Raw genomic sequence first — 144,179 nt, 5'->3', positions numbered from 1 at the left:
TTAGCAGCTGTATACTATACTGCATCATACACTGTATTGGGTTTGGATCAAGCATATTGCTTCATGCTACAAAACAGAAACTCCTTTGACTCTGTAAATAATGTTCACAAACAATACTATTCAAACTGTAAGTGAGAAGTTAGACAAATAAAACGCCAGGGTATATGTGTAATATGCAAAATTATAAAGTAGTAAACTCCTAACTGTGAATGGTCCAATAAGAAAGGAAAACAAAGAAACCAACCAAAAAATACAGTCAATAATGAAAAGGCCTCATTGAGGAGAGAAGTCAAAGAAGAATAAAAAGACAAGCTAACAGATGAGTCACTAGTATGCAAGTGACAACACTGTATAACAGCTTGTCGAACTTTAAGTGCGTTGAGCTACAGCTTCACAGCCCCATGCTGAATTTCACTTATGTCAGCTACGAACAAGATGATGAAGCTACAGTCGGCACATTATTAGCAAAACTGGACAACATAGTCTGACAAGTTGCAACTTGCTGTAACATACTGATGTTGATGTACAGGGTGTTTGTGTGAACAATATAAATATATCCATCAAGGAACATGACAGTGCTAATCAATACGTTTATTATTAGCGTGGACCAGGGTTTTTGGGGAATGCGCTTAGTGCTGTGTTTTAATCCATATATCAAAGACTTCAGACAATTACTGATCCCAGACAGTCCTATTAAAGAACTTGCCTAACGTCCCTAATCAATAAAGACAGGATTCATGTAAGTAGACTAATTAGGCAGTCTTATTACTACTTTTTCTAAAGGAGACAGTATAAGAGAGAGAGAGAGAGAGAGAGAGATGGGACACAGGGAGGAACAAATAGCAGAGGGCTGACCTGCTCAGCAGCATGTCATGGGATCTTTTCACACCAATACATCTCCCTAATGCAGGCAATTTCCTGCAGCTTTTCACCCTAAGAGGGGATTTGACCTCTGTGGGCAACACTTAAAGCGAATTCTAATGTTGGCCAATAAGGAGGGATTAAGTCAGCCAGAAACTAGGAGAGAATGTGAATGTGCTCTTTTGGTAATTAACAATAAATATTTGCATATAATAATGTATGGGAATATGTGTTTGTTATGTAGAAGTGCAATATTTATATAAACAAATATTTTTTGATAAATACGTGCACATAAAAGCATGCATGTGTAGTAGGTCTTCACTGTTGACATAATTGTTCTTAGCAGGGGGAGATGGGGGATCGGGGCAGCTAACACCAAATGGGGCATGTACTAAATGCAAATAAAATGACGATACAGTCTGTCAGGTTAGAAGCTGCTTTATGGAAGCGTGGAGGAGCTTGGATGAATATATATCTGCCAAAGTGGTTGACAAGGCATCTGGAGTAAACACAGACATGTCAAAATCTGTGCATTGATGTTTTTGGGAAAGCCTTTTTTGTTTTGATATTTGTGTGCAATATTCTGGAGGAAAACTTTAACCACTTGAAAACCTTCCAAATCATAGCTGGCATGTTGAGGATAATCTTTTCAATTACCTGTGTCTCTGTTTTTGAGTGTGATAGGCTCTTAGCCCTCTGATTCCCCTGCACCCAATAACTGTACGGCGTTGTTGACAATGAGAGGTAAACAAGAAGGGGGAGAGAACTCACCAAATCCTCCAGAGGCCTAGAGGGGAAGCCACACAGCCCAAACTCCTTTCACTCCTCAGCTGTGAAACAGCAGCTGCCTTTAAGGCTGTGCTCAGGAGAGACTGACAGCAATTACAGCTTTCTCTTTCTCTCTCTCTCTCTCTCTCTCTCTCTCTCTCTCTCTCTCTCTCTCTCTCTCTCTCTCTCTCTCAGCTAGGAGAGAGCCACTCGATGGGAAACCACGAAAAAGGAACGAAAACCTCCCCTCCTCCTCCATCTTACTTTCTCAGAAAGAGACATTTACCTCCAGCTCTTGGTGAGGCGATGATTGTTTACTCTGAGTGATGTGCTATTATGACAGTTCAACAAATCAATGTTACACAGGTTTGTGGCAAATGGTGGAATTTCAGAGTAATCCCATGTAAATTATTAATCCTTTCAGGGGGAAGCTGCAACAGAGAGGCATGCAGCACATCTCTTACACACTCCAACCTGACAGTTGTACTGCTGTGCCAAAACGTTTGACAGCCTGCTCTACTTTAGATTTGTCAAGAAGACATTGGGGCTGAGTATGAATCAGATTCAAAAGCTGATCTAAGATCATTACAACGTCTTTGGCACATTAACTCTAACGGTTGCTTGGCTGGACTGCATAGCAATAAAACACAGCAAAGCTATTTTACCCATTGAATGTTTAATTTACACACTGTGCACCATGGTGTGCTTAGTGAGTCTCATACACACTACACCAGATCATTTCCTTTTGGATCATATATTATGCACATTTGTATTCTCAAATATGATTCCTTTGGCACTTTTATTGGTCTGAGAACATTGCGAGTCCATGAAAGCTGATATGAGAAACATGGTAACTGGAAAATATAAGAATGACTCACTGACAGCTCATAACCATTTTAAAACTAGAAATAGGTCCACAGTAACTGCTGAGGTGAATTTGCCTCCATTTTCCTCTACTTTCCCTCTTCCTCCCCACCCCAGCCTACCCCCCACTCCTTGGTGGTCAGTGCAAGGATCACGAGGTGAAGCAGAATCAGAGTGGTACACATATTACTCTCTGTCTCCCCCCATTCTCTTCTCCCAGTGGTTGACAGGGCCTGTCTGGCCTAACCTGGGTGGAAAGTGACTCTAATTGTCATCTCCACAGACAAGGTTGTGCAGCCATCCTGGAGGCACAGGCAAAATATACTTAGCTACTTTATCATATAGACAGAAACCCAACTACCAAGGCACCTTATTGACAAAGACTTTTATGCAAAGATAGACTTTTGGAATTGGCAGGTCACGTCACCCACTGCTTAGCATGCATACATAATAAGAATAAAGCTTTTTGGGCCCTGGCTGAGAGGCAAGCATCTGACAGGTAGGGTTTGGGAGTTCAAGGAAATGTATATATTCCCTGCCTTATCTCCTGGACCTGGGCTGGTTATAGATGATTGTGTTAGCTAGGAGTAGAGCATTTTACCAAATGTTCAGTGCTCGATGGCATTAGTTTGAGGCCGATGCTGTGTCATTTCAACTGTAGCGTACACAGTCCTCTCCTAATGGAAGCTATCAGAGCTGAATGTTTGTTTTATGACAGAAAGACAGTATAGCATGCCAACATATCCAGAACATGAATCAAACCCTTATTTTTTACAATAACAAGAATATGAACTATGCTAGCAGCTCTGTGAAGATGTAATTTTGCAGAGCGTTTCTTTGAGCTAAATGCCAATGTCCACTAGCCTGACAAGCCAGACCCATATAAAGATGTAGGGTCTGGGAACTCACCATTGGCAGGGCTCAATCCGAGGGGCGGGATAAACGGTTGTCTTTCAAATTCCCTCTGCACGCAATAGGATAGCGCTACAACCAGGAAGAGCAACGAAGAAGGTAGCGAAGCTAGTTGATAGATTAAACTTTAAACTTTTGCCATATCCGGTCGGCAAAACTCCGAACACATCTTCCTTTTTTAAGAATGATTTCAGTGCCGTTCTTTGTTCTTTTCTCAAAGAAAGGCTTAACACCAAATCTTCCAGAAGACCGCTGTTCCCAGCAGCAGCAGCCATAAGCCCGCCCACCGACTCTATACTCAATGTGATTGGGCTGACCAGATTTAGTTTTTTCCAGCTCGCAAGTCAACGGAGACTGCCTAGTGCAAATTAAATTTGCTGCCGCTAGGGTAAATGTCCACCACCCTGAGCTACAGAATCCCATCATCTCCAACACTCCTTGGTGACATCTCCGAAATCCACATCCCGCAAAAATTCAGGAATCCGTTGCTCATTTCTCTAGCTGTCGCTAAGAAAGTAGTCCTCCAAAACTGGAAATCAAAGAAATCTTGCCACATCAATCACTGGACAAATTTAATCTCAGAATACACTTCAATGGAAAAACACAAGGCACACAGAAGGAAGCAAATGTCAGCCGTTGAAGACACCTGGTCCCCATTTCTAATGTTTCTAAATCCAACAAAAACATAACTACAAGCAGTGTACATTACCATACATATACCTCCCTCCTCCATTATGTAATACCCCGCCCTCCCTATTTCTTTTACATTATTTATATTACCGTATTTATTTATTTTCTTTATTCCCTTTATTTTTTATTTTTTTTATTTTTTTGCCCTTGCAGTTACCACTTCACTCATACACACAGGCACACACTATCCACACTCATGCATAACATGTTTTTCCAACTCCTTTCAACACCCTAATCGTGACCACCCGATGTGAATCACAGATCATTCTACCCCATCACTAATAATACATCCTTGAATTTGTCAACTGTCCAGTCCCGTCTTGTCAGTTCTGTTATCGTCCCGTCTCACTTCCCTCTGTTGTCTGTCCGTCACCTTGTCGCGTTTTATGTGTTATGTGTTACACTCCGTGGTGCTTTAATCCCCCGCCCTTATATGGATCTAGGGTCTCACTAAAACAGGGTGAATGGTTACAATAAATGTACTGAATTTAATTCTAAATCTGAATGTTACATTCTGTGTATATAAAAAATATTGCTTTATTAAAAATAAAGTTGTCCTCCGAAGAGGTGGTAGGAAAAAAAAAACAAAATGCTAATGTCAGGAAACTAACAGGCTCAAAATAACAATGTTAACATGCTGATGTTGCAGGTAGTGTTACCATCTTAGGCTACAGCCACACTACTACGTTTTCATTTTAAACCAGTGTTTTTAAAAGAAAACGATCTCCGTCCTCACCAACGTATTAGCACCATTTCAGAACTAATCTCTGTCCATAATAATGTAATGGAACATTTTATAATTATGAATTATGCTTATTTGAAACAAGAACACAAGAAAACTGTTGTATTGGAAAAAGGTTACTAAGAGCAAACAGAAACTATTTTTGTTACATTTAATTGCATCAGCATCTGCATAACAGACAGCTTGTTCTGTGGTTAAACCTAAGGTCATGAAGACGGCATGTTCAGGCTGTAAGATTAGGATGGCTGCGAGACATTATCACACCCAGACACAAGCGTGCTTAGACGGTTCCTGTTTTTAAAGTTTCAACTTATTAGGGACCATTTTTGGTGTTCCTCTTTCTGTTTATAAAGGATGCTGACATTCTGCATGCACTTTGAGAGCTCTTTCTCTGCACTCTGCAGCAGTGCGGTGAAACCAGCTGTCCACTCTCGAGCAATAATACTTATGACTCTTCCACATTGCACTCGGATGTTTTGTGAAAGTTGTGTTTCTGCTTGAAAGTAATAAAACAAACAAAGACAGTTTGATTTTCCTCATCTTTGTTATTGAAGACATCTTTACTCACTCTGCTGCATGAAACTTCCACCACACTAACACTCCTAAAAATGTATATATACCTCTTGCACATTTAGGTAGTAGTAGCATTATACAATGCTACTACTAATATAACTGCAAACAGCTAGCATTGACAACTAGATCAGAAATGGCTGAAATTAATAATCCACGTTGAATTGACCACCAGTAGTCAAGGCTGATATTGTTTTCTTCCGGAAAAAGTCACGTGATAGGGGCGTGATGAAAAACCAGTAATGTCCACCTCATGGTGGCACTAAAGGAAAAATCAAGGGATGACCAAAGTCAGTTGGCTTCATCCTCTGGGGACTATGAATGTGTATACAAAATTGTAGTGGACAGACTAATATTGACATCCCTAGAGCCACGCTGCTAAAACCTTTTTGTCATGTAGCACACCCAACATCTCATTTGTTTTAGCACCAGAAACACCTTTTGATCAGCTTGTTTCCTTTCTTTTTTTTTCTTTTACTACAGATTTGAGCTGTTGCCCCCCAAAGGTGAAATTACCCTGCTTTTGTATGAGGCACAGTCAGCCTTTGAATGCAGCCTGTGAATGCCTGTGGGCCTATATATGTGCTCTGAGAGGGAAAGAGAAAGTTAAGCTGTCCTATTGAATTGATTGCGCATTCATGAAACTAAAGTGTGCCCTCCCTCCTCCTCCTCGCATGTGGAAATGTCTTCCAGACATCTCAAACGTCCCGTATGGAACACAGCCGTGAGGATCCCTACCTTACAGTCAGGTGCTGAGCTGTTGCCCTGCAGGCACAATTCATTTGTTACATCTCTTATGAGTAGAGGAGGAGGGTTCATTTTACCACTTATAGCCTTACACATGCATGCTTCTGACTTTATTGAAATAATTGCACAATTATTTTACATGGTATCTTATTTTGTAATCATGCTCTGCTGAGCTGCTCATAGTTGCATGAATAGGGTCTAAAAGAGCAAAAGTACTTTATAGTAAGGAGCAAAAAGGTTATTATTCACCCAAGAAAAGAGAACATATAACACACCATTTTAAATTCTTTGTTTCTCTACATCAATTCCTCATTATTTTGGTAATCATTTAGTAATGTTACAGGCATACACTATATTGACTTATTCTACTTTTATGTGGCTTTCTCCATTGCACTTTAGTGTATCTAATCAAAATGCGTCATTACTTTTGCCTGACAATACACTTAAACAGAATGAATTCCAAGGGGATCTCATTTTATCTCAATGTCTGTGTATTGTCAGCCTTTATGGGTGGCAATATTGAAAGCAATTTTCTATGTATTTAGGGGACAGTCAAACAATTTCTGGAAGAAGAACTAATCAAAATGTATGAAGTATAATCAATAAAAGTGAGAGAAGTTACGTGATTCGGCTGCAATGATGAATTATGCCAATTCTTCTTTCTCCCATTGTGTGGATACATGAATGTGTATGTGTTTTCTACATTCCAGCATGTGCATGTGTGTTTTTAAATAAGTGCATGCAGTCTGTGTCATCATGGCACATTATATCACCACAGAGCCATGTGTGCGGCATGCAGTCCACCAACAGACTACAACATGTCCCTCCATTAAACCATGCGACATGTTCCACCCAAGGTTACAGTCACAACCACAAAACAACAACAGCTCAGACAGCCGTGAGACCTAATCATTATTTGGCAGTAGTAGCGAAGCCATGTCAGGGTGAAGCCCCGACATCCTGCTTCCTAGTCACATTTTAATCATCTGCAATTAGTTTTGTTTTAATAACACTCACAATTAAAGGTCCTCCTGTTTTCATAATTCATGACACAGCAGCGCTGATGTCAGAAATCAAATGCAACAAATTAGAAATAACAAGTTTGAGACAGTGTGATTCAATTAAGATCCGGAGAAACATTGGGCCATGCATAATTGAGGGGCCGGCAAGGCAAGACTCATGTCAGGCCTGTCAGCCCTGCTGCAGCTATTGGATTTTGCCTGTCACACACACTCAAATCAGCCCTGTAAAAATTACAGGTTACATTGATTTCTTGTTTTTATTTGTGAGTGCTTGTGAGTGTGTATGCGTGTGCTAATGTGGGGGTGTGTGTATGTGCCTTCTTGACACAGTTACATGTGTGCATATGTGTTTGTTTCTGTACTGTATAGTGTGCGATCGTGTGCAGTACTGTAAGAGCAGGATATAAATCAGGTGTGGGAGACTGTGAGAGCTGCAGCCACATCTGGAGCTCCAACTTCGAAGGTCGGGTCCCTCAGATGTTGAGTGGAGCTGAGGCGAGCTTTGGGCGAACACAGAAGGCTAGCAAACCACATGATCATTCCCAATTATTACTGATATAGTTTTAGTAAAATCATCAGCTCTAGCACTTATTAGGCGGAGTTATTAAACTCCGCCTGCGTTTTACACCAACTTACAAACTGCCTTCTTGTAGACTCATTTGTGCGTACATCTGAGTGTATCTATGTAATCCCTGGATACAGCATGGTTGAGGCTTTGAAGGTACCTTGCACAGTGTGCCAAGTTGCAGATGTTGTGTTCGTCCACCATGTTACACATCAGCTGCAATAACAAACAAATACGCAGTGGCTCACTGAAGGGCTGACAAAGGCCAGCAAAGAGTAGATGTAGATTTATATTAAAAGTACTACTCTGTATTTTGTGTTTGTCATGGTGTCATAAAGAAATTAATAATAGTATCATTATGTGGGTGCATTTCTGCTTATGTGTCTTCCCTCCTATGCCTTTGTATTTTAGTGTATTTCAGTTCTACTTGCAGTTTAAAAAATAATTAACTTTGGCTTTTTAATTTCATTAAAATGACTTCTAACCTACAAATATATTTATTGTGGCCAGCTTGTATTCTCCATAAACTGTATGTGTTTGTGCGAAATGAGTGTCAGGCGCTAAATATGCTCTCTGTTATGAAACACTTACATGGGTTTTAATTATCAAACAATTTTCATGGATTGTTGAAAGCAGAGGAAATGGAATAACTTCTTTATGAGTTTGAAAATTACCCCTAATGCTTATTTAATTAAACAATTGTAACCACATCTTATAAAGTGTTCAGACTTAATAAGATTTCCTAAGCAAACGCACATTAACATCTGCATTCTTAAAATGGTGTTTGGCAAACTAAAGAAAGAACTGGGGCAAATTATGCTACAGAGTTCAATTTTATGTACTGTGTACTTGGAAATTTAAAAAGTGTCATTGATGCCACACTTGATAAATTGAGGAAATGAAAACCACATAAACATGATAATCAAAACACTTCCTGCATGAAGTTTTTTTTTTTATTTGAAGCTTGCGTAATGGCTGCAAGTGTAAGGAAGGAAGGAAACATGTGTTAGTAAACTACCACACGCAGCCACACTTTGCCTTCAGAATCAGTAATTTCTGACTGAATAATCACTAATGACTGAGGACCAATAGTTCCCCGAAGCATCATCCCAATCTCTCCTGTGACTGGCTAATTGTAGCCAGATATACTAACCTCCCTGTGGCCTGTGTCCTGGCTGTAACCCTGGCACTTCTCTTTTTGGAATTCAGCCTCTCACTCTTCTTTTCTCTTGCTGTTTTATCAAACAGCCTCTTGTAAATTAGCCCACTCACATTCTCTCCCTCTCTTTCTCCCCAACCCCAACCCCCTCCCCTCCCCCATCTCAGCTCAGTTACGACAACATATGGGAAACTTTTTCAGGCTGATTACTCCAATCAAAGGGAAGTTATGTAGCTCCCATTTATCGCTGCTGTTGTGAACCGACAAGCAGCTGTGACGTTGAGGCCCTCAGTTGAGCACTCTTTTCTCTTGCTGCCTGTTCTCAGTCCAAACTTATCCATTAGATCCTGTTCAGAGTCCTCCGATTGTTCTAACTGCCAAGGCTGCACCATGAATCGAAACCTCTGGCAGACAGACAGATCTCTCCATAATTGCAAGGTTCAAAACAATGCCATGCCCACTTAAAGCGAAAGTGGTTTGTGCTCAGTTAATTTAGAGTCTAACAGAAACAAGAGGGTTGGAGATGGGGGAAAAAGTGCTAGAAAAAAAGAAGGAAAAAAAAACACGTTCCTGCGAGAGGCAATTTCACATTACATTAATGCAGTTGGTTTGGGTTCAACAAAAGGGGGACTTGGCCTGAGGAGCTTAGCGGAGAGGGGAATTAGAGCATTTAGCCATCTCCAGACACAGGAGAGAAATGAGCCTTGTGGCCTTTGTGTTATCTAATCTCGTTTGCATTTCCTTTCAGCATCATGAAAGAGAAATGTAATAGGGGCCTGATTGTGTTTGTTTGGTGAAATTCTCATTTAGGGCTGCTGTGGCTATGTGCCTCCACAAATAATTCTCTCCTGGCGTGTTTTTGTGTGTGTACTATTTGCATGGTTATGTGTATAGTTTTTGGAGTGCTTTTAGATGATGAAACACAAACTACATGCAAGCCAAAAAATGAGGGTGAACACCACTTCTTTCTCTGACGTGTGAACAGCTCGGTTCATAGCTCAGAGTGATTGACTAGCGGAAGGAAAGCGCAGGTCTGATGACAAAAGAGACGGGAAATGGACAAGGAGTGGATTTGACATGATGAGTGCCAATGCCCCCATTGATCAATAGCATTGGCATCCCTCCCAGAACCCTGGAAGGTGGGGTTGGAGTAGGCAGGCAGCTGAAGGTCACAGCTCCCTGTCACAGCACCGTCCAATCACATTACACATCATGCCGTCTGAGAAGCTGCTCGCCTTCCTCACATGATGGACAGATGACAATCATCCCCTCTCTATTGTTTCACTCGGTCTCCTCATCTCTGGGATGCATGTGTTTCTGCGATTTTGTTCCCATTTATATCTTAAAAAGTGTCAAACTATATTGTTGGTAAAAGTGACAAGCTATAATAGTTTCAGGATCACAACTTTCACAAACCTAATGGTGATTAATGATTGAATTTTGTTTTCCACCATCGCCAATTTTCACTTTTTGGCCCTGCAATTGCACAGAGCTGCTGATTTATAGCTACGGGTCAGTCAGAGAAGGTGTTTGTGCTGGTAGCCAATGGGCTCTTTGTGTTTATGAGGGGAGAGGATGGAAAGGTGATTTAGGTAGACAGCAGGTCTGCTTCTTCTCAGTGCAAACCTCCAGTAGACAGGCCATTAACAGAGGTGACAGGGAAAAGCAGTGGCAATCGCTTTGATTCTGATTTACACCCATGCTGAAAAACCCAAACAAATTAGAGGAACAAAATAATACACAGCAAGAAATAAATCACATTAATGATTAGTCTTTGAACGACAGTCAGACATGAAAGTGAGTGGTGGCGGGGGCATCCGGAGGAGAGGATGGCAGATTATGAGATGATATTAGGAGCCGTCTTCAGAGAAAAACTGAGAACAATCAGGCACCAGCAGTAACGAGGAGAAGGTCTTTGTTCTTCTCTACACTCAGTAACTAACATGTTGTTATTCAAGTCAACAGCCACTAGAACCTCGTTAGTGGGCCAAGCAGCTTACAAAAGGATACAATTCATTGAAAAGATATGCAGTAAATGTAGCTCATGGAGCTTTCTTTTCCACACAGAATACGGAATACAGAATGAAATGTTGGAATTCATAAACAACATGTATGAAGTGACATATAACATAACATACAGTAGATTCATGCCATCAGCAGTGCTTTTGTTAAGAGATACAGTACAATTTTAGATGTCATCTAGAGAAATTTGGCCTTTTCTTGGTGAATAAATGAAAATATAAAAACTATAGTTATAATTACACAGTAAAGCTGGAAAAATACAGTTGTAGTATGCAATAAATTAATATTTGTTGTTAATGTTACAATGTACTTAATATACTTTTATGTTACAGCTCCTTAAATTAATATTTTTCCATGTCTGTTTTAAAAACACAAATAATACGGGCACACTTGGATGCAACGTACCATTTATTGATTGTCACACTCCAATTGTTCCCTGTGCATGCTAACATTCACTAATTAGCACCAAGCACAAAGTGCAGCTGAGGCTGATGGGAATGTCAGGAATTTGGTCATAAATCAAATGTTTTGGACAAATGTAGCTGATAATGACGCTAGATAAAAAGTTAAGGGATCACCTATGTCAGTAGACTTCTTCCTCTGGGGACCATGAATGTCTCTAAATGTAAATTCAATGGCAATCTATTCTAAAGTTTTTTAAATATTTCAGTCTGGGCCAAAGTTATGCTGTCCTTTGAGCCATGTCACTAGCTTGGCTAAAAAGTGCACTTTAGTATAAGATTGGTACTCTGCAGCACTTCAGGTATCACAATCAGTATCGAGGAGGAAAAAGAGGACCAGTGCTTCTCTAATCATAATGTAACCGATGCTTCAATCAAAATGTGACGGCTGTGCTGTGCAGAGAGGACTGCCAACCTCCTGCACATCTGACCTGCTGATAGACTGTTACTGCTGTAATCGCTGTGCGCTGCTAAATGAACTGGTCCAAGGCAGGCGGCTGACTGCACTGTGGTCCCACAGTGAATTCCAGATGACAGCACTAATGGATGATCCTGTGATGCAATCATCTCTATCCCTGCTGCCTTGTTCAGCAGAAGGGCTGCATTTCCCATTTAGACCTCTGAGACTGAGAGCTCCTTAATACAGACATGCAAAAGTCATTACACTTCTTACATATATTCCTGCTGGATATCCACAATAATTACATAATTCTGTTTAATTTTAGGAAAATAGGCCCCAAATACTTTCCTACAATCACATTTGACAGAAGGTGAAGCCTAAGATTATGTTTGTCTCCATCTTTGGAGCTACAGTATGTACATGTCGACTTACAGCCTTCTGAAAGAGACATCAACGTCCTTTATCAATCTGCACTCTAACAACTGTGTAAACAGAATTAACCACAACATCACAGAATGACCCTGTTACACAAACCACTAATGAGGTCCTGACATGCCATATAATTCATTATTGCTTATGACTACGATCTCCCAGCTTGTCTTACATGACATTTCAAAAGCACACTTAGTGGCTGGCTGAATGTAAGGTCTACTCACTCAAAATATCTCTAAATTGGCGCAATACATCAATCCTTTAAGGTGAGTTGATTATTTGACAATCTTGAACGTCTATCCACACAGGGAAACAGTTTTTCAAATACACAAGATATTGGCAGAGAAAACCAATTTCTCTGCTTTCTGTCAATTTGCTTTTGTTTCCAACTCTGTTCTGTCCATTCAGTCAACACCTTTTCTCCAGTGTCTCTTCAAATATAGGTATGTGTTACCACAGTGAACAAAATCTTAAAAGCTTAAACCAGGCCAGCGACGTCACTAGCTGACAGTTTTCGTAGTCTCCTTAGTACCCATTCAGTGTTTCACAGGGACACAGGAGACCGCATTATAGGGCTGCAACTTTTTGTTTCAGAATCAATTAAAAAAATGGTCTGCTGCTCAGCTGATGTACTGAAACATTTGTCACATGTTCCACTGGCAGACACCACTTTTCATTAGCAGGCACTGATTAAAAGAAATGGTCTGAAACTGGCAGATACCAAGGTAGGCAGCTGTCATTTAGACAAATACCGTTGTGGTAGTTAGGCTAGCAAGGCTATATACACTTAGTCACCAATTTATTAGGTACACATAGCTAAAACTACTGCAGTCTAATACAACAGTCCAGCAATAAATCCCACTTTCATGAAGTTTATAATGTTCAGTTTTTGTTATATTGACATGTGCATCTATTATTTTGTCCACATCATTTGTATCAATGGGGGTAGCAGTAACAGACACCTCCCTTAAGAAAAATTAAAAAAAATTAATTCTGTTCACACCCAACAGCAACTTATTGCATTAGTCATAGCCAGAGCATCAAACCAGCTGTTTGATGCTAAGCAAAACAAGCTGTCACTTATCTTTTGTAGAAAAAAAACAGTGTTGAAATATTACACAAGCCAGTAAAGTAGTGGATGACTGTAGGATGTAGACAGAAAATACCAGTACCATGTTTTCACTTTTCAGAATAAACATCTGAACAAGCTTTTTGATATGAAATTACATTAAGAAACAAAAGCCAGTGGAACAGAAGCTAACCTGGAAGTGTTGAGGGACTTAACACTGCTGTCTATCTGCACAGATAATAAGTAATACACTTCTTCCTGTCACTGACTAGCCTGTATTTCATCCTGTTCAAGTATCCAGTGTATCAGTAGCTTGGCTGCCTACAGCAGTGTCTGCCCTCCCTGGGGAGCAGGGTAACAGAATCCCAGGCTTATACAGACATCCACACAAAGGACAGGCCTGCACTGGCAGGTGGCCCCGGCATAGATAAGTGTGTTTTCTGTTTTGGTGGGGGAAGAGACGGGGGTGTGAATGAAGCAAAGACTGCTCACTTACAGCGCCTGTTCCTCTTTGGGGGGATGCTGCCTCCTGTGGTCGTGACACCCAAGGAGGTGGGACTCAAAGAGAGGCACTAAGATGATCTGTTTATGTCTGTGGTAATTTAAAAGCAACCCCCTCCAAATCCCAGCCCTCTGGACACACATCTTAAAGTCAGGGGCCAATCTGTCCTCTCTTATTCTTGTCTTTTTGAGGAGGTCCAAGTTACAAACAAAGCTTAGTAAACACTCATCATAGCAAAATAATATTTGACCCTTTGCTAAGCTCTGTTACTGTTGCTAGACCTGTCACATTTTTCAATCTACATGTAGCACTTGCACTTTGCAAGGTTAAAAGCAAAAATGATGGTGATTTTTTAAACAATGGGTCATTAAATCAAACAGCTAACCATCGATTTTACAGGCTGAAATGGTAAATGTTAGCAGCTGTAGCTATAATTTATCAATGTTAATCCTGGGGTTGTCATTACCTCTGGAACTGGGTATCTAAGGTTCGGGAGCGAGGCCATGTCTCAACCACACCTCTAATCACCTGTCAACCCTACGTATACCTGTTCTACTCCGCCTGCCACGATTGCTCGACCCTCCCTCACTTTCCCTTCCCTTCATCCATTCACTGTCACCCCTTATCCCTCCCTCCATTCATACCTACACTGATCCACTCATCATCTCCTCCCTCATCCCTTCATCCCCTCATCCCTCCTACCCTCATCCCTTCCTATTCAAACCGGTGCACACTTGAGGGGGGGTGGGTCCGTAATATGCTCGGGTGAAAACTCTTCCAAGACGGAACCCCCACACTGAGTCTCCTCCACCCAGTCTTCTGTTCATCCTCCCAGACCAGCCTATCAGACGACATATCCTTCTTCCATCATCCCCCTTCCCGTCTTCATCCATTCATTAATCTTCTAACGTCTAAACATCATTTCATGAAACCTTTAAACGACATGTCGTTGTGGCGTGGTCCTTGCTAGTGAAACTCCAGTTGGCGTTTGAATGTCTCCGAGCTGACTCCTAAAAACAGACGACCCTCCAAATTCTAGATAAAGGCTAGCGTCTCTTACGCTCCATGCTAACTGCTTCGGAATGCAAAAAGCTGGACAACTGTATGTTGTAACTGTATGATAAGATAAGCAACTTCTGAAATGTCTGGTTCTTTAACAAAAAGTCTAAGGTAAAGACTGTATGGATAAAAACGTAAGGTGAGAAATTAACTACGACTCCCAGAGCTTAAAAGTCTAAATTCAATCACTTTGGGATTCTGGGTCAACGTTGGAAGAATAATCAGCTATGGTGCTGTTTCGTACCCCCATCAATCCATTTTCCAATCCTTCCTCTAGACTCACTATTTAAACATACTTGTCTCTCACTCCAGCAGGCCCTGACAGCTGAATTTGCTTTTTTGCTCAGAGGTGAGTTGCAAGATACACAAATAACACAGAGGTGCATTTATAGTATTTGTATAATCCATGAAGTGAAAATTACGAGCTATTTAGATGAAAGGCAATTAGACAATTACAGCTAATGAGGCCAATCCTTTTCTTTCACCCCAAAGAGTCCACAGACTAATCATCAAATTAAGAATGCGTCTTTTCTCCCTCTGACCCCACGCTGTCGTAAAGGGAGGGCGCTTTGGGAAAGGCAAACATTGGTCTACTCTGTGGAGGCTGATGCTGGAGAACAGGCAGGCAGCATTTAGAAAGTGATGGGTGTATTAATCACTGCTTAAGTTAAGACAGCTTTATGGTCTACATGGCAGGCACACACACACATAGGAGCCTATACAGACACTCTGCTGCTCGGTCCGTTATACATCATATAGGACTGTACCAAGAGGGAAACCAGCCAAACAGGAAACGTGGTTGTGCCCACAGGAAGTGGACATGCTCGGACAACTTGCAGACCCTGCTGGTGAAACTTCCTACTCTGGGGGGGGGGGGTTAAAGGTCTCAAAGAAATTCACCTGACACAGGTCAGGTGAATTATATAGGTGAGTTAGATAATGCTCAGCCCTCACGTCAGATACAGTAGCCATGACAAACAACACAATGTGTTAAGAGCTAACTGTGTCAGAGTCCTTGACTCAGGATTCCTCTGCTCTCCTATTCAAAAAAACTCACTAATGCTCACTCTGGATAATCAAACAACAGCGTCTGTTTTCTCTCTTAGTACTTGGAAAGCTGATCAGGCTCAATGGGAGCGCAGGGAAAATGTTTCCCAGTGTCCCCCTTAACATGTCTGTTGCCAAGTGGTCCAGCTCCTTATGGTACAGAAGGTTTAGCTCCAAAACAGCTCTCCAAAATTGTTCATGGTCTGTTAATATCATCCCTCAATTAACTCTAACTTAACCCCCCACACACACACACACACACACACACACACACACACACACACACACACACACACACACACACACACACACACACACACACACACACTCCCCTCCATCTGGTTGCTGGCTTGAACTACAGCTGCACCTACTGGCAACAGAGAGGCACATTTAGTGCAGCTCCATATATCTGCTATTCACCTACTGTATGATATTCAACCCAAGATGACTATGCAACAAAGCCGCGAGTGTTAAAGCCATACAGTGCTATGGAAAGCATGTCTACCGTTTGAATTTGAAAGTAACTCTCCCTTGTGTATATTAACCATTAACCAACAGCCATTAAACTCCAAATAAAATCGCACCTTTTGACACGGAAAGCTGGAAGTGTCACACAGCTATCATGTTTCTTCCAGCGCAGCTAACAGGCGTCAACTTAACTGCTGCTTTTCCTTCATTTCCCCACTGTGCTTTCTTCATCAAACATAAAGCCATGTCTTCCTCTGCCACCCATTTTACACGTTGAAACAGTGTGAAGGTCAGGGTTCAAAGGTTAAAGAGAAGTTCTTTTCACACTCCCACGCCTGCCCTCGCTTCACAGAGCAGCACTACAGGTGCAAGGTGTCTCTGAAACAACTTAACGGCCTTCTGCCTCCAAGGAAAGACCTTTGCGAGGAAAAAAATACACCCGTAATTGTTCCCTGCTTTGTGCCAATGACCGGCCAAAACACTCCTTGTTATTTCATCTTTGCACCGTATTTTTTCAGTCATAACGGCTGACAGAGGGGTTGGTGGGAGTTGACAGTAACTCCTCCTGTCACCTGCTTTCATATGGTAGGGGTGTTGGTGTATGGTGAGAGACTCCAGCTGACACCCCTGACATGGCTGGACTTAATGAGGACTGATGGGAGCCTGTCAGTGGGGTGACACATTAAGCAGCTTTGTCATAGATCAGCCGTCGAGTTTTATGCAAAACCAGGCCTTGCGTTTACTCAGAGACGACCTTCCAAAGTTCACAAGAAGTCCTGCAGATTCGGAGCTAGGTCGAGTTAAATTCATCAACTTTCAGATGCAGAGATTGTTGAGTTGTACACACACAGGCATACATGTATGCATGCAAAGTTACAAACACACTGTGCCGCCCCCCCCATCTCTCTCTCTCTCTCTCTCTCTCTCTCTCTCTCTCTCTCTCTCTCTCTCTCTCTCACACACACACACACACACACACACACACACACACACACACACACACACACACACACACACACACACACACAAACTTCCTCTAAATTTCACCCAAGAAAGTTCAACTACAGGGTAAAACATATGATTTTAAAGTACTGAGTAGTCATTACAGTTTGAACTCAGAAAGCCAGCACTGCTTTACATATCTCTCTTGTGAATACAAATACATAAAAACACCGAATGCAAAGTGAGTTTGTTAAGGTAAACAGAAAAGCGATTTGGTTTGCATGAGTAAAAGCTTTGAGTAAAAGCTCTGTGGCCTTGCTAAGGCTGTGGGAGTTGGGATGATGAAAAATCCTTCTCTGGCATAATAAAAACAGAAAGAGGATGGATAAGGATGACTTTTGTCTCTGTGGATTTTATATATATATTTACTTTCAAAAAATAAACAAAACTAAAGTATTACACATTCAGCTACTGTCTCTGTCAAGGTAACATAACAAATACAATGTGTCTCATAAATATAATGATTTGACACAGCAACTTAAATCTTAGATTTCACTGAAATATGTGTATATTTCAGTGGCAATATATGCAGGGACTACATCAAATACATCTACAAACAAATTTGGAATTCAAATGTTGATTTGTCAAATACTAAAGTAACTATTTACTTGACATATTTAGAGCATATTTGTAGCTCCTCATCAAATGCAGATGTTAACTTTTTAAGCACAGGCCTTCTCAGTTTCATGGTATTCCCTTAACGTCATAATTCTTAAGAATCACTCCATTTAAACTGGAAATGCAGGGGCTCCATGTTGGAACTCTCCAAAATAGTCATATATCCCCGTCAAGACTAACATGAAGTTATTTGCTCATTTGTCTGACTTGTTAGAATAATTTGTGTGAATGTGCTTTTATACCTCCCCAGTGGTCCATAAATTACAAACAGCTCTTTGTGGCCCACCAACATACTTTGTTTCCTTTTGTTTATCCCATTTTAGTCACTCAAATCTTGATTCATAGTTAGACAAATCCTGCTTGCAGAATTTGTCATGTAGTCAGTTTGAATATATTTTGTGCAGTACATTTCCTTTGAAACTGATTAGTCAAAGCTACCACCAGTCAGATTTGAAATTTGATGACTTTGGTGGTGACTTGAGTCCAACAATAGTATTTCCCATCAGCTGTCCCACAGACGGGTCTAACCCTCTTCAACTCATGCAGACTGCAAAGACAAAACAAATCAACTATGCAAAGGAAACATCTACCCTATATTATTATATTTATATATTATATATTCATATATGTATTTATGGTATATATTTATTATATTATTATATCATCTGCCTACTGTGCCCTACAGCAATATTTATTAAAAAAAATTAATTAAACTCAGCACCCGATTAGTGTGAATGGCTTCTGCTGGGTGAGCAAGAAATAATTTACAGTATGACCATGTTAGGTACATGCTCACTAACCCAACCCAGAGGATTTGTTTGCCTAAATAAAACCAAGAACTGTGTCACATAGGTGCACTTTTAAACATGAATTCACGAAAAACATTGATCTATTGAAATATTTATGACAATGATATACCTCACTTTTTTTCAGGACTAGAGAATTGACTTACAGCCAAAATCAGCAGTTTTCACTAATTAAGCAATTATAATCATATTGTTTTCTTGTAACTTCTTGTCAATATTTAACAAGCTGAATACATTCATTAAGCATTTTTGCTAACAGGCTTACACTGAAAGACAGCTAACCAGCAATGCAGAAGAATGAGAAGTTCTTCTGGAGAAAATGTTTTTCAGTTCTTTCATGGAGATTATTGTAGAATTATAGAAGCTTCAACTACAATTTACTCGCCTGGCTTTTACACTGCACAGCACTTGCAGATGTGTGCTTGAATTGATTTTTCATCTAAGGTAGTTAGTCAGTCCTCTTCTTGGTTTGGTTCAAGCTCCTTCCTTGTGCCATAAATCCGTCTGCACAGTTTGCAGGAAATGAAATTGGTGACATTTTTGTGCAGCTGTCATAGTCTAATGCAATAAATATGTATTTGCGTATTAGGCCTAAGAATGCCACACATGGGTGCTTAAATCATACATCTGGTAATGAGGACGAACTAAAAATGTGTTCACTTACTTATAATTTAAATGGTATAGGATTATTAAAGTATACAACAATACATTACATTGTAAAACTGTAATGCTTCATATAATACAATAAAGGATTTTGCTGCGGATAAAAGTGCAACATCAGCTGTAGATGTTTAAATGCTAAAACTTTACAGAATTAAATTTACAGATCTAGCATGACGTCTAACATTTAAGAAGAATTATTTGGCAACATATTCTGCTTTACTTCACTTGCACTTTGCAATCTGGCAAAGATAATAATACTTTGTCCTCACTAATGCCACGATGATTCAAGCCTGTGTTTGGTATTCAGACAAGAGACAGACAGGACTTTTTTCGTCTCCCAAGCAGACAAATTTAAATTTATCATCTTTCTGAGCCCATGCATTTATGTGTGTGTGTGTGTGAGATACAAAGAGAGAGAGCTATTTCACTAGCAGCATGAGTGGGAAAACAATTGTTCCTGACTGATTTTCCCCTAACCCCATAATGAAGCCCATGTGTATGACTGGCCTTTCAACAAGCTGCAAATCTGTGCCCAGCCCACTCTCCACTTGATTAAAGCAACAGCCACTCACCTGCTCCTCATTAGCCTGGACCAAGAACAGACCCAGCCAAATAAGTTAGCACCTGTATGTTCCAATTCCGCATGCCTTCTACATGTATGTAATATTTGTGTGCATTAAGCTGACAGCCTTATAAATGATGGGATGGATTTAGTCGTGGTGATGCTGCCGCTGTGTCGTGAGAGAGATCAAGGGAGATGGATGTGTGGAAGCAAAAGGGCCATGGGTGGAGAAATAGCAGGGACATTTTCTGTGTTTTGGGTCTGTGGAGATAGATGAGGTACTGGGCTTGGAAACACTCATTAGCCATAATCAGGGTCCCTAAAGGAGAGCAGATGGTGGCAAGGAGGACAGAAAGTAAGAATTGCTTCACTGTAGATATAAATGCACATGCATGAATGAAAAAACACACAAAATGACCCAAAGATAAAGAATTTAGTCTTAACAATAGTAGTGTCTGTGTGTGTGTGTGTGTGTGTGTGTGTGTGTGTGTGTGTGTGTGTGTGTGTGTGTGTGTGTGTGTGTGTGTGTGTGTGTGTGTGTGTAAACAAAACGCAGTTCTTATCCAAGGTGGATATATGAAGTGCTAAATGTGCTCAGACATGCTGGTCATTACAGAACAACCCTAAAGGGCATTGTGTGGGATGGGATCATCAGAGCGCTGTTGTTTCTGTCTGGTTCCTGCTAACCAGTGACTCCTCTGACCTCTGCCTGCTCTGAATGGAAGCATATTAACACTCCAGGCTCTCGGCAACATTTAACCAATTTGGTAAATTATCTGTGAGGCCACTTTTATAGGGCTTTCTTATTATTCAGAAGGAGGGGGAGTGAAGAGAGAGAGAGAGAGAGACTTGATGAAGGGATATGGGCATGAAGAGCCTGCTCCCATTTACATACATTACATTACCAGAGCTTTGCCTTTCCCAGAGTCCCAGAGAGGAAGCACCTGTTAGCCTCTCACAATCGTCCCCCTCTACCCCTCTCTTGCTGTTCTTTCATCCCTCCATCACTGTAGTATCTCAGCTTCGACCCCCTAGAATCACCCCACAAGCAGGTGTTCTCAGTCAAACAGCCGATTCCCCTCACAGCCAGCAGAGAGGGAGAAACCCAAAGAGAGGGAACTGACCAGGGGGCCAAACTGGGCCCATGCATAGGACAGGGAAGGACTTAAAGCCCCTCCAGCGGGGTAACGCTGAGCCCTGCCTGGTCCAGGTGTTTGATACTTTCACTTCTTATTTACCACGTGTGGACATACAGTTGTTCCTCGGGCCTTGACTCAAAACAAATTGCTGGAGCGGAGGGTTTGTAAAAGAGATGTCTGTTCTGTCGGCGGAGGGGTTAAAGTTAATTTGATCGGGCATGTGTACTCTGGGCGAGGAGCAGAGAACATCTGCATTCAGTGGCATGGCCCCATTTGTTGCAATTTTGGGTCTCATTTCCATTTGCAAGAGAGATAACTGCTCGCATATGGAAGCAATAGATAGAAGAGGTCAATGCAATTTCTTTGACTGGGGGGACAAGGCAGGGGGGAAAAAAACCTTATGCAGTAATCTCAGTTGGCAGAGGAAGAAACAAAAATCTGGGTTTTGGGTTTAGGAATTCCTTTCAGTGCAGTGATTCCTTGATTCCTTTACCAGCCAATAACAATCCCACACCCCTTCCAAACCCACTCCAATCACTCCTATTATCGCTGATTAGATCTGGTGACGTGTTCAAGCTCTCCCTGGGAGTAGCTTTTACGAATGGCATACTCATAATAAATTTGAAAATGATACAGTAGTCATCATGTTAGACCAAAACAGTGTGGTTTATTGTTTTCATCATTTAGAGATAGGAGGAGTCTGTGTCATTTACAATTATTAAAATGTGTTGGTGTAGATTTTTTAGAACATTACTTCACATATTTTAAGATTACGCAAGAATTTAAAATGAAGAACTCCTCTCTCTACCTCCAATAAACAACAAAATATGTTGTTTGGCAATGCCCTCTTGTCTGCGCTCTCCAAAACCGTTATATATTACTTCTGAAAAATGAATCAGTTTTATACAGCGCTATAGTGAAGGTTTGGTTAGGTTTAGGCACAAAAAAACCGACTTGGTTAATCTTTAGAGAAAGATTATGGTTTGGGTTAAACAAGTAGTTTGCTGAGGTAAGGGAAACATTGTGGTTTGGGTATAACTTTTTTAGTTGACCTTGGTTATCATGGTTACAATAATAAACACATGGTTATGGAACAATTAGGGTCATTCTTTTAAAAGAATGACTTTGACTGTCCTTTGGAAACAGGAAACGAACAGTGGCTACAGAGTTTAACTTCACCCCGTTCCTCTTTTGCTCCCGTCATAATTCCTGTGGCTGCTGGGGGTCTTTGTCTCTTGAACATAAACACATGTTGTTTAGGGACACCTGCTGAAACAATTGATGCTGCCGTTCTTCCTCTAAGGACAGTCTCTCACTGACTTATGATATGGCACTTACAATAAACAAAGTCTAATATCAAGCAACAAAAATGTTATTTGTGATAGATGTTATGAGTTTGTTCTATAGGTGTTGAATTGAAGCATGGGAGTAGGAGTAAGGGGTCTTGGTATGTTGGCATGCAGCGATGGAGCTGGTGGGGGAAACTGGGCTAGTCTTCTAATATCATGCTAAGAAGTGCCGTGCTGGTCAGTTACTGTATATGGATTAAACATGCAAGTTGAATAACATATCAAATGCAGCTACAGCATGATAAAATCTCTTAGTAGGCATCTGAAGACTTGCTGTTATTCACCAGAGCCGCCCTGAAAACCTGACTAACTAATGGAAAACTCCGGGCACAAACTCCAGACATCATTATGTTGCAGACGATAACTTCACAACATGACGCACACTAATCAAAACAAGGGACAATCTAATTTCCATATGCTGTCTATGGATGATACCAATCTTCTCTTTAATACTAGTCAGTCTAAACTCAATACACTCAATCCACGCCGCTCTGAAAATCCCCTAATAAGGCAAGTTAAACCCCGAGCTTGCAACTGGTATGAAGCCACCAGAGAGCAATTACACTTTTGCTTGATAGTTAGCAAAGGACCAGAGGAATGTCTTTTTTTCCCTATAATGCCAGGACTTTGGAGACTAATCTAATTGAGTGTCTTTTTTGTGTGTGATTATTTATGATTAGAAAGTGTTAGTGGAAAATCTGGAGGAGATATCTGGAAATAGGAAGTGTTTGATGCAGATCAGTGTCGCACTGCTCTCCCCTATTAATTATGTCCGGAACGTCTAATGGCTGCCTCTGCTTGGGAGGGATTGCCTCTCACAAAGACAAAAGCCCCCGAACTTTATAAGCGTTCTTTGAACTGAAATGTTTTTTTGGAGAACTGAGTAATTCCTGGGTGTAAATTCTGAGCTGCATGTTGGGTTCAGACAAACTGATTTATGTCAAAGAATGAAAGAAATTGTAAGAAAGACAAAGAAAATGCGTTTCTTGGCAACTGCCTTGTTTTCCATCAGTGATCCATTAAATATTATCGTTGGATTCTTTCTTTCAACATCTGCTCTGGGTGTGCAGTGCGTCTGTGCCCCTCCAAGTGACTCAGCCTCCCGTCTCCTTACCGGTGCCCCTTGAAGCCCTCATTTCCTGTTAGGAGTCTGCGGAATTGGATGAAGGACACGGCTAGGGGCCTTTTGGGGCCCGGATTAGGGCCTGCTAGAGCACAGAGAGCCAGTCTGGACACTTCTCCATCCATCAAAAATCAAACTGACTCAAGGACCCATTCAATCCCAACTGCAGAGAGGAATAATGTCCCTGCAGCCAAAGCAGGTGCTTTTTATTTTTCTTCCAGAAACATGGGCGCTGAAGTTAAGACAAGGGCATAGTTATGGTAATGGTTTCAGCTGTAAGAACATTTTCACCACAAACAGTGGAACAATGGCACTCCTCCACCGTGTTCTGGGAGTGTGGGTTAGTTTGAACCTCGGGGCAGGACTGTGCCCAAGAGCTGACAGAGAGACGACTGTGTGTGTTGAGAGCGAGCTCATTAAGAGGACCCATGTGTGTTTAACAGATACCAAGGGCTCTCTTTCTTCCAATAACAACTCATTAATGAAGGTTTGTGTGTGTAAGGGAATTAGAGCGGCTGTAGTCATGAATCATGAGACACATCAGTCTTGTGTTATTGATCAGATCCCAAACACCAGACTGACAGAGATAAACACAGCAGCAATGTGAGAAGCAGGAAGAACAACAGCTGTTTATATATGTCCATTTATCCAGATTCTTTCATGAATGACTATTGAATGGCTATCATGCTTGACATTCTCCCCAGTAACCAGATTATCCTGAGTAGCTATATAATGCAATTAGTAATACCTTTTGAATTAGCTTATTAATACTCATGTGATGGTGTCACTTTACATGTTTTAAGCCATTTACGTCAAAAAGCATACATTACATTACTGCCAAGCCACTATTTGTCAAAACATACCATGAGTGTTTAAAAGAGTAAGGCTGGCGATATTCTATTGTTTTATGGTTAACAAATTCCACGAAAAGACGAAAACTAACAATGTGTAAGTCCGATTTCCAAAACTTTCCAACTGCACAAGTCCATTTGTTACTGAAGACGTATATCTTTAAAAATGGATCACATATATATATGTATATATGTATATATACATATATATATACTGTATATATAAAACATTTTTTTAAACTTAACATTTTCTGAAATCAGTAGTGCACTACACACATTTGCGAAAACACATTCTTGCCAATGGTTTCACACTATTCCAATAATCCACAGGTGGTGGTAATGCGCCGAGAAATACAGCAATGTGCCAAAAAAAGCAGGGAAGAAGAAGACAAAGCTAGTAAACGTGAATGTGGATGTAACCAAGGCTGATTAAAAGATACTTTAAACAATTGGCTTTGTAAATGGTTTTTATAAGGAAGGAGCTGCATTCAACACATTTGTTAGACCTCAAGGATGCATACAATGCGTTTGGTCTGTAACACTGCATGTAAACATAACTTCAATTTGTTTAGATCAAAACTCCACATGGCACCTTTAAATGTGTATGTGTTCAGATTTAATTTTCTCAAAAAGGCTGATTTTAGTACATAATTGAACATAATTAAAATGACAGCAGTAATGTTAAGTATAAAAAAAGTTATTGGAATTATTATACAAGGAAAAATCTATCCTAATAGAGCACTGGCTGTCCTGAGCGCCATCCATGGAATTAAAGTGCTCTTTATGCTTTTTGGCTTTTTGGCTTTTTCCCTTTCCTTTATTGTGTTATATATCCTTTTTGTGCACGTTATAGGTTTACAAAGTGAAAAAGACCAAAGTCCACCGCAAAGGGATTTACAACAGAAAACACTGTTCAAAAACTGCTCCAAACAGCTCTATTGTAGTCCAGCCTTTACTTCTGTGACGAACGTGCATCACTTTGTAATACGCTATAATGCTTGCCTAGCTGCTAGCGTGGCACGCCCTCATACTCTGCTTCTGACTGGGTAGTAGTCCTTACCTAGCTACAGCGCATGCCCGGCGCGATGGTGTTTTAAGCCCCCAACGTCTCCTCCCAGGCAGCGCTGCGACCGTTGACTTCAAGGCACCTAACCCTAACCCTAACCATTGCCTAATCCTAGTTCCAGGCAGCGCTGCCTGGAAGGAGACTTGGGGGCTTAAAACACAGATAAACACATGTGCGACTCTCAACAAAGATGGAATAGAATTGTGATGCCTCACTCTGTAGCTAAAACAGAGTGCTCAACACACAGGATGAAAAGAGGAGCTGCAGCAATGTGCAGTACAATAAAAAGTATAGTGTTTTTTGAAAATTAAACCATGTAAACATATTCTGATACAACCTCTAAATACAATTATGAACCTGAAAATGAGCATAATAGGAGTACTTTAACATTGACCTAAAGTGTATTCGTATAAGATAAATCTGCACACATCTAACTGCCTCATCCCATGTTATACTTTCAGTTGGCACAAACACATGCATGCACTGCCACAACAACAAAGTATACCGATTCAGAATTTGTGGATGGGGGGTAGAGGGTATCAGATGGATAAACTGGAGCGCAAACATATTAATGGGGAGGAAGAGAGAGAAAGAGAAGGAGTTGAGAGTAATCAGTTATCACTGCTGTGATTTATGTTTTTCACGTTAAACATGTTATGTGTAAAAAGACAACACCCCAGCTTATTGAAAAATACCTGCTTGCTTAAAAAAAAAGAAGTTTTCCATCTTTCCCTCTTGAAAGATTCTTGTCTGCTGTAGGGAAGGAAACGCAATTATAGAACAATAATAACATCTAAATGTAAAAAAAAAAAAAGAGGAGAAATGTGTGTTGCTGTGTGGGGGAGGGGGTGGTTAATGCGCACTCAGCTTGGTTTTCCCGACTGTGAGATTTACATTTGGTGCCCAGTCGATTCCAGAGTTGTCCAACTCATCTTGGCCCGTGCAGCTTCCTGTGTGTTATTACTGATCAAAAAGGTTCATAGTTTTTTATGAGGTTCTTTACAGAACCTTGGACAAAGGGAAAAACTAGTTTAACGGCTCGCTAAGTCAAGGCACGGCACCCCACAAGATTCCACTGCTTCTCTGAGAATGTCTGGAAATGGGAAACACATGTGCTTTGATGGCATTGATTCTTTTTATTATTAGTTTGTTTTGAATTAGGCTTGTGATTGCAGGATCCTGGGAGGCTTTCACTATCCATTAAATGTTCACAGAATACACCACATTTTGGATAGGTGCCTTTGCACACCTTAAAAGGCTAGCTGTTAATATTAATTATCATACTGAAGTAATGTGATACTATATTGATCCTTGGTGGGAAATTCTCCTTTTCCCCAGACATTTTACAGGGAGGTCAGGGGTCTCCAGCAGTGTGATCAGACTCAGTATGATAAACAGAAACTGAAATAATCTGGCAAGAACTGAATTGTAGTACCACCTAAAGCTGTCCTGGACTGCACATATATATATATATATATATATATATATATACACTACTGGTCAAAAGTTTTAGGACACCCCAATTTTTCCAGGTTTTTATTGAAATTCATGCAGTTCAATTTCTTATTGTACTCTGAAATGAAAGAATAGAATAAATGAACAATTTAAGTTAAAATATAAATCATGGAATCAATTATAAACCAAAATGCATTCTAAATTTTTGACTCATCAAAGTAGCGCCCTTTGGCAGATATAACAGCTGAACACACTCATTCTTTCTACAATGGAAATCAAATATTCTTCAGAAAGTTCTTCCCAACTCTGTTGCAGAAGTTCCCATAAATGTGTGGCACTTGTAGGTTGCTTTGCTTTCACTTTTCTGTCCAGTTCATCCCAAACCAGCTCAATGGGGTTTAAGTCTGGTGACTGTGCTGGCCACTCCATGTTTTTAAGCTTACCATCTTGTTCTTTTTTCCTAAGGTAGTTCTGGCATAGCTTGGACTTATGTTTTGGGTCATTATCTTGCTGTAGGATGAACCCCTGACCAACTAGGCGCATACCAGAGGGTACTGCATGGTGCTGCAAAATGCTGTGGTAGCCATTTTGGTTCAGGGTGCCTTTCACTCTGTACAAATCACAGACCCTGGATCCAGCAAAACAGCCCCAGACCATCACGCATCCTCCTCCATGTTTGACAGTTGATGTCACACACTGAGGAACCATCCTTTCGCCTACTCGACGGCGTACAAAAATCCTGTGTAATGAACCGAAGATTTCAAATTTTGATTCATCAGTCCATAGCACCTTCTTCCAGTCTTCAGTAGTCCATTGACGATGTTTCTTGGCCCAGGCAAGCCTCTTTTTCTTATTCTGACGTCTTAGCAATGGCTTTCTTGCTGCAACTCGACCTATCAAACCTGCAGCTCGAAGTCTTCTCTTTACAGTTGAAACTGAGACTTGCTTATTACGACCACTATTAAGCTGTGCTTGAAGCTGTCGTCCTGTGAGCCGCCTATCACGCAAACTGTTGACTCTCAGAAACTTGTCTTCTGATTCTGTCGTGGCTTTGGGTCTGCCAGACCTCTTCCTGTCAGACTTTCCCCCAATTTCTAAGTGCCTTTTGATGGTGAAGAATACTGTACCCACTGACACCTTGACTTTCTTCACAATTTCTCTGTAGGAAAGACCAACATTCTTAAGTGTTATGATGGTCTGTCTCTCTTCCTTTGTTAATTGCCTTTTTCCCGCCATTTTTATAGCAACACACTACTTTCTGCAGTACAATACTGTTCAAATAATGCTCACGAGGGTATGGTACCACAGTGTGTTCCAACAATACTTTTATACAAACAGAGGGGGTTGTAAGTAATCCAGACAAGTTGGAACACCTGTGGGAATTGGTAGCACCAACTTTCAAAGCTTGATCAACCTCCATTGCTGCAGAACAGCTTTACGTTGTTAACCCATTTCTTGTTCCCTGAAAAAGGCCTTTTTGTAAAATACTGAAATGTACATTATTTGGGTTACCTTACTTTTTTTTTTTAACCTCAGGCACTTCACCACTTACCTTTGTACCATTTCAAGCTATTCATTGAACTGCTAAAATTTCAATAAAAAACAAAAATACTTGGGGTGTTCTAAAACTATATATATATATATATATATATATATATATATATATATATAGTTTTATATATATATACATATATATATAAACTGTATCATATATTTATATATTTTACCTAACCACAGCCACTGTCTCATTAAGTGTCTCACGGAAATACTAACTTGTGACTGGCTGTGTGGTGTGATGCATTCAGTGATAAGGATGGGTCATAAAAATAAGAGCAACTTTTGTTTTAAGTGCCTTAGTAATCTTTTAAAGACTCTTAATAAGAGATTACTATTATGTGATTTTAGTGTACTTAGATACAAGTTAAGTGCCCATTTCTGGTGTAGATATATGCTAAAGATGAACGGGAACACAGGCGATTTCTTTTAAGACCCCTTGCCACCTAAAACTGGCCTACTACATAAGCCAACAATACCATCTATCCATTCATTTTTTGCACCATTGATTCTGCTCAGGGTCTTAAGGCAAAACTCAGGTAAGTCCTGTAATTTATTAAAATTGACACAAATCATGACTAAGATGGTGAGAGCTCCTTCAGCTGGATTTTATGAAAACAAAGCCTCCTGGCAAATTGCGGTAAAGTTGCATCTCATATGCCAGTCCCTGCACAATAGCAGGTAGCCATTTAAAGTGACAGCATGGTCACAACCAATAAGCCAATGGTGATTGGGCCTCTTCGGCTTGGATTTATTTTAATTCACTAATCCTGTAATGGTGGAGCCATGGCCGTGGGGCTCCTAACTAAAGGATTGACAGCGCCGAGCCATGGCTAGCCTGTCTCATTGCTTCAACAGAAAACTTGCAGAGCCACTAAGCGGTATTTGACTCCTTAAGCTCCTAGAGGACTAAGGTTAGGGGCTGAGGGGGTGCAGGGATAGAGAAAGGATGCAGGGCTGGTGCTTGGTGTGCTGTTGGTAGTGGTGGTGTTGAGGTCAGGAGGAGGGAGGAGTGGTGTGCTAGGGACCTAACAGACGAAACATTCACCCAAAAACTGCATCGCCTGGACTAATGGGGAAATTATTTATGAACTATTTGCAGTGCACCTGAAAATACCTCCACTGAAATTATGTTTGGCAACCTGAACTGCTTTGAAGTCAATGGAGTGGCAATAAAAATTAGGCCTTCATTAGAGAGCCGGGCCTTTCAAACTGAATTGGCCTAGTCTCGGCGGGTCAGGGGCATTTAGGCAGCGATCCGCTTCCTTTAGCTCTGGCAGCCACAGACACATGGAAGCAATTTGCCTGATTCTCTGCTGTTTTTATGATTTTCCTCTTTAATTTTTTTCTCTCACCACACGGCGCTCCTTTTATGTTGCATTTAGGAAATTAACACTAACCGACAAATTACTTAGTAAATAAAAAGGGTAGAGCTTTAGAATGTTGAAACCAGGAGTAGCCCAAGGGCCAGTGTTCTCCCAGCAACAAAGAAATCCTTGATAACTGTTTAGATATGTCATCCCACAGTCTAGCTTTATTTTATCAAGTGTATATAATTTTTCAATTGAAATAAATGTGAGGCATTCATCTCCCTTGTGTGCAGTACTTGTGCTGCATGTCCACTCAGAAAATGGTGCACTTAAGTAAGAAAAAAATCACTTGATTGATTTGGGGGTCATTTGCAAACTGCTTTACGCTTTGGTCAAGCACAAACCTCATTCACAAAAAAATTGTGGCAGCCAACTAAAGTGAAACTGTGTAATCTTCAGATAACCAGATGCACCAAAGTCCAGGGGATTGTAATCTTCAGAGATGTAAGCTAATTACTTAATCACTTGCATTCGTAAATCTTATTATTGTAAAAGAAATTGCTGTAGTGATTAAATTACTGATATTTATCTCCTAATAGCGCTGATTAGGAGGTGATGCTATCTGTCATTCTGAAAGGCTGATATTAACGGCATCAATCTAAGAAAACAATAAACACTTAATGTGAAAGAGATGTTTTGTGCACTTGGGGACCAGATGGCCTGCTTTAGTCTGGAATGTGCAATATTCTGGCCTGCTTGGCTACACCTAATGATGGGAACCACAAACTGTTGACTTATTTAATTGAGTTGTTTTGCCCCATTAACCTGTTGTCGGACACAGTGGACACGCGAGGTGGGAACGAGAATGTTTTTACTTTATACCAAAATGGAAATAGTCTTCTCCTCTGTGCAGTTGTTTGATTGTTATGCTGTACTTGTAATTCAGTCAAAGATCTAGTTAGTTATGTCATATTAAAAATATCTTACAAAAAGAAAACTTTGTGGTTTACCATCACCTTTTCTACTGTATGTGCAGTAAATACACTTACACCTTAAATAGTGTTGCGGTGACCTCAGTTGAACAGTATTAACACTTTTCTAAAACACACTAGATTTTTATCCTCGCCCTGATTTTGGTATATTTTGTGCACCTTTTCTAAACGCTTTGAAAAATCCCAAACTGTGGTAGTGTGTGAAGCTATACTCCAGTGCTTGCTCTAATGCTACAGAAGTAGCCATAAATTATGCATCAGGAATATGTATATGTATTGACTTTAATAAGAGCTATTTCCTACATACCAGCTTTTGTACCCGCTGAAGAATCACTGGGGTGCTTCCTACCACTAGACACACATGCTTGTTCTCTCACTCACACGCTCCTCTACTGAATTTCAGCTGGGGGAAATGAAACAAAAAAGAGCATAATTAAAATAATAATAGAGTCTTCTCTTGTTTGGGAGTTCGGATATTTTTTCACAGTTGCATTTGGCAATGTTGGAGGAATTTGCAGGAACTGTCGAGGAGTGTTTGTGTAAATAAGTAAACTCTGCTTTGTTAGATTGTGATACCTAATCAAGTCAGCACTGACAGGAGTTCTCTCGCTCCACCTTTCACTCTTTTTTTCTTCTTTTTCTCTTACCTGTATCTCTGACGTGACACTCCGTCGAGTGTTAGTGCTGAATACTTGATGACAAAGATAAACAACAATGCCACTCATTTTAAACAGTGAAACAACAAGCTCGGGGCCCGCAATGCACACCGCAACGTATTCACAATCAAATGTTACCTTGCTTTACTCATCCACATTCCCCTGTCTTCCACCTCCTTGTCCCCCTGCCCTGACCCCGAATGAGGTTTACTGTGCTGTGCATGTCATTTGTCCACTTCTCCTTCCTGTTTTCTGCTAGTTGGCCTCTAGTGTTTTGTGTCTATGAATGCTAACATATCTTACCTTGCCCTGGGCGAGAAAGAAAGAGAGTATACCTGGTATTTGGCCATTCTGCTCCGGTACTCTCTCTGGAAACCTCAGACAATAACATTCATTGACTCTCATAAACACATACACGCTTACACGCACACGCGCACACACACACACACACACACACACACACACACACACACACACACACACACACACACACACACACACACACACACACACACACACATACACACACACACACACACACACATACACACACACACACTGACAGTCAGGCTGAGGTCTCACTGGCACTGGTTGTCAAAACCAAATAACTGCTTGTCCTTTCCATGTGTGCGCTGGCCATGTGGTGCCCTTCTTGGTGAGAAGGAGTCTAAAATGGCTGTTGACACAAGAAGACAGCACACTCACTGCTCTGACTCGGACTCCCAGTCCCTCATGCCATTATAACACAATACACTGCACAATCAACATTCCACATAGTAGCGGCAGTAAAAAAAGAAGGGGGTCAATCAACGGCCTGAACTGTGAAAACCACAAAGAAGATGTCATCAAACAAAAATCCTTAGGTACACATGCTGAAAGATGGATGCTAAACAGAGGGGGCAGGGCACTATTAAGATGACATCAGGGACAACCTCTCAACAGCTGCATGGGAGTGCCGTCTGTTACAGAGGACAGAAAATGGAGGGCAATACAAGGGAACACTGATAGACTAACAGCAACAAGGGGAGGGGAGTCATCACCAGTCTAAGCATGTGCTGATTGAGCCTGGCTCTTTTTAACCAGCAGGCCTTTGGAGACCTGGTAGTTGGCAGCGGGGTCACAAGAGTACCAGCAGAGACACAGAGCTTCAAAAAGCTCTCTGTGCTTTATCGAGCAACTGCGTGTTACGTGGAATGCGTCGCACTGAGACTCACTTAGTCGTGGTGGGACCTGTTCTGATTGAGGTAACAGCTGGGATATGACATCAGCCAGAGTGTTGGCCATGTTTTCACTCACTGGAGCAATTCGGCTCTAAAAGGTTCCATCAGTACCACTCCGGCGAGTTGCAGAGAGTTGCTTTTCATCTCTTTGGCTGTGCAATCCGCCAGCTGGTCAGAGTGCCCCTTGGTAAGAAGGACAGAGACGCCAGAGTGCTGTACTCATAAGTGTCTCATTGTCTTTAGACACTCAGAAATGCACAAGTGAGATGTGAGCACTTGCGTACATTAAGCAGTACACGCACACAAACACACACACACACACACACACACACACACACACACACACACACACACACACACACACACACACACACACACACACACACACACACACACACACACACACACACACACACACACACACACAGATATTAATGTAAGGCAAATTTAACCAGGAGATACATTTTTCCATGTATGTCTACTCTTAAGAACAAATGGCACCTATCTCTCTCGCCTATGACAGAAATGGGTTTCATGTGTGGGAGATGTTTTGCCAACATTTCGCAAACTTTGGTTTGACCTCTGCACAGGTACTTGTGAATGAATTTTCATGAGTGGTGCTGAGCTGTGCTGCGCTTTGGATTCAGCCTCCAGTCACAGTTTCCAACAGGGGCCTCTTAAAAATACTAAACTCAGCCTCCTCAGAGTACACACTGTGATTTAGCACTTGAATATTTCTAACATAAAAATCCCTTCTGTCTTCTGTCCAAGTATCTTTCCACTGTGACACCGAGGGACCAATTGAGACAGAAATCTATTTGCACTGCTCTGTTGTGTGTATAAGTCTATGTTGAACAGAAAGCGCACATCGCCTGAAGTGAGTAAATCACCAGGGTGGAAGAAAAGAATGGTGGAAAAAAAAATAACAGGCAAAATGCAGCTACAAAGCAGCTTATCACATTTAGCTATGTGCTTATTAGGCCTCGTGCCTCTGCGCCAGCTGCTGAGCGATTCGAGTTGAGCTATTTGAACTGGTTCAGACTGATGGTGAGTCGGGGGTATTCTGATGAAATGCAGTGACATAGTCACACTCACAGGGAGGCCTGCTATTTGGGCTACTCTCTGAGCAAATGGGGGAAAACTAAACACCCTTAGGAAGATGCACATTTTGATACATATTTGTGTAGAAACACTGTGAGTGAGTGATTTGTCTGAAAACTTACAGGAGCGGTTAACAGACTAGTTTAATACTAGATTGACTATTTTCACATCAATTTGGCTATTAATGACTTGCAAGGCTAGTGTTAGAAAAACATTAGAAAAGCATTTTACTGTTCTTTCTCATCTGGATAATCAGACTGAATCGCCATTTTGTTTCACTTCATTCACTCAGCATGACATCATGTTGCTAGGAGCACTTAACATAACATTTTTCACATTCATCAAAGAATCATATTGATTTAAGAGTCCATATATCTTTAGGTTGACTTTGAACAACTTTTTAGCCTTTTTCATGTTGCTTTTTATGTACTATAAAATGTACTTTTTAATGTAGGCTACTGTAAGAAGATAGCTAGCTATGTGCAAAGTAGACATTTTCTTAATACCGTCTACTAAGCACTGAGTTCTTAACCGGGGGAAACAGCGATCACTGAGCACAAAACCAGACCAACTCAAATCGCTGAACCAATCGAGATGTGGCTGGGGATTTAAGCGTCTGGAACCAGGCTTTCTCCATTCTAGCATTTTCAAAACATGACTGATATTGGCCTAAGCGTGTTCTACAATGTTTTAAACATGGCAGAAGAAAACATTTGTTTCTGACTGACTGGCAGATGTCTGATAAGGTACAGTAGTAAACTGGACACTGTACTGGTCAACAGTTAAACCACTGTTCTGAATACTCACACGGTTACCGCTAGATGTCACTAAATCCTACACACTGCTCCTTTAAATTATACCTTGTTAACACTATTTAACAGCATTTTGATCAACTGTCAGTTATATATAGGTATATATATATATATATATATATATATTTTTTTTTTCTTTTCACTCTTCAGTCTAAATTGGTCATATATTAGTAATCATTAGTCAGTTCAGTAGCCTACTCAACAGTTAGCCTACACCTGGCAGTTACTGGCTGGACAAATATAGAGCAACAACTAAACTCTATGTAAGCACTAATTAATTTAGTGCAAATCTGTAATTAGTTAACACTTATGTGATATCTAGGCTAGGTTTAAAACTACACACAACTGGTGCAATCAACTCCAGGGACCCAACACAGAGAAGGCTCTTAATAAGCCTGGAATTAAAAGTTTGTTTTTATGTCCAATTTTAAAATTTTATTTAGTTATTTTTAAATGCTTGAGAATGGACGTATTAAAGGGGAGGTCGGTCTGGATATGTACATTGCAACACTTTTCATCATGTACAATGTGTCTTGGACATCACTGATCACGCCAATTGACGCAAAACACAAGTTAATGATGTGTGTTTTCATCCCACTCTCGATCTTTTAAAATAGGCAAAGATTGACCCCAAAACATTAGTAAGGGTAAGGGTGGCTGTCATCTTGTTCCCTAAATCAATTCACACAGTCATTAGTTTAAATTAAAAAAAAAATTACATTCTCTCTTTGACTTCCCAAAGAGTGAGTTGAAGCTGTGGGTACTGTACAGTTCTGCCCCATCAGCTTTAAATAGCAATGGCAGGTTCTCACAACATGCTACCCGTCCTCTGAAGGCTAAAGGGAATCAACAGCATTGTGACTGTCTCGGCTAACCTAAGCTTTACTTTGTTTCCTTGCCAAAATAGGGCTCAAAGAGTAGTCGCATGTTACTCCGGTCCATTCTCACGTCATTGCCCTGTCATACAGAATAAAGTGCTTCGGTCAGAGCTGCAGTGTTGTAGAAAGGTATGAGAGAGAGAGAGAGAGAGAGAGAGAATGACAGAGAGAGAGAGAGAGGGAGAGAGAGAAAGAGAGAGAGAGAGACAGAGAGAGAGAGAGAGAGAGAGAGAGAGAGAGAGAATGACAGAGAGAGAGCTCACCTGCATGGAGTACTTTAAGTCATACAGTAATTTACCCAGGAAGAAAAAAGGGAAATAATTACTGTTTTGTCTTTGGTCTTTAATAAAGGTTGCTGTTAACCCTCCAAACATAAACCATTCAGTCTATCTTAGCTGGAGGTCAGACATCAGTGGTTTCTCCTTAGTTAAGAGAAAGAAATTCTCAAACTCATACCCGTACCCACATACACACGTTTACACACACTTTCACACATATTTTCCCTCAGTTTCCCGTCTTTTTAAAATCTCGAAGTTACATCTCAGACAGACCTAATCTGGAGCTGAAAAATTCCTAAAATGCCCTGCTTCTTCCCCCCTTTGATCTGAGGAAAGTTTTGCAAATTCTGTGTGTTGAGAGAAGCCCTCAGCCTGCCTGCCACCCTCGCACCAACAGCCTCCGTCAGCCCCCTGCTTCATTAGCCGACTTTTAGCCACCGAACAACAAATAGGCCTGTCGTTTGCTTGCTGGCTTGACTCTGCCGGGCCGACTGTGCAGCGAGAAATAGTCCCTTACTAATGATTGGCTAAAGAGACCTGACAGCATGTTACAGCCACAGCTGTAATTGAATACAAGCTCTAACAAGCCTTTGAACAGGAGGAAGAAATATTTCATAAGCTTGATGCAATTTGGTGGGTATGTGTAATGAGAATAATGAATGTGATTTCCTCACATTTTTAACTTATAATTGATGGTGTTTTTTTGTTATTCTTTTGGAAATAATAAAACCGATTGAGGGAGTGAATAATTTGAAGATTTTGATCCCTCTTCTCTTTCGATGCGGCAAAATGATTTCCTTAGCATTTTGTAGCTGTTTTCAGCGTTTATAACAAGACTGATGTTTTGCTCTTCGAAATAGCCGCTGATTCGTTAAACATGGGGTGCTTGACACGCAGCTTATTATTTCATGGACACATCCCAGGCTCAATCCTCCGGATGACATTAATTGTTGGGATACATGTCCATCGGGCTTTGCTGTCCTTTCTGATGCCACTGGGAGCCTGGACTGCAGCTTGCCCTGTATAGCCAAGCTTGCATTGCTCATGTGCTTTTCAAGAATACATTCCAAGAATTCCAGCTGTTTCTAAAACATGCACTAATCAAAACACGCTAAAAACAAATATTTAGATTAGCTAGCTATGCCCTTATCATAATTGTGTGGATAAATTGTGAGTAATTTAGCTATGCCATTTGCAGGGCACAGCAAATACGCTTTGCAAAAGTTGGAATGAAGTGAGGGGGAAAGTTTTCTGCACTCGCTGTGGTCAAAAATGGGACAAGAAGAAATTGGATATCAAAGGCTAACACAATATTAGAGTCCAGTAATCAGGACATCCACATTAGACAAATGTCACAGAGCAAGCAAATGAAAGGCTCAAATGATGAATTGGACCAAATTACACAGAAAAAACAATCAAATATTAAAAGAGGGCACACCACTTTTCCCCTCTGACATCAAGGGTACACAAAAAGTAATCACACGAGTGAAATGTTCATCATTGCCTCCATTTAGTGTAAGAGTAATAAAAGACATGTCAGAGCTGGGAGAAGAATCCCAGCCTGGTCCCTCATTACCCACGGGGGACAGAGAGACTTTGGGGCCTAATAAGGACAAGATTTAGGCAAATTAGGGTGTTATGATAATAGGGCTGCTGATAATAAGGCGCTTTTGCTCTTGTTTGTTTTCTTATTTTGTGGCATATTTACCCTACATCGCCACTGAGAAAAAAGGGTGCATCTGATTGGTTCTTTTCTTTGATTTTAATTCTCTGAGCAGAGCACCCTTGATGTGTGCTTTGAATTCACCAGGGATGAATCAAGATGGGGTCTGAATTTTTAAACAAGGTCCTCCTTGCAGCTTATTTTATAGGATTATCAGTGTCTTTGTGTAGGGGTTGTCTGTGGAAGTAATTACCTGTGAGAACTTAAGTTTTCTAAAGTAGGTTAATGCCAGAAAGTTGAAGTCACTAACTGAAAGTGCAATTGGTTTGACACAGCAGGTGATGCATTTGGTGTGTGTGTGTGTGTGTTTAATCTATGAAGGGCTTCATAAACAAAGAATACTGTTCTGCAGTGCTGGTACTACACAAACTATCAACTACAAATCCCTCTTTGGATCTTTTTGTCCAGTTTAAAATGCTTGGTAATGGAATTAGATTGGATACATTTAAACATAAGTTAAGTCAGTCGACTCATGTGGAATGGATTTATTATGTGAGTCAAAAGTATGCAGTTCATTTTTGCCATCTAGGCTCTTACCTCGCCAATCCTTGCAAGCATAAACCAAGCGCAGCAAAGCAGACTCTGGAGAGCCTACAGGTAGATGCAAGAGTAGAGTTGGGGCTTATTAAATGCTATTATGACCAACAGCACCTGCAGAACCATAGGTTTGCATAAAGTGTTTCCAAATGAGTAGTACGGTAGCAGTACAGCACAGTAAAACAGTGGGAAAAATATTGACAGTAAATTGACCACCAAACAGTGTGTTGGATACATTTTGCAGGCAGTAGAAAAGAAAATTGGGCGATTCAGCAAACAGTACTACGAGTTTTCAATGCCAATGTTTTTAAATGTTTCACTTCCTACATTATCTGCTCTGAGACATGCTCACCCCACTTTTGCCACATTTTAAGCATAAGTGTGTGCCGGTGTCAGTCTCTGCAGAGACCCAGCCCTCTGCCTGTATTTTCTTATTTTGCCGTTTTCGGGATGTTTTTGGGCGTCGACCTGTATAAAAACGTAACGATCAGGTGCCAGATCATAAGCACAAATCCAAGAGGAAGCAACAAAAATGGCGGACACAGTGCCAAAAAAACAGACAAACAGATAAAGCTTGTTCCAAAATGAGGGTGAATGTAGGGTTGGCTTTTACTGCTGGCCAGCACTGTACTGCTGGCTAGCACTGTAACCCATGTTGGGGAGAAGGGGACAACTTTGAATGTTGTGTTTACAACCATAACAACAAATCCAACTCATTCAACTTAATCAACTAAAAGACATAATTAATCATGGTTATGGTTAATAAAAAGGCAAATTAATTGCAGGTATGTGACTGAATGCAAACTACAGTTGCCTACATCAGATTTAGACGTGCTACAAACCCATCCACCATCCTGACCTCCATTCCCTTACTTTCCAGCTTGATAAGTGAAGGGCACTCTAAATTGTGAGGTGCGTAATTGTCAAATTTGGACGTAATTCCTCTTAAGCCTAACGTAAGCCCTCTTGTGGCCATAGCAATTATAACTGTTCTTTGTCAGGAGCAAAGGAGGAAGCAATGTGACAATGTTTAAAGCTAAAAAGTTGGACTTTGACATGGGAGACAACTTTTTGCTTTGTGTTTCCTACCAAGAGTCAATGTTGGTTTATTGTAACCACGATCATGCCCCTTAACCGTGTTATTATAGTAACTATGACAACGAAGGTAAAAGTAGTTATTCTAACCTAAACCATGATCTTTCCCTAAACCTTACCAAGTCGCTTTTGGCCTAAACCAAGCCTTAACCATAGCTGTGTAAAATCAGAAAACATTTGGAAGACTACTGATAGCTCACAAGCTTGACTCCATTTGAAATTTGCTAAGCGTATACATTTTCCTAAGGGTATACATAATTTGTATTTGATTGTAATGGCTAAATGTTTTTTACTCTTGCACAAACCTCAGGACAAAAAATATTTTTTTGCTCTAATATTTGTTAGACCCTAAAAATAGCAATATTGTCACTTTTTTGTTCTTTCCATCCAATAGGCCCATTTCTGAATTGAGGATTGCAATGAACATGGTAGCTTTTATGGGGCGCTAGTGGAGCTTTTGCACTGCATTTCCTCAGACATGGAGTGAGACAGAGAGGGAGACACTGCAACCACTTTGCCACAGACAAAGGCACAAGGGAGAGAAGACAGAATTAATTTGACAGTGAATAAGTGACAGCCGTTCCCGTCCTTTAGTGTTGCGCTTTCTTCTCCTCTCTTAACCCATCCCAAGTCACTATTCTCTCTAATTGCACGGTGGACATCTCTGAGCACGTTGGGGAATTTCACCCACGATCTGGCACAGATTAACAGTCCCACTATGCTTTGTTGCTGCTTTATTTGCATGATAATTAGTTGGTGGCAGTGTGTATTCTAATTAATTTATTATTTCACAAATATAGGTACACAGGGAGAGGGAAAGAGTGAGCTAGAGCAGTAGGGGGAGAGGAAAATAGAACAATGTGCATTAATTAAAGTGATTAAAGCATTGACTGAACTTTGCCTTGATGTGTTTATTCAATTAATAAGCAAAGTGGCAGATGACTGTTTGACTTTTATAACGATTAATTGTACCGTTTTCGTTAATTTAGGCTCATTCATCTTACACTCATCCTCTTAAGCCATCACATCAATCTCTACTCGTTTCCCAGAGAATTCCCCATCTTCGATGCTAAAACAAACTCTGAATAAAAATCTACTTATGAATTAAGAGTTAACTCGCTTACTATTCTTAATTAATTGGTGTTTGTGATCATGCTGAGTTCAGAGTTTTATATAGCAGAGAGATTTTTACAGGTTGACTCTAATAACTCCTTTTGTACTCTTTAAAAACTTTTTTAAATTCAGTATTTGCATTTTTATGTCTTGATAATCAACTGGAAATGACACATGTCAAATTATTAAAATAAAAAAATATATTGACAAAATAAATGCATCCATATTTCAGAGTAGGTGGGAGCCTGTATACACAGTACATGACTATGCACATCAGTATGATGGGCACTCATTAAACTCTGTCTATATCTCACTTGTCCTCTCCTTTCTTTTCTTGCTTCTTAAGTCTGGGACACAGGGCAGTGCTACATCCCCCTTAACACCTCCACACCACCCTTGCAAAGGCCTGTCTGAAGATTGGACACCAGGGAGATGGAGCAGTTTGAGATGAGTGCTTGCAAAATCAAAACACCTCTTTATTATCCGCCGCTGTATATGCCTTATTCCCATTGCATTGTCCAGGGGAACAAAGGGAACCATCTATTTCTCTGATAGAAGCCAATGGTTGGTAAGAGGTTTGATTTGAGTGTTGAGGATGCTATTTGCCTAGAGAAAGCCTGAGGATGAGGGCTGATCGCACTGGCAATAAAATTGGGCTGTCAGCTGGCATCTAGCGATAATTGCTTCCCATGGCAGGACCCCGTCGGCCGGGAGAAGAGCAGCACAGTGTGGAGAGTCAACGCGGGAATCCATTTTCACCGCAGCCCAGTCATAATTGTTTCCTGAGCACAAGGATACTTGTTGCCAATCTGCGTGAGGGCCAAGCTCTGATTGACACCCATTGACCAGAGAGACCAGGGGATGCAGGGAGAGAGGGAGAGGGGTTTGAAGGCCTTGAGTATCACCCTGATTGTCACTCAAAGATAAGAAGAGCAGAGAATGGGTGATGGGAAAGTGAGGGGGAAAAGCAGAGGAGAGAGGGAGAAGAGGAAAAAAGTACCATGATAATCAGGATTCCAATGTGTTTGTTTAATTATCCTGTTTCCTATCTGATTGTTTCCTCTTTCATTATTTATCCTTTCAAAATCTAACCTCCCTGGTGAATGATCATTCACACAAGTCGATAAAGCAGTAACCCTGAAAACAAGCAGCATGGCCAGACCTAATGATTTTCACAGCAGTATACTCTGCAGGGGAAAATGTATATTTTATTCACTTTAAGCTGCAGGAGAACTATTGATTAGTAATTGATAAGATCATCTCTTTGAATAGACACATGCACAGATGTCTTGCTTTATCAAAGAGATCTTTAACACTGATTGTGATATATGCTCTATAGCTCAATTTGCTGTTGTAAAAACAACTTACTATCTGAAATCTGTGTCTCCACTGCTCTGTAAGGTGGCTTAGATCTATATGGCGAAAGCACCCAGGGAACTTATCACTCACCTGTCCAAAGCTAATTCTGCCTGGTGTCAAGCATGGAATTGGATTTAAGGACAGATAAGTTGTGCAGGTCCGTCTGCTGTCAGCAGGTCCCAGTGCCCCTCTCGCATGTCACTTCAGCGCTGGGTGAACATGCTAAATTCCTATGGGGTAAAGCGCCATCACAGGCTATCTGAGGCTCTGGGCAAATCTCTGATGACATTCTCTATTCCCCATATACTTTGGACCAGGATTCCACAGCATCTTCAAGCAGAAGCAGCACATTGTAAAGGGAATAGGAAGTCATTGGAGATCCTGCCCCTGTAACAGTAATGTCTGATCTAGATAGATAGATAGATACTTTATTGATCCCCAAGGGGAAATTCAAGACATGCCGACACACAAGAAAGGTGCACCTGGCTAGGGTTCAACAAGGACAGATACACCCTCACTGATACACCTGAAGAGAAATTACTAGCTGAAATTAAGTGATTGTTGATTGGAGAAACAAACTGGTCATACTTAAATCGTGACACGAGTTTGGTGTGTTTTACCATTCAGAAAGCATTAGTTACATACATACGAGAGAGCAATTGCTGTGGTAACAGTGTTGTTTAGAGACAGGTCAGGGTCAAGGGTGAGAGATTACCCTGAAATATTTTTCTTGAGAAGAAATGGCTGCCTCATTCGTCAGCCACGGCCTGCTTACTGCTTCGCCTTGAGGCATTCAAATTGACAGGTCTCATTATGTGTGAACTCCCAATATTCCCTTTTGCGTTCCATGGCCTGTCAGTCTCCACCTGCCTGTCCATCTTGCCACGGCATAGCCTCGGCACCCACTTGCTGACAACCACCATCTCCTCACCAGCTTTTAGGCTGGGAACGAGCAGGAGTGTGTGTGTGTTTCTGTATATGAGGGAGGGGTGTGTGGGTGTAGTGGGAGGTTTATAGAAAGGTCCCAGCTATCTGCTGACAATCTGACATGGGTCCTCTTGTAAACAAACTGCAACAACCAGTGTGACTTAACCTATAGTATTGTGCTGCAAATTAGAAGGGGACTCACACTTCACGTGCATACACAGCAGGCAGCTACATATAAATATACGCAGGTGCATACACATATGAGCACACATACACACAAGCATGATGATGCCTTAGCAGAATCTTAACTACCTTATGCAAACTGTATGTTTGTTGGAGGCACAGGCAGAGCACTGATGAGTGGCTCATTATGGCAACACCAGCACTACACACTGGGTATCGCATAATCAAAGCCTGGGGGTACGTATTAATTATCCTTTTGAATAGTGATGAAATTTTAAAAAGCTTCTCCTTAAGGCTCACATCACGGATAGATGAAACAAAGCGCAGCACAGCTTGCGCGCCCAGGCTCACATGTGTTTTTACATCTGTTCAGGATATTTCAATTTGATGCTCAACAAGCTGAGACCGAGATTAAAGGATAATAATGTGTCATCCTCCACACAAGCATCTCTTCCAGAGCAAGTAAAAGCATATCAGCAGGCAGGCAGGGAAGCAGGGAGGCAGGGAGGCAGGCAGGCAGGCGGCTTCTGGAGGAAAGCTAGCTAACAGCCATCACAGGCGAAGTCGATCCAGTCACGCATGTGTCTCCTGCTTGTCTCCAGTCAATGTTGCTGAGACACTGCCTCTCTCTTTCCCCTCACACGTACCAGTTGACTGGGAAAAGAGAATATTCAGGTAGAGCAAAAAGGGGAGGGGGGGCGGAGTTGTATTGAGATTTGCTTGAAATAAATACTTATGAGCTGATTTATTTTATTTTTTTAAAGAAAGCGTTGTCTTTAATAAACATGTTTAAAGATTGTTTAACCATCTATAATTGATATGGTAGGGCTTCGTCGGGGGGAAAATGGGCTAACTTCAGTTTGCACGTGGATCCTTGATCAGGACGGTAAAGAGCATCCTGAACATCTGCTTTGCTGAAGAGGTGCGACTGCTTGACACTGCTGTGGCATACAGATGGACACATGGGATATAGAGGCATGAAGTGAGCATGAAGATATTTGTTGCTAAATTGTGTGAGGAGCTGATGATTGACACTCACTGACCAGAGATACGGGGTGATGGATGGAGAGATGTTTGGAAGGCCTTGAATATCAGCATGACTGTCACTCAGAAAAGAATGGCAGTGATGGAAAGAAGAGAAAAAAGAGCGGATATGTTGTCTTTGTAGAAAGATTGTGATTCTGTGTAAGGCATAACTATTTTACTGCTCTCCATTCTCAGTCTTAATAGAATGGATCCTTACAATATCCCACTTTCTCTTATGGTATATAATCCCATCAATAAAGGACTAACCCTAACAAGAGACAGCACAGGAAAGCCAAGTCATTTTTCTTTTTGCTTGTTTTTATCAGGTAAATGTATTTTGTATCTACTTTAAACTGCAGACCCTGCTATTGATAGTAATTATTGATATCTATTTGAAAGATCCCTGTCTGCTCTAGAGGGGAGAGATTTCTAACATTGATTGTTAATTTCCCACCGTCCATATCATGAAAAAGAGTATTATAGTGAACGTTTTCTTTTCATAAGTGTCTTTAAAGGGATTCTCCAGCAATTCACAACTGCACTTCCATAATATTAAGGGACTCACAAGAGACAGATTAAAGAGTCTTACATTTCCCATAATGCAACCAATAGCATAATTTAGTTTGAACCTCCCTGGCTAAAAATATACACATGTTGTAACACAGGCTATCTGTTATAAATTTGTCTCCAAGCCCAAGCTGAGTTAACCCTGATGACATCATAAGGGTTGTTTCCAGGCTTAAAAAGGAATGCAAACCTTATTAGGGACAACTGTACAGTCTTATTCAGTTTCCAACCAGGAATACTTGTACCACATGGGGTAGTTCTGCAGAACCAGGGGGTACATGTGACGATTGTGGAGAAGCTTTATTGATTTGGAAAACAAGAAATAACAATTTAATTAAAAACAAATTCCATATTGAGTTAGCTGTAACACCTGAACAACACAGTTGCAAAGGAGAATGGGTGAAGACTAACGTTAGTATTAGTTAGCCAGCGCTATGTAAAAGTAGGCTATAACGAACAAACTAATTAATGAATAAATTAATGAATACATGATTAGCTAAATGTAACAGAAAAACAGTTGAAGCGTTTAACTAAAAGTAATTGATAAATGGCTGAAATGGCTGTATTTAGTACAAGTAATAGATAACGGTTAAAATAGTTAGGTGAAAGTAATGGATAAACATTTGAAATTGTTAATCTTAAAGAGCTAAAAGTAATGAATACACTGTTCATACTAAAACATCTTCTGCCACTTCAAGTGCTAGTATGACTGTACGTGCAAAAAGGCTGGTTGTGAACTTTTGAGATCCAGAGTTTTTTCGAAATCGGGAAATATGAAACCATTTTTGCAGTCGAACAATATCAAAAGTCAAGGAGCCAATCTTTATGACAACATGCATCAGACCTCTTTTGGTTCAGCAGAGCATAATTTTTCTGGATGTCTCCTTCTATGACCAGAGTGGATGATCTAATCACCTGCTACTGCTGCTGTAGATACACCCTCAGTGATGACAGCATGGGTGAGCAGGTGAGGTCACAGCCAATTGTCACTAATAGGAGCGAGATCAGTCGCAGCACTAGCAACTATGTAGAAACTCTAACCTTATTATTTACAAAGGTGCGCCTCGAACCTTATCAGTCTCAAACGGAGGTTTGCCTTCAGTGCACACGGCTGAGCGGAGATTATCACAGTGAAAAAAAAAAGAAGAGAGGGGAAAACAAGCTATACTGTAGCTGTCAAAATTTCATCCTGGCTGACTTTCTCCTTTACAAGTGCCTCACTATATGTAAACACACCCACACAAAAGACACACGCAAATACACAGCCACTAAAAAGTACACGCCTATGCACACACACTGCAATTTTTTTTCTCCAGTGAAGGATGTTGAAAAACCTGTCAGACTTTCACAAAGAAAAGCACATTTATTTATTTATTTATTTGAGTTCAGAGTAATTACAGGCATTACCGTAGTGCTTGGCTGTGACATCTCTTTATAAAATCAGGTTCAGAGTGCGCCAAGTAGAGACGTGCCAGGGAGGAAATGTGACTCTTTTCCTCTTCTAATCTCTAATCAAATTAAATAGGTGAGCACTTTTTCCTGCTCTTGCTCTCCCCCTCCCCCCACCCCCCCAATCACATGAGACGATAGAGAGGATAAGCTTTGCCTGAAACTGCCAAGTGTACTAGATCTAGATACCATAAAAAAATTCAGCTTGTCAGCACTTCCATAATTTTTGGTCCTGAGGAATTTTTCAATATGACTGCATGAGTACACATAGCAGCAGCTCAAGGAAAACACCAGAGCCAAGAATTCAATTGAAGGTATTTGTTTCCATTTCCGGCTATTTGGCAAAGATGAGACTAGATAAATATGTTATTCATTCCTGCTGAACACAGTAGCTTCTGTGGAAATATGTTACTCTTGCCTCTTTTCTTTGACTCTAAATAATTGAACAGAGAGAGAAAGGAAGGCCTCTGCAGGGTTCATATTGAGTTTTACTGACTTTCCCCACATCTGTTCCTACTGGCTGTCTTCCTTTACTTGTTCGCACACACGCACATGCACGCGCACACACACAAAGATTCCCACAGATCACATGACAACACGGCTGTCTGAAATGTATGGCTTTGAGCTTTTGACAAAATAAGCGAGATGAAGACGAGCGCAGGTACAATATGGTCAGACTCCGTTGGGTTTGCAGATGCTTACACTCCTCCTCTAACATGTGCACCACCAAGCGCCCCAGGGCCCTGACAGAAAAGATATGACATATTTTAAAAAATAAAAAAATAAAGGGGAGGAATGAAAACAACTTCCCCCCCATGAAAAAAAAAAAAGCCTGTGTTTTACATCTCTCTCACAACGACAGCTTCAGGGACAGTTTATGTGCGAGAGACAAAGATACTTTGACACTGCCAGCTTCTGTCACTGAAGCTACCAATGGTTGCTAGCGACGAGTCGCTACAGCAAAGCGGCCTGCTCATCTTGTGCATGTGTTGATCTGTGTGTGTGAGAGACTGTGAGGTGGCTGGGTCTTTTGTGTGTGACTTGATGTCTAGAGGCCTTTATGATAATGAATGCTAGGTCTTCCCCCACTAAACCATATCAATAAATTAAACATAGGAACTCCTCCATTGTGGTTGATTCACACACGGTACAGGCACAGGCCCCTTTTAGCTCACTGCCACTTTAAGGGAGCGTAGCTTAGCTGTGATACAAATACACCATCATAAACACTTAAGATGAACAATCCACCTGAGACCGAGAAAGCAGCCCTTTTATCCACGGTGAAGTAAAACTATACATAATTAACAGAGGAAAGTGTAAAGATATAATTGGTACGCTGTTGATAATCTTGATTGCCATTATAAAGTAGTTTTTAAAGATACATGACTCTGAGCCATATTTAGAGGGCCTAACTTATTAATCAGGCAGCTGTTTGCTGTAGCTCTTCAGAGAAATGCAGAAGAGGTACAGTAATAACTCAGTGGGAGTGGGAGCGTGTGTATGGGGTGAAAATATATTGTCATTTTATGCTGAATAAATAATTTTGTAACAAAATGAAGAAATTAGTTGGAGCTGAAAAAGTGATACGCAAAGTGAAATGGCGCTGACAACAAGATTTAACACAATCAAAACCCATTATGAATCAGTGACTACATGAAACAAAATTTTTAAAAATTACCACAGCACAATGGTGCACACAGATGGCCCTACAAGTTCCCCTTTGTGTTGCAGTAATTTTGGCAAAAGTCTTTGTTTCTTTGTGTTTTTGCTCTGACTGCAGAGGCCATGTTGTGGGTCTTACCCCCAGGTTTGAGGTTGGCTCTCAGGTGCTGTCTGCCGCCCAGCCTTAGCTCACCCCCAACCATCCCCAGGCTCCACCGCTGCTCTTCAAACACTGCTTGAAAAAAATAAAAGTGTCTGAATGAAAAACAAAAGATTAAACATGGATTAGTAAGAAAACATTGGTAGATGTTTATTTCCAGAGGCCGAATATTTTTAGAAGGTAAGAAGAATTTAGCAAACAGGAGAAAAATATCTAATTAAGCCACACTAAAACAAACAACAATTTAGTAGACAAATTACCATGTGATTCAATCTGTAAAATTCTCCTCTTGAACCTTATTGATCCATCAACATTATAAACAGAACATTGTCTTGGTATCAGTGAAAATATTTACCAGATCAGAGAATGATGCTGTGTGAAGAGGAACAACTTCTGAGCTTATGGATTTAAGTTAAGTACCAGAAGTATGTGTACAAAAAGGCATGCTTTTTACAAAACCTGACTGCAACACACTATGATGATAAATCACAAAATGTTTTCACCCTTTTTTGACTCAACAATCTCACATTTTCCCTGCTATAATCACAGGGATCTAAACTTGTTAGAGTATCACATCTGAATGGCAGAAGACACATAAATCACCATGTCATTTATATATCATGCACTATATACCCAAACACCAGCATTTCAGGGTGTTGAGCAGAGCTTATTTGGGCTTTATTTAGCTTTAGTGATTATGCTTGTCATCATAGTCATACTGCCCTCCATTGGTTAAAACTCATATTACAACAACTGTGCTGAGGGTAGAGTCAGTATAGACATTCCAATTTGACTAATAGCAGTTCAGGGTTGTTAGAGTCAGGTGTGATAAAAATTATTGACGACCGTAAAAGACTTCATCGTAATGACGCACAGCATTTTCTTATAACCTACCAATCATTACAAGGTCCAACTTCCGACACCTTGTTCCCCACAACACGTAAAGTATATAACTGAGTTACTGTGGCAGGTCTGTATCAGTTAAAGTTTCTGTCCAAGGTTTTCTGCTCTCTTTATCATCTATAATGTTTTACTTTCCTTTTTCATACAATCTCACAGTCTAAAGTAATAACAACTCCACTGTAAATAAGTCAACTTTAGATTTGGATCATCATATCCAAACTCGGTTTCATTCTGTTTGCCAACATTAAATCCCAGTTCAGCATTGCTGTGGTTTTGTGTAACCCATTAGGCAATATTACACACTACACATAGCTGAATGTAGTCATCACTGAAACATCAGTTTCAATTAATTCAAGCACTGTTCGCCCTTCTCTTCTATCTCATAACGTGGAAAAGCAATGATGGCATTCCTGCTGTAACTTGTTGCATTACACACATGGTTGTCATTGAGGGGTAAGGAGTTTTAATAAGCGATATATTCCAGGTCATACTCTTAACTGCTTAAGTGCTTTGTGGTTTGTCAGATAGTAGTTCATGATGGAAGGAAAAATTGATACACCTATAACAATTTTGAGAGTTTTAAGGTGCATTTATGAAAATATTTGCATCAAAGCTGATTTAAAACATTGTATCTTTGCTGAATCATCCAATCATGTATTATGTTAAATTAATTAAACATACATTAGCTGGTGAAATTTGTACCAATTAGTCAGTCAATTAGATTTATACATTCATGTCAAAAATGTAACATGCCATTACCTTTTTTTGTTAGTCCCCATCATCTTCATTATGAATAGTTAGGGGAAAAGATGAGAAGTGGTTGCTTTCTTATCTTATCTATTTGATCTTATTTAACCAGCCTTAAAATACTGCACTATGAGCACTTACTAAAGAAAATACTTAAATATATTGTATGGCCCTTAAGGGTATTAAGAAGGCAATATTTTGCCAATAGCTCCCCATCAGTGTCAGAAATGCTCCTTAGACTTATGTTGCACTCATGGCAGAAGAACCGCTGCACTGTGTCAGCTTCCCATAACCCTGTGCACAGCAAGATCCCTGCATTCATAAAGTGATTCAGTGATTCTGTTGCATTGCTTTAAAGAGCACATCTATGACATGACTGAGCTGTTTTGCAGACTAGAAATAAAACTCTTACTATCGTAAAGGCTCTATACACCTCTTCTCTTGACTGTCTGAGGATGCACTGTGCTCCTATTAGCTTTGATGCACCTGTCTGGGCGGCACAACTTCCACCTTTATCATTCTGATTGCTACATGTGATTTTACATTATTTCCAGCACAGCTCCTCCCAACTGCAACCTGGGCGGGTCTAATTAGCAAGCATAAGTGAAAACACCTGCGCAGATGTGCAGGGCCTTTCATAAACTATGTATTAAATTCTTCTGAAGAAAACATGTATGCACAGCCTCCCATACTCATACAAACGCACATGTGAAACCAGAGAGCCACAGCAAAGCAAATAAGTGAAGGGCTGAAACTGTGTGTGTGCCAAATTTGCTTTAAAAAGCTGAGAGAAAGCCTGCCATCCCATCTCTACTGTAACACATGCATTTATGATATTTGAAAGTGTGAAATGTGAAATATGAGTGAGAGTTTTTCATTGATTATCACTGGGCCTAAACGTGTGAGTTTATGAAAGGATGTGTTTTAATAGCTTTAACTAGAGCTATATAGTATAGTAAAGCTATATGAAAGGCCAGGTTCAAATTGTTGAATTATCCCTTAGGGCTTCTATCAAATGGCAACGCCCTCTTTGCAGCAGTTAGTAGTGACGTTTATGGGAAATGTGGCGCTGATTTGTGCTGATTTAATAGTGCATATGGCTTGAGACAGAGGCAGGGAGTCATATAGACCATACAGTAGTTTAATCTGTTAACAGTTATGCCAAAAAAATAATATTAAAATAATATATTGATGTATAAAAATCTTTTAAACAGGATGAAGCCTGGAGTTCATGTTACATGTTGCTTTACCTGATATGTCTATCAAAAATACAAAGATGCACAATTACACAAATTAGCTCAACCCTCAAATGCATTACTTGAAAAATACAGCAAATACAAATAGATGCTCAATATTCTTATACTCTGGCACATTTATCGGTCTCTGCATCCTGTTCCGTACCTCTTCTGGCAACTCAATACAGACACAAAAATAATAGAGTCCTGCTTTTGTTACAATACCCAATGACAGCTTACATTTCCTTTTGAATTACAAGTCTTGAGTTTATAAAACATAAACAGTAAGTTGGGGAGTAATCTTGCTATTGGTTGCAACAACAAAAGAAAGATGGGGTATATTAAAAGACAGATCACCCCTTTCACAGACTCAACTATAGTATGCTGGTCATTATGAAGTTGTGTTAAGTGCACAAAGGTTAAATTATGTCCAGTTGTTTGTGTGATGACTTTTCAAATAGTAAGATTGTAGATGTGCATGAATCAAGGTGAGCAGCAAAAACTGTAAAACTGTAAAAACTGTAATAAAATATTTCCCTGACAGTGTTGGTCAACACCTAAAACAGACTTTCCTTGGAGTATTATTAGTGACTAGGTTAAAGCATGTGACCTATGATAGAAATTGGACCATTATGAACCCATTTAAACAGTGAAAACAGCTATTGTAAAGTGATTATGAAGTGAATGAGTGAATAGTTGACTTCTATTTGGGCTTTACTGGTGAAAAAGGTGGATTTTGTGTAGCTGTCGGAGAGGCCTGACTGGAATAATGAGTGCCTAACATCTGGGAGGCAAGAAACTGGTCATGTTTAGGATATTGCAATGATTGAAACCAGATGGTACTGAGAAAACACACACTTTTCATTTTTCATTACGTTCTCATTTGTTGAAAGTCCTTTAGATATAATGTCCCACTCTTTTGAAGACAAGTCTCAAAACCATTTTAAAGTGCCTGCAATACATTTCTCAATGGGATCTATAAGAATACACTTAGTTTGTAAGAAACCTGGCAACTTATCTACAGCTCTGTCAACAAACTTGATAAAAAAAAATGCTTAGTGAATCAGACCAAAGTTCTTGTCCTCATTCACTGAACCAAAGACCTGGACATGCAGAGGAACCTACCATTGGAACTTGAATAAAAGCTTGAAATCCTCCATGCACCTATGTAATGTGTATGCTTGTGCACATACAGCCAGTGCCCCAGGGCCAGGATGATGGTTTGGCAGGGGATCACGAGGAACAGGTCAACATGAGGAGCAGGGGAGGGGAGGCAATGCAGGCGGAAGAGTCAAAAGAAACCCGGAGAAGTCTTTGAATCCAGTGGAATTCCTCTCCTCCTCCGCGGCTCCTCTGGGAGGCGTCAGGAGCCTGTGGAGAGAGCGAGGTAAGACGGGGACTGTCAGGAACAAAGCTTCAAATTCACATGATATGTTTCGCTAAAAGGGTGAGAGAGAAATGAATCAAAGCTTGGCGGGATCAAAGAAACGCAACAATAAAGTCGAGGCAGTTGCCATGGGACCAGCAGGAGATGCATATCATTTGTAAGTTGTTCTTTGGCTCTGTCAGATGTGGAGGGAATTGATTGTTATTGTTTGGAGGATGAACTGCTGCTGGAGGGGGTTAAGAGCAAGGGTCATCATTGCACAGTGAGAGGAATATATCTCCTCACTTGTTTTAAACAGCAGCCGCCTGTGATCTGTGTCAGAGGCCACCGCGGAAGCACCTTCAACTTGTGATAACAGACAACAAGACAGACGCAAAGACAACTTTGCCAACCCCATAAATATCTTATCGGCACAAACCGTTGATAGGCTAAACATCTCATCTTACACTGTCAGAGGTTATGATCATTGTTACTCTTTGAATGTGAAATCAAATAGACTTAAGCTGGTAACTGGAGACTTTCATTTCCAATCAATGCAGTGTAATTTTCAAACCAACAAACCAACAATAAAAAGAAATAGGCTGTTTTTTTTCAGTTTTTAATTCTTTAAAGGGAATGTTTACCTAAAAGTAAAAAGCATAATATCTTACTCAGCCCTAGTGGTAACTAGCTGTGCAGATTATTTTGGTTTTATGTGCCAAAGTTTTGAATTATCCACCTTTTAAAACTTCTGCCACCACCCCAAAACAATGGAAGTGAATTCAATTTAGTTTTTTATGCTCAAAGTATGAAAAACTTACAATGAGACATAGCTAACCCTAACTCCCAAGCTATGTAGCGACCCGTGCCTTAGGGGTTGAGAATGTCACTATAAACAGCAACGTCATCAGTTCAAGTCTGGCCAGGGACTCTGGGAACATGATTATCAAGATCTCTCTAAACCTTGGCAGATAAAATGAAAACAATAAAAGTGGATACCACTAAGACCAGGCTAACTGAGCTAATGACTGAGTCACACTGGTGCTACAGAAGGAGTTTAACTTACCTAAAATAAAATAACGCACATCTAAGCAACAAAAGAACAAGTCTTACTTAAGTCTTTAAATCGTACATTTATACTGAGACAGAAAAGAAGAAAAAAAATCAAAAGGTAGACAGGAGAAAAATAAAAATGCTCATAAATCAAAATTATCAGAATATCAAATTTTTACTCACTTATTCTTATTAAATCCAAATTATGAAATTTTTGACAATGTTTTTTATTTTGACTAACTTTTTATCTATTTTTTTCTTTTCATGGCAGAAATGGGCTTTCGTACATATACATATATTTCAGCACGTAGAACAAATAATTCTTCGGTTATAAAATATTCTAATTATGTCTTCATTACTAAGGATTAATGGATTTTCCATGTGCATACACATACCTCCAGAAAAGCAGCCAATTGATTGACATGACAGTTACCATGTCATTAAATTCTTTTGAATATGCAGGTGCCTGTTAGTGCGTGCATGTGCATTTCTGCCTAATATGTATGTGTGTGTGTGTGTGTGTGTGTGAGCTCATACAGAGATGAGACCCGTCTGTCTGCTGCTCTCTCAGATTGCACCCATGAGAGCTCTCAAAATAACAACAAACAGTCCTCAGTGGGTCGGATGAAAGCCCTGTCACCAACCATTTCAGCACAGAGTCTCCTCCCCTACTGTATCTCTGAGTGACACCTCACACATCACATGGAGACAGGAAGGGGAGACAGTCTCTCGTATTTGACCGCAACAAATATTTCCATATGTTAATGAGATTGCTGTTGGCTTTTAGCGGGGGCCAAATGGGTTCTGATTGTGGGCTGACTGGTGGTGTATTCACTATTACACTATTATGACTGATGACATATTCCTGAGTAAAAGTTGGGGAGTTATGAGCAATCAGATAGATAACGTATGGTACCAATATGTTTTGTTTCGTCCTTTCTTTAAAGGAATAGTTCAAGATTTTTGGGAAATACACTTATTAGATTTCTTGCAAGAAGATTGATACCGCTCATTTACAACTAAGGCCATGAGGCCGCTAGCTTAGCTTAGCGTAAAGACTGGAAACAGGGGGGAAGCAGTTACCCTGGCAAACCTACACCTACCAACACCTCCAAAGCTAATTAACTAGCATGTTGTCTTGTTTGTTAAATCCGTACACAAATGACAAGTTGTGGTTTCTACGGAGAACAACCTGCTGTTACTCTTGTCGTCACCATGAAGTTGCCAGGCAACCAGCGGAGACTCCAGGAAGTCATTGCTCTCTGCTATTAATCCATGGATGTATTAATCACCATGAAATAGTTCCAACACTTACAACTTGTTTTCATATTTCTGTTTGTGTTACAGGTTAAACAAACAAATACATTAGTGAGCTTTAGAGGTTTTGGTAGACATATTTTTGCCCATTGGACAGAGTGCCACTCTATCTGTTTCCAGGCTTTATGCTAATCTAAGCTAATCAACACTACTCCTGCTTTGCACTATTTCCCCAAAAGAGAAACTATTACTTTAAATCATCTAAAGTCAAACAAATCAAGAAATGTTCAAATGATATATGATGAATCATATGAGGAACCACAAAGAAAATAAGATAGACATACAGCAATTTAAAATCTCTGCTGAATTACTGCAATAGCCAATTAGTGTACAATAACTATAATTAACTCATCTGATTCACCAACATTTCCATTAAAAAGGACTACTCTTTCACACAGTCCCAACCAGCAGTTAAAAATCCTTCCATGTTCCACTACTGATGCAAGGCCAAAAAAAACTACAAACAGAAGAGAAGGACTCCATTGTTATTTCTAACTGGTAGACACCCTGAGGTTATTTTTCCTCTGCCTTGAAACAAATCAATGAAGCACAACTCACTTTGAACAATTGTACATTTGCTGAAATCAGATGTGGGTTGAGGAGCCAGCCATCATCGCGCTTATTCTGTTTGTTGACAGAGGAGGACTTTGATAAACAAGCCTGTTCTTTGAAACAGGTGCCCAAGCATGAGCTCAGTTTGAGAGGCGATTCAGAAAACTGACTGATTAGAGAGTGTTTGTTATTCTGCATTCAACCATTTGGATTCTGTGTATACTTCTCAAAGTCACAGGGATGCTTCCGGTATAAACAATGAAACTGTTTATTTTTTCAACTAAGATAACACAAAGGTCTGACATGGATATTTGCAAAATTTCAAATATCTCAGCAGTGAAATTGTCTGTCTTTTCCTGTCACTTTGATAAGAGTGTCAACAAACAATATAACTTGATAAAATCAGCCTCTGGTGGTTATTTTTTTTAGCCAATGTTGCCCCCAAGTGGTTACACTAGAAGTTGCATGAAACTTCAATAAGTACAAGTTTGCATCACAAAGCAGTAAACATGCTAAATCTCATGAAACGTTGCACTCATTACTATCTAACAGGCTTTGATTGCATCATTCTTGTTTAATGTATAGTCTGCTTTCTCGACTGAAACAGTGAAGTCATGACCTAGCCATGATGTGTTTTCACTGGCTGTTCTACAACAGTAAACACAACACGCAGTCTACCCGGTTCACAAACCCAGCTTATCCTCACTATTAACATGTGGAAGTGTTTTCAAGTCGCTATCTACCAGCAGCGAATGGTCTTAAATCAGTCATTTTAATATCAAAGCACTTAACACTAGAATGATGATTACTTGCAGGTGGATATCCATGCTGCTTGTCAAGACTACATTTGAAGAAAATGACTGAGCTCTTATCCGACACGTACAGTACAGCCAGTGTTCAATAGGCAAGATCACATTACAGAAGATTACTTTGGAGTTTCAGCAATTTTCCCAAATTACACTGGCCTTTGGTCTCTGGTAAACTTGATTGACTTGAATGGTTTTCATTAGAAAAGCCTTGCAAAGGCTTTGCTGTTGATGCTCGTACACAAAAGTCGAGGCATTTGAGGGTGAGCGGGTGCAGCTGGGACATTGGAAGTGAATGGATATGCAGATCCTTTCGTGGAAATGCTTCATCATGTTTTAAGGGAACGCCGACTCGGCTGTTTGATTTGTGAGCCTCATCTGGGTTATGTGAGCCTGACATTCTCCTGCTACAATTTAGTGTATTTAAAAAGAACTGATCAGTAATGATCAGCAATGTGTATGAAGTACTACATTTATTGAATCAATAGAATTTCACAATCACTGTGGCAGGAGAGTATTGCTATTGCAATATATGGTGTATTGATGTGTTCAGTGTGTGCTAACAATAAAACAAACCTTATGTGATTTACATTGTCATGTTTGAACTTCAGTCCACCCTCCCCCTGTCTTTCCTCATCGAAAGAACAAAATCTGAGCAATGGAAATCAGTTAGATGTCACAAAGAGTCTGAGCCCAGACTGACAAGAAAATAGCTATGAAAAACATGACCACCCTTATTACCCATCTAGGAAAATACTTAGAGAGGGATCCAAAATGAAGAGCAGTCCGGATAAACTTTCAGTGTCATAAAGAATAAGAGCTATTTATCCTGGCAAGAGATATTCCCACATTCCCATCAGCTGGTTGGCTGCTTTATCCGCTGCCTCAAAACTGAAATCTGTAAGGAATTAAGGGGCAGTGTCATATGCTTCTATGCATTAAGTGACTATCCTACCCAACCATATGTATAAAGTGCAAATTAATTCCCAAACATGGCAACATAAACCTTAATTCTGAGGGCTTGCTGTCACTTAAAGTGCAAACGATCTCTATAGCACACATCCACTGGAAAGAATTACACAGTTTAACAAAACAGGGAACTCCGTGTGTCTCCAAGTTTTCAGGAGAGATCTGCAGGTTTGTGGTGCCATCTTGAGGAGATTTACTGACATAGCAAGGAACTAAGGCACTGCAATTCTTTCAACTGCAAAATAAATATTTGGCTTACATTTCCAGGGTATCAAATATCACTTAGCTGCATCTACTGTAAGTATAACAGTGACAAGCAAAGTATTATTTTTCTGCAGCTCTAATTTGAGATAGATTAACGTCAGGGGATAAGCAGTCGGAGTTTGATCATTTTTTGCAAAAAAAAAAGAAAAAAAAAGAGAGCAATTATGGTCAAATAGACCAAATGTGGCAATAATGTATGCTTTGTTTAAATAGTGCATACAAGACCGACACATGCTTCACCCATGCCTCAGAGTATGTCTGACAGGGCTTAGCCTCTCTCATCACTGGCAGCTTTCCTCCAGCCTCCTATAAAGTTGAAATAAACATGAAGTCATGTCGCTGGGGAGACACAGAATCTCAATGTACAAAAATGACATATTTAAGCGGCAACGCTGCTTCAATTTAGTTCTTTCTTCGTTAATCATTTTCCTTCAATTGCATCCAGATTGCATCGTCATAACATGACACAGAGTGTTTAAGAGGCAGGATGAACTCTCCAGCCACAGCTGTCCTCCAGCTGACCAGTGTGAGCGTTATAGGAATGAGGAAGCTACACATCAATCGCAGAAAGAGTTTTTACTTTTTTATCCTTTATTTATTCAAGGAAGTTATACTTAAAGGTGCCCTACCACACGTATTTCATTACTTTGTGGTAATGCCAGAAGTTCTACCATGGACTCTGTAACATTTTTTGTGAAAAAAAAATGCCTTGGTTACCTTGTTTCAAGCGTGTTATAGAAAAACTACAGAAGACTCAGATGATTTCTGCCAGTTCTCATTAATATTCAACAAGCTAAGCTGTTTGAATCTGATTGGCTAACAGCTAGCCACTGAGAGCCTGGCTGTCAGAATCCTTTACCCAGCCCAACTGGGCGAGGTAATGAATAGTAATGAGCTCAGGCAATATGATGTCAGACTGACCAGCTTTTGTGATTGGTCTAATTTCTCTGCTTATTTCTTTTCAGTAGCTAGAGCTGACAGAGGAGGTAGCAGTTCATTTTCACATTCACCACATAACACAAATACACCTGTGTGGCAGGGCACTATGGAGGAAATATTTATTCATAATTCAAATTGAAAGTCCAAAGAGAAATTGAAAGTCCAAAGAGAAAACAAAGCGAGATCAAATTAAAAATATTATTTTTTTAAATTTTCCATTTGGCTTTGGCATTTAATATTTGGCTTTTGAATTTCAATTTAACATTGGCTTTTCATTTTCATTTAATATTTGGCTTTTGAATTTCAATTTAACATTGGCTTTTCATTTTCATTTAATATTTGGCTTTTGAATTTCCATTTAACATTGCCTTTTCGTTTGGACTTGACACATGTCAACGTGTATCTAGCTCTGGGGAGTTTACTCCCCGGAGTCCTTATGTTTCTTCTTCGCAGAGCTATGCTCTGCGATTCTCTGCAATTCCCGGCCGCATCCTGCTGCGTCCTGCTGCATCCGCCGCATCCACCCATGCTCTGCAGCGCCACGCTACATCCCGCAACGCCCTGCTGTGATGTTCCTATGCACAGAGTAGTCTGGATCCGGTATAGGGGACTGCACTACTCAGTATGACACGATGTGCCCTGCTATGACATGAACTTCCACGATAACCTTCGAAGTCACTGTGACCTTTAATGTGACTATTATCGCCACTGTTCATCACACCCCCAACCGGCCCGTCAGACACCGCCTACCAAGAGTCTGGGTCTGCCGAGGTTTCTTCCCTAAAAGGGAGTTTTTCCTTGCCACTGTCGCGATAGCCACTGCTAATGCTTGCTCTTGATGGAATTACTGTAATTGTTGGGGTTTTGGAAATTATAGAGTGTGGTCTAGACCTACTCTATCTGTAAAGTGTCTCGAGATAACTTTTGTTATGATTTGATACTATAAATAAAATTGAATTGAATTGAACGTAAATGAGGAGGCGTGGCCCAAAGGCTGGTGGGAGGGTCTGAAACGAAAGGGTTGCAGAGGCACCTTATGAACAGCAGGGGGAGCAGACTGCCGAGGAAAACACTGCTGAGCGTCTGAAAAAGTAGCCTACACAGGCTGTACAAAAGGCCGTCAATCAGGAGTGATTATTGTGAGTAGGCTACATGTTGGAGAATAGAGCGGACACGCACCTCACACCGCGCGCACCACCCGGAGAAAGAAGTGAGAGAAAGAAAAAGGAGAGGTCGCAGTTCGGACGATGACTGACTACCCGGTTGAGATTGTGTGTGTGTGTGCATCCTCGAGATCTGACCACACACAAACACACGTAAGCAGAGCTACCCACACCAATGTTTCTACTGTTGCTTAATTAAATATAACATCAAAAGAGAGAAGTTGTCTGAGTCGTGTTTTAAACAGACACACCTGGGGTGAAGTTGGGAACCAGAATCAGCTTTAAATACAGTGTTTCCTCTATGTTGATTTGACCGTGGCGGCCCCCCACGGCAACAGCCACCGGAGAAAAAAGTGAGAGAAAAGAAAAAGAGACTAGCTGTCCGAAGGATAATCAGTTGAGATTGTGTGTGTGCGTCCTTGCGAACTGTAAGTTGTATAACTTATGTTGTCAGTTAAAGTGATGGTTCGGAGTAATTTCACCCTAGGGTCCTTTGCACCATGACCTCGAGCCAAACACCCCCCCAGAAGCTTTTTTCACCTCGGTAAGCATGGACGTGGGTGTAACATTGGGGGTTAGCGTAGAGTAGCGTTAGTCGCTGATAGCATGCTAGGTTGGATCCGGGTGTCTCTTAACATTACCCACTTAAAAGCGATAATGATACCAAAGGTCTACACTAGTCAGTATAGTAGTTATGCACTCATAAAACAATGGATTGTAAAGTTTGTAGTACACCAGAAGGTTATAGTAAATAACAGTTGCCTGCTGGCTTCTGCTCTCTGCTGTTGTTGTTGCTGCTGTAAGACGAGTGCTTAGGAACATCTACAAATTACAAATAACCAAGAGATGCAACAAAAATATTTTTTAATTTAACTTATTTTTTAAAGTAAGTGCTGTAGTATTAACAAGCAGTAGACAGGATAATTGAGGTAAGTTTGGAGACATTACCTTATTTAATCATTAAATTAATAAAAATTTTGTTGCATCTCTTTTCGGTGTTGTAATTTGTAGATGTCCCTAAGCACTCTTATTGCCCGGTAGTAACAGCAGCAGCAGCGCAGCAGAGAGCAGAAGCCAGCAGGCAAGTGTTATTTACATAAACTTCTGGTGTACTTACAAATTTTACAATCCATCGTTTTATGAGTGCATAACCTATTTGTACTACTGTAGACGTTTGGTATCATTTCGGGCATTATTAGTGGGGTAATGTTAAGAGACACTTCGGATCCATTAGCCTCTGCGCTAAGCTATTCAGCTGATAACGCTACGCTACGCTACGCTAACGCTCCCAATGTTCGACCCAGGTGAAAAAAGCTTCTGGGGGGGTGTTTGGCTCGAGATCATGGTGCAAAGGACCCTAGGGTGAAATTACTCCGAACCATCACTTTAATGTAAGCCTGTTGTTGTATTGGTCTATAGTTCTTGCAAATTTAAAATAAGATTTTGTTGTTTGTGTTCACCTGTTAGCTAGGTTGCACGTTGCTTGATCTTAATAAAGCATCAAAAGAGAGAAGTTGTCTCCGTCCTTGTTTTAACAGACACCTAGGGCGAAGTTGGAAACCAGAATCATCTTTAATACAGTCCTAATCTAGTCCTCATTAACAAGTTTCAAATAATTTCACTGGAGTTACTGTCATTATTTTTCGCGTCATCAATACCGAAAATACCGAGATGTTTAGGCATCAAGAATGACTCCTGTTGAATGTGCTGCGTAACTCTTAAAGTATGGGGAACTTCTTAATTAATGTCTCAGTGTTTCCTCTAGGATCTTTTTTAGCAGTGGGGGCAGATCTGTCAGAACTCCCCCAGTCCCGCCACCAAATGTTTTATGTATTAAAGGTCCCATGGCATGAAAATTTCACTTTATGAGGTTTTTTAACATTAATATGAGTTCCCCCAGCCTGCCTATGGTCCCCCAGTGGCTAGAAATGGTGATAGGTGTAAACCGAGCCCTGGGTATCCTGCTCTGCCTTTGAGAAAATGAAAGCTCAGATGGGCCGATCTGGAATCTTCTCCTTATGAGGTCATAAGGAACAAGGTTACCTCCCCTTTCTCTGCTTTGCCCACCCATGAGAGAAAAAAAAAGAAAGGGGGGCAAACAAACAAAAAAGTGGCAGTTGGTCAAGGCCCCCACCCCCACCCTCCAGCTTGCCCCCTCTCTCCTCCTCAATAGCTACAGATGCAGAAATGGCACATCCTAAGGAAAGCTCATTGTGGGACTGGCTCTAGTGGCTGTAATTCTGTACCAAGGCTGAATTTCGGGAAAGAGACTTCAGATACAGTATTAGGGGACCACTAAGGCCTATATAAAAGAGACTTCAGATACAGTATTAGGGGACCACTAAGGTCTATATAAAAGAGACTTCAGATACAGTTTTAGGGGACCACTAAGGTCTATATAAAAGAGACTTCAGATACAGTATTAGGGGACCACTAAGGCCTATATAGGTCTATATAAAAGCATCCAAAGAGCACCATGTCATGGGACCTTTAAACGGAGCTGACACTTCGCTGCAACACAAACAAAATTATTTATTCACCTCTATTCACACACATTGAGGCATATTTTGATTTCGTTTTGATTGAACTGTATTTTTGAGGAACTGTAGGTCTACAAAATTAATTTTACAAGAAATTCTTCATAGGGAAACCAAAACCCAAAAGTAGCCTATAGTATGAAACCATTCATAATGAAACTAATTGCATATTTGCCTCAGTGGCAAAGTTGGCAGCCTTGCTGTGTGCATTTGAATGTTCTTGGCTTTTGGAAAAATAACTCCAAGGCTCGGTTATAGGGGAATTCAGAAAGAGGTGGCCCATTAATGCTGAGTAGCATACATGCTGCTAGATGGTACCCCTGTGGCCTGGACGGTCATTTTGAAATTTATATGTGTAATAACTTTGCTAAATAAAAAAAATACAATCCTGCTGGTACCTGACTTTTCCTAAAATAGTCTGTATTGTCATTTAAAATTGTTTTTAGGCTATATACATTACACAAAAGGCAAAGAAAATACAATAACTTTTACCTATTTTGGCCATTTTCGCGGTTTTGTTTTTAATCTTTTGCGTGGTTGAAGATGCATCTTGGTTGCTTAGTAATAATCATAGTCTCTGTCAGAGAAACGTAACTAGCAGTCTCGAGTAACAAGTGTGGGCATTAAGGTGGTAGCCTAAGTGGGCAGAAGAGAGATAGAGAAAGAGGAAGCAGACGTGTTGTAGATGCAACCGGAGCAGGGTTGGTGGTTATTTAGTGTTTCCTCTATGTTGATTGGCAAGTGGCGGTCCGCCAAGGTTAGATTTCTCGTGCCACGGTATCAGATATATATATATACAAAAAGCCGTCTATCAGCAGTGATTGTAAAGAGCACGTCGACGGAGAATAGCCCAGACATGCGCTTCACAACGCGAGTGGGCACGCGTGCCACTCGGAGAAAAGGGAGAAAGTTCAAAGAGACAGGCTGTCCGGAGGACCCGGTTGAGATAACATGTGTGCATTCTTGACAACTGTAAGTCGTATAGCCTAACTTATATTGTCAGTTCATTTAAGCCTGTATTAGTCTATAGTTCTTGCACATTTTTAGTTTCACCTTCACCTGCTAGATAAATTGCACGTGGCTGTTGATTCAATACAACGCCCTTGATGTCATATCATGGCATAGTAGACTAAACCGTGATTATTTCATACTGTAGCGACCGTCTGCCAATCACCTACGTATGACCCCCTGCAAGCTGAGGTTGGCAGCCTGGTGAGAGGGGGGCGGTTCCCGTGGGGGTATATAGCCAACGGGTAGAGGAAGTTCGGCCTCTTTGGAGTTCCGGCCAAGTCTCGGCCCTCTCTATGTGTTCGAATGCCTGTAGCTGCTGTTGGTAGCTAATAAACGAGTTAACTAGACTCTGACCCGTGTAAGAATCATTACATTGGTGTCAGAAGTAAAGCAACGGAAAGGTTAGGGACGCCTGAGGGTGCGCCGTGCACTGTTAGCTAGCTAGCGACCAGTTTTGTTAGCTTAGGTTAGTGTTAGCTGGACCGCGCAGCCACAAGCGTGGGGAGAAATGTTCTCATCTGTTAAGACAGCGGGGGAGACGAGCGACGGGGACGTAGCCACCGGATGGACATTTGGTGGCCTGAGTGAGGAGCTACGTCGGCTGGAGGACAGCAGAGCCCACCTTCTGGGACTGTGGGAGCGATGGCTTCCGAGGCTGGCTTCGGGGGACAAGGACACGCGCGCTTTGCTGCTTGCAAGCTAAAGTCGGAGGGGGACGCGTAAGCCTACGTCACCCCCGGCGCGGGAAGCTCGGATGTAAACAAAGATGGCGGCGCCCGTCCCAGGATAACAGCGGTGACAGCTAGCTCCGTGAAAACCCCAAAGTACGACGGGAAGGTGAGCTGGGAAGCTTTTCACGCACAATTCGAACTGCTTGCTAAGTCACAGAACTGGTCACAAGAGACTAAAGCGCTGCAATTGGCTATGTGCCTCACTGACGAGGCTTTAGCATGCTTGCTGCTGTTGGATACAGAGGACAGACAGAGCTATGTTGCACTGGTGGGTGCGCTCCAGCGAGGTTTGGGAACTTTACAGAGGCAGAGCTCCTCCGCAATGAACTGAATAACAGATACAGAAGACATGGGGAACCGCTACGGCAATTAGCCAATGACATTGACAGCCTGACCCGCAGAGCATACAGCAGCATGCCCCCGGCGGTGCAAAGCGAGTTAGGCCGCGACCGATTCATGCAAGCCCTCTCACCACCCGAACTACGTGTGGAGGTACAGCTGACACATCCACGGTCCCTGCATGAGGCGTTGGAGAGGGCATCAGAGAGGGAGACAGCACGCGCCTACGTCATAATGCCCACACCGGAACACAACAGCCCTCATGTCAGGGCAGCAGCTGAGGTCCCACAAACATCAGCATGGGCAGCGGAGCTGACAGAGCCAGACTGTGCTGGGGCTGCGGGAAACCTGGACACCTGGTACGCTCACCAACCCCTCCCTCCCGTTCATCTTAGACTGTGATGCGAGTGGCCAGGGAGTGGGCGGGGTACTGGCACAGCTAAGCCCGGAAGGGGAGAGAGTGGTGGCCTATTACAGCAGAGCTTTTAATAAGCATGAACGTCGCTACTGTGTCACACGCAGAGAACTCCTAGCTGTGTTATCATCTATTCGCCACTTCAAATACTACCTCTGCAGGCTGCCGTTCACCATCAGGACTGACCACTCTGCCCTCCAGTGGCTCATGTCCTTTAAAGAGCCGGAGGGTCAGGTGGCACGCTGGATGGAGGAACTACAGTCCTACAACTTTAAGGTGGTGCATAGGGCGGGAGCCCGCCACTCCAACGCGGACGCCCTGTCCCACCAACCCTGCGTGGAGGACAGATGCCGCCACTGTGATCACAAGGAGACACGAGACAGGGAGCTACAGGAACAGGAGGCAGCCCCGGTCAGCCGGGTGGGCTGTGAGCTGACTGAAATGTCACCGACTGAGTGGAGATGGCAGCAGGAGGCCGATATGGACATACAGCCAGTGCTCCAGTGGGCGGAAAGGCAGACACGGCCACCTTGGGAAGAGGTGGCGCCGTGCTCCACGACAACAAAAGGGCTGTGGGCAAAGTTCCAGGCCCTTCGGCTGACTGAAGGGTTGCTACAGCGGGCCTGGAAAGATCCAGCGACGGGAGAGCTGAGGTGGCAGTTGGTGGTTCCCAGGCCGGAGAGGCTGGCCGTGCTGAAGGCAGTGCATGGGGCCACGGGAGCCGGTCACTTCGGAGTCACCAAAACTCTCTGTCGCCTACGTCAGAACTTCTACTGGGGGCAGTTCAGGAGGGACGTAGAGGACTTCTGCAGGCGGTGTGACAGCTGCACAGCAAAGAAAGGCCCACCTGAACAGTCCCATGTCCAACTCCAACAGTTTCCAGTCGGCACACCCATGGAAAGAATCGGGGTGGACATAGTCGGCCCACTCCCGGTCACGGACAGCAGAAACAAGTATGTGCTGTCAGTCATGGACTACTTTACCAAATGGCCAGAGGCTTACGCCCTCCCTGACCAGGAGACAGAAACAGTAGCCGAAGCCCTACTGGAGGGCATGGTCGCGTCACAGACTGAGCATAAACAAAACGCGTACCACCCCTCTACACCCAGTGATGGTTTGGTGGAGCGCTTCAACAGGACCCTGGTCCAACAACTGGCCATCATCACCTCTAAACACCAGCGGGACTGGGACAAGCGCCTTCCACTCATGCTGATGGCCTGTCGGTCTGCCGTCCAAGAGTCGACCGCCTGCACACCAGCTCTGCTAATGCTGGGTAGAGAGCTCCGCACCCCACCAGCATTAGCCTTTGGCCTCCCTCCTGACACCCCAGCTGCGCCACCAGGACGTGAGTATGCCCGGAGACTGCAGGACCGCCTGGAAACAGCCCACGACTTTGCGCGTGTGCAGGTGAAGAACGCAGGGGCAAGACAACGCAGAAACTACAACCTGCATCACAAGGGCCGCCACCTGGACTCAGGAGAACTGGTTTGGGTCTACAGCCCGCAGAGGAAAAAGGGTTGTTGCCCTAAGATGGACAGTGACTGGGTAGGCCCCTGTAGGGTGTTGGAACGGCTAGGGGAGGTAGTATACAAAGTACAGCTACCCCCCCGCGGCAGACGGGTGGCCGTGCACAGAGATAGATTGGCCCCCTATCATGGAGACGCTGCCCCCCAACTTCCACACGGGCCATCACAGACCCCCACCAACAACCCCCACCAAGATATCCCCACCACGCCCCCTTCCCCAGTGTCACTCCCACAATGGTACCATTTTCTGTTTGAGGGAGGGGGAAGGGCCCGCAGCCCACAGCGTCCTCCACTCTGCTTTTCCCGGGTTTCCGTTTGTAGCGCCGATCCGGCAAACATCCACAGCTGTCATCCGGCTCCGCTGTCCTGCCCGTCTATCTGTGGTGTTTTGGTTTGCCTGGCACAGAACTGAAGACTCCTCCCAGCGCACCGGAGGCAGATCTCATCAGGAGAGATGCTGGAGGAACACGGAAAGTGCTCCACATTTTGATAATGAATGGCTGAGACACAAGGAGGAAAGAGGAGCGGATAGAGAGCAAAAAAGAAACGTTGGGGACGGAGCACAGATAGACGGGCAGGACAGCGGAGCCGGAGGACAGCTGTGGATGTTTGCGGATCGGGGTGCGTGTTGTTAAGGCCGAGCGGGGAAAAGCAAAGCGTTGCGCCTTGCTGCTGGCCTCTTCCTTCCCTCAAACAGAAAAGGGTAAAGACTGTAGTCCCTTTCTCTATAGACTGGTTGAAATCAGATTTTCTATTTTTGCCCAAATCGCACAACGCCAAGGCACCGATCCTCCATGTGTTTAGCCTACATCATCATTTTCTATCATGTGAAATAAGAGGCCAAGCCTGGCCAAGGTGGTGAAGCTGCAGACAGACGCTCAACAGTGTGCTCCTCAGCAGTCTGCTCCCCCTGCTGTTCATAAGGTGCCTCTGCACCCCTTTCGTTTAAGACTCTCCCACCAGCCTTTGGGCCACGCCTCCTCATTTACATTGACATGTGTCAAGTCCAAACGAAAAGGCAATGTTAAATGGAAATTCAAAAGCCAAATATTAAATCCAAATGAAAATCTAATGTTAAATTGAAATTCAAAAGCCAAATATTAAATGAAAATTAAAAGCCAATGTTAAATTGAAATTCAAAAGCCAAATATTAAATGAAAATTAAAAGCCAATGTTAAATTGAAATTCAAAAGCCAAATATTAAATGAAAATTAAAAGCCAAATATTAAATGCCAAAGCCAAATGGAAAATTTAAAAAAATATATATTTTTAATTTGATCTCGCTTTGTTTTCTCTTTGGACTTTCAATTTCTCTTTGGACTTTCAATTTGAATTATGAATAAATATTTCCTCCATAGGGCACCTTTAAAGAAAGCCTCTCTTTTCCAGGAAGGCCGTGATCACACTTTTGATGATGAACTGTATCATAGATGCCAAAGTACATGCAATAATACAAAATAGGCATACAATTCAACATATATAATAAGTTAAGTATACCCCACAATTAAATTGCAGTTTACACCTTCAAAAAGTAATACTAATAATCCAATGTTATTTAAATAATTTAAAACACTCTGAAAAGGCCCTTCCTGCATTAGGAGCAAATTTAAATAAAAAATGATAAACTAAATGATATTATTGTAATACTTGATTTATATTTTATTTGTTTATATATTAGTTCTATATCTTATCTTGCACTATTTTTGTCTCAGATTCAGAGTTTGCTTTTACTTTTTTTTTTTAAGATTTGCATTACCAAACACTAATAATAATAATAATAATAATAATAATAATAAAGAACCTTGAACCTTTTACTGTGCTTTATTACATTTTCCTGATAATACTTATGCACTTCTACTTATGAAATTTGGCATTATCTATTGTTGTATTACTTCTTTTATTTAAGCAAAGGACCTCAAAAGGCCATCTGTCATAATCAAATGAATGAAATACATGAGGATTTGTATGTGTGATGCAGATGCTACATTTTAATGGCAATAAAAGCATCAAGGAAGTTCATAGTGTAACCCACACGGATGTCCCCAAATCCGTATTTGCTCAGCAAGTCTGCATACTGGCTCTCTGTCCTCTCCAAACCCTCAGTCTGGGCAAGCATGTTGAGAGACTGCAGAGTAGGGTGTCTGTCCGTCCAACACGGTCTCAGCTATGAGCACTGCACATCCTAAGGCCCAACAGAAGAGATTGCTCAAGACCTTAGTGTTCAGGAAAAATATTAAATGCCCAATAACACAAACAAAACACTCTGTTTTGCATCCAATACTTCAAACATTAACAGATTTTCTTTTCACCCTAATCTGTCTGGATTGGTTGACAGAATCTGTTTTACAGACTCACACTTCACCATAAAAATATTCCTGACCTTAGTCCTTTATTTTGGCAAATGTTACCTACAGTATATCAGAAGTCTTGTTGAGGGTGTTGTCAGTCACACTTTGATGCAGAGCATAGCATCCAGGAGGTTGTCTGTATGTCTGACATGTGCTGTTATGAAACCATGGCTCTTCAAAAGCAGACCGTACTCTGTCGCGCTCCTCTGTTTCCCCTCGCTCATGCTGAGGGCCTGGAGCAGCCCGCGACTCGGGCCCCTTCTGTCTTCATCCAAGAAGATCTCACTCAGCAGGAGTCCACAGCCTGGCAGCATGATACAAGTGCATAATGTGTATACAGATATACAACAACTTTAGTGAACGATAGTGGTGGTTTTGTAACCTCTTATCCCCTTGCATTCCTTTGCGTTATGCAAACAATAAAGATCAAGGAGGATACGAAAGATACAATAAATCAGGTTGGTATTTTGGCTTGCCTATAAACTTGCCAGCTTCTAGAGTTGTTTAATATGTCACAAAAAAAAGCTTTTAAATCAGTTAATGATAACAGGTTACAGCTGTGGTTTAGGGAGACTGCAGGTTACTGACACCAAACTAAGCAGCAGCAGATTTTAGATATGATTTTAACAGAACTAACTGAGTTGCTACTCACTGTACAAATGAAAAACTGGCACACAGTTTCAACGGCACGTGACTACGAATGTTATACTAAGCATGCATATGTTAATAATAGGGGTGGTATGGTTCATGAAAAAACATCCGAACTGTTCGGTACGCTTGTCTCGGTTCGGAGCGTGTGTGCCGCACTGTTCAACGCATGCGCAATGTAGCCTTCCTTTCAATCCTGTCGGCTCTCTGCAGCGGGCGGGGCTGCTCAGGCACACACACACACACACACACACACACACACACACACACACACACACACACACACACACACACACACACACACACACACACACACACACACACACACACACACACACACACACACACACACACACACACACACACACACACACACACACACACACACACACACACACACACACACACACACACACACACACACACACACACACACACCAGGAAAAACCGGAGATGAGACGTAAAGGAGGACCTAAATTGAGGACAGCTACGCACGTTACTGTAAGTGCAATGATAAGTTAAAGTCCAATAAGTACTTTATCAAACCGTATGAATGAGCCCAGGCCAGGATAAGAAATTAACTAACAATGTAAACTTTTTTTTTTTTTAATGTTCAACGTATTCTGACTTATTCAAAAGACGGAGCTTTAAGAGTTCCTCTCTTTTTCTTTTAAAGGATACAATTTTTGTAAGAGCTACACTGAAGTTGGCAGTTCGATAAATGAAATATAAATATATGAAATAAATGAAAATTTGATAAAATCAATTGGTAAATTTAAATTGATATTCTGTAACATTAAATCTTCATGTGCTCAAAAGGCACATACGTTCCTGTAGATGGCAATACACATTCTTCTTTTTTTGCCAAATAAATGAAAAGCTTATTAAACCATCAATGTCTTCCCTCTTGCTGTATCAAAATCTCACCTAGCTTTCCTCAGAGATGGTCCCAATAATGTGCTTAAAGTCAAGTCAAATTCAGTTTGTGCATGATTACATGATATAACTATATAATTATTTAATACTGTATCCTACATTGTGGATAATTAAGCTGTATATCATATGGGGAAGTATATTTATGGAGTGTTAAAGATTAAAAGAAAAAAATAACAAGAACCGTACAGAACCGAACAGCCACCCCTAGCTAATAATACATATTTAATTATGTTACCAAGAATTATTTAGCCAAAATATGTAGTAAGAAAGTGTTTTTTACCTGCAGTGCACGCATTCGCGATTTTACTCAGAAGAATGCCCACCTTCTCATCAGGCCAGTCATGGAGAATTCTTGCCAGGATGTACAAGTCTGCTTTGGGCAACTCATCTTTAAAGAAGTCTCCTGTTCATAAAGAAACAGAAAAAAAAAAAAAAAAAAAAAAAAAACTGTCACAGAGTGAGATGTTACTCTAATATCTAAGACCCACAGAATAACAGCATAACAAAGTTAACTATCTTTTTGTCATTGTATTTTGATGCAGATACACAAACTGACCTGCTACAAATGATACCCGGTTGTCTGTGTGCAGAGGAAGGAAATGTTCGCTCATCTCAACAACTGCAGGCAAGTCAAAAACTGTCACAGACAACCCAGGATGGGCTTTAGTAAACTCGTAGGCCATTGCACCAGTGCATCCTGGGAAAAAAACAAAAAGATGACATGTAAAAGAATGGTTTATTATTTAAGGACACACTTTTAAACCTTTACATTCGTTTTTTACCTCCAAGATCACAGGCAGTTTTAAAACTGGAGAGGTCAAAGGCTGTTGCTACAGCTCGTCCTGTAACTTTAGCAATGCTGTGCATGGCATTCATGAATCTCAGTTTGGCTTCTTGACTGTTGTAGAAAGTATCCTTTAAATAGAAACAAATGACATAGGAGGAACAAAATAGAAAACGGCATCTCTAAAATGTTTTCAAATGTTTTTCCCCCCACATTTTATCCATCTGAGGCTGAACTTGGAGATAATCACCTGAAACATATCCTTGGATGTCTTCCCAAAAGCCTTTTCGCGCTGGTTGGCTCCCTCCCGCACAGCACTCTCAAGGTGGGAGAAAAGAGGCCACACGGTGTCGTTACAATGCTGGATGTAGCCCCGCAGCGAAAAAGGAGCGTCTGACAGCAAAAAATGCGATGACAGATCTGTGTTCTCGTACACTGACTTCTGGCATGCTGGGAGTAGAGACACCATGAAAGATGTGAGAGATTCGTTTCAAGTTAAGCACTAATGTGATCTCTTTAAGGTATCATTATGATAAGCATAGATCAGTCCTGACTAACCTCTCTGTTTGCTCGTCAACAGTCCCAGAGACACACAGGCTTCTAGCAGGCATGCAGTGCCCTTCACAGAGGCTTTGATCTCCTGAGCCACCTGTGCTGCATCCAGCCCTGGCCTGCTTTGTAGAAGGTCAAACACACACATCTTGGACGCGGTAAACAGTGCCTGGAACATTTTAGGAAAGGCAGAATGGATTCAGAAGCAAAGTGAAACTTTATTTGTATGAATGTGATACGTAATATAGACTACCCGGTGCTTACAGATTGTGAAAAGAAAGAAAGAAATGTGTAAAACCACAAAAGGTACTTTTTCACTTCTTTTTTTGTGCAAATTTAAAAAAATATGTTTATAGTGAGCTTTAGAGGTGCTGATGAAAGTGATTTATAGGACAGCTTTTCCCCCTGTGCTCCCGATCTTTAGAAAGCAAATACGTGTATTTCCCCAAAACGTCAGACTATTCCTTTAAGTTGAGCTAAACGCCACATTACATCCTCTAAAAGTAAACTACACCATTGACGTATTTCACTATGACAAAAAGGTTAAACAATATCGGAATACACAGTTTATCTCTAATTACCTTTGAGGCTTTGAATCCGTCCATCAGATCAATGATTCGCTGCAAGTCGTCTTTTTTCGGTTCACTGTCCTCATGCTCGGTCACACTGAGCTCAATCACCTGCCCACTGCTAGTCACCAGTGGTAATGTGGTATTATATATGAACTCAGCCTCTCTATCGTCTGTATGTTTAGACAGGCTGTTGACCAACATCCAGGAACTCTCATCCACTTCACCTTCACTGCTTTTCCTTTTCACCTAAAGAATGAGGACTGTTAATTATATTTAATGATAAAAAGGTAACAGGTTGTGCTCATAGGGTGAGGAAAACTAACCTTATGGACAGGATTGGCTGAAGAGCTGTTCTGGGTATGGTGTGTATAATTGGCCGGTGTGGGGCTGGATGAGGGGTTGGGTTTGGCTTTAGAGCTGGGACTGGGGCTGGACTGAGCTGGCAGGCCGGGTGGGGGCTGAGTGAGTATCGAGGTAGCGTGAGAACCGTTGTGGCTCAGCCGGACAGACACAATTTCTTGGTCTGCGGAGGAAGTACAGCGGTTGTAAATAAGGTCCAGCTGTTTGCAGAAGTGGTTCAGGGGGAAACCCACAACATTGAGGAAGTCACCATGGACGTACTCCACCAGCATCCCACCGAGAGCCTGAATACCATAGCCTCCAGCCTTGTCCCTGGCAAAAACATTTGCACACACATGTTACTTCTTCTTCTTCCTCAAATGCAGAACAAATCAAGCAATACACTCTCGCTGACATGAGTCAATCTTTAATTTTTTTGCTGACACATTCACTGTCAAATAGGACAAAGCAAACACATTTTGAACAAAACTCAGGCATCAAAGTCCAAAAAGCAACAGGTTCATGAAGCTCATATCTACTAAATGACCTCCATTGAACAAATGTGCGGTTAGGTTACTACACCAAGAGAAATCAATAGCTTAGAGTAAAAAAAGAATCGCTGGTGCAACACAGATGTCTTCTTACTTTATAGTTTTTTTTTTAAAGTAAATATTACTTAAGTATAGTATAGTTTTTTTAATTTTTAAGTAAATATTACTTAACCCTTGTGTTGTCCTTCGGTCCCAGTGACCCGAAGGACAAAACAAGGATTATGTACTGTACTTCCATTTACTTTGTTGAGAATTACTCTCTAAACCCTGTTTCTTGTAAAGTAAGTAAGTAAAGTTTATTTCTAGAGCACATTTAAACACAGTTTAAGCTGACCAAAATGCTGTACAAACAAGCACTAAGGTGCTGTATTAACCCTTGTTTTGTCCTTCGGGTCACCGGGAACCAAAGGACAACACAAGGGTTAAGTAAATATTATTATGCAAATAGCTATTACATATATGTGAAAGTTCATACTCACATGGGTTCACCACTATTGATGTACTCCCACAGCATATTATCTGAGAGATCAGCAAACTTCACTTTTGTTTCTTCATAGAACTCAATCAACTGGTAATCCACTTCTTCGTCTGGGGTGGGGGGCAGGATTAAAAATTAAATGTGTCCACTACTGGAAACACTACACTAAACCCTCTCATATATATTTAGGAAACTGGTATGAACACACACAGTACATTACTGTATAGTTTTTTTCTCACAGATATTCTTGCTGGACATTTAAGAAATAAAAGATAAAAAAAGTATCTTAAAACAGCCTAACTAGTTTGTTTTATCAAATATCTAAAGAAAACCTGTAAGTCTAACCATTATTCAGATGTGACTTACTTTCTTTCTCATGGCAGACGACAATAGCTACACCAGTGAAGACACTGTGCTCTTTACCACTCAAGCTGGAAGAGAAAAATAAAGAAGAGAGAAACTGTAAACCAGATCATGCCCGTTTCTAATGTTAACTCAGAAACAATGTAAATGACACTCACCTTGACAGCATCCTGTAAGCATCCTCTTTGTCCACTGGCTTCTCCAGGATCATGCCATCTACAGTCTGTGGAAAAGAAAAACAGTGGACAGAGAGAATAAGAAAACATGCATTTATTGCAGAGAATAAGCAGATAATATCCTGTTAAGCTTTCTTCCTTTTACCACAATAGTGTCAGCTCCGATTACTATGTCTGGAGTCTTCAGGTGTTTCTAAAGCAAATGAATACGGAATATGTTATCAAGTAGTCATTCAACATGATAATATACTGTATACTGTCATACAAAAAGGAGCTGAACTCACAAAGGGCATCCTCCTGGCCACCTCCAGGGCCTTTTGTTTGGCTGTCTCAACAGCATACTCGTGAGGTGCTTTGAAAAGTCCCTTGTCAAGAGTTTCTTTGAACCAGGATGGTACCACCTCAAACCGTAAGCCCTGAAATATAGAAAAGATAGATAGATAGATAGATAGATAGATAGATAGATAGATAGATAGATAGATAGATAGATAGATAGAATTTAGAAATGGCCCTTAAAAGTTTAGTCCAATCGACACTATATATAAGAAGCCAAATGAACATTTATTTTTATTTTTACATAAAAAGAACTGTTAACTAGGATATATACTGAGTGGAAGTTCTCTATGGTAGAAAACATATTCAACAGCAAAACGGTTTCTAAATAACCCTGCACAAATCTTCTGCTCATCAATTGCTTGTTACTTTTGATTAACATATACTGTACATCAATACAAATATATATCTGCGATATGGTAATATTGCTCCATATATCGGTCTAGTTATAAATAACATAATATAAATTATAAATAATAAAATATTCATTGCCATTATGTTCATTACCATTGACATCATTCTCATCAGATAAGACAAAGTAGGATAGGTGACAAATCATTTAGGATTCATTCAGCCCAGGGTTTCTCAACCTTATTGTTAGGACAGCACATTAGCTTGCCTGGTAGAGCTGCACAATATATCGTATTTTTATTGTCATTGCAATATCAACTGGTGCATTATCCAGATCGAAAAAGGCAGTGATATATGGAGATAGACACTCAGAGATTTTTTGTGTTATTTGAAAGAAAATGTTAGTAGAAAATTAAATTTTCATTTTTTAGTGGTGCCTTTTATATTCAATTCAATATGTTGGAAATGATTTCCTTTTCGTTTGTTTTAAATTCAACAAGCTATTTGTTGTATTTTAGCAGAATACTGAAAGCAGCAGACATGCAGAACTGAGTACACTTTAATATCTGTGTCTTTATCGCAAGGAATATCGTCATCACGATATTCAACAAAGTTATCGCATATTTTCCTCATATCGTGCAGCCCTAGCCTGGTATACTGATTGGATCATGAAGGATTTATAAGACGGATATACCTAAATGTGTTTGATTTGTTATGATTTTATATATAGAAATCTGTAACTTTGGTTTAAGTAGTTTTTTTTTTTTTAAATGATGCATAGGTCCAGTCAGGATTTTTGGGGACCTAAAAGCAGATTCATGGCCCACAAAAGAGAAACCTTGTCCCAGCTGAACTCAATATGCACAATTGTTAATTAAACAAAATGTGCAGTTGTCGTGATCTATATATAATTCCTGGGAGTCTAACCAGAGGGAAACCTACCGCATTGCTGAGAATCTCCAGTCTCCTTGGAGAAGCACTTGCCAGCACAACCAGTTTACCGGCGAGCTTGGAAATGACAGGGTTCAGCACCATGGTGGCCTTCTCTAACTGCCCATAAAGTGATACAGAGTTAAACATTACAGATGTGGCCTAGTTTATGTTAAAGACTCAGCAGTAAGGAGTCAGATGACTACAGCTGTACAGGTATGCACTATCACCGAGGACAGTGCTGAAATGATTAGGTGATTAGTTGATAAGTCAATCGACATAACATCAATTTTGACCATTAATTAATCATTTAAGTAATTCATCAAGAAAAAAAAATTCAAGCCATTAACTGGTCCGTTTCTCAACTGTACAGATTTGCTGCTTTTCTCGGATTTAAATAATTCTGAATTGTATATTTTGGGGTTTTAACAAAACCTCTCTCTGGGATATTGTAATGGTCATTACGTTCTTAAGGTCTATGCACCAAACGATTAATCTATAATAAAAGTAATGGTTAGTTCCAGGCCAAAGCCAATGTGTCTCATACATACATCATAGAATAATGCATTCGACAAAAGACAATGAGCTGCTGTAAAGTAATGTAAATGCAATTCCACTCACTGTAATTATAATGCATACAGGTAACCATTTGCATTTGAATAAAGTTACAGCTTTTCCAAACAATGTCTAACGGCAATGTGTTTACTGTGTAACGTTCCTGTACAAACAATATTTGGCTCGCCTGAAAGAAGCCAAAGTTAATCACGTAACGTTAGATAATACATGTGTTTGAAGCACCAAACAATAACGTTATAACATACGACATAGCTGACGCTAGTTCACAACTCTGTTGTCTTAAATATGTAAATTTGATGTTAGCTAACGTTAGAAGCTAGTAATACGTTTAGTTACTGTAACGTTTGGTTAGCGAGCTCACCCACAAAAAAAGTGACACGCTTGAATGAACAAAGTCATTCAAAAGAAACACGTTTGATGGTCTGAGAGCGTTACATTGACGTTACAGTAGATATGCAGTACACAGAGAGTATCGCTTACCTAGCTACTCCAGTTAGGAAACTGAAATGATATAGCCATAGACAGTTAGTAATATAGCTAGCTTCTTGCTACGAACGTGACGGCGCATACGTGATGACGTTTCATAACGTGAGCGGAACCACCATTCGCACACTGTTATGCTGTTAACAGCTTAACAGCAACAGAGTAGCATGCATCCATTGAAAGCATGCATCCATGGTAGTATGCAGTAGGCTACCTCTACTACTACTACTTCTAATTATATAATAATAATAATAATAATAATAATAATAATAATAATAATAATAATAATAATAATAATAATAACGATAATATTAATACATTTATTTTTGTAGAGGAAGAAAAACAGTGAAAATGAGGATCTTGAAACAAGTTAAAAAGGTTAAAAGGTCAACTATACAAATTCATAGTAAAACACAGTATACAGACATTTATAGAGATATGTACAGAGACAATGTTAAAAATGTTCAGTCAGAGAAGGCTCATACTGTACAACACAAACATTCCATTCACATTTCATTTGCACTTGTGCATGCTACATATTTTGTCAAAACTATTATGATGCTTGTGTCAGATATTAAAATACACATACAATAAATGTTTTTTCAGTCTTACATTTTTTTTATTGCAAGAATAAAGATAAAGTTATCAAAAAGACTCAGCTGCTGACCATGTTCTTTTGTTCCGTGGTCCTCCCTAAAAAAACTGAAGTAAAATGATTTTGAAATTGTTAGACATAAGAGCTTGGCACACTCCCACACTTTAACAACTCCCTCAATCTTTATTCTGATTTTCTCATTCCATGTCCCTATGCTGTGGTGTTCTTGGGCATCAAAGACACCTTGCTGTGCTCTCTCTCCTGACCTTCGAAAGTGCAATGTGCCGAGTACAAACTCTCTCTATGTTCCATTTTCATTGAGTCCCCACTACTCAGACTCTGCAGATTAATTATCTGTCTCAGCTTGTGTCTGAAATCCTTGGAAGCAAAGTAGTAAATGAACGGATCGAGGCAGCTATTCAGGCAGCTGAAACAGAGAGACAGTTTGTAGGACATGTAGATAGACTGCTGATAGAAGAGTCTCAGCACAGTGTGAGTCAACAGAAGGATGTTGTTTGGAGCAAAGCACAAGGTGAAGACCAGGAGAACAATGAAGGCCAGACGTATTGCTCTCTTTTTCTGGGTTGTCTTGGAATCTCCGGCCAGTTTGTGTATGACACTGATGTAGCAGAATGTTGTGACACAGAAAGGGAAGAGGAAGAGGACGAACACCATGCTGAAGAGAAAGGCCGCCCAGGCAGTCACGTTCGGGAGCATGTCTTTCTTTAGCACGTCAAAGCATGTGGTAATCCCGAGTTCAGGAATGTCAAAGGTCAGGTCTGTGGTCATCAGCGGATACAGAACGCTCAGGACTAAACCCCACATGAGGACGCAGCTGATGACTGCATTGGACTTTCTCTTCCTGATCTGCCTGAACAGCATTGGCCAGACAATGCCAAGGTAGCGGTCAATTCCGATGGCCATCATAGTGAGGACGGAACAGTACATATTGGTGTAGAAGACAAGGGTCATGACACTGTGGGTGGATACATAGACAAAAATAGTGTTTTATTTATTTACAGGTTAAAACTACATAAAAGATGAGAAGATCAATACCACTGTTCAACATAAAGATACACAGCCAGCAGCCAATTATTTCAGCTTAGCAAACAGACTGGAAGCACAAGGGAAAAGCTAGCCTGGCTCCATCCAAAGATAACTAAATCCACCCGCCAGCAGCTCCAAGGCTCACAAATGAACACGTTATAGTATCTGGTTTGTTTAATCTGTACATGAAACAAAATGTAAGAACGAGCAGTTATGGGGGGGGGGGTGTGTGCGCCGGACTATTTCTTGGCCTGTGGTAGTGAATTCCTGGAGTCTTGTCACCCCCATAAGGCCGCCACGCAACCAAGGGAGACAGGAGAAATCACCGCACCTAGCCAAGAAAAGGCTGGCCCATAAACCTTTTTTTAACCCGTAACTTATTAACTTCATTTAAGGTTTATTTAGATAGGGACAGATACAAAAAACATAGGTAAGCTTCAACAGTCATCTGATGTATGTATCATAGTGTTTTTAGCCGAAGCTAATTCTCGACACTTGTCCCTAGAACATGACTTTGTCACTTTTGATTCTGTACAGATTAAAAAAAAAAGATGTTAACACAAAAATAGGTCATAAATAGTCTACATATTATTTTTAGATTTAACTACTAGTAAACAGGAAATTACTTAAGCTATATACTGACTATTGTCAGTTTGGTTTTGAGAATTTCTATTATTCTTTATTGTTTCCTGTCCCTTGTGTCCCTTAATGATAGCTGACATTGTAATAGCAGACTGAATGACAGGGAAATGATCAAAGCAAATGGAAAAGAAAAAATAAGCGATCAGAGCTTATTGACCTAATGTTAACTTCCTAGTGACCCTGATGTTGCCATGGAGATGACAAATTGTTCTTGGGTGAGAATTAATTGACCTATTTCTGCAAAGATATTCTATATGCAAACTCAAGCACTTAGCAAGAAAATGGAAGAGAACAATGTGGAAAGAGTGGTATCCATCTTCTCATCTAACTTTATGTGGATGTACACTGAGCTGTGAAAATAATGTTTGGCTTGACAAACACAATTTCTTTGGATTTCTTTTGAAGACATCCTTCATCAATACTTTAACATTGCCCACAATAATAAAGAATACCTGCACATCTTGGGTCCCAACTTCCAGTTGTATCCTTGGAACTGGTAGGCGATCTGAAAGGGCAGGGCAGCGCCAAGGGCTAAATCGGTGAGAGTGAGATTAATCATGAAGATGATGGAGGGGGTCTTGGGGGAGGTACGGAAGATGAGGATCCACATGGAAAGGCCATTTCCTACCAGGTTAATCGTAGTGACGATCATGTAGATGACAGAGATGGCAATGCTGGCATTTACATTCATAAACAGGGACAGGGTGGCGTTGTCTAGCTTGCTGGAATTCCCCATCATGACTGGGGGGTGAATGGCTTCTCAACACCTGTGTTTTGGGGTTTAACAGAGGCTCGTGAGGCTTGTGGTACAATGTTTTGTTTTCTTACACAAAAAAAACTGGTGGAAATTAATCAGCATCTTGCAACATCTTAATTTATATAATGTGATTGTTTTGTAATATTTGAAGGTAAAAGCATAAAACATCAGACAGCATACACCACAAGAAAAGAAATACACTATCTGAAGAGATGCGTGATACTGATGGCAATCGTTCCTCTGTTTGCTGTGCAAAACTGATTGATCTAAAAGGTGTGAAACAGACACCTATAGCATTCTTATCAGGACTTCATTACTCGTGTTGTTGCTTGCGTGCGAGTAGCACATGTGTTGGGTGGAGTTTTTCACACAGGAAAAGGACTACTAGATTTGTGGTGAAGGCTGCCAACTGTCACTGTGGGTAGCGTGTGTACAATTGACGCCTGAAAATGTTTGGAAGTAGACTCACAACTGTTAATGATTGTTATATAGCCTAAAAGGCTTAACATGAGAGGTGAGACAAAACTGAATTTTATCTTTGAGCCATGAGATAGTTAACACTAACCGGAATAAAAACACTTTATTTGACACGTGGCGCATTTGGTTGTGACAATGGGGAGTTACCGCATATCAAATGACAGTAAAAACAACAGTCACACACCACTGAGCCAAGTTGCACTGAAAGTTATGCAATGGAAAGTACCTATTACTACAACAATGATCAGGATGACCATACTACCTATGCAGTTGGGAAAACTCACACATTTCATATCTTAAAAATATATTGTTTTGCAATAATGACAATTAGCAAACTGAGACTTTTAGGTTATAATGTTTTTTTTTCCCCTTCAAAATTATAAATACATTTGGTAAATAAATCACATTTTATTTATTTATTCATTTTCCCTTCTTTCTGCCTGGAAGGTTATTTGTTGTATGTAATGGAACCAAGCATTTCCTTAACCTGTGTTTATTTATGACATTTTTACATTTACACTCTCAATAAGCACAGTTTTGTCTTTGGTTATGTCACATACTGTATGTATATACTATACTAATGTTATAACTTGGATCAAAGTCAGATGTTTAGTTCTTGTGGCCACTGTGTTTTTTTGTCTTTACGTTTTAAAAAGCAAAATAAAACAAATACATATTGTCTAAAACAAACAGTAACAATCTTTCACTTTGTCTTTCAACATTTGATATTAAGTCACTAAGCACATAAAAAACAAAAACATTTTGACCAAAGTGCTTTTGGTGTTAACTTAAAAGTACACATAGTAGCAAGTATTAAGCAACTGACACGTGGAGCAGTTTAGGCTAATTTCAAGTCAATATTTAAAATATTTAATATTTATAAGGTTAGAACTTCTAAACCTCAGGAAAAGTCAGTTGAACACTCACCTATGAACCTGGAGGCAGACGAGACAAGAGGCAGGTTGGCACACAGGCATACAAGTGTCGGTTTCAGATGTAGGTACAGATATTGTGACTGCTGAGGAAATGAGATTTGTGTTACAGTTCCAGAGAGGAAATGGATCATGTGACAATCTTCATGCTACCAACTGCAGAAACTGCCACCCATTAGAATCAGACTTGGAAATGGCATGTCTTAAATCTCCACAAGCAAACAGCACGGAGAACATACTTATTTACCCATACAGTATGTAACGCCAGCATGATGGGCTCATTCCTCACCTTGTGGTGCATGAGTGATCTCTGCAATCTCTAAAACTATACCTGTACATGTGGGAAGACCTGAATGGGAAATTAATAGTTACTCGTCTTTACTATTGAAAGTTTTGGGAGTTTGTGAGGTGTGAAAGAGTGTCACTTTCACTGTTACTCATTTCATATCACTGTTGTGATAGAACAGGGAAGGAAAACCAGAGAGATTCACAAAATTATACCTGCGTCACATGTATGCAAATGCTAAAGAAAGAAAGCTGTGTGCTGGTTGACATTGAGTTGGATCACAAAAAATAAGACTACAATAAATATTTGATATACTATATACAGTATATAAAAATATAATTTTCCTTCACGAGATTCACGGGATGTGTTCTTATGCTGCTGGCTTCCTGTTGATGATAGTTCTGCTTTATCTGGGTGACAGTGCAGAGTACGTGTAAAAAATATTGAGATCATCCACAACAAGTAAAAAACATAAATTACAACATATACAGTACAACATGGTGTCACTGTGTTCTTAACATTTAGAGAGGAAAAAAGAATTGATTCAAACTTTGGATTAACTGCCTACAGTATCACTCATGAAACACCTAGGCATGTCTACACCCACTAACGCTAAGATACCATTGTGTATTCATGTTTTTACACATTGCTAACTATAATTGACTCATTTCTGCCATATGTAAATGTGTGCTATGGGCAGTGCTAATGACAAATGCTGCCTCACCCAAACTGTCAGAGAACTACCACAATGACTGAAACACTGATTTATTCGCTTGTAAATGGTACAGGAGCTTTATTTTCTCACAACTTAAAGAAAAAAAAAATAATGATACAAGAGAGAAAGACAAATGTTAGATTGTGTGCAAAAATAATAATAATAAGGCTTGTTAAAAAGACATATTACTTTATCAATATTTGTGGATTTTTCTTTTACATTTACTTGACAGAATTAATAGAAAAACCATGCACACAGCATAGAAAATTAATTGTTTTCATTAACCGGTGTCATGCTTTGCAACTTTACATCTTCTTTCTAGGAAATACTTTATAGAAATGTAGAGAACGTGTTCTTCTTGGCTCATGGGTGATCGTGTACAAAGCTTTGCTCACAAATAAATTATTGTCTCTGTTGGACCACACCTTAGAATAAGCTGGACCACATGTAATAAGATGCATAGAAACTACGAAAAAGCGGTAAAACATTGTCCTCTCTTTATCAATAATAACTCCTACCCCCTCTCATTCGCTCACCTTTACACACGAAAATACACACAGGATTTCCTCTGTGACTTTTTCTACATCCATTGTTTGTAAGTTCTACTTACATTATATTTCATTTTAATAAAATCTATTTGATTATTAAAAACATCCAGGTTCAGCAGAGTCTACAAACGCTTAGTAACAAGACCGGTTGCAGAGGATGAGATCATGGTTTCACCAGAACATTGTTGAAGGATACCACAGGTGAGCTGCCTTTGACAGGGACACACTTCCAAAACACGATGACCAAAAGGAATGACACTGCATGGTCTGACACTGACTGTTGTGCTGTCATAAAGCTAACTATTATTGTTTAGCCCTGTTCTTAGTCTCGCATGGTTCATTCCAAGGATTCTTTGAGTATTAAACAGTGAGACAAGTAACATATTTAGTGTGTACTTAAAACGTTCATGCTCCAGCAAAACAAAAACCTTAACCAACATTCAAGGCTCTGAAATCGGTTCCATCCAGTACAGATGAAAATGACTAAAAGACAGTTTTCTTTCTTTTTTAAAAGCTCAATGATAAACTGTCAAACCTGTCACCCACCATCAATTTAAGCTGAATCATTTATTTGTATTTTCGATAAACATCCAGACTGCTCACTGTTCATCTTTGCTTTTCTCGAACCCCTTCTCCAGCCCCGTCGCCATAGTGACAGCCTCATAGCAATGCTCTGTCCCGGATTCAGGTGAGGGGATGCAGTCATAGCCTTTGCCTGCTGAGCTCATGCGCTTCCTGTTGCGTGCGCCTGGCTGATAGAGCTGCATGGCTGGACGGTCCTGCAGGGAGACAAGAGAGCAGGGACATGGGAGAGACAAGCAGCACACATTTTGAATGTACATATTAACATATACATACTCATTCATCTACATACGGTTGCTTAGGTCAAATTAAGTGCTATCTCTTCGCTGGCTTTAAGGCCTTCCATTCACGGCTAAATTCACTGGGTATCCTGAAAGAGACCGTCTTACACACAAATACACTCAAAGTATATTTTCTCTGAGCTGAGATTTTCTCTGAGCTGATGATTATCATCTGTAAAAAAAAAAAATCAACCAACATCTGAAACACAGTTACACGTCTACATCACGAGAAATGAAGCAATTAGTTGTCACCTTCCCCCCATCTCATGCTCACCTTCTCGCTCACCTTGTTTCGGAGGCGTTCCTTCCTGTTACCCAGGTCCTCCCTGTCCTCCTTTCCTAGTTTGTCTCCAATGTCAGGACAGTAAGAATAGCCATGATGATGCCCCTCTTTCTTGGCTCTGTCCTGGCAGTAACCTTTCCCCCATTTGGTCTCATCTTTGCGGCGCATAAACTTGTCAAACTCATAATGGTGTCGCTGTCGTTTCCTCTCTTCATCTTTTCCACGGTGATCCTTATCTCTTTGTCTGCGGCTGTGCTGCTCTCTCTGCTCCTTTTCACTCTCAGGCAGACTTCTAGTAGTCAGAGTGGGTGTTGCAGAAACACAACATACCAAATTATTACACAGGCATAGTTGTTAAAATCTGAATTCTTGGTACTACTTTACAGTAAGGTTTGACTTTTTCCCGCTATAAAATACAGATGTAAATTCATGTAAATCTATTTTACCTATAGATGTTGATATTAAATCGCCCATATTATGCTCATTTTCAGGTTCATAATTGTATTTTAAGGTTGTACCAGAATAGGTTTACATGGTTTAATTTTCAAAAAAACACCATATTTTTGTTGTACTGCACAGCTCTCTCTCACTGCTGCAGATCCTCTTTTCACTTGGTCTCTGTTTTAGCTACAGATTGAGACCCAGGGCTCTCAAGTTTTGAAGACAGGCAAGAGTGACACCCCCCCCCACCCCCTGCCCCCAAAAAAAGATCATAGATTGGTGGCGGGTTGGACAGGTCGCAGGAATAGGGGTGTTTCATTAATATTATTATTATTAGTGTTTTTGTTGTTATTATTAATAATTGCTCAGATTTACACAAGAAAAGATTTGACACATGGCACTGACAATTCAACCAAATACAAAGTATTTATTCAATTTCTGCATGGTTACTTATGATAATGGGGGGGTCTGGGGGTCCTCCCCCCAAAAAATTTGAGCATTAAACTCTTCATTTCCTGCATTCTGGTGAATTTGTATGCACCTATTTATACCTTTTTCTGAATCAATTTATGCTGGAAATCTTTATGTAAAGGTAAACATAGATTAAAATCCAAATATAAAAACATAATGGAATATATGGCAGTTAGGCTCAGGCATTCTGTATTGCTTTCATCTATTTATTCTCCTGTAGATCAACTTTTCTAATTATATCTGAGTCAGCACACATGTAGCCTAGCATCATTTACTCTTCCCTTTTGCATCTTTTGTTGAGGAAGTAACCTCCTTAAATGTGCATATGACAAGTATTCACGTCAATGATACATTAATTCATTTTAATGAATTAATAAACCCCTGGACTGTAATATGATTTGTTAGAGCAAGATTTCTGCTCATGTTCAAAACTTTGTGCACATTCAAAATATCTTTTATCTGAGTTTTGGAGGAGTCGTGATACTTTGAGAAAAATAAAGTTATAATAGTCAATATATTTCAGAAAATAATCTACCTGCACCATAGTCTGCTGTGCATTACGTAATTGCTCTGCTGATTAGGTAGATATCAGACCTTCTGACAGACACAGAGCCCCGTTTGGGTCTCTGGTCTCTGAATGAGCGAATGTTTAGGGAAGTGTCTGTATGCTTTGCTTTTTTTTCATTGGTTGCTGCATTAAATCTTACCCAGATAAAATAGTGCTATTTTCTGATTGGCTATTGTGTAGCCCCTTTGTTTTTTTTGTTTGGCTGATAAGTGGCAGGCTCGATTTAGACATAAAAAATGTAAGCTACAAGCCGTGGCTTGGTCACGGTCTATGGGTTGGTAGCGTTGCATTTCCCCTGACTCGTTTCCTGGTTCTATTTCTCCATAAACAACATGAAATCAAGGAGAGGGTTAACTTTTCCTGCTACAGATTTCCCACCGTGGTCAGAAAGAACAGGAGGAGACACTTTGTTTCTCTCACTATGACTCTAGAGTCGGTACTTGCTCCAAAGATAATCACCGTCACTCTCTCACTTCTCCCTCTACCACACACTCCCCCCACACACACATGTGGCTCGACGCACACACCAGCGCACAAGCATAAACATCAGGCCCCTTATGTAGACTACTGCAAGAGCTCTGCGTGGAGCCTCCGCACAACTGTAAAACGGCCAGACGCGTTTGATTCCTGCCGGTTCCATAGTGAGAGCGGCGCAGCCAGAGAAATTTTGGGCGCTGCGGCATATTGAATTTATTATAAATAATTTTTACGCGTGAGAAATACAATGTGTGGCGGGAGTGCGTGACAAAAGACCGAAATGAGTGACTCAATGCGTGACACTTGAGAGCCCTGGAGACCTCTTTTCTTCTTCTTCTTCTGTACTATCTTTGATTGCACTCGCACATGCGCAGTAGCTCAGTTGTAGATCATGTCAGCTAGCTAGCGCCACAGACAGTAAAAGAAAGGTCGTTTCTCCAACTTTGGTCAGTTACAAGGCAGGATTAGCTGGGAGACTTCTTCTAAACGAGGGCGCACATGTAAGTAGTTCTTTTGTAAATTTTGGTGAACTTGTGTGTGTTGTAGCAGTGCTTTGCTATTGAGAACGAGGTAGCATGCTAGCGTTAGCCGCTAGCATGCTAACGGTTGTGGTTAGCCAGCTCGTTTCAGCTTGTGACGTCACAAGCCGTGCAGATTTTAACCAGCTCACCCGGAGCAGCCTTTTTTTTTTTTTAGAAAGTAAGTAATCCAATATCAACCCTTGTGTTGTCCTCCCAGGTCAAAACTGAAAAACAACCTTTTCACCTTTTTTCAACCTTTTTGTAAAACACAATTTTGTCGATTTTTAAAACATTTTTATCGCCTCATTTGACACTTTTTTCAAAGCTTTTTCTGCTGTTTTTGAGGCTTTCAATGCCTTTTGTCGCTTCTTTCAATTTTTTTGTCGCTTTTGTCACTTTTCTTGTCATTTCTTTTATACAATTTCTGAACATTTTAATTGTACTTGTGAAGAGCGTTGCATGGAGCCATCCATGTTATTTTTGGGCAATTTGGTTGAAAGAAACACACAATTTCTGATATAGAAAACTTTGAAAAGGGGTCAGACTTGACCCGAGGACAGCAGGAGGGTTAAAGGGAAAGATCCCCTGAGCGTGTTTAAAAGACAAAGCTAGCCACATTCGCAGAAGATATACTCACCGAAGCCTCAAAATTATTCACTATTACAGTTACCAGTGACTTGCTTTTACATAAACTATGCATGATAACCATCCTGGACTATACATCTGCCCATTGCAGATACTGTATATCTTTTTACATTCTTCACTCAACTCTTGCATCCTCCTTTTTCTTATGCTAAAGAGCTATTCTGTATATATTTGTTTCTATTTCTGTATTTATTGTTTATTTCTTAGGGACTGTTAGGTATTCATGGAATGGACCACCGAAGGAAAATAGGGGAGGGTCATGTCTTTTTATTCTTTGTTGAGGAGAGGGTCACCCAACAAATGTAGTCTGGGGGGTGGGGGGGGCTCACCCAACTTTTGTATTCATAAAACAGCAAAATTTCAAAGTGGCTTGTTTGGTGCATATTTTTCAATGTAGCTCTTAGTCTCTGCCATCCTTCGCTACCAGATGGGTCTGACCCATGAGTTTTCTGGGGGGCAGGGGGAGCACTGCCCCCGCCTGGTGGCTGAAACGGGTAATTGCATTGTTTAAAAAATGATTGGAATAATTACGTCTGGCATGACTAGATATTTTATAAATATCTTAAATAACACAAAACTAAATGGTGGTAGGTAATACATCAGATTTCATATACTGCTTTAGTAAAAAACATATTACCTGGCTGACGATGGGAGCAGCAGGACGTAAAAAACGAAAATTACTGTTGCACTATGTCTGGACACCTTGCTATGCCAAGGTTGCAATAAAGGTTTCCTAAATGCCATGTATATACATTTGATGTCATCTTACTAATTGATTGCAGATTTGTGTAGACTTTTATACATTTATTCCACTTTGTTTAAATGGCAAAGTGGAGAGGCCTCGTTCACCTGTTTGGAGGTGGCTGGTGAATGTGACATGCGTAGTATAGGCCTTGCTGGATACACCGTGACCCTTTTTGTGGATCTACTGATCGCTGTGGATTACTTTTTTTTTTCCGTGTCATTACTGATTACTGCAAAATACGGATCTTTTTTCTTAACATTTTATGGTGTGATTACGCTCGGTTTCTGCATTTGGAGAGGCGTCTCAACAGACTGTAGGTCGAACACTGATTGTTGACGGTTACATTTTAGTTGAATTTAAGTGTCGGGGCATTCCGCCACCGTCACCGTTTTGCGTTACAAGACAGCCATGCCGCGATTGGATTTCATAAGGGCGAATTGTTAAATTGTTACAATGTAATTTAAAATCTGCTTTAAAAATAAACATATATGTTTTGAATATAATGTTCAACTTCTGCAGCTTTACCTATGTTCTAAAACATATAATGACTGAGGAAGCCTAGTGACGAGTCCATAGCAACCAGTGTTCAATTTATTTCCCAGTGTCCTTTGCTGAATGGTCTCAATGTTTTATTGTTTTATTTCACGTGAATACTAGTTTACTAGAGGAGTAGTACTTAGTATTTGAAGTAATGCAGTAATGCAAGAAGTGTGCATTTAGTTTCCATGCTTATTGTGTTTCCACAACAATGTTAGTGAGCGAAATGGCCACCACACCATAACAGAGGAGTGGGATGCGTAAGATGAGAAAGGAGAGGCTAACACATGTATGTCATAGCTGTAAAAAATCTAAGGGCGTCTGCACATCTCTGCCAAGTGTAAACTAGCACATAGGGCATCAATAAATTGCTGGTGAGGGTCATGCCTTTTCTTCAAATCATTTTGGAGGGTCATAGAAAAATGATCACTGGCGGGGGGAGGGTCAAGTCTATTTTGACTAAGGATCCCAAAACTCCTCCGGTGGCCCCTTAAATAAATAACTAACAGTCCCTTATTAATGTTAAATGTTTGTATGTGTATGTATGCACCATTCACCAAGGCAAATTCCACGTAGGTTTAACTTACTCTGGCAATAAAGCTTTTTCAGATTTGGATTCTGAATGTAAAGTGGTAACACATTTAACAAATAGTGACCATTTCACACAATGCCCCCACGGTCCTTACTTTTCTTTGGGGTCCTTCGACTTTGTTTGTCCTCCAGCTTTCTCCCATTTGCCTCTGTCTGTCTCCCCGATGTCACTTTTGTCCTTCATTCGGTCTGAGTCCACGTCATCGTCCCTGTCACTCTTCTTCAGGAGCTGGATAAAACAGGAAAACAGGAAAACTACATGTTACTGCGCCATCCAAAGAACAAGAATAAATAAGTACGAAAATGATTTTTAGTGAAAGAGTTACCTTAATTTTGATGTCTTTATCAGACAATTTCTTCTGCTTATCTGCCTCTTTTCGTTTGCGTCTCTCCTCCTCTCGTCGCTTTCTCTTCTCCTCCTCCCTTTGCCGTTTCTTTTCAAGCTCTCTTCTTCTCCTCTCTTCTCTCTTCTCCTCTCTTATTCTCTGTAAAGAAGTACATTGTAGCACATTGGGGAGAAAAACATATTTGGGGTAATTTCTTTTCATTTGACCATTTTTCATTTTTTACCTGTTTCTCAATTTTCTTATTTTTAATGTACTCCAACAGTGGTGTTGTCCGTTTGGCTGAAATCGATCAAAGGAGGTAAAAAATGGACACAGAAAAAAAAGTAAACAGAAGTTTAGTAATTTTTCTGAATTCATATACTGATTCATATAGCTGAATCTTGATCATTTTGTTTGTAACCATAATCTGCTATGTCTATGGTACTGCACCTATGAGCTCTCTGGTCTTGGCCTCTATCTCTCCTAGCAGAGTCTCAGGGTTGGCCATTGACTTCTCTTCATCACAGGAGTAATTCTCCAAGAACCGCTTATACTCTGGGTCTGAGGGAGTTTAAGATCCAGATGAGTATATATTATATAGCAACATATATTTGAGGATTCAAGGATTGATTTTCTGTAAGTCTTAAACCCATGCAGGAACATTATAATCATAAGCTGAATATACAGTATTGTCTGCTCCACTGTACACCAGGGTCGTATTCAATGGGTTGAGCGCTGTAGTTTAGTACCTTCTTCAATGCTCCCGGATTTGGCATCTTTCTTTTTTAACTTCTTCTTTGAGATTTTCTGGAAGGGAGCAAACTCCACCACTGCAGGATATTCTTGGCCTGAGTAAATATTGAAATAAAAGGCAGCTCATCATTTAACAGACCAGCAATCAAATGGTAACAATGGCAACGAAAGCTCTAAAGACACCTCTCTGTCCATACAGCTCAGCCTGTAGCTGTAAAACAAACACATCTTTGTTTGCATTTAATATAGCAGAATATGTTGCACTGTGTGTCCGCCTTGACGGCCTCCAAAGTCTAACTGAGTTTAGACAAAGAGAAATACCCTTGTTGTCAATGAAGACGTAGCCATCAAATCGGTCCCTGAACAGAAGGATATCTTCATTGTTTTTAAAATTGATATATGCTCTGGAGAACAAATGGGGAGAAAGACTGTGGAGAGGAAGAGAAAAAGAAAATCATAAACATTCTCATAGTGTACGTTATTTGTTGATTGGTTAAAACGGTGATCATAATTACCTTTGATCAGCGGGAAAGAACTCAAAATAGTCATAGGATGGAAGCGGACTGAGCTGTTCCTCTAGCTGGTCCTTTGACAGGTTAGGTGGAAGCCTTCGAATCACCACCTAAAATCAATCCTTTATATGTTATTTTTCTTAGTTCAGCAGGAAGAACCTAGTTGGTAATATAGGTCATTATGGTTCAGGATCAGGTTTTGACATCTATTCTTAAGTGTAATGTTGCCGATTCCACATCTTACAGAAAAACAAGACAATATAGGACATATTGGATACCTCAGAAGAGATACATCTCTAAAGGCATTCCTACTCCCTATTGCACGTTCTGTCAACCTGAACAAACTGGAACTTTCCTGCATATGGTCTGGGAGTGTGAACAGGTGCATGAGTTCTGCAATAAAACCACATCAATAATATCTGATGTGATAGGATGTCGACTTCCTACTGACCCGATTGTTTTGATACTTAATGACGACTCTAAATTACACCTGCTTGGGAGACAAAAGAAAGTTTGGTTTGCCGGCTTCCCCCCTCCCCACTCGCTTTGTATAAAACAGTGGTTGGCATATTTTCTGGACATAGTTATGCTTGAGCTCTCTACAGCAAGGATTAACAAAGCCAAATCATTGACTATAGACCTACGGAAAGGTGCAGCAGCACAGGTATCAGACCTAATGACCTCAGCATCACAGGAAGTAGAGGAGGGCGACTAGGCAAGGTGGGATTTCTGTTTTTGTTTATTTGTTTGTTTTTGCTTTCTTTTCCTCAAGACTGCGGAGGGTGGGGGGGGGTGGTTGTTCTGGTTCAAGTGTGTTTGTCTGTTTTATTGTTCTTTAAAATGAAAAAAATAAATAAAAAATTGATCATATAAAAAAAGAAAAACAATACAATGACAAAATGGAAAAGATCTGCTAAACCCTGGGCTTAAAACCCCAAAGGTGGGATCTCTTCATGGAGCCATCAGAAATTAGTTTGATACACTTTTCTCGTGTATATCTTGTAATCCGTGCTCATAAAAGGAGCATAGCACCGATTTATCACTACACTACACTATCACATAGACTACTACATAGCCTGTTGTAGTTGTATAGTATCATCTGTGTCTCTTAGGGGAGCTTTATAACATAATAACCCTGATGGCTTCAAATATCAACTTAAACATCGTTCAAACCCTCAGTTTCCAAAGACACCAAATATGTCAGGCAGGATTTTTGGGAAAAGGTGTGTACAAAACATATACTATTTTCATTTGACAGAAAGTCTTAGGTTTGACTATTTTTCACTTAACAATGGGTTGGGACAAGCTGAGTGTATGTATATGACTGTCTGACAGAGTGGAACAACATGATTGTTAAAGATACTTAGGGGATTTTCTTAGTTTATGTTAAGGCCTTACACAAAATACAAAGTATTTGTAATGACGCTCAAATGTACACGGACAAAATAAGCCTTTTAAAATGCACTGTCAATATTTTTTTACATTTAATAAACTAAACAAATACTCAAATACACAGAGAAATAAATACCAAAAAGTGATTGTTAGTTGCAGCATTACTCAGATACATCTGAAACCTTGAAAGTCTTTAGCTACTGGGACAATTAGAATTTAGAATCCTAAAAACGGGATTACAGCTCGTAAAACGTTGAGAGAGCGTGTAGACGATACAAGAATGTGCACTGCATTGGACACGGTATTGTGATAATCTTTTCTAGTCAGTGTTTGCATCAAATAAAGTCCAAGGGGAATGTGAAATCTAAAGTGGTATGATATTATAGGTCTATCTGACAGATTGTGAATCTAGTCCTTCCTCCGCCTGTCGCTGTCCGCGGTGCTGAAACGATTCCAACTCCCTCTTTGCCTCCACCATGTCTGTTTTCTACACCGCGTAAACAATGCGACACATCCCCAACGCTCGGCTACCCACCTTAGTAAAAACCTCTTTCTTCTCTTCTTTCGGCTTGAAGTTGCCAGGGATGTTTTCCTGTTCTCTCGGGATGTCTCTAAATTGTATCTCAACGACGCTTTTCTCCTTGCCCACGGTCATTTGGTCCTTTTCAGACCTCATTTCTCTCCATCTCCCTCTTGCCCGTGTTAAGTCACCGTGTACTCGCGAGAGTATAGTAATATCGCGAGTGGAGCGATATTTAAACAGACAATTTTGATATTATACTACTCTAAACTGTCTATAGCATTCAGGCTATGGTATGTAGCCATATAGGTCATTGGACGCCCACCGCAATGGTCCAGGGTGTGAAACAAATTATGAAAAAGTTTCTCAGAATCAGAATGGGTTTTATTGCCAAGTACGTTTTTTACACATACAAGGAATTTGTCATGGTGTTGTTGGTGCATGTCACACATACTCTAAATATAAGGATAAAAATAATATACACACACTATTTAACTTCAAAGAAGTCCTGCATTTACATTTACGAGTATTTATATCAAAATGTCCTTAAAGTATCATATGTAAAGCACTCCATTTTAGAATAATGTTTATTATAGTATTGTATTATAATTATTGATGGGTTATTGTACATATCACTTTAATGTTGCAGCTGGTAAAGGTGGGCTTTATATACTGGCTAAAAGTTGTTTTACATTATACATTTTGTATTATGAATCTGAATCGGCAAACAGTAACTAGTTATTTATAAAATACATTTAGTGGAGTACAATGTTTCCTTCTGAATCGTGTAATAGAAGTATAAAGTGGCAGAAAAAGAAACAGCACCGAGTACCTAATTGTAGGCTACTTAGTACAGTACTTAATTAAATATACTTTGTTACTTTCCACCACTGTCTACAACATTCCTAACCTACATGCAAATATTTATATTCCAAACAAAATGCGCACATGTCAAATTCACTCAACGCGTGCAGCTGGTTTTTTAATATCATAATCCCAACCGTAATCAAACATTTATTTCAGAAACGCATTTCTTTCTTTCAGATCAAATATCAGCGTGCTCATCATGTAGGTTAACCCTACGCTAAAAGTTTTGGTTTTAACTCCAAACAGACCCAACTGTGGTGTGAAAATAAACCGATTGCCACTTGTTGGGCTCATCAATTCATGTCGCAGTGTCACTCTATTTACTGCAGGCTGGAGCCAGTTGAGCATTCCCGCAGCCCTGCTGGTCCGGAGTCGGGCTGCTGGGCTTCAGGCTGAACTGATCCGTACAGTGCGAGCTGCATGTGGGGGGCGCTGTCCGCAGAGCTCCAGCATTCAGGGGTGGAGGAATGGCTCACTGACCGCCCGTGGACGTCTCGGCAGGGAACTGAGGAAAAACACGGGACTTTTATTTAGCAGTCTGAATTTAATACACTGTTAAACTGGTTCTTGCTCCATCTGTAGGCTACTAAAACGTACTGTATTTTTTCTGATCTTTACAAGTGCATCTGAAAGCAAATTGCCTAAGCTGGAACACTACACTGTGTCAAAGCCTGGTGGACAACGTCATCTCTTCAGATGAAAGAAATTGCTTTTTATAAACTGGACATAAACTCACCACTGAGGAATGTTTTCCTGCCATTGCTGGTCTCCACACACAGCCGAGGTCTCTCTGGTGTCGACACGGAGCTCTTCAGACTGGGGACAAAAGTGGAGCAGGTGTCCAGGTCCCGGCAGACCTTGTCTTGGGTGTAAATGACGGACGACTTAGACGGAGTACAGCCCATCTCTCCTGAAGTTACTACGGCCGCTCTCCATTAAAAAGAAAAAAGGTCCGGGAGGTAAACGGAAAACTACTGTATATGGCCTGTGAACGCAGAGAAGGGATGAGAGGAGTCGTGAGGCTGGAAGACCTCACTCCTCCCCTAAACCGGAACATGACATTAGAGAGGATGGTCTGAGCTCCAGTGTGTTTCACACTACATGTATATGGCATGTTTTTCTTTAGAGTGGTTGGCATTAATTGGGGAATTCTCTTTGACATTCACAGGAACTCAGATCTGCTACGGATTCACTGGTTAACAGGTGTTAAAGATCTTTACCATTTTAACCTTGCTAATTTGTAATTGGAATTTGGTTTAATTCTGTAACTACTACCAACTATATTATAGGCAAATACCAGAATGATTATCTCAGCATCTCCATGACAAAATTCACTGTATTGAAAGGTCACATTGTTAGATTGTCCAATTTGTTCGAATCATTAATTCAAATTTTAAGTGGTGTACTAGGACATGTTTGTTACTGGGCAAGATTTCATTCTGCGAAACGTTTAAATTAAGAGTAACCCATCCATTTAGAGAGCAGAACTATAATCTACAGTATCTGAATGAGGAGTGTCAGTTATTTTTCTGATATAACATTACGTAGAAAATAAGGACTACAAATTAAGGATATCAAGTTTCCCTATTGCCAGGGTTCAACATGTGTTCTGTGGGTCTTACAAATCAACCACTTTATTCTGATGAACACAAAACACGGATATGCTAAAATCTTTTAAGATAAATGCATGGTTTATTGTAGGAATTACCAAGAATTGTTTTCACCCAAAACTGATTGCATTCAGCTGGCTCTTTATTCACTTTAAAAATCCACAGGTTAAGCAACACGAAGGGTCCTGCCATAGGCAGTAATAAGTGACTTCAGTCTTTTAGTTGTGATGTGAGGTGTGCGGCTGTGTTTTGCTCTGTTCAATCAAAGTGTCAGAGGGCCACATGTTCCCAGTGTCTTCAGGCTTACCTCAAGCTCCAATGCTAAACCAAGCGCTCAACCCCTTAACCAAGGCACATGTTAAATCCCCTTTTAAAGTGCATTCTGCAAAATGAATAGTATGTACAGCAGGAGCTGTATACAAATTCAGCCATACTTTTACTCAGATTTATAATCTTCACAATGGTATGTTCTATGTTTTGCCACTTACAGAAACAACCATATCTAATGCACAAGAGGGGGGAATCCACGGGAAACCTTTGGTGGAGGACAGGTGCCAAAGTTTTGGTAGGATAGTTGTCCTTGGGCTTGGATATGTGTACCTATGACAACCTGTTGCAATGACAGTTCCACCTCCTGACAGGATGACATCACGTGCTGGTGTCAGACAAGGTGTCTAACATCACGTCACTCTCGTACATATCACACTCAAGGGTTAAAGAGAGTCGCAAAGGCGTCTCCAGCATCATCTTGTCCTGATTTGACAGTGGCGTTTCCATGGATGTGATGCTGGTTTCTTCCAATCTTGGGGTGGCTTGAAGGTCCCCAGGCTCCGATGTGTTCAGCATCTTCATCAGTGCCGGAGTGTTCAAGCTGCCACGCACCTTGTCATTGAGATCTGTGCCTTTGTGGACACAAATGACAACGCATAATTTTTTAGGCTAAAAATACTCACTGGTGTGTCAGAATAGATATTTGAATATTTGCAACAAAAGGAAAAATTTGTTAAAAAAAATGTGTCTGCAGATAGTTTTGAGATACCAGCCACTAAGTTTTCTGTTTGTGGTATTCACAGCAATGGAAAAAAAACAGCATCTCTTTTCAAAGACAATGTCACAGTTTCACTGGATAAACTAATACTATGTCAGCTGAATTCTGACTTTGAGATTTGACTCTAATTTTTAACATCAGCCTTAAAAAAAGGGAAGGGATAAAATGCTGAAAAATATGACTTTTTCCACAATAAGTTCCAAAGATTAAAAACTCCTCTGAAACAGCAGCATAACTGTATCCTACCTATATAGGCATCTGTGTCACCAATGTACATCTCAATACAGTGGCCAAGCATCGTCACAGAGAAAGTGTCGTCCCTTTTCAGTCCAAGTGCCTGCGCAGGAAGAAACCAAACCAACTTTAAGCATTTCTCACCAAAACATAACTGTTGACATCAGTAAAAAGCATTCAACCAATCACAGTGATGATTTAATGTTACCCTGTATGCGTTTATTCTGCCTTTGGAAACAAAGTCACATACCACCAAAAACTCTATAATACAATATTGTTTCCTATTTAGTGTTGATTTTTTTTAATTTCCCGGAAATCACAAATGTTGGGTGGCTGTGGGTCAGAGGTAGAGCGGGTCGGCCTTCAACCACAAGATTGGCGGTTCGATCCCATCTTCCGGCCGCATGTGAAAGTTTCCTTGAGCAAGACACTAAACCCCAAGTTGCTTCCCGGACGTTGTATGTGGCTGTCCACTGCTCCTAATGCTTAGGATGGGTTAACTGCAGTAATTGAATTTCACTACATTGTGCTGTACGATTGTATGTGATGAATGATGAATAATAAGATTTTCTTCAACTTTGTACAGCTGGTGGAGTTTACTTGCACTTGTATTTATTTGTTTGGTCGTAAAGCTATAGTGCGAAAGTACTTTATATCAATGAACATCTGTTACATTCAAGCCATTGCCAAATGGGTTGATACAAAGCTAATTAAGCCTATCCGCTCCACAAACCTCTTCTTTGTATTCTTCTCTGGCCGCGGCTTTGTTTACAAAGGTGGTAGTAGTTTACCGTCAAGGAGAGAAAGCAAGACAACAGCAGCGTTCTTCAGCCGGAGACGCGAGGAGAACATAAAAATTACGATAGGAGATCAAAGAATTCTAATGAGTCTTTCATGTATTTTTTGAATCCTCCGTGTCCTGCTTGATTTGACGGTATAAACGCTACTAGCAAGTGCGTGAAGGAGGGGCGGGGGTGATGCGCGATCACTGTAGGCTTGTGTCATGTGGATGTGGAGACCACCAACCCTTTGTATAGGCAGTTCTTGCTAAATACTTGTTACTCAAGGTTTTAAAGTGAGAAACAAAACCCTTATAGACCGAAGAAAAGGCACTATACCGTATGGAAGTAGTCGATAGCACTCTCAAAGTCTCCCATTAGGCTGTGCACGTATCCTATGGCAGAGTAGGTGGAGGCGTGCTGAGGGATTAACACCAGTGCCTGACGGTGGTACTCCAGAGCCTGGTCGTACTTTCTACAGAAACAAACCAGGATTGAAAAAAAGGTTTATTGCAACAAAAAAAAAAAAAAAAAATATACATATACAAATAGCTGTAAAAAATAATATATTATTTTTGTTAATTATTGTATGTTAATAATACCACAAAATACAAAGTCCATATCAATGGATTCAACAAAATATCCAAATAATGTTTGCAGAAATGTGACAAGATATTTTTTTCTCCAAATGGAGCAGTAGAAGGAACTAAATTACTAAGTTTTACATGACTGTTTAGTGATGTAATGACAATAAATAAAGCAGCTATATCTTGAGAAACAAGGTCACAGGTCAGTATGCCATCTAGGCCTGGCAAACTCGATTCCTTTTAAGGATTCGGGTTATTCTGAGTCACTCACTAAACTGATCCGGGTTGCGCAAGTCACTTGAGTCAGTACTGATCTATAGGCAGGGCGAGCTTGCAATGTTTCGGATTGTCTGCTCGACCTAACTGCATTTTAACATACTACATTTTACACCAAAACCTAAAGTAAGCCTAGCTAGGTTACGTGCAGAACATTGTATTTGTTGTATGTATTTCAGAAGTGAAAGAATGGCTTTTGTTGTTGATTTGCTTTACTCTGAGTGAAGTTCACTCGCTTGTCTGCTACAGAATGATCCACTCATGACAACGTAGCCGGCTGATTCGTAGCGCGGGTCGTTGAGGGCTCGTGAGTTCTCGAGTGGTGTGCTAGCTTGCAATGTTTTCGTCTCTGAGTCTGCGGGTCGGGAAGTTGTGTCTCGGACTGTCTCTCTGCTCACTCAGTCGCTTGAGTTGACTTGTGGAGTTGTCTTTGCTTACGAAATTGTAAGTTATAGAGCTTTTGGCAGCTAAGATGGCTAGGATTAGTAGTAGCTAATGTTGCAAGAAGTTTGTGTGTGGTGCGGTTATCATTTTAGATTGAGTTGTATTAGGACTCAACTAATCAGAGTTAATGATACTAGAGACTCGTGAGTTAATTTAAAGAGTTGATCCGAGTGAATCACGACTCAAACAGGTTTAATGCCATCTGCAGTACAGGAACGTAATAGCATCAGCTATTTTGAAACCTGTGCCTCTTGAAGGCAATGGTTTTGAACCTGCAAAATATAAAGGTTTTGCTAAATACAGCATTTGATGCACCAACAACTTACAGTACGTGAGACATTTACTTTGCATAGATGAAACCGTCCTTCTATATGAAAACTGTCCAAACCTTTCAAAACGTGGCACACATTCTGCGAGCCCCTTATATCTATTAAGTGGTGGCTATGCATAATTTATTAAAGGGTCTTTTCATGAATTCTCAATGAGGGCCCTATCTATGTTGAATGATTGCAACAGAACAGAAGTGAGCACATCTCTGAAAATGGTTTGTCAGAGGAAGACCAAAGCAAATAAGATAAGGAGGGGAATAAACAAATAAAGAGGAGAGTGCATTTTCCAATCTTCTTTAATCATCTGCTCAGGATAAATCTAGCATCTCATATAAAGTTGGGTACCGACACGTGATGCCAATAGGTCACCGGTTCCGACGTAAACGGTAGTAATGAAAATTTCGGTGCCTCATTTCAGTGCCTGACTTTTTTTTTTTCTTTCAGAAGCATCGCTGCATGGGGCGCTACGTTACTGTTAGCTTGTAGCTGGATTAAACACAATTGTTTAAATGCAGACAGTTTACGTTAAGCGGTGTTAAGTGTGATTGTATTTCCCTGTAGAGGATTCCAACACTGGGACGTAACAATCTGATGGAAAAACAACACAGACGGTTCGGACAGATATTTAGAAATTATGGTCGGGTTCGGGTCAGGCTCGGTCACATCAGCGCGATAAGACATTTGTTGTAAAATGGTGCTGCAGCTCCTTTAAGAGAGCTCAGTGCGTGTGGGTGTGTGTGGTAAGTGGGCAGAAGAGAGATAGAGAAAGAGGAAGCAGACGTGTTGTATGCAACCGGAGCAGAGTTGATGGAGTAAGTTTCAGTTTTGTACACAGTGTCTGTGGTGTCCGAAATAAACCACAGACTGAAAGCCAAGTTCATTCATTTGCTCACCAGAAACGGGATTTTAACCACCACGTTATTCATTTCATAATGTCGGCTCTGGAGGTAACAAGTCTCTCCTGGTTTTCTGATCACGGTCAGAAACGAAGCAAGTAGGAAAGGTTAACACATTGAACATTTTAACAGCTTATTAACGTGTTTTTTTACAGTTGCTTAATAAAAGTGGGCTTTCCACACAAAAACGTAGCCTACACATGTGTTATTGGTAGGAGAAAGAAATTAGATTTTAACTGTGTTGGGCTCGGACACAAATTTCTTAATGCCTGTCGGGCTCGGGCCGGGTCCGGTCACGGCTCTGTCGGACGCGGGCCGGGCTTGGACAGTAAAATCCGTCCCGATCCGGACTCTAGCACCTAGGGCTGCACAATTAATCGAATTTTAATCACGATCACAATTTTGGCTTCCCACGATCAAATTTGCGTGATCGAGCGATATTTAAAATGCGTCATTCCCTTCATAGAACAGTTTTTGCAAAGCCAGTCTAGCGCTCCATAAACCACTGTCTGATCACATGTCTCCATGAGCCAATCAGAGCTGTTCCCTGCCTGCACCGCGCAGCTTAGTTTCTAGATGTAGACAGTCACAGAGGACAGGGTAACGTGAGGAAAATTCCACAACAGGTAGCAGTCGGTCATCATAAGCCGGTCACAATGTTTACCAGTTTACCAGTAAACGCAACGTTTTGTCCCGGCTGTGTTGTTTTTCAGACAACAGCAGTGACAGGTGCTAGTTTGTGTCTTTTAGCTCATAGCTTTAGCAGCAGACTGTTGGACGTCCCGCTGTTGGAATCCTACAGTGAAATACAGACACACTACACTGTTTAGGAGTCAGCATTTTAGCCGTGTTTAATCCAGTTACTACTGTGGCTAACGGTAGGCTAACGTTACCTGCTGTGTAACGTGTTACTAGTGTTTACTAGCGTGACATTCAGCGATGTTTATGTTGCCTCTAACGTGGGTTTCGGAGCATCAGAGCGTAACGCAGACATGTAAGCAGCAGTGTAATGAGCCACAGAAATCCGCGTAGCTATTTTGTCTGGTAGATACCAGGCACCACATGCGCCGTTAACGTGAACAGAAAATTGCGTTGCCTGTATCTTTCACGGCAAACATGCATGTGTGGAAAGCGGTCGCACAACAGCTGAAATGGCATACTCCTTCACAGTATCCTTCAATAAAGGAGGAATGTAGCACAATATGGATGTATTAGTAGGAATGTAGCACAATATGGATGTAAAAGCAGTTATAATTATATAATTATGTGACAATAAAATTTGTTTTGGCTAAAATCAACAAATAATCGTGATAATTAATCGTGATCTCAATATTGATCAAAATAATCGTGATTATCATTTTGGCCATAATCGTGCAGCCCTACTAGCACCGGCACCGTTTTAAAAGTATCGTTTTAGCACCAGTATCGGGAAAAACCCAAATGATACCCAGCCCTAATCCCATACTAGTACTATATGTGGTACCTCAAAGAAGTCTATGAAATCCATGATTCTATACTTACTTCAATTTCCGACACACATGACCCAAGTTGTTTAACAAAGGCTCCCATTTGTCCACAGTGACCTTAAATTTAAAGAAACATACATTAAGAAACTCCTACAGAGACATGGTCATGTTTTCAAGACGTTCACAATTCACACATGCATATTTTTTCAATTAAATACATTTGCAGTTACCTCATTCCCTATGGCTTTGATCTTCTCCATTGCATCAAGAAACAACCTCTCTGCTGTCTTCCAGCTAAAACAGATGTGAAAAATATTCTTACAGTGCATCTAAAGTTTCTATAAAATAAACCAGATATCAATGTGTGTGTAATAAACATCAGGTGCATCATGCGTTACTTAATTTTGTGTATATACATGTTTTTTCAGCGATTTAAAGTGTCAGCACCCAGACTACAGAAAAAAACCATCTGCAGATATTTCTGATTTGATTAAGCAAAGATGTAAAATATTAGTCTGAGATTTTTGCTTCCACCCCAATATTTTTTTAATCCACTTAAGTCGAAGCCCCTTCAAATCAAAATGAAACTATTTCATAGCTAGATACCATCAAGTACATTTATCAAACTAGAGGCCCAAGTGTTATTGTGTGCGTTTGTGGCTTTATGACTCACTCTCCATTTTGAAAGGCAACAACCGCCACCTCATGTATGACAAATGGGTCCTCTGGAGCGATACTAAGAGCCTGGCTGAAGAAACGTTCTGCCAGCTTGGAGTTGTTGGTCAGACCGTACTCCAGGCCGATGTAAAGCATGGGTAAGTGACAGCTGAATGAGGAGCAGCATACATCAAGTGTCAACAGAAATAGCAAAATTGCCAATGCAGGTTGACAAGACAGGTATGTCTATGGCGTAAAATGTACCTACCCTTTCATCAGCTGGGCAGCAGTGAAATAGGCAGCCATGGCTTGGTCATGCTCACTCTCTACCGCAAATGAATGGCCATAGGCAATCCATGCAGGACCATACGTCCTCTCCAGCGTGGTGGCTTTGCTACAGGAGACATACAATACCAAATATGTATAACTGCACCGAAATATAAACAGCCTGCAATGTGGCCACGAACAGGATGTACTTCCTTTTGAGTGTGCAAAATCATACCTAAGGTATCGCCGAGCATGTTCATTTTTATGGCCAACCATGAGATAGTAGCAGCCGACAGCAAACCAGGATACCTGATGAAGGGTTTTATTTGGTTATCAAATACTGGATATTATGTAAAATATGATTTAAATGGATGGTGATATAGCTGCAACACTTACTGGGTTGTTGGGATACAAGTCTACAAGTTTGTGTGAGAGGTAAAACAACTCTGCAGGACAAAAACGAAATTCAGCAAAATTAACCAATTAATTATTATACTGGTGGGTAGGCCAAGCAATCAAACTAAACATGAATGTGTGAATCAATGGTCTGAATATATTTCACCATTTGCTTTTCCAAGTTCCACCAGAGTTCCTATATGGACTGGTAAACAATTGGCATGGAATGGGTCTTTAACCATCACCCTGAAATAGAAAAACAGGAGTTGTATTAAATGGTCCTGCATTTTACTGACATTCTACTGCAGTAACTTGTGTGTAACCCAAATGACATGTATTTGGATTACACGCTGTGATATTGTGCTCAAAGGGCATTTTTCATTGGCTTTGTTGGTTTGACTGTTACACTACAATAACTCCATAAATGTTTATTAGACCATCTCTGGTTGAGATAATGTATGGACTTTAGGCAAAGCTGTAAAGTTAAGCAGGCTACACATTGTGTACACAGCTGAGAATTATCCTCGTTGTGTGATTTTACAGTATGTTGTATGATGGATGTAGGACACACATTTTCACAGTAGCTCCATATAAATGTAATTATTTTCCAGAACAATTCAACACACAAAAATCAACAATAAACTGAGAGGAAACCCAAAGACACCTACATTGATGTGAGTTTGTAGCACATCTTGAAATCACAGTTATAATAATGCCTCTCAGCAAGAGACACCACTACATCCAAGTTGTCCTGAAGACCATTTGCCATCTCTGGCACCACCAAATCACTGGGCTTGTTATACTGCAGTAAGAAAGAGAAAGTGTGTGTGTGTGTGTGTGTGTGTGTGTGTGTGTGTGTGTGTGTGTGTGTGTGTGTGTGTGTGTGTATTTATGTATGTGTGTGAAAGGTGGGTGCAGGGTTTAAATGTGAGTAGCAGGGAAAAGAGATAAACCAAGGTCATGAAAACAAAACTAAGAAAGGAGACAGTGGAAAAGGGGTTAGGACAAAAGAATATCCATAATACACATTTTCATTTTAATGAATATTAACTATGATCCCTGAAGCTCGGCAACACTGGAGAGCAACATTTGGTTGTTAGCTTTCTATGAGCTCAAATTAAACAATAAGGCAGGACGGTGTATTTGAGATTGACTCAAAACAAACTGCAGGGCCCATGTTCATTGTAATAAGAGAACATATCATCCTGTGCAACAATGTGGCTCAATGCTGTGCTTTTAATATTTTTTGGAAAACAATGAGACATTGTGTCTATGGCACAAAGGAATATATCAGGCTTTGATTGCAAAGACAATACCTGTTGGTCAGATTAATTCATTGTTGATTTTGGTCTTTTAATAGGATTAGTTGACAATGAGAAACACTTAGAATATCATCAGCCTTAGGCCGATTACACACTGGATGCGTTGCGCGAGCGTGTCAGCTATGTGGCGTGTCTGTTTATATATCGGCTCCCATGTTAACAGGTTAGAGCTTACACACTGCCTGCGTGACACGCGTGTCTCAAAGATGTTAATGTCGTTTAGACACGAATACATATTAATAATTGACATGTTGATGTTTGAAATTCTCTAGGTTTTGATATAAATGCAGATATAAATGTAATTATATATATATATATATATATATATATATATATATATATATATATATATATATATATATATATATATATATATATATATATTAAAAAAAAAATTCTAATATTGCACCTGTCGATACAGAACGAAATATTCTGGAGCATATTTTGCTGTCAATACTGCCGACGTTGCCTTTGCTGTAATCAAATCAGTATATATTTATGTTTAACATGGTATTTCATTTTATCAATGGGAAACATACATGTGTCCAGGCAAGGCTAGCAGCAGCGGCACCGCGTCAGACACATTTCTGGTGTGTAAAGACATAGAAAAATCCACGCAGCCGACACGCAACAGAAACGCCACGCTCACGCCACGCAGGCAGTGTGTAACCAGCCTTATGTTTTAATTGATCAATGACCCACATAATAAAAAATAACTTTCAAAACTTAACGCATAGGCCCCCTTACCTTCTTTAACTTATTCTCAAATAAGAAGTGTAACAGCTCCTCCTCTTCCTCAGTGCACTGTTGACTCAGAGGAAGTGAGTCAAGGAAGTCTTTCTCTATTGAAAAATAAAACAACGCATTTCACATATACTGCCATTTTACAAGTTCCTTGAAATGATAATAAATGGTAGAGTATTGGTAAAAAAATGAATAGGTCAGTGAACATAATCGCCACAGATCAGTCTCACCTTCCTGTGCAGTCAACATGTGGTGGGACGTTAAAAGGTCAAAGGCTTCAAAGCAGTACACATCCAGTTTCAAGGCCTCTTTGTAGCTGGAGGTGGCCAGTGGTCTGTTGTCCATGGCATCATAGATCTTACCCCGCAGTAGGCAGATGGAGCTGTTGATCTGAAATATTTCACAGAGGGAATAGGTAGAACAGAAAGAGGGCACAGTCTTTAGTAAATGTCTATAATATTACTCATAACTTTATATAGCAGGTTTTCCCTGACTATCTAACTCAAAGGCGGGTTGCCTTTGTCTTATTGTTTTAACTACCACTGGGTTATTATTTGGGTCATTCATGTTATGCAGCAACATTTCTGTCCCCATAAATTACTTCATATGACTGACCCACAGAGTCCTGGATTTATAGTATGATGTCAATGTCTCCTACAGTCTAACACTCTTTTACTAAAGCAGCAAGATGAGACAGTTCAGGAGAAAAGTGAGGGTCAATCTGACACTCAAACCAGAGAAGGGTGAGCGATTATACAAGTGACTGAAATATTGAGGAATAGCCTAATAAGTACAATTTTTGCTTAATTCAATTTTTGTTTTTTAATTAAATTTTTGGTTATTAAATCAGATCTACAACTAGGGCAATACTTTGTTTTCAACCACTGAACACAATCTATTATATTATCCTAGCCAGTAGTGCAGGGGCAATTTTGAGCAGATGAACTCCATATCTGTTGTGTAGTATTTGAATATCATGAATAAATCTGATGTTGAAATAAAACACAATTATCTCTATTGTGTGTGAAGATATCTAAATGTTAGTTAACAAGATGCAATACAAAAATTAAAAAATTGTACTCCAATTGTAGTTGTTAATAAATGTTAATTTATGTTTTTCTACATAAATGTAAATCTATTTTGTGGACAGCTTTTTTAAACTAAAGAAAAACCATCATTGCTAATATTGGAAAATAAAGGCATTATAGAGACAGCATATGAGGCACCACATTTGAGGATTCTGGGAACCATATACTGTATATTACCTACAATACAAAATAAGGGTTACAAATTGTAAACGTAGATCATTTCTACCAACAAGGTCAATAAAACTCTAGTTGGTGGTGGGAGTATTTGTGGAACTGGACATGGCTGAAAAGTCAAAACACAAAAAGAAAATGCATTGGCACAGTACAGCTACATATTTGCAGTAACAGCTAGGGCTGCAGCTATCGATTCTTTTTGTAATCGATTAATCTAGCACTTTATCGATTGATTAATCGGATAATTTTTTTGCGTTTTTAAACAACCCAAACTAGGGAAAAAAGCAACATTTTCGGAAAAAAGCAACATTTGTATTGCCTACATTGCTTACATTATCATCTCTCAAAAACTAAACCTATTAAGTGCATTTAAGTGCCATATTACATTGTTTTTAAAGAATGTTTTTTTCCAAATGATATCAACCTCAAACTAAGGCATACATTAAACATACACAAACATTACATTAAGTTGTGCAACTTAACTTTCAGAACTACAAGTTTCAACCTGAGACTGATCTGTATATACAGTAGGCCTATATGTAAATATTAGTTATACTCAACCTATTTTCATTTATATATTTGATTATAATGTCACACAGCTGTTACACTTATGCTATTAGGTCGTTGATCAGCTGTGAGAGAGAGAGAGAGAGAGAGAGAGAGAGAGGGCGCAACAATCAGCTGTTTTTCCAAAGGGATAGTCAACGCATCAGCTCTTTAGATCAGATCGTGGTCACCACTACGTATTTTCTTGTCTTTGATTTTGGTAGTTGTTGTGTTTGGTGTAGTTTCATCGTCCATACGACTCTGATTTACTTTAGTCGGTCCGCTTCGTGGAATGGATGATTAAGTTAGACTCCATGTTTTCTGTTGAGATGCTGAAGCACTGACGTCGTGCTATTATCGTGGTAAGCTAGTTTGATTTTGCAGTAGACACATTGTACAGAGTTTTAGTTTTAATTATGTTTGAACTGATTCCAAAGTTTGGACACTTTCGGTCATTTTCTCCAGCCTGTCTCTTCTCTTAGCCCCTCGCTATTTACGCTCTGGCATGTGGTGCCAGCATGGATGTATTAAGAGAACGGTCGCCAGCAGCAGACCGAGCCGCGTCTGTGCGACAGTAATAATGCTCCGTGCGGAAACACCGTCCGTCAGCGATACGTTGGCAACATTGATTTAATGAAGCTTCGAGGCAAGTCATTTTGCATCGAGGATTTTTTGTAATCGAATTATTTGAGTTATTCGAGGAATCGTTTCAGCCCTAGTAACAGCATTAAACATGCATTAAACATGCTGTTACTACAAAAAAAAAATGATTATAAAAAAAAAAGATGAGTGGTGATGAACAGAACAATGCTGAGTGATAAGATTAGATCAGACAGTCTAAAAACTATAATCTAATTGGATCACCCAAATCACAGACTGTGTTTTTCCATAATTTCAGTGGCAGCCCAGACTTACAGAAGCAGGGGACATGTCCCAATCCTTGGATGACTCTGGAGTCCCGTTGTCTTCTTTCCCACTCCTGTCCAGCAGCTTCTTACTAGCTGGCTCCTCTGCATCCAGGATATCCAAGGCCTGCTGGAATTCTTTGGCAGCATACTAGAAAAAAACAGTCCGATACGAATAAATCTAAAGCAAGGGTAATACCTGGTAGGGTTTTTCTACATTATATTCTGTAACACATGCAAAAGAGGGTTTAAAACTGATACAAACTGTATTTTCCAGTTACTTACATGGCACCTAGCAGCAAGATACTGACAAGCTCCGTATAACTGTGTGAGAGAAGACAAGTATTGCGATTGGTTTACTTTACATGTCCTTCACATATTGATAAGTATCATAAACCTCATTACTCACTTCCCAGCACATAACTTTGCACATATCACCAAATCACACATAACCTGCAATTACCTTGTCAAGTTTTCGTGAACGGAGGGCATGGGAGGCTCTGTGGTACTGTGAGGTCAAGTAAAGGCACTGAGCTAGCCAGTAGATATCCTGGGGTTCCTCTGCATGCCAAACAAAAAGGTAAATTCATCAATTCCTGACATTAGAGTCATATTTTCTATCCCATTAACGTTATTGTGTAAATGCACATATACTGTACAACTTGTGACAAAAACATGAATTATAAAACAGTTTGGCATCATACTCTTTAAAGATAAGACCATCCTGGCTTCACTCTTCCTCTTAATAAGGCTATAGATTTTAATATTATCAGGAGATAAGATAAATGTATTACAGTAACATATCAAGAAATGGATATATGAACACATTTCCTATTATTAACATTTATTATTTGGATAGACTTAAAATATGTCCTAATTCAATTCGGACACCAGAGAGACTGATAATTAATAAATTGACAATCAAGCTGTAGTGTCTGGTTTTTGTTTTCATAGTATAATATTACATCCTTGGCTTCCAGTTTAATTTAAATGATCTTTTTGAGTGTTGAAGTAGTTCTCTTTTTTTCCCAGAATTCCAAAATATACTGACAGAATACATGTATAGTAGTTTCTTTTTCAACTTTACAAAATTCACATTTGTTATCTACAATCACAAATATGGAAATTTGTTAGTGGGATAGCCCAACTATTGTGCACAAGACAGAGTCATTACTGTCAGCCTACACAACAACATCGCAACTGTTGGCAAGCTACTGTATTATCTGCCATCGAAGTGAAGGTTCTTTGAAGAAATTGTACGAACAATGATAAATAAAACCCGAATTATCTCCCTAAAAAACGCCAGTCCTACTAACATTGGCTTTGTAACTTTACGTGATAGATTGGTAACGTTAGGTTAAGTCCGCTAACATGCTGGGTAGTTCACAGCACTAACGGCACTCACTCACCGTGAGACAGGGACGCTATCTTGTCGGCCCAAAACAGAGCACTTTGATACTGTTGCTGTAAACAAACACACAAAGACAGAGTCAATCAAATGTATATTCATTGTTGTGGGTGGCTGGCTGCCCGGCTGGGTAATAGCCTTAAATTAGCCAGGCAGTCAAGCTAGGAAGGTTTGTTACCATTGACGACAGGTTTGCTCTCAAGCTAGCATTAGCTAACGTTAGTAACAAAGTCAGAAAGAAATCATAAATCTTAACGTTACCTGGTCAATGTACTGCCGTACTCTCTTTCGAAGTCTGTCGAGATTCATTTTGTTTTTCTTTCTTAAAAATATCGGTCTGACTATCAAAGGTGTGTCATTCTTAAAGACGGAAAAGCAGTGTATCAAACTATGCTCCCAAAAATACGTGCTAGCTAGCTAGCTGCGTAAAATCAAACCCGCGGCTTCTTTCTGCAACGAGTGTCCTGCAAAATGTCCCGTAAGGAAACTCAAAGTAGATATAGACAGTTCCACATTATCTCAAGTCATTCGCTGTAAAATAATTGTATAAATGTAAAAAAAGATACAAACATTAATTTTATTACTTAATGTATTTATTACTTTATTTGTTGTTATCAAAGAAACAAATTTAAAAAAAGGTCATCATATTGTTTGTTAGAATTCTCTAAACCAGAAAAGTCCATGAATTTATCTTGGTAGGCTACACAGCCTATACAAAGTACTTCTCCTGCACTATATGAGAGTACCATACAGTATATATCAATTTCTCTGTAGATAAGATTGTCTTTTTTAAAACAGCTTATAGTGAAACTATCATAGTCTCTTTAATGTGCAGATAAACGAGTTTGCCAAAAGAACAAGGCATTTTATCCCTCTGCAGGACTTGCAGTCTCCTGCTTGGGTGTTTAAGGTGTGTGAGGAGTGCTAGACATATCAGATCCATCAGAAGAGGAAAATGAGTCAGCAGTGTGAGCGGGGTTTGTCTGCTGTAAGTTAAAGGATGTCAGAAGAACCAGGATTCTTAGGTGCATCTGGTGAGATGGATTCCTCAGGTGCATTTGGACTCAGGGTATGTCGCCATGTCCTGCTGTATTTCTGTTCCTGTACTTCCCTTCTTGCTGGTTTCTTTACTGTTTTCATTTTCCTCAGACTCTGCTTTTTCATTGACCTTGTTGCTTGCAGGGCTGTGTGTGGCTGCATCAGCACTGATCTTTTGTTCTTTATCAATATCATTGTGCTTCTTAATGGAGTTTTCTTGTCCCTGGTATTGGCACGTAAAATAAAATAGTCATTGTGCTATACAATAAAGATCATATGATACAGTTTAGGAGGTCATTAAGAGTGCATTAGGAACAGGTTGTGCTTATTAAATGAATGCTACTTGATCTAAAAAAAGAAGAGCTCTTTTTAACCTTTTGCTCATTTGTCCTTCCTCGTGGGTAACGTGCAATGCTGTCCATCACCTTGAGAGTTTTGAGCCAGTCCTCATGCCAGCTCCTCAGATTATAGTGAGACCTGCACTGGCTCAGACGGGACAGGATCATTTGATTCTCCTTGGTAATACGGAGCAACTCCAGCTGTCGCTTCTCCTTGCCAAGGCTGCAATGAAGAGTAAACACAGGCTTTACAACTGGGTTTTTAGTTTCAAGGGCTACCTTGGCAATACAAGTTGTTGCACGACTTAACTTTTACACTGATAGTTCCGCCACACAACCCTAACTTACCTTTTTCTTTCATAATTCTTGTTGTCAATTTCTCCAGTTGTCCTCATGATGTGTGCTATTTTCTCCATAAGCATATTGTTTTCCCTCTGAATCTTCATTGTCCATTCCTCTTCAAGCTTAATGCAATAACATAGATTAGGAATAGAAACACAGTATTTAGGTTTAACAATACAATTTTCTATTTTGAATTGAGGTTAACCCTTGTATTGTCATTCGTGTCACGGGGACTTGTTTAGTTCATTTACATTTTGTGTTAGCCTGGCGTTGTGCTTCGGGGTCCCCGGGGCCTTTTTCATTTCATGTCAACTGCAGAGAGACCCCGGAGGAAGAGATGAGGCGAGTGGTCACCAGGGACCCGAAGCTCAACGCCAGGCCAATACAAAACAAATAAAATAAACTGTCAAATAAACTGAACGGGTGCCTGTGACCCGAAGGACAACACAAGGGTTAAATAACATTCTTAGATTTACTGGGCTATTCATTTCTCATAGTTTGAGACTTCACTGGATGGCTTCGGCACTGAAACATCTGCTGCCACCCTGTGGACATGATGTGAGTTGACTTGAAAACGAGACATAAGACAGCAACCTTTTGTTTCTTCAGCTTGACAGCCAGGTGAACATAGGTCTTTGGTGGAGTGGTGTTTATTGTTGGTTTAGCTGACTTCACCTTGGGAGAAAAACAACAACATACAGCTTTTTATAAAGCACTAAATGGCACTGAATAATTCCAACACATTACCTGGTTGGAAAAGGGTTACTATGATGGTTTGTGACTTGAATAAAGCTCAAAACATTCAAAATATGGGATGAATCAGCAATAGCAAGTTATCAAGTCACTTCACAAACCAAAGTACATGTTTCTCCTCACCTTTTCCCTATGTAAATCATATGAAGCCTTGTCCCATTTCTGCTGCAGATATTTGTTTCCGGTGGGAAGCAGGGGTTGATATGCCAGATGCGCCATCATGGTCCTGTCAAGACAAAACATTAAACAAAAAGTGCATACCCATTCCCAACCTGCACCAGAAAAAGAAACACACATTTGAATGATTATGCTTTTTGCATTAATGTTGTGGTCCAGCATTAATCACATAAAAGTGTGAATAGTATGCTACCTAACCCTGTCCCTCAGGCCTCTGTGACTCACCTCACAATCTGTGGCTGCCCTGGTGTCTCAATATCACAACCCTTCATCTGCCCATGAGAGTGTGTTCATGCTCTGCAGCGTCCAGGTTGACTGGAGCTCAGAGTCTGCAGTCTGTTTTCTGCCAGTCATACATGGTTGCCATGACAGCAGCTGGAGAGAGCGGAGATGAATGAACTGTTTCAAACGATGTGCTTGTTTAGCAAGTTCCACACAGAGAAAAGCATACAGGCATAGAGATAGGCTAATTAGTGAGGAGACTGGACAGAGTGACTGTAAGATGAGCTGCTGTGTGAAGACACCGTTTGACACAGTTCCAAGCTGAAAATGAAATGGAATTCAAGCTGAATTTTCAAAATCTGCTCATGCCATTTCAGACTGTTCATGCCTGCAAGGATGTAAATGTAAAAATGTGACTCTAATTTCTGAATACTGATCATACTTTTTATTAGAGTCAGAGTTCAATGGATCTGTTAAACATGTTGATCATGAAATTATTAAATCAAATGTAGAATTATTACATTTATTGAAAAGAATTGACAGGATTAAATTAATGAGGTCAAGGGCATGTAGGCCACTATATTTTTTCTTTTTGCTGCATGTTGACAATTGCAGCCTTGGTAACAGTTACTTGGAAACTTAAACTAGCACACTCAGTGCAAACACAGTTTATACAAAAGACACCCACAGAAAATCTGCTGTCATAAAGCACACTGTTAGGTTGCTGCCTGATCATACAAGATAAATTAAGTTTATTTAAAGTTGTAAAACTAAATTCAATCCAATACATTGGACACAGTATACAGTGCTATCATGTTACATGATGTTATCATTTAAAGTACTCAATATATGTTTAAGACATGCTGGAGCATATCATCAAATATTTGTTGAATGAATCTCATTGAGGTGATATGACTTCATGAATGAACAGTTATATTACAACACTGCCCCCTACTGACTAGAGCTGGCCATGACAATCTTTGGTGCAACTGAGATCACAACAGTTAATAATTCAAATCCCACGTCAGAATGAACAAGCACTCATGAAACTGTAAAAGATCATTAAGCCCCCCCTTTTCATGCACCATAATGAACATTGCATTTAATGATTAGTGTAACAAGATGCATTACCTGTGCATCCAACTATCAATACACAAACAACATGCTAGCAAATAATTGTACACGTTTACTTTTATGAGTATATTATAGAATTATACAGTTGTGTATAACTGTAGGACTTGTTGTAAAATTGCCATGACAAAGGGTGATTTTTCATGTCTGACATCTCCCCACAGATGCCCTCACAAGCCAATTAATTGTTCCCCTCAGCGTGGTCACAACTCAGTGCATAGGGAGAGCCTTCATGAATGAATTATAGGCAATAAAATGTTTCCAGTCCAATTTTGTTACTAAGAAGAGACATTTTGATGGGACAGATGGCAGAAACCAGGGTGATCAAATAGGGACTGGGGGTTAGGTGCCTCTCGATCTCCCACATTCTTTATTTGTGATTCCTTTTTCTATCACATTTTTAAAAAAAAAAGTCAAAATGTTCTTGTTAATGTATGTAGCTGAGCCTCAAGTGGGGGATACAGCAAATATATTAACTGTTGCAAAATTGATGCAGTGATTTTATATGCTTCTATTATGTTTCATAATAAGCATGATAAGGCTATTCTGTAACCTTACAGTGTAAAAACTACTGTTGTTTAAGTTGTTTTTCCACAGAGAATCACACTGGATGTGTTGTGATTAGCATTATATTTTCTGCTGGTGTACAGGGCTTGGCTTACACGAAACAATACATTTTAATATGACAAAAAAGTTAAGCTTTGGTCTCATAAGACCATACAACCTTTCAGAGTATCCCATATGCATTCTGGCAAACACTAACCCAAATCTCCAACTATTAGCTATGCATGCTTAAGCTTGCAGGGTGCTTGAGCCTAACCCAGCACAAGAATACAACCATTTACACTAACATTCACAGCTTTGGGAAATAGAGTCTCTACTGTAGTTCACCTAACCTACATACCTTTGGTCGGTAGAAACTGGTGCACCCAGAGGAAACCCACACAAGCAAAGGGAGAACATGCAAAGACAGAAAAGCAACTGGTTTTGAGCATAGGCTGCTTTCGATAGATTCACAGCTGCACCAGTTTTTTTTAAGGATTGACCTTACTTGACTTTGGTGAATATTCATTAGCTCAGAAATTTTTCTGTATCCTTTCCTTGATTAATACTTTTCAGTAAACTTGGTGTGAGTTTGTCTGTAATGTTCCTTTGTATTTATGAAGTACTTTTGCCATAAAATTGACTACTAAAGTTATACAACCAAAACCCCTTTGCCACACCTTGAGTACTCAGTGATGCCTTACAAGTGTTTTAAAGGGGGTGAACAGTCATGCAATTAATTGTGTTTTATACCCAAGATGTAGAGATGATGATAACTGTCAATCTCAATTGTTTCTATTGTCATTGAATGTGGTAACAAAGAAAACAAAAAGTCAAATACTTTTTGTAGGCTCTGTACGTATCATCAATTAAGAAGGGAGATAATGATGTATTAAAGATAACGAAGCATGTTTTTATGTTCTAAATGGCAGGGGATGCTACCAGTTCCGGGGTAGTCTCACTTGTGCACTGGTGGATCTTCCATTGCACCATTTTGGGAATAAGACAGTCTCTTTGGGACAGTTTAAGTACAGAGAGACCTGCTACACACATATCAACATAACAGAAACATGTGTGTGTATGTGTGTCTATACATGTGTGTAATGTTTTTCAGATAAAGCTTTTTTTTTATCTTAAAGCGTAGATGAACATATATACTGTGTAATATTGTGTATAAACTGTATAGTACAACAATCACAGAAAGAATGGGAAATAACAACTGTGGCTATTGCAAGGGTTAAAGCATTTTAAAAGTGGTAAAGTATAGCCAAAGTTAATTTTGTTACATTATACTCAAGCTATTCCAACATCCATGGTATATTTCCTTTGTATATGTCAGTGTAATACTCAACTCACCATCACCATTCTTGTTCCATTATGTTATGTACGGTATATATAGTATTAATAACACGAAAATAGCATAGTGCTTTGATGAGGAATCCAATCCAATAATTAAAGGACATTTCAATTCATTTTTTACATTTGTTGCTGTGTTTTCGCAAAATGTTTAACAGCACAGAAACACGGTCTCCCCTGTCGGCCACCCTGTCTCTGCTGATTGAACCCATACTAGGAGTATCCTTGGAGCTCATATTTTTCGAGTCTATGCCTTTGGCCAGAAACGCAGTGAGATCAACAGGAGTTTGTGTATCTCCCCATGGTCATGATCAAGTTTTTTTTGTTCTGTGTGATGGAAAGTGACTAAGGTAACAGGTCCCATGAGAAGATCCTGTTTAGAGGTGGCTTCATCACACTGGCTCTAACACTGGCTCTAAGCCTTGTTAGGGTTACTGAACAGACACATGCAATTGAGAAGTTCTGTTAGTAAGAAGACTCATTATTTTGTCTGATACGGTCCTTTAAAGGTCACACCAGAAATATGGCAAAATATTGTTTAGTTGGAACAATTATGCCTTTACTTTCTCCGCATATTTATATAGTTACTTGGCCCAAATACAACACTTTATTCATACCTTTTAAATCAACAGGCTTCAAAAGTGATGCGCTGTGAATGGGCCAGGAAGCTTTGCCAAAAAGAACCTCTCTCCTCTACCCTTAAAAGCTCTCTTCTCCACACTCAGTGATCATCTATCAGCTTGGCGTTGATGAAGCATAACAAACATTGTCTTGACCTATTTAAAAATAGAAACAGACATTAGAGACATCTCTGGGCAAAGTACTTACTTCTTTTGGAATTGGCCCTGTTCTGCCATTACTGTATCTAGTTAGTATGATAGAGTACGCTGTACGGAATCTTTAATTGTATCGGAAAATGCAGAAAACACACTGTCAACATTCGTTTTTGACTATTACGTGGGAGTGTTATCAGCCCCTCTTTTTCCATCACCTGCTCTTTTCTTTGTGCAAAAACCTGAACTAAAGTTATACAGCTCCCCCGGTTAACAGTGACAAAACCTTAACGCTAACAAAATATGAAAACCCTTCACACTTGATTTATGGAACATAGTTTTAAAGTCAACACAATTTTCAGCTAATGGATGGTGGAATAGGTAACAACTCTGAGGTATACTCTCAGCCCTGCTGCTCCATTAATGCTGCTGAGCTACAGAGGAATGGATGCTATGACTCGGAAATAGGCTTTATCCCTCTAAAAGTGGCTCTTTTGATGACAGTTTGGCGCTCACATGCTGCACTTCCTCCTGAATGCAGGAAGTTTGCCCCATTTTAATACTCAAACCCATACAGGCCTATATCCCAGATAGATATGTGCTATGAAAGGGTATAAATAATGAAAGATGCAGTCTTTGTAAGTTAAATAAGACCCACAGTGCTGTTACATAACAGTGGAATGAGTTATGAGGATAACAAATTAGGTAGAAAGAGGCCGAGTACAGTAACATGCTGGACTAATCGACTGCAGTAAGCCAACACAAGCGCAGATTTATGCTTAGATTTGTGCTCTTATATGAAACCTTGGTTTTGTTCACAAATATAAAAAATGTCTCCTGTTTCCCTTGGCAACTTCACCTATTCTGAACATCTCAGCGTCTTGGTTACTGGCAAGGTTCCTCGTCCTTGTATTTTGGTTTAAAACCTGCACAAAACTAATTCCTCACAATTATCATATATCTGACAAGATAATTCTTATTGTTTTCTTTTTACGTAGTGAGGGCATTTAGTTTTATGCGTTTTCCCACTCTTTCTTCTCAAGATTTTGTAAATGATAAAAAAATCTTTTAATTTTGTTCAGTGTGATGGCGATATAGGTCTGAAGTCATATGCTTTTTTTTTTAACCTATGCAGCTTTGAAGCTAATCATTCTGTATATACGCTATAATGTTTCACACATTCTTTACATGACTGGCCCACATTTTCCAAAGTATACCATTGTGTCATGGATATTTGAATGTGTAAAAATTAACTTCAGAGACTTGAAACTTACTTGAGCTATTTTGAATATGGTATATTTTGTCAGTGCAAAGGTCATATTGTTGCATGTTGAATATGTGAACTGATTTGAAGTCTACTGCTGACTAATGTTGTGTTCAGTTGGTATCGACGGTCTCAGAAATAGGGAATGAGAGTGAGCCATGTCATTTTATTCAAAAACCAAAAATAAACTAATTTAGTCATTTGTGTCTATTTGATGAGATGAATACACTTACGTGAGTAATAACAGGATCGTCACCGTCAGGCATAATAAAAAATGTATTTAAAATATCATTATCCATCGACGTATACTACTGACCACAACATGTACAAAATGAATCAGTTGAAAACATAACAGAGTTAAAAATAAGCCTGCTGAGGCATTATGTGATCTGCCAAATTTCTGTTTAAAAATTACTTCAAAGTAGGCCAGTTTCATTGTTTCCATGCTGCCTAAACCTGGCTGGTCAAGAAATGCAATAGACTGCAGCCTCCAGCATGGAGTGAAGTAGTTCATGAGAAAACATCCTCCTCATATCTAAAGCTCAAAATAAGCTGATGGTATGACATTTATTGTCCACCTACTTGTTGCATTTTATTCTGGTACAAGTCGTACAAGATAATCTTTTATGCTAACAGTTACAGTGACTTCTACTGTCTGTACAAGATGTACAGGATACAGATTGTGTATAGTGCAGAACACAATGGTTTACTACAGTGCAGATCAGTGGCTAAAGTGGGGGTGAAATAGCTGAAATATTGATTATCTTGTTGGCACTGCAGGAACCAATCAATTGCATGACCACACATGGCTGTATGTTCGGGTAAACTACGGCTTCATGAGCTATGACTATGTAACTGCACTGTTAGAGCAGACATATAAACTAGAGTAGTGTAATGCATCTCTGCCATTTAAAAAACATAACAAAAGAAAGATTTTACTTAAAAAATAGATATGTTAAAATCACAGAAGGCTCAAACTAAACTGTAAAGCAGCAGAAGAGAGCTCAGACAGGAAAAGTGTTTCCATGATTAGGAAGTGAATGTGTTGATTATGACAATTCTCACTGGACAGGAAACTACCAGAGAGATGATTATAAAAGGGCGTGATTTGAGTGTGGACTTTATTTTAGGCCATGCGCACCATTAAAACATGAGTGAGTGTGTATGTATCGCTTCTGGGTAGATGAGGGCATGGGGAAAAAGGCCAGAGGAAGGGCAGTGCCAGTGCCAAAAGCTGCTTGGCATGAGAGTGACCACTGTAGCATTCATTACTAATGTCCACTCACTTGTTCACTTCTCCATTTGACCGCAGGCCCTTCCTCATGCTTTGGGTGACTACTTAGTTAAGGCACTTCTTGCCTCGCCCCAAAGTACAACTGAGAACATTCTATCTTCATTTATATTTCAACCACATGCCTTTGTGACAGATGTCTCCAAATATAGACAATACTGTAAGACTGCATTGAAACCATGGATGATTTTATAGCCTTATTAAAAGGGAAAATGTATTTGTCAGAGGAACAGAAAATGCTAGAACAAAGTTGAATTGAACACCAACAGATTCATTAAGCAAACTTGATTATATCTACAACTGCTCCTAATGTTTCTGAACTGAGTTTATTAAACGTCTATGAAATTGGCTCTGAAGTTTTGTGGGAGGAAATAATGTGGCCCAAAACTAATACAGCACAAGCCATTTCAGGAGGAAAAGGGGAGACTCTTGCTGGGCAAACTGTTAATGATGATATGACAACCTAACTGAAGATGTATTCATTACTCTTGCGACAGCAGCAGTACGTGTATAGTTTGGTAACACTTTACTTGAAGGTATCAACATAATCGTGACATGACACTGTCATAACTATGACATGACACTGTCATGAACGTGTCATAAACGTTATAAACAAGTCATAAAAGTTTATGACGTCTGTCATTAAGTGTCATTCGGTTTTTGTCATGACAAGTTAACATTGTTTGGGTTGTCTTGATTATGACAACTTGACATTAATCAAAGTGACATTACCAGAAGTTGTCTTGGTCATGACAAGTTGACATTACATTTGTTTGGGATGTCTTTGTAATGACAACTTGACATTAACCAGGATGACATTACATGACAGAAGATGTATTTGTCATGACAAGTTGACATTTGGAGTGTCCTTATTAAGACAACTTGACATTAAACAGGATGACATTATGTCAAGTTGTCAAGACAAAGACATCCTCTGGTAATGTCATCCTGGTTAATGTCAAGTTGTCATTACAAAGACATCCCAAACAAATTTAATGTCAACTTGTCATGACAAAAACCTAATGACACTTAATGACAGAAGTCATAAACGTTTATGACACGTTCATGACAGTGTCATGTCATAGTTATGACAGTGTCATGTCACGATTATGTCGATACCTTCAAATAAAGTGTTACCGTTATTTCTTTGTCATGCATATTGTTTCTATACTGTCTATACAAAGGGTGCTTTGTCACTCACATCGAAGACAGATGAAAGGTGAAATTATATTGTATAAAGACACAGGCCTCTGATTATTATTATGTGGCTATGACACCGTGCTTTATATATATATAACACTATATATGAATTGGATGGGGGCTGGCTTGCTATACAGCGGAGGGTGCCTGAATCCTCACTGGGCCGTTGTCATTGCCCTTATCTCTTTGCAACAATGAATATTGTTGGTCACAATAGATTTTAAAGAGGAGTTGGTTATTATATGTGTGGGATTCCTCAATTTGTTCTATTGGTCTTGTGCCCTATTAGTCACAATGTGGGTGCACTGGAGAGGTTTTAGAGCCAATGTGTAAACATCACATATGGCGTATTTTAGTCAAGTACCGGTGAGCAGTAACTAACAGTGAATATATGTGTGTGTGTGTGTGTGTGTGTGTGTGTGTGTGTGTTTGAGTTGGAATAAAATCTTTGGTCATGACTTGGTTCACAGCAGCTGTTCATTTGCTAGTGAACACTCACTCTAAGCAATGCCAAACAAAGATCACTCTCCTTCTCTGATTGGTAGATGCCTTGGCTGCGGGCATGCTGGGTGAAGGGGAGCGGATGGTTTTAACACTGCTACTGAACATGGATATATGTGTGGTTCCGGCCTAGAAATCCCCTTTTGATTTCCCTATTGATTTCTAGATTCAACTACAACATGCTGATTATGAAACTTTTACTAATGTTACTTAATGACAGAATTATGTCACTTTGAACAGATGAAATTGTTAAAAATGTTTCATTATATTACACAACTACTATTAACACAGCAGTACTTTGCCTTGATGCCTATGCACGGTTTGCCCTTCTCCCTGCACTGCTTCAAATCAAGAATCAGAAATAGCTTCATTGTCATAGTGATCCCCAGTACTGTCCAACATTATAGTATGTAAACTATTTCAAGAACTTGCACCCAGAGTATTTTTTCAGCAAGACTCCAGGATTTGGTGGGAACTGCTACCTCTAATCATTAATTTAATTAGGAGGAAACACTCACACCGAAAAATAAAAAGGAAGCTGTTTGGAATATCCACTCCTTTCTTGTTAGGGTACTGGCTATTGACATATGTAGACATTTCTGACTTAAAGTTACTAATTAATAATGTTAAAATACTCATCTTCAGTCTTATGCAAAACATATTACATATTCAAATGGATTTCTGGCTTTTAAATATTATATAGCAAATATAAAAGGGGCAGTTCATCCTGATTACAAATATACTATGCGTGTGCAGATTGTTGCTAACAAGTCCAAATACCAATATCAAATACCTCTTTAAATATTCTTATACTTTTCACATCAGAATTGATATGAATCCTTCCATATATTTCCGAATGATAACACTCATGCTGTTCATGCAATCTTCACACTCCCCCATGTGTGAGCCTTTTTAAATGTGTACAGTAAAACCACAGAGACCATGAGTAAAACTGGAACCAGACCATTTATCTCTGTGCATTTTACATCAAGTTCTTTCTCCCCATCAAGAGAAAAGAGGCTGTTGAAAACTCACAAGGGAGCCACTTCCTGCCGGCCACAGCCTGGGCAATCAAAAAGAAGTATTCTAATGATCCCTGACAAAATTGTCAGATGATATCCCCTAGGGTGCGATGATACTTTACATTACAGTAGACAGATCGATAGGGAGCATGACATGAGAGGCCTCTGCAGAGGGAGAGATCTGGAGAGCCTGCAGTGCACTGCTCCGACTTGTACTGATTCCCCAATGAGTCTATTTGACCTCGCAGGACACATGTGGATGCAAGTCTACAGCACACGTGTAATTTGTTTAAATTGCTTAAATAACTGCATTTACCCCTTGTCTGAGGCGATGTACTGGATACATGTGTGTGGGTGTACAGTATATGTGTTAGCAGGTACACGACATGTGCTCTATCAGTAATTGAAAAATTGACAGCAGCCTCTTAAAATCAATAAGACATTCTTTACAGTTGGCCTTTGAAGAGTGACACAGCAAAATGATAATGCTGTGTAAAGAAAGTCAATCAAGGAAACATTGTGTTTCAAAGTGGCCCACATCCCTGAGGAACCGGTTATCACAGACAACTGACAAGACCTGGGCGCCACAAAACTAGGTCATTAAAGTGGATTAATGCTGTAATTCAGAGATGAACACACAACACAACCCCACTAATGAACCCCTCCAGTCTCTCATCAAGCTTCCTGTGCTGTGGTTAATACTGTTTACACAAACCTCGGCTTTTGCTCGCTCAATGTTACAGCGGATAAAATGAGCTTTTGATTATAACTCTTGCAGGCAGAGTTCAACAGTAACTTGTCATCAGCTGTCCATAAAAATACATGATTATGAAAAATAAATATCTCCTGAGTTTGGGGTGCTACATATAACATAAGAGTATTACATGTCAAAGAGATACATGTTACATACATGCTGGTTATGGAGGTAATTTAGAAAAAGGAAAGATCAATGAGGTGATCTAATGCAAAACTGTTTTCTTATAAGTATGGATCAACCTTTTTCCCTGAGCTCATATTTATAGCAAATCACCATTTAAGCAAGAAATCAAATCTCTGACCAATACATTTAAAATTACAGGAAAGAAGGAGAAAAGTACAGTTTCTAAATAGGTCATTTATTGTTGCTGGGGCCATAAGGCTGGTCATTTGTATTCTTTGTATTGCAGCATTACGAAGATGGCTTACTGGCAAACAGTATCTAACACCTGTGAGTGGGGTCAACACTATATTGAGCAACTAATGGGTCAAATTACAAACACTGGCAGGCAAACTGACTTCTGTCATTTGTGCTGGGAAGGAGTCAAGCTGACAGATGACTAAATCATCGATGTGAAGTATGAAAAACAAATCCAATCTGTGTGTGTCTGGAGGCAAAGTTCAGTCTTTCCACCAAAGACAAACACTTTGTCTCTCCCCAACCCCTGCCTGGTGAGGGCAGGTTTAATCAGGAGAGAACAATGTCTTCTTCTCCCTTCTGTGATGGAAAACCTTTTATTCCTTAGAGAAACGTACTCATACAGTGGAAACAGTCGTCATGAGCAACACTAGCTGGTCCCTTGTCCTCAGGGATGAAAGAACAAAACGGAGCGAGTAAATGTAAACATATAATAATACATCTAAATGTTTTGTCAAACAAATGCTAAATGCTGTTGCTCTGAAATTTGTACCCTGCCATTATTCTATATTTTGTAGAAAAACCAAATTGTTGTTTAAAGTTGCTATGGCAGTACTCCATGTATTCACTTGTATTGTGATTATTTTTTTGATCTGCAGCTAACATTGGATTCAATTAATTCAGCCTGTTGAAGTAATAGTGATCTGTTGCAGTGCCCTAAATGCTACTCTGCACTCTGCAGCCCTGTTTCAGTAATGCTCATGACTTGACACAAGCACAGGGAAGCATCCCCACCAACCTATCACAGGTGAGTCTTAACACCTGTGACTTTGGAGCTTTTGTGAATAATTTCTTGGTTAACGTGCAGCTGGATGCACAAAGCTACAGCAACTTAAGGAACTGCCAGCAAAGAAATGACACGTCAAGTAGAAATGGTATAAATATGAAGGCTGTAAATGTAGACTCTTTAACGTGCATAAAATCCACCTCATCGACACTGTCATTTCCAGGAAATGAAGCTGAAACGGCTTGGGACAATAGTCCCAGTCGGATCATAAGAGAGCATCACTGAAATGACGGCGCAGAAACCACGTGTTTACGTAATGGAAAGCCAATCTTTCAATTTAACCCCTCCTCCCCGTCTATTTCTAACAGAGGTCCGACGTTGAAGGAAATTCATGCAAATGTTTGTATAGGCGCACCGTACTTTTGGAGATGCCATTGCGTGGGGCTGAAAAAGCTTGAGGAAAATACCCCACAAAGGGAAGAAACGCACACTCCAGGAATCACGGACACACACACACCAAGAACCCAAGCTTGGCTTTAACAGAAACGTTGCAGTGTGGGACTACAAGAAATGAAAACTGAGGTTGGTGTTATCTGACCTCGCCAAACCAGCTGGTTTATAGGAGAAACGAATTGGACTTGATCCGGCAATGTGGTGTTTTGTTGGGGCTATCATTGCAGCAGTCTGTGCATAGGATGCATCCTCCCTTGGCTTTTGATGCTGTGCAGATCCACCCTCCTCTCCTCAGAGTGATGAACTAATAGGCAATGATTTTCTCCTCGGAAATCCACCGTGTTTTACTGTTTTCACGTTAGTTGTGTTTGTTTACTGGCGGCCCGTCTCCTCCCGGTGCGACACATGCAATTTACAGAGTATATTTTCTATTATCGACTAGTTGAGGAGCCATCCTTTATACGCCAGAAGAAGAAATCACATCATTAATACGAAGTCTGGCAGATACTGAATATTTTGCCACGTGAATGAAAACGCATAGGACTTGGATATACCTATTTTTCTATGGTACAATTGGTAGCCTTGTCCTGGAGAACTGATCCAATTGTGTTATTATGCAACCGCAAGGATCTCATCTATATCTGGGTGTTTAAGCCACTGGATTGTTCTTCGCCCAAATCAATGTGGTTTCTTTGGAACATTTTCAGCAAAGGAACGCATATGCTGCAGTGTCTTTGTGGCAAGAGTCTTAAGAAAACCAAGAATCCAAGTGGTAAGCTCATCACCATTATTCCTACACTCCTCCGTTTCGCTGTGAACCGGCGTTGTGCGCGCGTGCGTGTGGATCTGCGCTATTCGTTTGTTTGTTTGTTGTAACAGTGATAGATCTGCAATCATATTTATGCAGCGAGTGGATCATGCAGAGGCGCTGGGAGGGACAACTTATTCAGTTCATACTATCGGCAAGCCCAGGTTTAGGGACGCGCAGCGCACAAACACACAAAAGCCCCCCTGCATCACCACGGCACCATGATCTCCTAACTTTTTAAATAGCGCTCTCTCTCTCTCTCGCACGCACGCACGCACGCACACACACACACACACACACACACACACACACACACACACGGACTATAGATGTTATTTCCGTGGATCAAATCCACGCAACGTGATTGCCCCTAACCAGATTATTCTATTCTCGGGTTTACTGCAGCAACATATTCCCCCTCTGCAACACCACTTCTCGATTAAATGGGCTATAGGTCTACTCGCTGTTTTCAGCAAGCCAGCCGGATGAAACTGACTAATTCTTTCATGTCTGCTGTTGCAGGTCAATATTAATCATGCGGGCCTGGCGAAATATGATTTTATACAAACACTTGAGTTGATGTTGTGTTGAAGAAGTCAGCAGATCTGCTGCGAATAGGACATAGGAACTGGGCTCCACTGCACTAATGCAAATCCGGCACTTGAGCCGTCGACATCCTTTCGAAATTTGACTTTTTTTTTTTTTAGAAAAGCCATGCATAAGCCCTGCCTTAACCAACAGTTAGTTATATTGTGTAGGTTATTAAATGTAACATTGTAGAGCTTTAGTGAGCAAAGGTTGTTTATTTCAACAGGCTGTTGTAGAAAGAAAAGCCCCAGGTGGACAGCATAGTGCGGGCTACTTGTTACCTTATGTAGTGGGTTTGAAGATGATGTGCTCAGCAGTAGCAGGCTACAGTTTCTCGACACTGCAACTGCAGTATAGTAGATAATCATCATAGCGGGACTATTTGACCGTGCTGACACTGCAGGAGCAACGACAACCCCACTATTTAGACTATCAACAAACAATTTATTTTTAATACTAATAATGTTTTCCCTTGATGACTGTCGAGCCATATCAGCCCCAGTGTATGCCTTTCACATAGTGTTTTATTTTTTCTCCATTTAAGTGTTTTACAACGTTGCACGTCACAGTCACACGTCAATTAGCATTGACGTTAACGTTAGCTATTTTTCCTCAAAGACGACTAGCTACTAGCAGGTCGTTTGACAACACTTACCACGAATTTGTAGACATTTCTAGAGTCTTCCAAGACCCTCCTGAACCTCGGGGACAAACAGAAGGCTAACGTTACCCAAAAAAGACTTTTAAAACTGGTTTCCTAAGTTGCAAATTCAAGTGTGTTCTCCTTAGTGAAAATTGTATCTCCATGATCTCACCTCGTAGAAGCACCAACAAATGGAAATATCCTTCTTCATATACAGTCATATACAAAACAGAAACAATATACGTTTGTCTTACTTTGAATCTATAATATTTTGATATTGCTTTAACGCATTTTTTTTTGTAGTAAAGGTGAGAGGCTATGCCATTTCCTGCTGCCATGTTTGTTTGAGCAGCGTCCCATACATCACATCCCATCCCAACATTGTCTATGATACATCCATGGTCCTGACTTGGAAAGAGTTATAAAATTGTGTAGCAAACACAATTTGGTTTTGTTCCTATAAAGTTCGAAAAAAGGACACTAAAGAAGCTGGAAATATATATCTTCAAAAGAGTGGTAAGTGTCACACAACCTGTGAGTATTTTTTGATAAAGCTTGTTTATATTTGGAAATGTTTGAATTGTATAAATGCTGATTACATGAAAGGGAAAATCTGGAGCTTAGCCACAGTAGGCTCTGGGGTGATAACTGACTGATTGCCGCTCAGTGGAAAAGTCGCAGAAAGGCACTAACTCCCCTAACTGGTGCTCAACTCCATGCAGCCAATTGATCAAGGCAGAGACTCACTGTCAGGTGTGTGAGATTTGAAGCCATTTGCTTTTCAAAGTGAGGGTAGCCCACGTTTACCAGGAGGCACACTATTGAATTATCATAAACTGATGGTGTGGCCATAATCGTCAGGGTTTGTGCTGAAGCAGCAGGTAGAGCCAGTAGTTAATTGGGGAATGTAGGGCCAAGATGCAGACTGCCGGTGGGGTGCTGTCTGTTTTTACATGACTAATACTGCTAACTGATTAAATGTACACTGTCAAACAAATCACACAACAGATTTGTTTTTGCAGCGGCTCCTCAAATAACCATAGAGTATTTTCTAGTACCTTTGTCATAGTAGGAAGAGAATCCTATGTGTGGTCCTCTGTCAGCAAAGGCAGTTGTTTCCAGTAGTGCTCACTAGGCCCAAGCTGCAAAGGCCTAGATATAGTGCTCCAGCTCTTGTATTTTTAGTAACACAGCATAGCCTAACTGAGAGGACACAGAGAGACTAAGCCAACTGGGCTGTATCAATAAGTGTGCCAGTCGTTGTCAATATAGAAACATACGTCTTATAAGTCTTATAAATCTGTATCTCTTTCCACACACAAACTAAAAGCAAACTAAACTGACTTACTGTACAACAGTGCATCTGAAGAGGTTAAAAGTAGTTTGGATTCTTTAAGTGTCTTCTGGTCCAGCTGATGGCACCTGCTTTTTGCCTATTGTGGGTTATTTTTAACCTCTCTGGGGCTAAGTGGGACGTGATCTTTTGGTATTTTGTATCTGTGTATCTGTTGCTAGTATGGGGTCATACGTGTGGAGAGTATAGGTGCCTGTGATTACATGGTACATGAGTACATATTTTCTTCTAAATGGAGAGCTGAAGTCTTAGCTGGATCAGAGCTACCATCATTGTAGATATACACATTGGAAAGTAAAGCTATACAGTATAGGCTAATCATGTCAGAGACTTGTTCTCCACCATCATCAAATTTAAAGTGATGCATCGAGGCTTAACGATTAGGTGATTTTAAAAAAACATGCTTTTAGTTTGTGAGCCTTCAGTGTCTTCTCAACGTCATGGTAGATATAGACAATTTCACTTCTTGATATTTCTGTTTAGAGTTGAGTGCTCATTATCTATAAGGTCTGTTTGCATCTTATTTAATTTCCCTCACATTGCGAAATTCATTTGACACTATTTTCTTACTCAATGTACAGAAATGGAGGAAGTAAATAAAAAATCACTATTGTTTTAAACTAAGTGGTAATGCATAGTCTCAGCTGTTTTGATGCATATGTATGGAAATATAGCACATTTTATGTGTAAGCCAGATGCCATGAATGCAGTGTTTCTGTGTAGCTTAATGGTTACGCTATGATATTGACATTGCATTGTTTAAAATGTTAAACTTCCGAGTCATCCACACTCTAGAAGCTGTCACTTTAGATAAGCTAAACCACCAAGATATGTTGCATTCTGATGCAAATGAACAAGCTGGTTCAATGTTGTAGCACACAACAGAACAACTTACTTTTTTTTACATATAGCAAATTTTGCCATCACGTAAAGACTGCACATCCAGCCTTTTAGTCTCACTATGCTGTTATAGTTAATAGTAGTCACTGTTTTCCAGCAACGTTATTGTTTTATATATGGTAGATTGTCCTTAGGGTTGGTGGTCTGGTACAACTAGCATTGCCAGCCAACCCTTAATGTCCATAGTCTCATGTCCATGTGCATTGGTACATGTCTCCGAGTGAACTTACTTCATTAAGTCAATTAAGTGATGAACTAGCTGAGTGGAAGGGATGGAGATGCAATAAGTTCCACCCTGCAGCATGTAGCATTGATGATTGTGCAAATGACCACATAGATGTCCTCTTAAAACTTTGGGAACGTCATTGAGTTGGTCATACAGCTACAATGAATGACGAGGGTCTAATAAAGGCCTTTGGTGGTTAACGTTAGAGGAAAAAGTAATGTCATGAACTGCCACATATAATAAAGATATAATTGATGGGTGCTCACTGACATTTCTTGGGCTTAAAAGTTTTGCACAGCGTTGAATTCTATATAGAAGACATAGCCAGGAAGCTGAAAGGGCAAATTTGCAGTAAATGTGTTAAGTCAGTAGGTGGCTTCCTCAGAGTAGCACAGCAGCGGCTCATTGAAAGCAGAGTGACAGCGCAGGTCACAAAACAACTGGGTGTCCACGTGATGATGGTTCATAGCATATCAAGTGAAACTCAACTTTATTGTGTGTGACAGAGCCAGGAGACGGAACCGAAGCTTCAGCACTGTAACGCTATTGCTCTTGTTTGTTTCATGTGTATACTGGAGCTTTAGCCCTAAGCTCTAGCTTTAACTCACTCTCATTAAGCAGTGACCCAAGATAATTAATTTGAGTCTCTGACATAGCAAACCACCCATACTGATTTTGGGAGACTATATCCTTTTACTGGTGCTAAAACCTCAACTACAACTAAAATGTTTTGATTTGTGGCACATAAACCACTCAGAAATAAGAGCTATGGATATCATTTTTTTGTCTCATGAAATTAAAAAAAACGTAAGTAGAGCCATAATAACAAAATGCACCTGTCTGGACAATGACAGCAGTTTTGTGAAAGACAGGTATATAAAGCTATAAACTGTAGATGACAGGTTCATGACTAGGCTGGTTATAAAGTTATAACTTAAAGAACAATGACTGTGTCAGAATATTGAATAACCCCTTCGTAAAATGCATGTTCATGTGTCTAAATGCTGTTTGCTGTCATATCAAGTTCATGCATTGCTCAGTGTAATTTATTATTATTTTTTTTACCGTGCACTGTTCTTTATTGACCAGATACTTCCATAGTGTAATCTGAAAATACATATGCATTTTAATAACTCCAATAATTTTGCTGGTGTCTTTTCTCCATCTAGCCTGATTACCTCAGAGCAATATATCTCAAATTCTGCTTTTTGCAAAATCCTGCCCGTTTAAGAATTTATAGGGATTTTTCTATGCTAAAATATGCTTGATAATTGCGTTACATTTAATTTGTGTTACATACTCACAATAGTTTAATTTGTGGTAACAAAGAAACAACAGTGTAATTAAAGGGGGTGGGTAAGATTGAAACAAGAACTCCTACAATTAGAATAACAGCCGGGTTGGCTAAAAATATCCTCCTCCAACCACTGTGGCATGTTGCTGGGTTTCTTACAGAAACATTGCAGTAATTTAAGATCAGTTAAATTGCTTTAGGCCATGAGGGATATATTGACAATAGTCCTTAAAAGTTTCACTGAGATCTATTTCTAATCTTAAAACACCAGAAATTACAGTGAAACAAGACCTTAAACTCAATTTTAGGTCCGTACTAATTGAACGGGAGTTCAGGCCCTGCGGCATTGGTCAGACTATGAAATACAATCCAGGAAGTCCAATTTGGTTAACGGATCCATACATTTGAAGGGTTAAAGACGCCAATCATTGGTTTCCACAGTGAATTAATTTGGACTGTCTCTGACCTTCTCTTGAAAAATATGACCTGCAGGGGTGATGAGATTCAAGTTCCTGGCTGCTATTCTACCTCTAGAATACTACCTCTGTGAGACAATTAAGTTTACATACAAATCAGTTCAGACGAGAGAACGTATATAGTATATGTATATATATATAGAGAGAAGCAAAACGAGGCTGTAGAAAGGTAGGATTAATGTCTGTGGAAAAAAATTCTGAATTTACATGAAGCATCTCTCAGGATGCTTTGGATACCTTCCAGATGCTCCTGTTTGCAGAGGTGAGAGGGATGATGGGACATGCGGTTCTGGCTAGGTGCCTCCAAGGGTGACTGGCTACTGGATCTGCAGGTGGATGGTTTCACAGCCTGGGCACAGAGCTGCTCTCCCCTTTTTTTTGAAGGGGAGACCCCGTGAAATGGATCTGTTCTCTCATAAGTTCTGGAGTGGATAACATATTTTATTTGTCTGATACTTTGATGTTTAACATTTGTAATTTGTTAGAGGCTCAATAGTGTAGGTTTGCATGCAAAAATGAAAATGCATTGATGCAGTCTATATTGACGTCTTTCATCGTACATCTTACCCTTTTGAAAATAAACATCATTGAGTAGTGTCATTTAACCATTATGTTCTTGTCTTTTTCAGCATTGAATTGTAAATTGTATTATTGGATTTAAAGTTTGCTATAATCAATATTTTTATATTAACAATGGATCAAATTACTTGAATGTGAAACTGTTGCTCGTAGTGACAACCTATACAATACTACAAATAATCATCTCTTTTTTGGCTAATTGTTTTGGTTTTACAGCCCACAATTGCTTTGGTTCATTCTCACTGCTTTCATTGGCATAATTTTTAGTCGTAGTAGACAGCTGTTGTCAGCTAAAAAGAACTAAGAACCCACTGTACACTACTTGCTCAGCACTAAACAGCAGACAAAGTTATTAGCAACTAGCTGGTGGACATAGTGAAGCGTTTTAGCAGCCATATATTCACCTTGGGAGTTGGTATAGTCCAAACCAGACCTAAATGGAAAGTGAATTTTGGACCTAAACTTCTCAAGTTGCCAGACACATTAATCTGAATAAATGTTGCTCTGTATCTGCTGTCTGTGTAAACGATCAACTGCTTGCTATCATGGCTTGTAAATCGGATAATAACATGGTGGAATTGTAATTCTTTCCAAATGGAGGTAAAGCACAGGGGATGGATTTGTGTTTTTAGCTAAAGGTGCGAAGAGGCTACCTTTATTTTTACTTGCACTTAGTAGATTGAAGACATTAGAGATAATATTGTCGTAAACTGTGATTGACCTGGTAACCGTTTTAAAAGATTAGGCCTACATCTTTCTGTCTTTGTGTCAATGCATATTTCCTTTCTACCAAAAAATGTGTTAAAACATTTGAAAATATGACATTTATGCTTTACGCTACCCAACATATTTGTTGCAATCTTGTTAAAGGCCAAACAAATATCCTCAGAATGAACAGCAAGTAGAATTTGAGTGCTGAGCGATGATTAGTTGATTGCTTTGTGATTTGAATCATAGATACAGTTGGCTACCTGTGGTGTAAAAGGTTTCTGTGAGGGACATCATATGTGGCTCAATGGGATTACTGTGAAGGATGCTGATTTAGTAAAATGAGAAATCAAGAGTGTTTAATATGTAGTTTTTAGTAGATTGTCTACATGATGCAATATAAAAACATAATTTGAGCAGTCACACTGAGAAACCTCTGGTTACAAATGTTCAAATGCATTTGACACTTCTTCCCTTTCACGGTTTCTGATGACAGCATAAAATTGGCCATTTGTGGATGGGTACTGACAGTCTTGTCAGATTTGAAGGAATAAGATAAATTGTGTCTCAATTCACATATGAACTTTCTTGTACTCAATCATTTTGAGTCATTTAAGGTCAATGAAATTGCTAGTTAGGCTATGAGGGATATGTTAACCATAACAATGTTACACTGAGATCAATTTCTAATCTCAACGACTTTGAACTCAATTTTAGGTCAGTTCTAGGTCCCACGACACCTGTGAAACTATGAAATACAATCCAGGAAGTCCAGTTTGGGTAAAAGAGCCAAAGATTTTAAGGGCTATAAGATGCCAAAACACTGTAAGTGGTTTGTGATATTTCCATTGGAGATGGTCCGATACCAATAGCAGTAGTGGTATCAGCTCCAATACTGCCTTAAACGCTGGTATCAGTATCGGGAAGTACTGGAGTTTATGCACCGATCCGATACCATGTAATAAAGCCCTAAAGAAAATCGACGTTTAAGTAGTTTATTTATGTTCTTTTTCTGTTATAACTGACTGTCAAACCGCCTAATAAAAGAAAGTTCTGTGACATTCATTGTTTGTGTTTGTTTATGTTTACAAAGAGTTTAACCTGAGCCAGACAGACAACAAAGATAGAAATCATATCACATCCATACAGGGATAGTAGTATACAGTTGTTAAAACATAAAATATATGACACGCTGGTATCGGATCGGTACTTGGTATCGGCCGATACGCGAGTTCAGGTATCGGGAAGCAAAAAATGGTATCAGACCATCTCTAATTTCCATACAGGATTGTAAGACTTGTACATCAGCAGCAATTATTTAATCTTTTGTCATGATGACCATGAGCTAAACAGTAAAAATATGGCATTCACATTAGTCGTCCGCCTGTAATGTGTGCTTGCTACTGCCCTTTTGTCCTGAATGACGTTGCTTCGTGTTGCGGCCAAAGTTGAGCAAAGTTCAACTTTCTTTCTGAAGTTCTATGCGTTGACATCCCCGCTCTCTGAACTGGCCCTATTCAAATGATAAAGGAGGCTGTGTTTTTTCATGTAACTCTGGGCTAAAACTGACATTTTAGGGATGCTCCCCTGAAAAGCAGGATTCTTATCTCTTGCAAGCTTCCTAGATGTTGCTGGCTGAAATGACAACTGTAAGTGGCAGATTTTTTTCTGCTGTGGCTAGCTAGCTAATTAAGCTAACGGCAGCTCAATCAAAACGCTGACTTGCTAACTAGCTTCAAAACAATAATCTTAGGCTACGTTCAGACTGCAGGCCAAAGTGGCCCAAATCCGATTTTTTTGGGGTCAAGTGACCAGGTCAGGCTTCTTCAGAAGTAGTGTGAACACTCAAATCTAGCCCAGATCTGATTTTTTCAGATCAGATTCAGGCCACTTCCACATGTGGTCCTGAATCCGACCCAGACTATTTTTTCAATGCGACCGCAGTGTGAACACCAAGGCGGATTTGATGTGACTTTTACCCTAAAAACCCTCGCTGCGCCACCTCCCCGCGGGAGGGCGGCCCCTGTTCCGGCGGCTGTACCGGGGAGGACTGCCTCAGGTTCCCCAACCCGCGTCCCAGGGCGGGATCGACTCACGTAAAAGGTGATGTCGGCAACCCCCCGACCCGTCTGTAAACACGGACCAAGGAGTTTAACGCGCTCGCAAGTCGGGGTCGCCCGTGGTGCAATGAAAGTGAAAGCGGCGCGCGCCTGAGGTGTGATCCCGGTCCCTCGGGGTCGGGCGCACCACAACACCACCGCCCGAGTCGCCGCACGCCGGGAGGTGGAGCGTGTGCGAGGGCGAAGCTAGAGTGGTGGAGGCCCGTAGCGGTCCTGACGTGCAAATTCGCCGTCGGTCACACAGACCTCTGTAGTGAATTTGCAGCCATAACCCCGCAAAGTTGTCTCTCTTCTCTTCAGTCTTCTCCTCCTCAGCATCTGCGCATTAATGTTATGACTGCCATTAAAAACGTAGTATCAAATATGGAAGTACTGAAGTTTATAAATAATCGATACAATGCTAATAAAGCCCTAAAGAAAATCTACGTTTAAGTAGTTTATTTATGTTCTTTTTCTGTTATAACTGACTGTCAAACCGCCTAATAAAAGAAAGTTCTGTGACATTCATTGTTTGTGTTTGTTTATGTTTACATTTTAAAAGGTAATGTGAACAGCCAAACAAAAAATCGGATCTGAGCAAAAAATCAGAATCGGGCATTAAGACTTGCGGTGTGAACGTAGCCTTATATGCATGTTTCTGGCAACAAGTCAACATCTTCAATGGTTAGAGCTAGTTAGTTAAGTTGTGCTAGTTGTAATAATCTTATCTTAAAATAAAAGGCAGGTGCAATTTTAATCTTTTTGTAAACATTCATTTCATGGACTCCCTGATTTCACTGACCTCAGTAGTTTATAAGTGGCTTTACCGAGTGCAAGCATGAGTTTGAAAGCTCTGTTATTTTCCAGGAACACTGGGAAATTGAGGTACGTCTCAGCAGGAGAGTATCCTGTGCTTTTTCCCCACTTGGTTTTCTGCTGTGTCTCATAGAGGCTCCATAAATCATATTGTAATTTGGCTCATCATCTGCCCCTAATATTAGGAGCTGTATGACATATCCCCCACTTCTGTGTTCGTTCTCCCTAACACATGACACATCTTAATGCTCACAACTTCTAGGACCCCAAAGGATTCGAAACATGATAGCTGAGCTGCTGTGATTTTCCTGGAGCTACTGAGCTCCTGAGCAAGGCTGTTGCGCTGCGCTCTGATTCCGAATAAAATGACAAAGTTATGACATTGAGAGATGAAGAGCAAGAGAGAATAATTCCGTTAGACGATAAGATTATTGATTTACAGCGACAGAAGTTTGAAGAGTTGTACACAGTTGTACAGCAGAGTTGACACAGATGAGCCTTTTTGAAGTTCATCATCATTACCAAAGATGCATGTTGAGGTGTCAGAAATGCCTCTTTGTGCAATTGATGTTAACACCGTGGAAGTGGATGAGACCATTTTAATGTGTGTGTGGGCTTCTGTCTCCAGAGAGAGCTTTTGTCTCAGAGTTCAGGGTATGAAACGATTGCTGTGACAATTCAGTGTAATAATCAACATTGTCAACTTCTGGTAGCATGCTTAAAATCTAGATAATAAGTACTGATGTGATGCCTCTCCAACCAATGTGCAGTGTGTTGATGCCACAATATGGATAGGTTAACATTTTTGAAACCCTTGTGTTTTGATCCCTGTTGTGTGGACAGCCTAGTCAAATGTGACAATGTGATCATCACATCCATATTGTTGTATTTGATAGAAATCAGAAGTTATTCATTCTGGAGGCTAATATTGTGACATTAGCAGATCAGTGTCCTCAATAGCCATTGAGAGCTTAAGTGTTCCAGAAGTAAGAAAACCTCATTCAAAAGCCCATTGACATTTGTAACCATGCTAATAACAAAAAAAATCCAGCCTTTAGAACAGAGCCTTGTTGTGGAGGGGGGTAACGGAAGGCTTGAATCATGTGGACGCGCCAACAGTTTTGTTGTCATTACTTAGAATTCCTCATGGGGTTGGCAGAAATTGTGCACTATAGCTTTAAGTTTTTTTGATGCAAGAAGACGCTGTTCACTGCAGTTAGCCGTAAACTATTTGCCCTGCTTCCCGCAGTCATTGCCTATATAGTCTCTCATCAGTGATGCAGATGTCAGAATCCACAGAAGCTCCCAAAAACACAAAATAGACAAAATAGACTTTAAAATTACCCCAGAGAAACCTATGATTGACATCACACTAGTGCATGTTTTTAGATGTTGTATGGTTTAAACTCTGCCTCCTCTAGACTCTGCTAGATGCTTAGCCTTTCATCCATCAGCATTCTTTGTCCTGCTCTCTGTTCCCTGACCCAACCATTTCCCGATCTCCCTAATTTCTAATACCTTCCTCAGTACATACACTCTCTCAAACATTTTGTCTTTAGTGGTTCTTTGCTTCTATTTTAATACCCGTGCTACAGTCCATAGTGTTATCCCGTATGTGGGTCCAACCCAACGTAATGTTGTGGTTTTATAACTGACAGAGATATGTGTATTACACACACTCACATTGATTTTGTGCTTGTGTTGAAAACAAACCATTTAAAATAATATGAGTGTATCTAATGCTATTTTAGCTTTGTTTCCTATGACCAGTAGCTCACCAAAGCCATTGGCACAGTTCCCAGTACAGTCACACTGTAGTTCCAATGGAACTACTGCAGAGATGACCACATCATTGTAAATAGCCTAAAGGGTAATGCAGATACAAAAAATCCTTCAGGTAGTACTCACCAATTTACTTTGAGTGATGTCAAACGTATCTTGCTAATGTTTCTTTTTGGAGGCCTTCATCACAGTGATGACCATGGTAAAGGTAATTTCAGTTTACTGAGGTATTTATTTTTGAGAATAGTTGATGTAGATTAAATTTTTTTATGCTGCCATAAATCTTCATTATGTGAATAAATATTACAAACTAAGCTTAAATTAAGGTAAATAATGTGAAAATTAGATTTCTCAATGAAAAAAATACTTTATCAAATGGACCATTTATCGGCTATGATGTGATGGATCCACATTAAATAGTTTTTGTAAATGCAATTCTTAAAATTCAGTTTTTCCATAATCATTCACATACATTGAGTCAAGTCGAGCCTGCTCACTCACTTTTTAGTGTCATAGCTTTCCCTGGCATCACATTATTCTACATAAAAATGATTAAGTTCCTCCCAGTGAGACACAAGTTTAAAATCTGTGAACAAAGACAGAACTGGTATTGGTTTTGGTATTTAGAGTTGCAGATACTCAACTAGAGTTGAGGTATCGGTATTAGTATCATATATATATAGTATAATAGATATAAAGAATAAAGGGGAAGTAAAAGTTGTAATGTTAACAAAATTGTAGAATGATTAAAAGTTGATTATAAACTTTTTATGTGCACATGGGGTGAGTGGATGTAATATTGGCACACAAGCAATCTCTTAGAGCTAATCTGCTTAAATCAGAAGAAAATACTCAAGCAGCTGACAAATAGGTATTTTAATCTGGTTCTGAATTATTCCTTTTGAGGATGGAGTTATAAACAGTCTTCTCAGATCTGAGAACATGATGCACAGCAGGTACACAAGATGAGGACAGTTGGCAAACTTCATACTTGATAGGGTTTGATAGAAATACAAAGTAAAAGAAATGTGAAAAATACAAATGCAGATGGAATGAAATCAATCCAATGGAAAACAAACATTTACTGTAGATTATAGAAACCAATGGGCAATGTCTTAGTTTCCAATATTGTAATTTTAAAGTGCTCATATTATGCTCATTTTCAGGTTCATAATTGTATTTAGAGGTTGTACCAGAATAGGTTTATGTGGTTTAATTTTCCAAAAACACCATATTTTTGTTGTACTGCACATTGCTCCTCTTTTCATCCTGTGTGTTGAGCTCTCTGTTTTAGCTACTGAGTTAGGAATCACACTTCTATTCCATCTTTGTTGGGAGTCGCACATGTGCAGTAAGTACGGCTAGCTTGTCAGTTGCAGAGTATGAGGGAGTGCCATGCTAGCAGCTAGGCGAGCATTATAACGTGTGTTACGCACGTTCATCACAAAGTAAAGCCTGGACTACAATTGAGCTGTTTGGAGCAGTTTGTAAACAATGTTTTCTCTGGAAGATTTTAAGTCCCTTTGGGGTGGACTTTGGGCTTTTTCACTTTGTAAATCTATAATGTGCACAAAAAGATATATAACACAATGAAGGAAAGGGGAAAAGCCAAAAAGCACAATATGAGCACTTTAATACACTTTTAATGCACTTTTTTATTTATATGATAATATAGCCTGTTAAACATCCCATTGTGCTCTTTGGATGCTTTTATATAGGCCTTAGTGGCCCCCTAATACTGTATCTGCCTTGGTATCTGCCGAAATTCAGCCTTGGTGCAGAATTAAAGCCACTAGAGCCAGTCCCACAATGAGCTTTCCTTAGGATGTGCCATTTCTGTGTCTTTAGCTTTAAATGCTATTGAAGAGGAGAGATGTGGGGGGGGGCAAGGTGGAGGGTGGTGGTGTGGCCTTGACTAACTGCCACTTTGCTTGTTTGCAAGCCATGATGTCTCTCTCTTTCTCATGGGCGGGCCAAATTCTCTGTGCGGGCCAAGCAGAGAAAGGGGAGGTAACCTTGCTCCTTATGACCAAGGGGGTAAGCCTCTCCCCGGAAAGCGTAGCTCCTATGGCGCCATTTTGATGCTACCAAGCCATCACCTCCCGTTAGTATTCCATTGACTGCCATTCATTTTGGCACCACTTTGACAGCGAATAACTTTACATCTGAAGCGTTTAAAGACTCTTTTTGTCCATTGTTTATTTCTAAAGAAACACGACAATGTGTAAAAGGCTCCATTACCTTGTATCTCACGTTATGGCTCCATAGCAGACGTTTTTGTAAAAATAGACTAACAATTGTGTCATAACAACGCGACTTACTGTCGCATAGTAGAGGAATTACCGTATAGTACAGGAGAAGCTCGCAGGCAGTTTCGACTTACATTCGCTGTTTAAGTTTAATTACTAATGTTAACTAGCATTTTAGTTAGCAATAATTAGCCTGTGCCCATGTTATCTTCTAACATATACCTACGCTCTCCGTCTCTGTTAGATTGGGAATGATTGAGATTTCTCTTGGCACAGCTACCAGAAGACTTACAACTTTCAGACAGGTTGCTCACGTCACATCTACGTCTTCAAGCTCAGTTGGAGGCTGCGCAGCACGCTCAGCCATCACCGGAAAAGTGCTTCTGATATCCTTCACTGGTCTCCGTCCAAAGCAACGGGATCTGTTGGTCCAGTTTATATATTGTCTATGCTTGTGACCTCATAAGGAGCGGATTCCAGATCGGCCCATCTGAGCTTTCATTTTCTCAAAGGCTCAGTTTACACCTATCGCCATTCTAGCCACTGGGGGACCATAGGCAGGCTGGGGGAACTCACATTAATGTTAAAAAAACCTCATAAAGTAAAATGTTCATGCAATGGGACCTTTAATGTTCTTCCTGATGTTAAAGTATAAAAATACCTAGCAACGGGGGCTGATGGAGTGTGCCATGTGAGTCCATGTTATCAGTAATATTGTTTCCAGGCCGTCATCTAGGAGTGGAATATGATGCAGTCACATTAGCATGTTGCTATGCTATACAGCAAGAAGGTTGGGTCATGTTCCCTGTGGCTCTTTAACCATTTATCAAACAAACCAGACTGAACATACTGGTGTGTCTGTGTGTTATTAAGCCACAGTATGTGTTACTACAAATCATACAGCCACAGGCCCACTGCTAAAGTGATGGCTTGCTGTTGTACTGTTTTATAGCAATGAGGAGTGGTGGAGGGAAACACAGAGTGAGTTCAGCTGGGCCTGCGTTTTTTCCTGTGCTGGAAGTACATTTTAATGATTCGATTATGATTGATTGCTGATATAATTTCATGACTCACTGTTGGCCTGTAGCTCATTTATTACTGTTGTCCATCATCTGACTGTGCTTCTTACTGACGGGATAGGCAGAGCAGGATACTTTCTCTGTCTTTCTACCTACCTCTATCACGCTCTGTTTACCTTATTATGGTCATGCTAATACAGCATTCCCAAGGCATGTGTACAAGGTCCACATCTGGGCATATGATTTACCTGTTGAATGTAAAGGTAATGGTGATAATTATTCAACAAAAGAGATCAATTAAAAATATATACAATATCATTTTGGTTTGGGAGTGAGTTGAGTTCTTGGTAATTAGAACTGTATTATTATTTATTTTTACAGGCTGCATTGTAGCTGTGTTACTCTCTCTCTCTACCGCTCCTCATTGTTGGCAGAGCTGACTGGGTTGCCAGGTGTGTCTCAATGGCCATGTTAGGGTACTCAGTCTTTCAGTATCTCTTTTTATACCCATTTAGAATTGTCTGTTCTGTGCTAAATGTCTTTGAAATTCACTTTGTGATTCTTTTCTTTTTCTTTGGCTATAATTTGGTCCAGATTTCAGAGGTCTATGCTGAGGCTATGGACTGTTAGGCCACGTTCAGAAGGACTTAAGCACTGCATGAAAGAATAAAGCCCTTTCAGTCATTTGGAGGGGGCTGGCAAAAAAAAAAGTGAAAAAGTCAAAGCTGGCTCATCTTTTGCCGGATCAAAATGTGACATCATCCAGCAAGGTGCTGCGTTTGCCAAACAAATACGTAAAGGCGCTGTTGTTTTTCTATATAACGATAGAAAAATAACATTTTGCTTTCTCTATTGTCCTGTCATTTTTACACACACACACAGACACACACACACACACACACACACACACACACACACACACACACACACACGCACACACACACACTACACACACACACACACACACAGTCTACCTCACTCGGTCTTTCACTCGTCTCCCTCCGTACAGGACTCTGTTCTGTGCTGTAGGTTGTGTGGTGGCTACAGTGTGCTGTGTAGATTTTTGCTGCAGTGCAGCAGGCAGTATTGTGCTGCTTCTGCCTCTGTCTTTCCCCTTCTCTCGCTCTCTCTCTCTCTGTATTCATTTGTGTGTACATTGTTTGGGAGCAGAAAAACACTTCCAAACTGTTTTTCTGTGAAAAAAAGGGCATTAGCCCCAGAGCTTCCGTCTCATTCATCAAACCCGGCTAGCCCAACACTTTGTTGCCTTGATGCCTTCCTGCTCCTGGGCACTTACATAGCTTTGTCAACATTGTAGTGATAACCATTTGGAAGTTCTTATTTTCATACTTGTTTTCACCACTTGCACATCCCTGTCTTGAAGTTCAATTTACTACAGTTGCTGCCCCCCCATGGATGTTCTCTTTTATTCAGACACAGAGAGAGAGAAGGCGCGAGCGATGATGGGGTGGACAGTGACTAAGTAACCTGTTTGTGGTGGGGAGTGCTCGGCTCTCAGTGCTCGGTGCAGAAAGGCCAGTTGTTTTCAGTTATACACACTAGGCTAGAGACGGTGAAGCACTCAGTGCTCAGGTACAGTGTGTCAGAGACCAGAGCACCAGGGGACATAGTGGAGGCTGAAACACATCTGTACAAACATGTTGCTAAACTCACCAGCTGCACAATATTTTTGAGAGACCTTTTTGTTTGGGGACTTAGTATCTCTCACATGATGCCATACAGGCAGTATACACGTTGCCATTTCACCAAACACCATTTAGCCATGACATGACAGCACTTGACATTTCTGTTAGGTTACCTCCAGCGAGCTGAGGAAGTGTCAGTGCTATCTGTGGGATATGGTTATCTGCATGCTGGAAGGTTCTGTTGGGGAGATGGTGGCGGGGTCTTCACAAGTAGGTGACAGGTGACGTATGTGTGTGTATATTAGAAGGTGGCCATGCTCCTGTGATTGGGTTAAAAGGTTGTGTCAAGCTCTGTTGGACTTCATGAGGGGTGCAAAAACCGGAGCAGCATATGTCAATAGGATGTGTTTATTCTAAATTAAGAGAAATCAAGCTTGATCCAGTATAGGCTTTTGCAGCCAGATATGGAGGTAACATCTTTTGCTATGATTTTGGAGCGGCATTTACGCAAGGCACTAAAGGCTGAAGGAGAGCACGGTGAGTCCCAGCAGACAGCTTGCCAAGCTAAGAGTCTTGACATAATTACACAATTATTACACTTGTTGCCCTTTTAGAAAATGGTCCAACAGGTTGAACATGGGGACATGCAGTATTTTATTTGCTGAGATCAGATCACTCAGATCACATGGATTCACAGTGTGAGTGTGATTGACATGAAGAGTCTGTGACATATAAAAAGAAGCACAAATGATGTGAAGACCGTTTGAGCAGGGAAAAAGTCTTATCAATGCAGTCTGCTTCCACACCAATAAAACTAATCACTGCATTGCAGATGATCAAACCTGAAGGTCACACTTTGTAGTATGTGTGTGTTAGAGAGTGAGTACGTTTGCATGCATGTGTGTGTGTGTGGTCCACTCTTCCAATATTATTTTTATGCAGCAGCATGCCAAAGAGGAGGTTATTTCATTATGCATGCAATGCATCTGGAGTTTATTCCGTATTATTTGACCTGCATAATATATGAACCTATTTCGAGGCCAAGCAAGACGATTGATGCGTGGCTGTGGATCAACAGTGACACCAAACTCTTCTCTTCAGCTCACATTAAGTGAATCTGCAGTCAGGCCTCAACACCTCACCCAACATGTGATGTAAGAATTGCTCTTTGATAATGGCTAATAAAGTAGTCACTTTGACAGAACTGCTCTTATAGCAACATAGTCACGATTCACCCGTTCCAAGGCCAGACATCACTGTTGCCTCTGTTGCCACTCCCCAACACACACAAGCTTACACAGAAGACTAGACATTAAAATAAGAAATATTCTGTATTTTATTGTGATGCTCTCAATAGAATAATCTCTTCTTAGAGTTCTCTTTGTTTATTGGTTGAACATGGTTATGTCTGTCTAAGAGAGACAGAGAATGACCAGATGTGATGTGAAGTCTGATTAATGCCTCTGCTGCTTATAGAAAAGTGGGAAGATTGTCACCAAATTGGCCAATATTTTTTACATCAGTATAAGGTGGCATGCACGTTGAAGAAGCTAAACCACAAAAAAAAAATTCAAACTAAACTTTATTCTACAGAAACCTCAATGACTGCAGACAAGTAAAATTGTGGGAAACTCCTCTGTGTAATGGACATTTTAACAGAGTTTACATAACGGTTTACATTGGGCTTTATCGATGGTCCCTGAGCCACTAGCAACCTCCCTGTGCGAGGACAGTTTTGCAGTGTGAATGTGGGAGTGTGTTATAACGCTGTATGTACAGCACAGTGAGAGAAAGAAAAAGAGAGGTCTGGCCAAGGTGTTTCACAGTGCCTTGCTCAGGCAATAACCAAGGACCCTGGCTGAAGCTGTGTAAAAGTGAAACCCCTTTTTTGCAGAGTAATTATACTCTGACAAACTCTCATACCTTAGCTTACAGAAATAGGCTGCTTATTTTCTTCTGCACTCCATTCCTTCCATTTTTTTCTCAATCTTTTGATTATTGTTTCCAAGTTAGTGACAATCACATAAATAAAGTATTGTACAGATAAGTGATAACAAAAGGAGCTTCAAACCCACATACTGGACCTTCCACACACCTGTCTTCAAGTCCCTATAGCCCACCCACAAAAAACAAACAAAACCCTACACTCATACTCGCACACACACACCAGGACAGAAGAGACAAAATAATAGACAAATAAAAAATAGAATGTTGACATGGGCTAAAAAGGGTTGCCAGATTTTGTGGAAAGGCTTAAATAATACCTGATCTTTTCAAGCCTTACACATTGCAGTACCTCAACAATCCATTTGTTATGTGTGGGAGGGGAGGAGTGAGTCTACTATAGTAGAATGAGCCTCCTAGCGAGGAGTGTGGTAAATGCAATCACCTGCTTTGCGGTTTTGGACGTGATGAGTGTGGGAGAGATTCTGAAGAGGGCACAGAGGCGGTCGAGGTGTATTGGTTTGTTTAGGACTGTGCAAATTGTACCAAATACTGCAGAACAGAATGCTGATAACTTGGGGCAGAGCAGAAAAATGTGCATGTAGTCGGCAGGCGATTGATTATACCTGTTGCACTTATCAGTTCTATCGGGTATATTCTAATCTTGCGTTTGTAAGGTGGGCTCTGTGTAGAATCTTGCACTGTATAAGGCTGTGTCTTGCACACATCGAAGAGGAGTGTACACCATCTAATATCTGTTGCCATTGCACATCTGCTAAAGTAACACCGAGATCCTGGCTCCATGTGGTCCTTAGGATGTCCAAACAGTTTTACTTTATGTTTGAAATGAGATTATAAACTGTTGATACGAGGCCCCGTTGACTTGAGTTTTGTGATAAGAATTTATCATTCATAGAACCTGGAGGTTGGTTAGGAAAGTTAGGCGATTGAGATGGTAAATAGTGTCGAATTTGAAAGTAGAGGAATAGATGGCTATTTGGAAGGTTGAACTTCGCTAATAAATCCGAAAAAGAATAGAAAACGCCATCAGCATAGAGGTCGTTGATAGTTAGCAGGCCCTTGTTTGACCAGATCTGGAAAGTTGGGTCTGAGCAAGAAGGAATAAATGAATGGTTATGAAGGACTGGAGCCAAACCTGATAAAGTATGTAGGCCAAACTGTCTCTAAAAGAAAAAAAAACGACTGCAATAAAACATCTGCAGTCAGCTCTAGTTTAAAGGCATAACTCACCATGCAGCCACGTTGGCCAAAAAAAACAAGACTGTGGAGAAGACCAACATGAGACCAATACGCAGCAGTGGAGTCCAAAGTCCAGGCTCTAATTCAGCTTGCGTTAGCCGGAGCCGGCAATACAGCTAGTTAGCATTCAGGCTGTTATGAGTTACCGTGTCAGACCATGCTAGGTGTCTCGGGCCGAGAGAAACTTCTTGGCTTCTTTTACGGACGATAGCTGAACTCTGTCACCGTCCTACGCCATGATCATTAACTCAAATTTCTATAGGATCAGACAAGCTAAAAGAGAGGTTAATGCACCTTCTCCTACATGGAGGGTTAATAACTTTATATGTATTAGGCTGAAAAATTAAAAGACCCTGACAATATGGCTGGTTATTTAAAAATATTTATCTCTAATATTTTGAAATATTCCAAAAATGTGAATGAATAGTAAAAAATCTTAATGAAATAAGGATTATAAAAAAAACATTCGGTGCAAAAATACACAATACTTTTTTTTCACAGCTTGATGCACAATCAGCATCCAAATAATGTTTTCTCCAAGTTCTGTCTTCATTCTAGTACAAGAAGCTTCACTGTAAAAACGAGAACTTGAAATTGCTCATCTTACTTTGATTTTCAATTAAACAGAACAAAAAACACATAATTGCATTATAAACTTTGTTAAAGTAGTTACTTCAACTCACTGTATTAAGTTTATTGTGATAAGTTGGTCTCACTTCAAAATGTATGGTGGCGCCACTTTGAAATTGTAGTTAGACTCAAATTGAGGCCAGGTCAATTACTCTTTTCATGCTCCACGCTAAAACAGGGTTTCCTGGGCAGTTCTGCAGGGGTTTTCAGTTGCCTACCTTTTCGGCCTGCTCTATGCCTTGAACTCCGATTTGCGTACTGCAGTCAGGTGGTTCATTGGCTGGTCAATTCCCATGATGCAAGGCAGTAAATGGTTGTGTCAAACTTTGCTGAAAAGTTTGCAGTTTGTTCGAATCTACAAATGTAACTTTATGAATTCCGTTTATTAAAACGTGTCTGCTTAGAATGTAATGTTTTGTTGCCTGGTAATTGTCATTGTTGTGCTGGTTTACATTTGTAACCATGAGGTAAGTGACTGTTACGTTTGATAAGAAGAGCTGGAGTTTTGCAGTGTTAGACTTTGAGCAGTAATAGGCTTTCTTCAGCCAGTATTCTGCGGTGCGTCACTTCACTAGTGGTCCTTTTATGTCAAGTGATGCAAGATCAGCAGCTTTAGATGGGCCCCTATTTTGCACGGGGGCTCTTTTAGAAGTCGAAACTTAGTTTTTACACAAAAAGTTAAATATCTGAACAAAAGATAATTAGTTGACATGACTGTTTTTGAATTATTTAGTATGTGAAACTTAAGATTTTAAGTTTTTATATCTATGAAAGATAAATTATTTAAACAAAACATTATTAGTTGGCGCAAACATTTGTGCAAAAAATACACAATTAGTGCTACTTTTTTCAAACGTAGTTTTGAGTTGGCCTCAAAACTCAAAAATCTAAATAAGTTTGCTCTCGAATTTTTGGTTTTAAACAAAATTTTTTGTTACAGTGTTTATCTGAGATGTGTTTGCCACAGATGACCACATTCAGTGTAAACTGCAGTAAATAATGTCTCTGTGCTCCAGGAACTTTTAGATGTTAAGGGACAGCAAATCCTTGTGAAAATGTGCTCATTTTTTAACAATTTCCTTGTAATGTGTAAATCAGTAAAAAACTGACGAAATGGCTTGCTGATGCCTGAGCTGAGCAACAACACTTCCATTCCAGGCAGTGTATTACCGCTATCATGCTCTACCAATCAAATGTATATAGTTAGGTTATAAATTGCTGAGGTTCAGAAGGAAGTGTGATTGAGTGAATTTGCATGACCTGATGGCCCAACACAG

General features: G+C 40.2%; 6 protein-coding genes across 10 annotated transcripts in view; 1 reads left to right on the top strand and 5 right to left on the bottom strand.

The window, feature by feature from the left end:
* Positions 1-67,462: 67,462 nt before the first annotated feature.
* asmtl (acetylserotonin O-methyltransferase-like) lies at positions 67,463-76,003 on the bottom strand. Of its 2 annotated transcripts, XM_039818834.1 has the most exons (16): positions 75,887-76,003; positions 74,843-74,950; positions 73,501-73,632; positions 73,362-73,409; positions 73,199-73,263; positions 73,044-73,108; positions 72,679-72,787; positions 71,633-71,981; positions 71,319-71,555; positions 70,744-70,906; positions 70,436-70,635; positions 70,184-70,316; positions 69,958-70,098; positions 69,682-69,804; positions 67,882-68,121; positions 67,463-67,651 (listed from the first exon to the last, which is right to left on the bottom strand). In XM_039818834.1, exons 2-15 carry the CDS (start codon positions 74,933-74,935, stop codon positions 67,916-67,918), a joined length of 2,064 nt encoding a protein of 687 aa, XP_039674768.1. In that variant the 5' UTR covers positions 74,936-74,950; positions 75,887-76,003; the 3' UTR covers positions 67,463-67,651; positions 67,882-67,915. The 2 variants fall into 2 exon arrangements, with proteins under 2 accessions (XP_039674768.1, XP_039674769.1); XM_039818835.1 differs by lacking the exon at positions 67,463-67,651 and having other exon boundaries at positions 67,960-68,121; positions 69,725-69,804.
* Positions 76,004-76,195: 192 nt separating this feature from the next.
* On the bottom strand, positions 76,196-80,554 carry p2ry8 (P2Y receptor family member 8). The gene is made up of 3 exons (XM_039818656.1): positions 80,335-80,554; positions 78,626-78,940; positions 76,196-77,460 (listed from the first exon to the last, which is right to left on the bottom strand). Exons 2-3 carry the CDS (start codon positions 78,910-78,912, stop codon positions 76,695-76,697), a joined length of 1,053 nt encoding a protein of 350 aa, XP_039674590.1. The 5' UTR covers positions 78,913-78,940; positions 80,335-80,554; the 3' UTR covers positions 76,196-76,694.
* Positions 80,555-81,512: 958 nt separating this feature from the next.
* Positions 81,513-91,732, bottom strand: upf3a (UPF3A regulator of nonsense mediated mRNA decay). 2 transcript variants are annotated; one of them, XM_039818654.1, is made up of 10 exons: positions 91,549-91,732; positions 89,625-89,731; positions 89,431-89,537; positions 89,106-89,204; positions 88,807-88,917; positions 88,601-88,656; positions 88,357-88,515; positions 88,126-88,259; positions 83,026-83,326; positions 81,513-82,667 (listed from the first exon to the last, which is right to left on the bottom strand). In XM_039818654.1, the coding sequence occupies exons 1-10, from the start codon at positions 91,687-91,689 to the stop codon at positions 82,488-82,490; spliced, it is 1,395 nt and encodes a 464-aa protein (XP_039674588.1). In that variant the 5' UTR covers positions 91,690-91,732; the 3' UTR covers positions 81,513-82,487. The 2 variants fall into 2 exon arrangements, with proteins under 2 accessions (XP_039674588.1, XP_039674589.1); XM_039818655.1 differs by having other exon boundaries at positions 83,038-83,326.
* A 2,382-nt stretch (positions 91,733-94,114) lies between these two features.
* Positions 94,115-108,050, bottom strand: cdc16 (cell division cycle 16 homolog (S. cerevisiae)). The gene is made up of 18 exons (XM_039818725.1): positions 107,838-108,050; positions 107,578-107,632; positions 106,632-106,729; positions 106,454-106,492; positions 106,179-106,319; positions 103,686-103,845; positions 103,459-103,553; positions 102,058-102,191; positions 101,556-101,635; positions 101,390-101,439; positions 101,229-101,302; positions 100,995-101,120; positions 100,743-100,895; positions 100,300-100,363; positions 100,125-100,186; positions 96,411-96,546; positions 95,305-95,395; positions 94,115-94,912 (listed from the first exon to the last, which is right to left on the bottom strand). Exons 1-18 carry the CDS (start codon positions 107,883-107,885, stop codon positions 94,659-94,661), a joined length of 1,860 nt encoding a protein of 619 aa, XP_039674659.1. The 5' UTR covers positions 107,886-108,050; the 3' UTR covers positions 94,115-94,658.
* A 148-nt stretch (positions 108,051-108,198) lies between these two features.
* Positions 108,199-114,136, bottom strand: cfap97d2 (CFAP97 domain containing 2). The gene is made up of 7 exons (XM_039818471.1): positions 114,094-114,136; positions 110,450-110,599; positions 110,171-110,273; positions 109,889-109,969; positions 109,301-109,416; positions 108,989-109,175; positions 108,199-108,837 (listed from the first exon to the last, which is right to left on the bottom strand). The coding sequence occupies exons 2-7, from the start codon at positions 110,494-110,496 to the stop codon at positions 108,625-108,627; spliced, it is 747 nt and encodes a 248-aa protein (XP_039674405.1). The 5' UTR covers positions 110,497-110,599; positions 114,094-114,136; the 3' UTR covers positions 108,199-108,624.
* Positions 114,137-121,774: 7,638 nt separating this feature from the next.
* The window catches only part of fgf14 (fibroblast growth factor 14), a 110,878-nt gene continuing 88,473 nt past the window's right edge, over positions 121,775-144,179 (top strand). Inside the window, exon 1 of one of the 3 annotated variants that reach the window (XM_039818108.1) lies at positions 121,775-122,653. In XM_039818108.1, the coding sequence (XP_039674042.1) occupies positions 122,446-122,653 (208 nt within the window). In that variant the 5' untranslated portion in view covers positions 121,775-122,445. Of the gene's footprint in view, positions 122,654-139,440; positions 139,606-144,179 lie in introns of those variants that run through there. The other 2 variants (XM_039818107.1, XM_039818110.1) reach the window with 2 other exon arrangements.

The sequence above is a fragment of the Perca fluviatilis genome, chromosome 12 (assembly GCF_010015445.1).
Source record: "Perca fluviatilis chromosome 12, GENO_Pfluv_1.0, whole genome shotgun sequence".
Taxonomy (NCBI): domain Eukaryota; kingdom Metazoa; phylum Chordata; class Actinopteri; order Perciformes; family Percidae; genus Perca; species Perca fluviatilis.
This window is presented reverse-complemented; position numbering and strand designations above follow the sequence as displayed.

Excerpts from the sequence above, each read along its gene's own strand:
- asmtl (XM_039818834.1), bottom strand. The coding sequence starts at position 74,935 with ATGGTGCTGAACCCTGTCATTTCCAAGCTCGCCGGTAAACTGGTTGTG. Across the intron at positions 70,907-71,318 it reads ACGGATTCAAAGCCTCAAAG|GCACTGTTTACCGCGTCCAA; the intron begins GTAATTAGAGAT and ends AAAATGTTCCAG. Across the intron at positions 70,317-70,435 it reads CATCCAAGGATATGTTTCAG|GATACTTTCTACAACAGTCA; the intron begins GTGATTATCTCC and ends TTCTATTTAAAG.
- p2ry8 (XM_039818656.1), bottom strand. The coding sequence starts at position 78,912 with ATGATGGGGAATTCCAGCAAGCTAGACAACGCCACCCTGTCCCTGTTT. Across the intron at positions 77,461-78,625 it reads TTGGGACCCAAGATGTGCAG|TGTCATGACCCTTGTCTTCT; the intron begins GTATTCTTTATT and ends ATCCACCCACAG.
- upf3a (XM_039818654.1), bottom strand. The coding sequence starts at position 91,689 with ATGAGGTCTGAAAAGGACCAAATGACCGTGGGCAAGGAGAAAAGCGTC. Across the intron at positions 89,732-91,548 it reads AGAAAGAGGTTTTTACTAAG|GTGGTGATTCGAAGGCTTCC; the intron begins GTGGGTAGCCGA and ends GATTGATTTTAG. Across the intron at positions 88,260-88,356 it reads ATAAAGACATCAAAATTAAG|CTCCTGAAGAAGAGTGACAG; the intron begins GTAACTCTTTCA and ends TGTTTTATCCAG.
- cdc16 (XM_039818725.1), bottom strand. The coding sequence starts at position 107,885 with ATGAATCTCGACAGACTTCGAAAGAGAGTACGGCAGTACATTGACCAG. Across the intron at positions 106,493-106,631 it reads GTTCACGAAAACTTGACAAG|TTATACGGAGCTTGTCAGTA; the intron begins GTAATTGCAGGT and ends TCTCTCACACAG. Across the intron at positions 100,896-100,994 it reads GCTGCCCAGCTGATGAAAGG|CTGTCACTTACCCATGCTTT; the intron begins GTAGGTACATTT and ends CTCCTCATTCAG.
- cfap97d2 (XM_039818471.1), bottom strand. The coding sequence starts at position 110,496 with ATGAAGGGTTGTGATATTGAGACACCAGGGCAGCCACAGATTGTGAG. Across the intron at positions 110,274-110,449 it reads GGGCAGCCACAGATTGTGAG|GACCATGATGGCGCATCTGG; the intron begins GTGAGTCACAGA and ends TTGTCTTGACAG. Across the intron at positions 109,417-109,888 it reads TCAAGCTGAAGAAACAAAAG|CTTGAAGAGGAATGGACAAT; the intron begins GTTGCTGTCTTA and ends TATTGCATTAAG.